This window comes from Ptychodera flava, chromosome 10 (assembly GCF_041260155.1).
Source record: "Ptychodera flava strain L36383 chromosome 10, AS_Pfla_20210202, whole genome shotgun sequence".
Classification (NCBI taxonomy): domain Eukaryota; kingdom Metazoa; phylum Hemichordata; class Enteropneusta; family Ptychoderidae; genus Ptychodera; species Ptychodera flava.
Window position 1 is genome coordinate 44,137,258 of NC_091937.1, and position 144,179 is coordinate 44,281,436.

Below are 144,179 nucleotides of genomic sequence, written 5' to 3' on the forward strand. Positions count from 1 at the left end.
CGAAGTGTGACGCCAAAAGCTGAATGGTCGGTAGTGGCCACAGGCGCCCGTAGGTTGGATAGTGAGCTTGATCTATCGAGCCCACGCTCGATCCGCCAATCACTGCAACCCATTGCAGTGGCGGGTGAGTGGCGGGCAGATTGATCGATCCAGCTAGCAAACTACCCAACCACGGGGGCCTGTGGTAGTAGGACGGGTGCTCGATACGTGGAGAGATTCTACACTGATTCTACGTTATTATACACTGAACACTCCTCGCACCTGTGGGTAGTACAAGTGTATATATATAGTAGTTAGTACGTGTAATACCGAAGTTCGGCTTTCGACTTGACACTTATACGATCGACTCCCCAAGCCATAGGTGCCTGGGATTGCCAGTGTAATTTACAATCAGTACCGATCGCGAAGCCATGTGTTCGCGTCCCTGTTGAGATGGGTCCCTGCCGCCCTTCTCTATGCACTGGCCATGCCAGGCACCTGTGGTTCAAGCAACGCTGCAAGCACCTGGCTCCCTGTGCCAGGAACATACGTATCCCAGTTCCCCAGCCATGCAATTTGACGATTGTGCGCATGATCATCAATATTCGGAACTTACTCCGATTCTGACTCAGACTCACGCTCAGTATTCTCTCGTACACTGTCGTAATTCTTCACACTCATCGTCACACGTACCGTACCGAGCTCAGCTGTCACACTACTGAAGGAGACCTCTCACAACATAATCACAAGTTCGTCGATCAGGGTTGCAAGTTGTTGCCTGGTGTGAGTATTGAATTCTTCGCACACATGATCCTCGAAACTCTGAAGCATCTTTACTGGCTGTTTTCAATTTTCAACGCAGCAACCAGCAGCTTGCGTCTATCGTATTTCAGTCATCCTCTCCTCTCCTTGGTATCGTGAAAGATGGGCCTAGAGACTTGCATTTGCTACCTGCACCAACGCAAACACAGCCATTTCCGTTAATGAAAACTCACTTCAATATTTCTTAGGTATTGGTATTGTTGAGTTCACCGAACGAATTCTCCCTACCTCATGCAACTGGCCTGAGATGGCAAGTGTGCAGCGCCCTCTTTGTGACTTTTGACCGAATATCTTCGGAGACCACGATGCTGAAGTTAGACTCGGTTTCGGATTCGGTTTCGGATTCAGTTTCGGATTCGGTTTCGGATTCGAGTGACTGAAAGAAATTTTATATTTTCAGCCGATTAAGTTATACTGTGGAATACTTTATTTTCACTTGGAATTTTATTTTCATTACTTTCGCCGGACCTGTTTTTCTGCTACAATAAAATCCAATCAGACTAGACAAAGTGAAAATAAGACAGTGAAACAACGAAAATCTGTTTTCAGCTGAAATAAATTCCAGTGAAAATAAAATAGTCTTCAGTACTTTCGTATGAAAAGCTAAATACTTGTCGTCAAGAACAAGTTTTTACTGGATTACCTACCGGCATATGTAGTATATATTTTAAAGCATAAATTGTGTGCATATTTTCACAATCAAAATGGTAATAAATTGACATTACAGAAAACTTCGAAGCACTTTAATTCGGAATTGAAAGGAAGTGTCGAGCAAGGACAACGACATTTACAAAAACATTTATACTTTAATTTGTTTATATGTCACTATGTGTGTCACATGGTATAATGCTAAGTGCTGTATTACTTTGCTGTTTTGGTTGATGTTGTTCTGCATAGATTTCATTTTAAATGTACCATACCAAACCTGGACTAAACTATCATTAATATGTTGTATAATAAAGATTGCATTTAATGCATTTCTTGTATTGTGCGAAGTACTGTTAGCTTGAATAGTCTAAACTACACAATACCAATAATTGCTCATGAGTTGTAACTTTTGACTAATTTTCCAGTAGTTTGTCTGGTGTATTCATGCACTATAGTTTCTTGCTCTACTGCCTAAAGTTTTTTGTATTTTAGACTGTATAAATTATGATTATGTGCGAAACATTTATGTCATGAAATATATGCTACATGTGCAGTAAGGTGATCTCCTTGTGTATATCAGTAGTTATCATATTTTCGAAAAAAAATAAACATAAGCTGGAAATATAAAACTATTCTCGGTTATTCGAATCCGAAACCGAATCCGAAACCGAATCCGAAACCGAATCCGAAACTGAGTCCAACTTCAGCATCGTTCGGAGACCTTTAATTAAAATTGGTTGATCTCATCTCGATTTTGATTGAGTAGCGCTGTCATGATAGGATCGTGATATCATAATTACTGGTTCATGTTGTGTTCAAACTTAACTGGATGCATGTTACAAAACTGTGCTTTGGGTATCGGCATCCCTTTGACTAGCTGTGAAGCTGCATCTGATCACAGGCGTACGGAATGTTTCCTTGATCGTCGTCGGATGGGAAGTGACTGACACTGTACTGTGAGGCCGAAGGCCGAACCTCGGTACTGTATAAGAATACAAGGTATGTCACGGAAAAATCGACCGATGGCCCGAAACAAATGAAATAAAGCATCTACCTCAAAAAAATCACATCGACCGGTCGGAAATACCTTCAAACTTTCAAATCTTTACTCTGGTTACAGAATTATTTCAAATCTGCCAGTTATGGGCGATAATTGACTGTCCGGCGAATACTCGCACTTGCATTGCCACTCCGCCATTTTGAATAGCTGTTTTACTCCCAAAAGCCTTTGGGAGTGGACGAGTGACCCCGTGACCCCACAACCGCTAAATTCAACCGTTATAACCGTTAGGTAAATTTCATACTGTCAGTGAATACAACTTCAGCTATCAGGCAACAAGGCAATCAATGCAAACCATGGGAAAGTTTATGCTTGTGAATCCCGCCATCTGACATTTGTAAACAAACTCTTCACGGGTCACTCGTCCACTCGCAAAGGCTTTTGGGAGTAAAACAGCTATTCAAAATGGCGGAGTGGCAATGCAAGTGCGAGTATTCGCCGGACAGTCAATTATCGCCCATAACTGACAGATTTGAAAGAATTCTGTAACCAGAGTAAATATTTGAAAGTTTGAAGGTATTTCCGACCGGTCGATGTGATTTTTTTGAGGTAGATGCTTTATTTCGTTTGTTTCGGGCCACAGGTCGATTTTTCCGTGACATACCTTGTATTCTTATACAGTACCGAGGTTCGGCCTTCGGCCTCACAGTACAGTGTCACCCTTACCAAAAACATAGCGCTATTTTAGTAGGTGATAGCGCTATTTTACAGAGGTGACAAATAGGTGACAAAGAGGTGAAAGTTTTGTGTACAGAGCTTTATTTCCAACTCAAACAATGGATATCTACTTGAAATCTACATACACCTATTACAAAACTACAAGCTAACAAGTAGGTCTATCATAGGCGATAAGTAGTAATTCAGCGAAATATTTATGAGATGCAAATTAAGTCATTTAAATATCTACGAAAATCTACTGCACACCTACCACTTGCCTCACCTGGAAAACAAGGGTTTCAACCTACATGATACCTACAGAAATCTACTAGTCACCTACTGAGACACCTACCTTGTACCTAGTACAGACCTATGACAGACCTACAAACATGCCTACATAAATCTGCAAACACACCTACTAAGATACAACTAGCACCTACTAGGACCTACGATAGACCTATGTATGTGACCACAGTAACTGCATTCTAAAAAGCACGGAAATGCACATTTGATCAAGTAACATTACAATTTATGAATTGAGAATTTTAGCAATCTTCGTTTGAAAATTTTACAAGAAATTTATTTTTTTATGTGCTTGTGCTTAGACTCCAGTTAACTTACATGCTAATGGCTTGTTTCTGTGGAATAATATTGTCCCTTGAACTTGACCATGGTTACACCCACAGACAAACATCGCTCAGAATTTTCTAAGATCATACCGGTGATCATGTTCCACGAATTCAACGAATTTTCCAAAGCTTGTCAATTGCAGAATCACCTCTGTATTACTCTGTCACTGTCAACAAAGTTAATTAACATTTCTCTCGGCATAGGAGCACTGAAGGCAGGCACTGGATTAAGTTGGCCAGAAATTCAAGCTAAAATATTTGAAAAACATACATCATATCAACCAGACCCATCTTGATAATCTTGGTGTTACTAGTCAGAAACAAACTTGAAAATGTTCAATCAAAAATGTTCCGGGTTCTCAATGTTCTCAGGCCATTTGACTTAGAATCATTTTGCTTCGCCTCCATGCTGTTCAGTTAGTTCGCGAATCGTTCTATTCCCACATCCAACTCATTGTACCTCCATGGCTTCGGGTAACGATGTAGTTCAATATTACAACAGGTACGGTCATTTTCCGAATACGAACTTCCCGCCATGACCAAACATCAATGTTCTTATCGTCAAACCATCTCTCGTTTCAAATTCATGACTCCACTCACCGGAATCGTCGTCAGAATTACCGCAACTTGAAGTTGTTGAAGCATACGATGTTGGTCTTGAATCGATGTTATCGTTATTTCCGGGTTGATCATTGCTGCACTGTCTTCGTCAACTTTGTCAGTCGATTCACAGAGTCGAACCAGAGACTGAGAGTATATGTCATCCTCGATGTCGGGACTTGGTAAAACCATAAAAGATCACTGCATATACCACAAAAAATGTCAGCAAATCGATGTCCAACTTCCGTGCTATCGCTCAGATCGGCCAATTTTAACATTTGGGTCGAAAACTCGGTGCAATACGGAACCAAAACAAGCGCAAAGGTCACATAAATATTCACCAGCCTGCAGCCGACAAACTTTTAGTCATAAGAAAGGCCGGGAAATCCCCTAAACAATGATCAATTGGGTGTACCCCTGTAGGCAGAATTCTTTATTCAAATAGGGTTTAAAGTTCAACTACGGCTTTTACGTTTGTTTGCCTGTGAGGGCGCCTCAATTTTCCTTTAGGTGCATGATAGGTCATGATAGGTCAATGTAGGTGTGCTTTACCTACACAAATCTATTTGTCACCTACTGTTGATCTAATTCAGAGGTAGGTGTAAGATAGGTGTTATTAGGTACTAAGTAGATGCATAACTAGACTTATTCCTGAAGACCTACAAGTAAAATGACACCTATTTAACACCTCTTGAGATCTACCAAAAACTCCTAAGAACCTACAAAAATAGCGCTATATCTACTATAAATAGCGCTATCTTTTTGGTAAGGGCAGTCACTTCCCATCCGACGACGATCTAGGAAACATTCCGTACGCCTGTGCATCTGATGTGTACATCATATGAGAACGCACCAGAGAGACCCTGCCGTATATGAATTAGCCCATCTTGAACAGAGTAGGGTACATCCATGAAAAGAGTAACTCGGACAAGTAAACCTTTCATTATTGGCAAAAAGCATTTCTCATTAACCCACACCAATGATGCTTCTCTGTTCAGCAGCTTGTGGTGCTCTACTCGTGTAGCATATATGTAAGTGATGAATGAAGATATAGTAGCCATCTCCAGTGAATGGCTTACAGAGTTCAAGTAAATCAAATCCAACTGTAGATAATCCCTGTTCCATCCAGGGGTATACTGCACATGCAATGTAGCTGTGAAGGAAAGTCATGATAATGTCTTCACTTTTGGCAAAGCACTGCACTGTCCTCTGTCTGAGTGTGTTTGAGAAACAGAAACATGTATCTCTATGAACTTGCAGAACCTTTACTTTCATACTGGGAAATTCATCTACACCAAAGCTTCTGTCATGTTTCTTTCACTAGTTTTAGTTTATTTCGAAGAGTCTGTGGCCATTGCAGAGACACCATGAATCTTCCAATTACCAACCTTAATGCTTTCAGCAACTCAGCTTCTGAGCCTCATGCCTTCAATGACATGATCCCACAGTACCTATGTCAGAAGGATGCTCTTGAACAGATAGAGTGTTGTAGCCCGATATTCAATTGTAATGTTGTCTTATTCTTTTGCACTTAAGATGTACTGTCAATAGTGGAGCTGAGTATAGCCTAGCTTATGGAAATGGCAGTACATGTAGCAAGTATACTCAAACTAAGAGGGGCTAGCTTTGTCTGCTATGTATATTGCTAAAGTTGACCTCTAGTACCTAACGTTTCAGACCTTATTTACTTTTGTCATTCTTTTTTTTCCGGTTTAACCCTTTCCTGCCAACTCGGTGAAAATCCGCTCAGAATTCGGTGTAGCCAGAATCTAAGCACTGGTGACCGTTTTTCTTACCAACTCTGTGGAAATCGGGCCCTTTTTGGGTACCCCTTCCTACCAAGTCGACGACACTACGTTTTGCTATCCCCTGTGCATTTAGGGGTCATCGAGGACAGGTTTTCTGACAAGGAACGCCTTTTCCCCTCGAAATGGGTTCGCAGGGAGTCGATAGACAGGGAAAGGTGCAGAAACCTGTCCGCCAGTCCCCCACACCCAAGGGGGGGCTGGTTTTTTTTTACCGCTTTTTAGCGGACTTGGCAGGATAGCATGGTGACGTTTTCTGGCGTAGTTGGACTTACTTGGCTGCCTGGCACTATAGAGATTGCTGCCCAACGTGACCAACTCGGCAATGCTAATCTAGAAGGCTACCTCTTGAAAATGACTTGGCAGATGGTGCCGATGGTGCGAGACGAAAGTCACTTATTCAGTTGTGCGTGACTGAAAATGAGAACGTATTTTTGATGGGACGGCTCGACTTGTTCCTCCCATGGAACGGATATGAACGACATAGAAATACCATTACAAACTGGTGTTTGACGTATTAAGCTTGGCTTAAGCTCTGCAAGTTCAAGCCAGGCAACGTCCTTCACCGCCTTGGCCGTGCCATTCAATGGACGTGGCTTTGGATTTTTTATTTATTCCATCGTCCAAAGTATTGGCTCTGGTTTGCAGGCAAACGTATCCTCTTGCCGACGCATTGGTAACTACGTACGCTGTTTGCGTATGGAGAATTCAAAAGGGGACATGAGGTTAATGCTACAGGGAAACCGCCTGCACTTAGCAGGGACTGCCTTTGTCATGCAAACCAGCTAGCTGTAAAATGGCTGCCAGGCATGTGGAGACGTCGATGGCTAGAACAATGGAAGCATATAGCGTTGTACCGTGCATCGCAAAAGTGAGACTGACGACTTGGGTGTAGTGACTGTTTATCACCGGTTAGCTGCAGCCCAAGCCATGACGGTACAAACCCGTACCTGACTGAGGACCCCTCGATTAAGTCGATAATGAACGGTAACACTCGTAAGCCAACTCCCAAACGAGCTGGCTAAACTACGTGGAAGCTGTGCTTCCTTGGCTGGGCCATGCTGTTAATACAACGGCAAAAACGTAGTTTTTGTGCTACACTGCCAAGTCGTTGAAGGTACGTATTCAATTGACCCTACCCTGGGGAAGGGGGACAGGTTTGCCAGTGCAGCTGAATCCTAGCACCCCAGGGTCTCTGACTAACAGACGAGCGAGGTGATGTTTGTGCCTAGCGGACGTGTGCAATACTGAAGGAGTTTATTTCCGAAAAAATAAGCATGAAACGGCAATAAAATGACGCACCCCCAAAGCTGGTGACCTCAATTTTTTTCTGCAGTAACCCTTGAGCACCTTCCCCTGTCTACGGGCATGGAGAAATTATCGAAGTCTAACACATATAAGTAGGGCTAAAACTACCCTTAAAATGGGCGGTTTCTGCCAAAATGGCTGGCAGGATAACGTGCAGGAGAGCCAATCTTTCCAGGCACAATACTATCGGGCCGTTTTCTACGGACTTGGCAGGATAATGACAAGGGCGCTTGGCAGGAATAGGGTTAATATTTCTTGTTGTTTTTCTGGTTGTACGGGCGAAATATTGTCATAACCATCAACGTAGAATTTTCCTCCACTGAACAGATAGAAACAACATTATCGTTGATCTTTTGTACCCATACTGGTATATACCAATTCTGATCAAATTGAGCGACTCCGTATAATTGCGTTTTTTTAGCTCACGTGTTCACACACGTGAGCATATGGTTTAGCCATGTCTGTGTGTGTGTGTGTGTGTCTGTGTGTGTGTCTGTGTGTCTGTATCCCCATTGTCTCAAAAACGGGTGAAAGTATTTCAGTCAAATTTGGTAGACATCTTCAGAATTCAAATGGCTAGAACTGAAAAGGTTTTGGTGGGCGTGGCTTGGATATTAATGAAGTTATGAAAGTTTTAATTTTTCTGTTACGCCGCGTATGACAGTGAAAACAATCGACTGTTTGAGGGCGCTGTGAAATGGTCCAGGTTGGCTACAGCTGGATAGCTCTGGTTTCAACCACGGTCCCTCCGTGTTTCAACCTCGTATTGAACATTAAAAATATGATATTTTATTACTCATTCAACTCACTATTCAAGATAAAATATCGTTTAGCAAATTAGCTTTACCCTTGGTGATTAATTGTTTCTCTCGCTGCTCGATCGCCAGAAATGAGTACATACGTTCTCTACCTAGCCTCATGGCATGGCATTATCACTCGCCCCGATCCCTAAATATGGAAGTGCTGATGAATAATAACTTTGGGTCAAAGGTATTGAAGTGTCCAATCAGGTTCGTGCACAGAGTCCAAGGCCATGACCTACTTCATGTACTTCTGCCGTGTTTTGATTTTGCTTCGCCAAGAAACGTGCTCGCCATTGTCCATAAAAGTATGTTTGCTCTCCTTTGTAACCATTTTTAATTCTGAGTGTGTCACATTAAAAAGGTGAGGTTGTTTGTGAAACAAATTCCGGGATAGGCCTGGAATGCATACGATCGGCATCGCGGCAGTGCATGTAGCGTCCCTTACCAAATCTGCTGACCGGAAAGTGCCTGGTATGTGGCGGTATCTGCCCGGAAAGTGCCCGGTTTGTGCCTGGTATTATTGCCCGGTTTGCGGCCGGTTATGGCCAAAAACGGTCTAAACCGGGCGCCCGTTCAGTGCCCGTGTTAAAAAAATAAAGTTTATAATGGTGACTGGAAGATGACCGGTTGTGCAAAAAAAAAACGGTCATTAAAACGGTCATCCATTTGTTTCTGTGACCAGAAAGTGCCCGGTTAAGGCCAAAACGGTCAGAAAACGGGCGCACGGCTTATGCCCGGTTTTGCGTTGGTGACCGGAAAGTGCCTGGTATCGGAAAACAAAAATGGCGCCTGTTTATGCCCGTTTTTTTTTATATGACCGGAAAGTGCCTGGTATGGCCAAAAACGGTCAGAAAACGGGCGGCACGGCTTATGCCCGGTTTTGCGTTGGTGACCGGAAAGTGCCTGGTATTGAAAAACAAAAATGGCGCCTGTTTTATGCCCGTTTTTATGACCGGAAAGTGCCTGGTTATGGCCAAAAACGGCAAAACGGCGCACGGCTTATGCCCGGTTTTTTGTGACCGGAAAGTGCCTGGTATGGGCAAAACGAAAAATGGCGCCGGTTTATGCCCGTTTTTTGTTGGTGACCGGAAAGTGCCTGGTAATGGAAAAGAAAACTGGTGCCCGTTTTATGCCCGTTTTTTTCCTATGACTGGAAAGCGCCCGGCAAATTATTTTGCATGTTACTGCACCTTTGCTGAAACTACACACGCAAAATTTCCTTCATAAGATTAAGTTGGCATGATTCCACAGTAGTCAGCTCCGGAATAAACTTTTACTTATTTCAGCAACAGAAAGAAAACTAAATACATTATTAAATAAGATGAGAGATACTGAAAACAAAAGAAGCAACAAAATTAAGCGACAGCAAAATTTCTTGTATTGTACAAGTTTCATCATTTTTATCTTCTGCAACAATATAATAAGTTCAGATCAGTGACAGATATGTACACAGATGTTGTAAAATCACGTGTGTAGACATGGCTAATGTCAGTGACACAGTTAAGAATGAAAACCTGACAAATCTTAAGGCCGATTGTGGACAGCACAAGATGTGTTTTATCCAACTCTGAAACCAGCTTCACAAGAAACAATGGTCAGCGCAAATAAAGTTATTGTTTCATATAAAAAAGACAACAGAGAAAAAAAGTTTAAATTTAAATTGTGGTATGATTTATTTTATATGCCACGTTCATTTCATGCCACATAAGTGTCTTCAAGAGATTTTCTTTTGACCCAAGAAGTTTCATGTAACATTACATTACTGTCAAAGGCTGCAATTTGGCTTTCTGTTCTCTGAATTTCTTGTCCCAGCACCGGCAATGCATTCTGAAAAATACAAATCGTTCAGGGAAGAGTGTAAGTCTTTACCGTTGACCAAACATTGTAAACATCGCAATTGATGAAATAAATCAATTGTTATTGGAAAATGAGACAAAAAATGTTGAAAAATTGAAGTAGAAAAATGCATAAATATTTATGATTGTTATTAAATAATAATGATCAAAATGTCCAACAGCTGACAGCTCGCGTATGTTGTTTATTACATACACGATGGTTACAATCTGCAAAAATCTCAGCACTTACTATTATAACTGTGGAAACGAAGCTTACTGTTGGTGGGATGGGGTAGCGTGCGTCGCTATGCGGGTCATCAAAGGTCAACACACCCCCCCCCCCGGTTGACGTTTTGATTACCCGCATAGCGACACATGCTACCGCCAACAGATAGCTGCATTTCCACAGCTATCACTGTAAGTATCAGTTGTGAAACGAAAGTGAATTCGGCATGAATCAGTACTCAACGAAAATTTATCTGTAGGTAAACATAGCAATACAAGGATAATAGCGACGTAAAGACGGACGGTACATTGACTTACATTTGTGAACGGCTCGCAGACGATTCCCGTGTAATTGCAGGTCTCTCCGCGCCGTGTGTACATAGAAAATATAGTCGGCATCTTTACTGCTGTTCGCGTTCACAATTTAGAACTTTGTCTGTCCCTGGTACTGTATACAGTTTTTGCAACAATATGACATCATTTGACTGGCGATTCCATAGAAAGATCACGAAATTGTCCACTAGATAACTCCCTGATCACAAGTACACAGCCGACGGTACTAAAATCTAACTTCGCGCCGATCAAGCCTCATGACGTTCACGGAAGTGCGATCTATAAATTATTACGCGATTGATAATGTAGTCCCGTTTTGAAACGCTGGAGTTGACTCTACATCTGCACCAATCCGTTATGTTTCATACTTGATATAGAATTTAATTTATAAGTTTAATGAAAATGGATACTTTTACCATAGAAAGACTCAAAAAAGAGTAAAATTTCTTTCAGCACAAAGAATCAATATCAATGCGCGAACTGATCTTGATGAACCGTGACCTCCACGCGTGCGTGACCTCGTGTGTAAACATGTCGGCTGGGGCTGCTCACGCTCGCTGCTCATAGCTGGCTCGGGATGGAGTGTATCCTAAACCTCAAATTTGTGCTCGGCAATCTAACTCTATCGCTGAAAACATGGACAAAAGCCTTCACATCAATGTCATCAGAAGGCGAGATTTTGTTCACGATGACGGGACACAGACTGTACATAGGGCACTGTACGCACGTCGGGACGCACGTACCGTATTCTGCTTGAAGCACGGCCCTGCTCTGAGGTAGTAGTAGCCCTGCGTACAGGTCTGTGTGTTCCCGGCGTTACAGGCCGTGTAACGCCGGGAACACACAGACCTGTACGCAGGGCTAAGGTAGTATCGGGTCCTTGCTTATACCATGGAGGTATGCTAATACCAACATTGACATTTACTTGGGGCATGTTTCTACATTGAAAAGTTCTCATCTCTCGTTACTTTTATGGTACAGATTTGCAGTAACAAAAGTCTACGCGTCCTTACACAGATCATCAGCATGATCAGACGCACATTTCGTTCGAAACTGCTTGCATTTTGGTATCATTCACAGAAAATACAGGGTTTAACTTGCAAGACAGACAAGTCCCTGATTTAAAAATTTGTTTTCCTAAAAGTTCAGTTGTCGATCCAACCATAATTTACCCGACCAGATTGTTGCTTTCACCAGCTGAACTGTGCTTTAAAAGCTGTACATTATCTACCAGTTATTATAATTTATATGTGCATTGTCTGTTATAAAAATACATAAATATAAATATAAATGAAACGTCAGTTTTGTTTCTTGAGTATGAACTGTCACAAACTGCAATGGTTCACTGTACTCCCTTGGAATGCAATAGTTGGCAATATGTCCAGCATGTGTTGCTGCATATTTGCAGCAATAATCTTGTTTGCAGCAAATTTGCAGCAACTTAGCCGTTTACTGCAAATTGGCTGCAAATTGATCTAAGGGTTTGCGGGAGGGTCATAGCTAGCTGTAAACTTCTGCAACTCCTTCCTGCAAGCTATGCTTGCTGCGTATTTGCTGCAAACTTGCTGTAGAAATAATCTTCAGTAAGGGAAAATATTCAAATTTATTTTATTTGAAAACCAGGTGCAAAGCAGTCACCTATTAAGAGTCAAATTCCATTTCATTTGCACCAGCCATTCCCAGGCATTCCGAAATGATCAAATTCTATTTCATTCACAAACCAGGCACAAACCGGTCATAAAAAATACTCAAATTCTGTTTCATTTGCAATCCGGGCATAAATCGGGCATTCCCAAATGGTCAAATTCAATTTCATTCACAAACCAGGCACAAACCGGTCACTTAAAGAGTAAAATTCTGTTTCATTTGCAATCCGGGCATAAATCGGGCATTCCCAAATGGTCAAAGTCAATTTCATTCACAAACCAGGCACAAACCGGTCACTTAAAGAGTAAAATTCTGTTCATTTGCAATCCAGGCATAAACGGGCATAAATGTTGGTTAAAAATAACTAAGTCACAATGCCGGTCGCTTCCAGTCATAAAAGTTGGTTAAAAAAAAATAAGTCCTAATGCCAGTCGCATTCCAGTCAAAAACGTTCAGTTTACGGTCACTTGTGTTTGCTAAAAAAATCAAAGTAAACACTAAAACGGGCACTTTCCAGGCAGTGAAAAGGGGCACCAGGCACAAACCGGGCACATACCAGGCACAAAACCGGGCACATACCGGGCACTTTCCGATCAACAGATTTGGTAAGGGGTACCATGCTTGTGTAACTGCCGAGCTCAACGTTGCATTCACGGTTGATACTCATGTACAATCATGATGTGTTCAATTCCGATGAAGATTCATAAGTCTTACTTTTGCAGTCTTTTTTCCGTACGATAATCCCGACAATACGTGTTACTGTTAGACGAGGTGGCCATTTTATGATAAGTTTCAATACTGCACAGCTACATAGCGTCACTATCGTGTGATCGAGGTACAGCGTTGTTGAACGGGATACAGAAACTCTGCAGAGGGAGAAACGATCGTTGACATGAACAGTCAATGTACTTCAGCACGTAGTCCGCAGATAGCGGATTGAGAAAATAAACGTGTCCCAGTAAATAACGGAATATTTATGTACATTAACTCGATATTAATCAAATTTCCAGCTCATCGCAAAAAAATGTATTGCAAAGATTAATTTGTCACTGACAAATACTGCACTGTATGGAAAAAACAGTCTGTAGAATAGTTCAACTTCAAGTGGTACTACCCGAGACAAACACTTGTGTTGTCAATTTTGATTTCATTTCATAAACTTCATACTTCATCGAGTATCGTGTATTTCAGCCTTTGTGAAGCCATTTTATTGATATTTTCAATTTTTGTCTTGGCTTTGTTGTGGAACATGTTGAATCGTCTCCGTGGACATGTAGGCACTAGGCCATGGTGCAAACATTCAGCGGCCAAATTATCGTTTCGAAGCAAACAGTTCTATCAAAGAAACACCATCGATTCTCTCTAGCAAAGTTGCGTTAAATATTCAGTAAAATGTCACATAACGTTAAAAGTGTGACGGGGTCGAAGTGACTTGGGTACCTGGGGTCGACCAAAACCAGTGTGAATTACTGGGGTCAAAGCGGACAGCGGTCGGGATGACGTGTTCCCCAAGCGAGCTACCTTCAGAAGTCTGTTTCATCGCAAAAAACGTCAACTTTTAAAACCCGTCATTTATTTACTGATGTTATTCTCAGCATCACAAACATATACGCCTCTGCTATGTATCACAGCAAATAGTTATATTTGAGCGCCCCGTAAATGGGATCCTCGTTTTTTTTGCGAACCCGGAAGTGTGTCTTGCTCAATGCATTTCCTACCCATAGCGAGGGAAACTGCCCGCGTTCCCATGCTCCCATGCACCTTTTTTCAATGCCAGTGCAACGCTATCTGTGCAAAATTTGTGGTGGTATGCTCCCGTGTGATGGAAAACCTCTCTTATTCTAACAATGATTTCGTAAATGTGATGTTCATGCAGCGAGTTTGGGTTGGCGCGCTTATAATGCAATCTTCGCCCGCCTGCGGTCCGATATCCCGCATAAGGCATGAGACCACTAGAAAGATTGCAAGAAACCCGTATTTCAACTCTGTTGTCATTTTTAGTTGCTTTCACTGCTTATCGGAGAGGTTTTTCCAGGATTGGAAGCCGTGGGAATGTAAATCTATATCTTTCTCTGTACTGCGCCCTTAGATCACCTCTAACTCCTGAAAACAACAGTAGAAATCAAAACCACGCGGTCCATTTGCAAGCAAAGAGTTCAAAGATCATTTTCTGCATGCGGGAAAATTTGGCCACCGATGAAATTTTTTGTCTCAAAACGTTAAAGTTGAGTATGCGAAATCTGTGTTGCTGGAAGCCTTTTTGTTTGCCAAGGACCTAAAAGTGGGCCACCTGATTGGCCCACACGATGGCATAGTGTACATTGAAGATACTATGATATAACATTATCGAAAGTCATTAACTAGTTTTATTTCAGCCAATTCCTTATTTGCATATGTAATGAACATTTCTAATTAGGGATATATATATCTGAATTGACTCAACCAAAGTTGATAAATCTTGCTACATATATTTCAGATACTATTATACATGCTATTGAAATTTGTGAAGAATTTTTGCCTTCAGCCAATTTCTAATTTACATGTTTGATGAACTTTCTTAATTAGCGATATTTATCTGTATTGACTTGACCAAAGTTGACAAAACTTGCTATGTACATTAAAGATACTATGATACAAGATTATTGAAAGTCATTTGACATTTTTTTCAGCCAATTCCCAATATGCATATTTAATGAACCTTCCAAATTAGGGATATATACTGGCATTTACTTGATAAAAGTTGGCGAAACATGCTGTGTACATTGATCATTATACCAGGTTATAACAGTATTGAAAGTCATTTTGCATTTTCATGTCAGCTAATTCATAATTTGCATAAATAGCTAACAAGCTTTCACGGTTTGGCATATAGAGCTTGAAGGACTTGACCAAAGGCAATTACACATGCTATATTGTGATACAATGACAGTACTCGAAGAAATTAATTATTTTTATTTCAGCTAATTACACATTTGAATACTTAATGGCCTTTAGAATTGATCTGTGGTGAAATTCATTATGTTGATCATAACACTTTAAATGTAGCAAAGCATGTAGCAAAGGTTCAAACTTGCACATAAATGCAATATATAATGAAACACGTGAGCATTTTCAGTTCATATCTGGTTTTTTTTGGTCGTAATGTGCAGAAATCATTGTCTAGTATGGTCCAGTATGGTTTTCTACCGAGGGCAGCGTAGAATTTTCCTGCGCTGAACAGATAGAAAACAACATTTATTGTAGATCTTTGGTACCCATACTGGTATGTACCAAATCTGATCAAATATGAGTGACACCGTATAATTGTGGTATTTTTTGGTTGAATTGAGAGGGTTTTTAGTAGTTCTGTAGACAAAATGATCAGAAATAGCAGAGTATCTTGACAATAGCACGACGTCTACACTATCGTTTAGCTGCAATAATTGTACAGTTGCAGCCCGGGTAAGCCTAATTCGGAACATAATAAGGTCAGTTGCAGTGGTGTCATTGATTGACTGTACCTAAATGTTATTACTGTTGAAGTACACCTGTTATTCCTACAAGCATCGCGGGCTTCATGAAACGTTGTTTCTCTGTGTACTGGTCTCGCTGTTATATTCAGTTACGTAAAATCCGTTGTTTGCATGTCAACACATTGGCCTGTTTACAACCTCCCTGCACACTAATCGTGAGCGTAATTTACATAGACATAAACATTCGATCCCGCCCGTGAATGTCAAAGGTGAACGGAATTAACTTGATCCCGGTATCAAGTCCCTGGCCTCTAATACTACAACTGTACATGTACAGTGTATGTCAAAAACATATGTAGTGTGGACTCTGCCAAATCATTAAAGGGGAAATTTACCCAGCCTTTCTTAGGTAATCAAGTCGTTATTAAGTGAAAAATAAGCAAAATAGCGTTGGTTTCATTCACTTTTACTGGCGCATATCAGTCAAGTGGCCACAAGCTGAATGCACAGGAACCGGATGTCACGAATCAAACTTGCTCATCGTCTGGTACATAGCGAGTTCAAAGTAAGGTCTCTTACAGCCAAGATCTTCTACACCAAGTAAAGGGTGCGTGTGTACGTGGTACGCAAACATCAGTGCTCGACTGAAAATCATAATGACGTAGATAATTGGCAATAACTTCGAACCTAGCAATCGATGACGCAAGAATGACATCATCAGAAAGTTACAGCGACTCGAGTTCGGAAAATGACTGTTCTATGCCTGTCAACCCATGGATGCATGTGGTGCATCTGCAATAGCCATGAAATCATGCTGACACGGAAGTAATGCCAATGCTGTAAAGAGATCGACATTAATTCTAAAAGTGCCAGCATTTTTAATGTGTTACAGAACACAGTGATGTAGCCCTGATTAGTCTAGAGCCAGCCATCCCGTCTACAGCGTTCCGTTTCTAGTGCCTGAGCATACGTACAGTCCCATACTGTACAAGCGACGCACTTTGGGCTGGATATGTCCTGGACAGTTTTCTTTTAGTCTTGTAGTTCAGTAGTTGGGCTGGCAACCTTTGCTAAAAGCACTCCTTCTCAAAGTGGTATTTGCAGAAAACTTTATTTCTGCTCGACTAAATCATCGACACCGAGTGTTTGTCCCTATATAGTCATTCTGTAAGTGAAAAGCTTACAGTTGCACACGTCGACTGCTTCAATGACCAAGTTTACGACATCACTTCCGGTATTTTAGTACACTGCTGTTAATTAGCCAGTGAGTGAAAGTGCATAAAATCGACTCGAAAGCCTTTCAATGATCATATTAGTTTAATATTCCAAATTAATTTTTAAGGTAAATTTCCCCTTTAAAAGTAACACAGTGACACTACCCTGGGGAAACAGGACAGGTTTGCTGGCGCTGCTGCACCCCTAGCACTAACCCCTAGGTCTCTGACTAACCGATGAGCAAGGTGATGAAGCGGATGTGAGTAATAGTGGAGCTTATTTCCAAAAAAGAAAGCATGAATTGGGTGCTAAAATTACACATTCCCGGGGCAAACAAAGCCGATGTCCTCAGTTTTTTTCTGCAGTAACCCTTGAGCCACCTGTCTCTGTATATGGGCATGTGAAAATTATTGAAGTCCAATGCACATAACCGGTACAGTACATGTGAGCACGGCTAAAACTACCCTGAAAATGGGTGGTTTTCTCCCAAAATGCCTGGCAGGATATTTGAGCTTGTATGCAGACTTTTGCAAGCACCTATTATGACAGAACCCCATGACCTGTCAGTGCAAGCGCGCCGTACTAGCGGTATTTGCACGGTGCTGCCACAGCGCTCCTTATTTGGGAGTCTGCTAAGGTGGATCGATTTTTCGGATCGATCTATTGATCCCGTAGTCGATATGCCCGCCACTGCAACCTAAATACTCACAAGGTGTGCAACACAGTCACTCAAAACCACACCACCCGATTTGTAAACTGGCCGTGCGCTCGCACAAAACATTCAGAACTACACTCCCATATACCTAGTTGGATCACAAATTTAACCATCTCCTCAAAAATCACGCCGATGAATGTGTTACTCGCGTCATCTTGAAGAAATCGGCCGTGTTTTGTGACCAGCGCGGTGAAATGTGGCCTGCAGAACGATTCTACCATATGACGTCATTTTTTCCACTGCTGATTGGTTCAACTATACTACACCAGTGACGTCTTGCCATGACCTTTGTTTTGGCCGTTGATTAGCCAATCAGTAGTGGAAAAAATTACATCATATGGTAGAATCATTCTGCAGGCCACATTTCACTGCGCTTGGTCTCAAAACACGGCCGATTTCTTCAAGATGACGCGAGTAACACATTCATCGGCGTGATTTTTGAGGAGATGGTTAAATTTGTGATCCAACTAGGTATATGGGAGTGTAGTTCTGAATGTTTTGTGCGAGCGCACGGCCAGTTTACAAATCGGGTGGTGTGTTTTTTGAGTGACTGTGTTGCACACCTTGTGAGTATTTAGGTTGCAGTGGTGGGCATATCGACTACGGGATCAATAGATCGATCCGAAAATCGATCTACTTAGCAGACTACCCAACTAAGGAGCGCCTGTGAGTGCTGCGGTGTATTCGGCGGCAGTCCTTTCACGAGCGAAGCGAGTGAAAGGACAGCCGAATACACCGCAGCACGAGTGCAAATACCGCTAGTACGGCGCGCTTGCACTGACAGGTCATGGGGTTCTGTTATTATTACATATGTTTCATCTTTCATTTGCGTCAAATATGAGAGAGAATCGACGATTACGAACGTACTACATCTCTGTCAACTCACAACGCGACCTCGATCACGTCAGCCTTATCCTGCGGAGTTATATAACATTGACGATACTGTAATGAGGCATTGATTCAGTTCTCACTTTTCATTGGTCAATGTTGACACACCCTCTATTTTGATTGGTTAAACCATTGTTTACTTGTTTACTAACATGACCTCAGAGGAACGTCAGAGAGCTGGGGCTGTACTCAACACACATACGTCTCATGCAAAATGCAAAGGCAGCCAAAATAAACTTTGAAAACGGAACACTTTATTATTATTTGGTGATTTTGCAAACGTTATGCTTGAAATTGTTCGGAATTGTCAAAACAAATCACAGGAAGTTCAAGAATACGATACGGCAGACGTAACTTGTCGAAAATGATTAAATTTCAGTCTCCGCGGCCAAGGCAAGCAAGGACTGAGTCTCTTGCATCGTGGACGAAACACAGAAACAGAGTAAACTGCACCATGCATAAAAAGCGACTTTCTTAAAATTCTCAAATATCAAAATCGGGAACTGTCCGGTGATAAACGACTATCAAAAGTGTCACTGAAAACGTTGAAAGTTTACTCATCGTCTGAATCGTACATAACCATGGGGCGGCGTCTCTTCATGGCAGGCATTCCAATGGCGTGCACATCACTGACACTAGATTGGTTACGGTTGCCTTCTACGGTGAAGTTAAAATTGAAAGTCCCACCGGTTATTGTTGCATTCGCAAACATACCCGCGACAGCACTCGCTTGTTGTGATGTTATGGCAGGCTGAGGTTGAGAAACTTCGGCAGAGAGAGAGGTGTTACCAGTCGGCAATACTGCGAGGTTGTAGGGCTCATACTTCGGTTGACCGCCGGTGAGAATGTCGCTCATTTGTTTTTGTTGGTCGTTCGAAAGCTACGGCGTATCTGTTCAGACTGCTAACGTTTTATGGCCGCTAAGTTGAGCCACGGTGTTTGGTGGTACACCTGCGTGAAGCAAACGTGTAATTGAAGTCTTCCTTGCGCTGTGGTTCGTAAGTTTTCCATCCAAACCCGCTGCTGTACACATGCGTTTCATTATGGTGTCGATTTTATTTCTGCCCATTGGCTGAGCTCGGAACCATATGCCCCTTTCGAGGATTGCCGTTGACGTTTGTATGCCGAGATAAAAGGGCGAAGTTGGACATTTCATCGTTTGCGGCCGACGAAGCTCGTACTCCCGGTGAACTTGCACGGGGCATATTTTTTTATTGTCCGGTACCGCATATGCCTTTGGTGAAAATTTCCGTGTGTTTCCCGGTTCACCTTTGCGCGTCTTCGTGACTCTTTCATTGTACTCCAAATATTCGCCGCGTTGATCTTGCTTAACGACGACGTCACCCCATGTCATTTGGTGGTGTTCGTTACTTCCACGAAGACCGAACAGCTTCGTCATATTAAACCAAACTGTGTTGATGATTGCATCTGGCGATGAAGTGCCAAGTTGGCCGCTTTCAATAAGTTTGGTCTCGTCGCTCTCCGTCAAAGCGGATGCCTTGCATGGCATGTTTCCTTTTCCTTCGGCTTTTAATTTCTTGCGCTTGGCAGCGAGTGATTCTCTGCTTCTTTGAAACTCGTCGTCTCGAATTATGCTCTTATTGTATCTCATTTCTCGGAGATGTCTATCTATACTTTTCTGGTAACTTGACAGTGAGTCTGGCTCGTACTCTTTTCCGTTCTTCATTTTCACTGACCAGAAGAATGATGCCAGTGAGTTATCAAGGTCCGCGGGTGGTATTTCATGCAGAGGCCGTCGTTCAGCTGTCATATTTATCTTCCACTCGTCAAAGACAGCTACCTCACGCCTGGTCTTGTTGGCGGTATTTGTGTTTTTTTGAAGAGCAATTTGATGGTTCAATGCATCTTCAGTTAAAACACTTGCGAATCTTTGCTTGACAGCTACACCTGACGTTGTACTTGTACTTGGACCAGGTAGTGGCTCCGTTGAGCTGACGTCTTGCGTTGTCAGTGTCGATTTTGCTTCGCTGACGACGGACTGCTCTTCCGGATAATAAAAGTCATCCTCACACTGAGATAAATAAATGCAGTTTTCTTTGTCGTAGATTTTATCGGTTAGACTATCCATTATGGGGTAACTAATAACTTGCAACAGCCTCCGAACTGATATGAAATATGAAGACGACAATTTTTTTGTTTACAAATAAAAGTAGTTCCAGGTCAAAATTGGTAAATACTCATTAACATAAAGGAATGGCATAATGTTTTTGGTATTGCACTGCAGTGCAAATACCGGTAGTACGCGCGCGCTTCGATGCACGTAAACTGTGGTACATATGTAATAATAAGGGTTTTCTAAGAACTTGGCAGGAAGGCACACCCTTAGCTGGAAAGGGTTAAGCCAAAAGACTCGTGAATAAATTTGTACTAGTACGCTTTTGATCTGATAACAAAATTATGTTCATCCAAGTAAGTAACTTTTCATATTTCCACAGAAGTTTTAATCTGAAGAAACAAAATTACTGATTTGTACACTGTTCTGCTTTACCTACAGGTGAATATGGTATAAAGTGCTGTTTGTGGTAAGATGAAGCCATGGCAGTGATAGCTCATGATCGTGTTGATGAATTTCAGGTAAGTGCAAAGGAGGTATGATAGAGAAGAAAGACTGCCTCAGGTGTCAATAGACATCAAATCAGGTCCAATAATCGTTATCATTCAGGTAAACTGTGAAATTTACCAGGTCCAAGGAACATATAGATGATGACAAAGGCAGTGGGGTCATCTTGAACCACAAAAGATAGTATTCAGTTTTTATCTTCTCGTCTATTTAAAGACAGAGAAGGTTTTCGAGTTGAAAACAATGTGAAAGCAACTTCAGTTCGTCAACTACGAAATTCCGTCCGTCAATATCCATCAATGCAACTTCCGGCCGTCAATTTCCTGGCATTGTGATTGGTCATATCATAAGCTGGTGGGGTGTTCATGGTTCGGGTTGAGGTGTAGGAGAACGATTTTGAACTGTGACAAAAATCAAAAGGGGCGTAGCCACAGTGTTAAGCCTTTCTCCAAGGTTACTTAGTTGACTGCGATCTAGACTACTGAGCTGACGTTGTAGGGGTACTCACTTTGTTTGCTCACTATGTGTGTGCTAGGTGTGTTTGGTACTGCGTTGCATGGATATCCCTCATGGCCTCACAGGGCTCGAAATTAGCTGTAGTCTTGCATCAACTGACTACCAATTTCTCTGCAGAGACTACCAACTTTGCAAAGTGGTAGTCACAATTGACTACCAGAATTGAACGGACCATTCAGTCTCCGCCGTGCTGTGACAGGCTGAAAACTGCCACACTGACCTAGTTGTCAATGATACCACAGTAATTCAAAGCAGCTCGGGCATCATAGAAGAAGTTTGGTAGCAACTTTAAACTTTTTAACTATATTGACAAATGATTTTGCAACATTTACATGTATGTCAATGTAGTTTTTGCTTTGCATGCAGTTGATGTTCTCTTCAATTATCGTGGTTGCGTCAGTCACGTATTCCCCACACGTAGCATGTTGGCATTGAATTGAGAAAGTGAAACTTGAAAGAATGAGCATATTGAACCATTTCTGACAAATTTCCAAGCCATCGCCGAGCTTGAGATCAGAGACGATGGTAGGATGAAACAGAGATACTGAAAGCTCAACACATCGGGTCACTAAGCTGATGGAGACAACAACGTTCGCGGGGTGAACAAGTCAAAGGGACTTTATGACGCAGCTGATGGAAACACACTTAAAAAACTCAAATTCACAAGAAATTTTCAAAAGTCTTGGCAAATAGGCAGAGAATCCTGGCTGAAATGTGACTACCTGAAAAGTGCGATGTTGTGTATTATCTGCCCAAGGAGTAACACTTCAGCTTTCAATAGTCAGACTGGCTATATATGAGGGTTGAAACGATCCAAAAGTACGAGACAAGTACATGTACTTCAGAAAATGGTCCTATGACATTCCGCAGTGGCATTACTTTGAATGCAAAGCTATGTGATTTTTGTCCAAATGTAGTAGAAGATGAGCTCCATTTTATTTTTGACTGTACACTTTACAATGTTATTAGGAATCAGTTGTTCTGTAAAGCCAGAAATTTGTGCTCTGTATTTGATTCATTTGATGTACAATAGAATTTTGCATGTGCTAAAGAACCTGTACGGAATGCCCGTTCCATAACACGTACAAGGTGCCCTGTCCCCTGTGGCTGCATATGCGCGTTCACTGTTGAACGGTTGCAAGGGACCCATTGGACAAGTGCCAGAATATGTCTCGCACGCGCTCTGTACGTACGTGTGTAGTGCACAGGCACTATCCAGAATTTGCAGAAGCGCGTCCAAGATAGCATTCCACACCTGCACTGTACCCTGGTAAATCGGAAGAAAAATTGTTGACATTTCACGAAAACGGTCATTACTCTGACAATTTGATGCCCCAGTCACAAATGTAGGATACATTAAAATAATAAGGCTGTTACGAAAATACCGCAAACGATACACTTGGACATTGGCGCCGCGCATCGCCTGATGCGAAACAGAGGGCGATATGCTGCCATGTGCATAATTAATTAGACATGTGCATAATTAATGAGGTACAGTATGTGCCATCCATTCGTCCATCAGTTCACGCAGATATCTCAGATATTTTGACATGTCACGTGACCTCAGTGACCTTTGACCTCAAATATACATATTTGTCCATAACTCAGTAACCACAAGTGCTACACCCTTCATATATGGTATGATGGGACACCTTATGACGCCACATATTGTACCTCATTAATTATGCACATATCTAATTTTGAACGAGCCAATAGAGCTAGAGGTCTGATTTTTGTATATAGAGATAACTTAGCAATACAATTTTTTTGACAAAATGTCACGTGACCTTGGTGACCTTTGACCTCAAATATACATATTTGTCCATTACTCAGTAACCACAAATTCTTCACCCTTCATGTATGGTATGATGGGACACCTTATGACGCCACATATTGTACCTCATTAATTATGCACATATCTAATTTTGAGCGAGCCAATAGAACTAGAGGTCTGATTTTTGGTATATAGGGATAACTTAGCAATACAATTTTTTTTAACAAAATGTCATGTGACCTTGGTGACCTTTGACCTCAAATAAACGTATTAGTCCATAACTCAGTAATCACAAGTGGTACACCCTTCATATTTGGTATGATGGGAGACCTTATGACGCCACATACTGTACCTCATTAATTATGCACATGTCTAATTCTAAGCAAGCCAACAGCTGGATGTCTTATTTTTGGTATATAGGGATAACTATAGGATAGAAGTTTTTTGACAAAATGTCATGTGACCTCGATAACCTTTTACCTAAAATATATGTTTATGTCAATAAATAAGTAACACAAGTGCTATGTCCTTTATATTTAGTAGGATGGGAGACCTTATGACAATCACAGAAAAGCCCTATTGACTGTGGAGTAAGTGTACTCAAAGCCCCAATAAAAAGCAAACAAAGGTTAAAACCTATTCGACAGACTAGACTGTCCCATGTAAACACAACACTGGCAATTACATTCTAATGCAGGGTTGTTACCAGCCAGATGGTGTCCAACGGCCAGTTAGAGTGATTCATACATTTTGCCATAGGGACATTTCATTGGTCCTTGAAAGAAGCTTTAGGAGAAATACTCACTTATCAATATTTTACTTTGCAGACGCATCGCTCAGAAATATTTTGCAAGTTGTTAGAAACTACTCCATATCATACGATACACGGTATTCTGGTACATTGGAATCGCTTCCAGTGCAGGAAACAGAAGGACGAAAAACTGAAACGGTACTGTGTGAAGACACTTCTTTATATAATATTCAGATGTTGTACCGTGTAATTTTAGTGGACTGAGTACTCTTTGTGATGTGCTAAAATCACAGTGACTAAATGCAAGCCGGACATACAGAAACTATGGTATTTTTGCTTACATACCCGATACATTTACATGTATGCTTGGTCCTTCAGAGACTGGAGGCTGTGAGTCTGTCAATTCATAGCCAGTACTTGAGCATGATGAAAATTACAACTTTACTTGGCATAGAGACCATAGATAGCATATGTAACAACATTTATTTGTTTTGTGATGTGAGTCAACATGGCACCAGGTACCTAACTATTTCAAAAGAAAGATTTCTGAAATTTGCATCAAAATATAGTAACTTGGTACCCTGATTGATTCTTACTGAAAATGAAAACATTTTAATGGAGATGATTTACATTGTATAGGTAACCCTTTACTGCTGACTCAATAGGAACCAGCCTCATATTATTTGATGTGTCTGTGTGAGCACTCAAACTTTTTTACAGCCTTACTATGCTAAATGTTAGGTGGGCGTGGCTTAAAGTTGATAAATTCATTTGCATATTTAACAATTTTTGTACACTGGGCCATATCTCAAAATTCAATGCATCAAATTTCATTGTGTAATCAGTAACTTTGCCCCACAATCTCTATTTGCTTCAGCTGATCTACTATTCATACTTTGTCAATGGCATTGTCTTTGTGTCAATCATTCAAGTTGTTTCACTGAATTTTTTTTTTGCTGGCTGCAATTAGAGTTTATGTTGTGAAATGCAGACCAGTATTTCAACAACTTTTAAGAAGTCTAAGAACACAAACTATTTACCGTATATCAAACAAAATGCATGATAAAGTATAAAAGCAATTGTCGTACCTGTATAATGGGATAGTTGCATTATTGTATAGAAATGAAACAAAAACAAGTAATTGATGATAACTGTCATCTTGATAATGACCAGGTTCATTACAAAGAAATCTTAAACTTTGCAAGATTTGTTTTTCTTCTTAGCCTGACATAATTATGCATACTACAAAATCTAGGTATTTGTTGTAAAAATGGAAAAGCAGCCTCACTATATCATCTTTTTGAAATCATACCAGCATATCAATGTAGTCATTTGCTGCAACAAGTTTTCATTGGTATTAATATAACTGCTTTCCCACCCAACAGTGTGAATTCAATATCACTATTCCGGAGTGGAATATTGTGCCCTGGAAAGAAGTTGAAATACCGATACCTTACATAGTAAGTTTGTTAGCTCTGCTGTCAGTGACACAGAGCTTATCTAATAGGTGCATGTATGGCGTTGTACTTCATCAGTCAACTTTTTGCATTCAAGCTTTCTTCTTCAAAACACGCCAGTCGGATTCCTTTAATACTTAGAGTGCAGGTCCCCAGGGATGACTTAGTCAGATTTGTTCAAATTGTGATTAAATATGCAAATTTGTAATTTTTTTAGCTACTATAGACTATAGTCTATAGAAGCTATTGGGATGGGTATCCGTCCGGCGTCTGTCGTCAGTCTGTATGTATGTATGTATGTATGTATGTATGTATGTATGTCCGTTTGTGAGGCGTCCGTCCACTCAAATATCTTGAGAACCGCAGTACTTACTGATTTGATATTTGTTGTGTAGATGAAAAATACGATTTTGAGAAACTATTTTTTTAATTTTTTGATATTGTTGAAAATAGGCAAATTAATGCCAAAAAGGTGTTTTTGGTAAAAAATCTTCTTCTTCATAACCGCTGGTCAGACAGCTTTGTTATTTGGTATACAGGTCCCTAGGGGTAACCCAACTTAGACTTGTTCAAATTGTGATGAAATATGCAAATCTGTATTTTTAAGGAATTTTTTTGTCATTTTGGTCAAAATTTGACTTACATTGTATGTAATTCTTGTACTGTATAAACCCTATCAATTCACCCAGAAAAAAATAATTAATATGATTTTAAATAATTGAATTAATTAGGAAATCATCAAAGCCAAAATAATTTTAGTGTAGAATTATCAGAAAGTTCAACTTTTTTTGACAGTTCATAGTGAAATGCTTACCATCTTGGAGGATTAAAACATGTAAAGGCAACTTTCCTGAATCCCAACTTTGACATATTCTGAACCGTCATTTATTGTGCCCTGTATGTTATCTAAAAGAAATTGCTCAAAATAGTCAATAGAGATGAGATAGAGATAGAGATAGAGAAAGTTCTAATTTCCATTTATGGTTGACTTGGTAAGGATAAAATAAATTACTTTTTGAGGAAAAAATAGAGTGGTCAATTAAAAGAGTGGTCAAAGTGATAGGGTTTTTATGGTAAAGCTGGGCTGTATAAAGATTCCTCATGTGCTATTTATAGCAATTATGCAATCTGTGTAAACAGTGCAATGAAAGTGTAACATGATTCCTTATAATGCTTTTGATGACCTTGAACTTCTTAAGTTTCAAACCTTTGTCTCTTCAGTGTGCTTTCTCTGAGTATGTACAGTCTCAACTTATTAAACAGAACTCACAATGTTAATCAAAGATATCCACCTTCTTCATCAATACATGTGTCACAAAAGGTTATTCTCTACATAACTCAACAGAGCTCTGTCAACTGTTGAGTTGCTTGTTCTTTCAAAACCGCTGGTCAGACAGCTTTAATATTTAGTTTACTTGTCCGTAGGATGACCTTAGTGAGATAATTTCATACAGTAAGGAAATACTTAATTTTGTATCCATGTCTATAGTAGCTTCAGGGACTTTGGCCCTATGTTTAGACAATGCAATTATTTTTTGCAACGATTTTCTTCTCCTTAACAGCTGGTACGATAGCTTTAATGTTTGGTTTACAGGTCCCTAGGGATGACTGATCAGATTGTTCAAATTGTGATGAAATATGAAAATTTGTATTTTTAAAGCAGTGTTTAGCTCATATTTGGTATGTGTACAAATACCAAAGAGAACTTATATGGTGAGTCGGTGGCATCTGTATGTATGTATGTATGTATGTATATATGTGTGTATGTATGTATGTATGTATGTTAGTTAGTATGTGCAGGTGTACTGGTATGTCCGTCCACATCAAAAACTCCAAAAGCGCCACACGTACCATCTTAGGTTTTGGTGTACAGGTGGACCTCATTTGTATGCAGTGTACCTTCTATTTGTGGGAGTGGTGGCAATAACTGAAACAGCCTACTCCACTGTCTGAGTCATTTCCTGTTATTGTTCATGATCTGATACATTACTGTATTGGCAGACCTGCTAACACCAAGAGGACTGTGTTGAAACATTCCTCTGCTATGCGTGTTCCTAAAGTTGACGTCTAGTACCTAAAGTTTCAACACTTATTTACTTTTGTCACTCTTGTTTTTCTGGTTTAAAAATTTCTTGAATGACCAATTCAAACAAAATGTGAGCACACTGTCCGTGATGGCATTTTGTTAATTTTGGTCTAAAACCTTAAAAAAAAATTTCATTCAAAGTTGCTGGGCTGACAGATTTGATATTTTAGAAATAGGTCCCTAAGGATGACCTTTTCCAGATTTGTTCAAATTATTTTGAAATATGCAAACTTTGCTGTACTGTATAAATCAGTCTTGAATGAAAATGTAGCTTGCTTGATTTTTCCCCAGGTGATTACAGTGAAAGTCCCTGAGGGAGATTCGCTTCTCAAGTATACTACTGTGCTCTCGCTGTCGCTCGTAACTTTCGTAAATTAGGAACAAAAATGAAAATTTACAAAAAAAAATAAATGCCCGATCGGCCATTTACGAATAATTTTGTTATTTTTGAAGCCTGATTTTCGGTTAAGATTATGAATTCCGGGGAAATACTGTCATATCTCGTCTTTCAAAAACTACTCTGCCCCTATCATCGGCGCATCGGCACATCAATAGCTTTGGACTTTGACCTGTGCTAACATGAGCATGCGCATCCCCGGGTCGTGTACTGTTATACTGGTGTACCATGCATTACGGTAGTTTCGAGACACCCAAACACTCACACGCTGTCAACTTTCCGAATGGATGGTTGAAGCGGATCGAGGGAAGCGGGCAGTTACAAATGCTTTAGATGGATAGTATCCTCAGCTGGGAAAGAAAGTTAGGGATAAAAACGACAACTCATATGAAAAAAATTGGAAACAATGAAACCGCTGAGAAGAGATCAAGAACAGTCAGCCTGAAAGACAGTCGAACTACAGCGAACTGCAGTCCGGACCGCGCATGGTTGAACAGTACTCGCAAAGTGTTTTTTTCTGTGCATGGAGGTGGAAGCGAGCCGGAAATCTTAGTTGTCATAGATTTGTCATTTGACGATATGCAGATTGAATTTTTCTGTGAACTTTCCAATTGTAATAGGTTTCCTTCAAAATATTTTACAAGAAACTGTCTCAGCAAATGTTTTGAATACTGATAGTTTTCTCTGATGCTCCAGAGACAATGCTGTGCACAGTCCTACGACGAAAGTTTATCCACACCAAAAAAAAATGACGATCATCTATAGCGTTTTAAAAATGTGACTGTCTATGCGAAAACATTAGCAGGGTCACCAGTTTCAGTTTGCGCACTTGAATTTGCAGTTATAACGAGACAAAATTTGTGCGAAACCACAGACTGCCAAATGTTCTGATCAGTGGTTGTCTTACATGTAAAAAAAATTTAGAGCAGAACATGGCATAATGACTGCAACTACATGTATAGAGGCACCACCTAGTTATGGCACCTAATACCAATGGATGACATGCATGCTTTCAAAATACGAAAAAACAGGGGACAGATTTTCCAGCATCTAAAACTTGTGCAAACACTGATAATATTAATGACCACTTAATATATTAATATATATAATCATCAACCACTGAGAAATAAAATAATTATGAAGATCGATTAATTGAATAACAGTCATGGCCGGTTGACCAAAATGACACACTTATATGAGACAAGGAAGAAATTTCAATGTTACAAGCATTCATGACCCATGATGTACTGTGTTATTCAATGGATCTTTTGAAAATGCGTATAACTATCAAAATATGAGTGTTAATTGTCAAAAAAAGCTAAAAAGGAATATTTCGTTTGCCTTTGACTCTCATGATATTACGGTATTCACCATTTCTATCCTCTTAAAATCATTCATTGTGTACCAGAAGTGCTTGTTGAAAATTGGCAGGCTCAGCATTACATAATTTGTACTTACTAAATATTTTTGAACCGAATTCGTAAATTTACTAGCCAGGGAGAGCACAGTACTAGCCCTTGATCAGTAAACAATGAAGAACACTCTACCCAACCAGAACAAGGGCTTAGCAAAATCAACCAATGATGATGTCATCATACATCAAATATGATTACAATAATAGGAACTTTTCAAAATAATATTGTGCCAAACTATAGATAATGAAATTCTTCTTTCCAAGATCCTTTTTTGTGTACTTTTTATTTTAACATAATATGTAATAACAATAGAATCCCATAGCAAGCCTCTAGCACCCCACATGACAGGTACCTGCACTCTGGCTTGCGTTGTATTCTGCTGTCCTTGCATGCATGCATGAACATCTAGTGAGTGTGGGGACAGCAGAGCACAGTGCAAACCTATTTACATATACCCCAAGTAAGGCGTATTCACTTGCACTCTCTGGCTATGGGGTTTTGTTGTGTATATAAACCTAATTGTTTTCATGAGAATATTAGGCCAAGTGTTCTTTAGGTGTGCTTTTGTCTTTTTTGTCAACAGTAACTAATCTTATTACTCATCAGTTTCAGTGGCCGAGACCATATTCGTTATTTGACCTACAGTTGGACTCAAGGAAATACTTGCATCTGTCTGGCACTGAAGAGTTGAAAAAGGGGTAAAGTAGGATGTAGATCTCTGTATTCATGAGTGTTCCACCACGGTCCCTCGTGGAGGGACCGTGGTTCCACTGAGTGGCATGAAGTGTTATAGATGTAAACATTGTGTATTCTTATTGAAACCTAACCCAGTATGGAGATTGATCTCTATGGAGCCACACAATAGTGTGATCTGCTCATATACCAATGGAATACATATTAAGGTCTCCTTCTTGGAACATTTTCATGCTGAAGTATCTTGAAAGAAAGCCAGTGAGCAAAATAACACCCATAGGTTTGCAAAAGCACACATGTAAATTTTAACATCAGAAATTTGCATTAGAGTATATCAAAAACAAGACATACATAATAAGTTTCCTTCAGCATGAATTACTACAGATATTGTTAATGTCTAATTGTAATTGCTTCAACAGTCTTTTTAGTCCCAACGAACACCGTCCTGGGGAACTTAGAGGTTGGTCATGTCCGGTGGTGTGTGTGTGTGTGTGTGCATGCATCCGTCTGTTCATTTACAAAGATATCTCAGAGATGCCTTCAGCAATTTCATTCAAACTTAGTACAAGGATTACTCCCTATGTCATACATTTGCACATTGACTTGTTTGTGATCCGATCCAATATGGCTATGTGACGGCCATTTTACCGTAAAAACCCTATCAATTCGACCAGAAAAAAATAATTATGATTTGAAATCGTCGAATCAATAGGAAATTAAAATTGCCAAAATAATTAAGTGGTCGAATTAATTGAAATCATGATAATGAAATTTACGCGAGACATGTTTGCTATGTGGAGACTGCTTCAAAGCATGGACATGTGACTGTGAGGTCGACAAATTTGTCTATGCTGTACCGGTAGGTTACAAAAGATCCTCAAACCTCAAAGGCACGTGGCCAAGTGGGTGTCACATCAAAATCAAAGTGGCCGTGATAACAGACGGAGCGATCTGTACACTTTGCCACTGGCCACTTGATGGACGACATGTCAGTTGACATCGTGTGCTGGCCCTTGGAAATATATTGTAACTCCGTGACAGGCAGATAAGATAGTCTAAGGGCATTTAATGCGTTTAAATTTTGTAAAAATAATAAAAATTGACATCACCGATCATAAGAAACGTGGCGTTGAAGATAATATTTTTATGAGAAGTCTCTGACGGCCATTTTCTGTAAGTATGGTCTGACTTCGCAAAAATGGGAAACAAACATCTGAAGATTTACTTCAACCAACACTTTTGGATTTGTTCTACTCCTATTATAAGATCAGTCAAATTTCTGGAAAGTAGGTGTACATTTTCGATGTCTGTGTAGCGTCTATACCGAAGTCATATCCAAAAGACTGTAATCAGTTCGCGACAGCGTAGACCCCTCTCTCTCTCTCTCTCTCTGCCCCCCTGGCATTTCGATGTTTTATTTTGTCGACATTTGTATATCAGTTTGAAGTTTCAGGTCACTGCTCAATGCAATAGTTGATGTCAATTTCCTGTATCGGGCATGGTCTCTGTCGTCATTCTAATCGTTAGTTTTTTAGTCCAAACGGACACCGATCCGGGGGGACTTATAGGTTTTGTCATGTCCGTGCGTTCGTGTCCGTGCGTGCGTCCGTCCGTCCCGTTCACACGAGATATCTCAGACATCTGTGGACAGATTTCGTTCAAACTTTGCAAAAGAATAGTACCCTACCTCATACAGATGCACGTCGATTTGTTTCACAATGCGATCAAATTTGGCCGTGTTAGAGGACTTTTTAGTTTACACTCCATAGACTCCCATGTATAAGGCAGCTCTCCATAGACTCCCATGTATAAGGCCAAGAAAAATAAAAATTTAGTTTCTCATCGTATTCATATTGCAAAAAGGATGCAGTGACACAGTTTTTAGTCCCCACAAATAAAGTCCAGGGGCTTATAGATTGGGACATGTCCGTCCGTGAGTCCATCCATGAGTCCATCCGATCATGCAGATATCTCATACACTTTGACAAAATGTCATGTGACCTTGGTGACCTTTGACCTCAAATATACATAGTTGTCCATAACTCAGTAACCACAAGTGCTACACCCTCTCAATCGACAAGATTGAGAATATGTTGATTTATTTACGTAGTAAATCCTTGTGTGTGAAAGTTAACGATCAAATCTTTTCTCCTGATGACTATCTATTCTGATATCCCTCACAGTAGTCAGAGTTTTGTCAAAACCCACGCCGGCCAAGTGGGTAGGCTCACTACATGCATGATATATCCATATTCAAAACATGGTTTACCGCCGCACGTACGTGCAAGATACCGCGAAAGTAACGGTATATAGTCAAGCCTAGCTAAATTTTGTGATTGCCCTAAACATTAAAAATTGTTGGTCTTGGTAAATGATTTTGAAGGATTGGAATACCAATGTTTGCTTTTGAGGAAAGATTTCGGATGTCGGAAAATATTTATCAAACTTCAATACGCGGGCCTTCGAAACAACCACAGTACACAGCATGTACTACCGTAGAATACATTTCATAGAACGGCGGCTTGGTGCAAACAAATTCAGTGGTAGTCAAAACTCACTAAAATTATGTCAATCCCCACAAAGTTTTTTTTTGCGCTGAGTAAACGATTCTTACTCATTGTAAAGAGTGTTCACGATCTGCAAACGGGAAAACAAATAAAAATTCCAGTCGCTAAATATACGTAATGCTATGGCACTTTGCTCAGACGCGGCGTGAAATCTACATTGCATGCTATACCATTGATGGATTGAACACCCGGTCACTGAAATTCCTCAGGAAAATAAATGATTTACAAATATGAACATTACTTTTATATCCAGAGCTAGTGTAAGCCTCTCGGGGTCTTTTTTGGACCCATAAATAAAACGTGGCTGTCGTTCTTTTCGTAGCCATATCGATCGTGTACGTCTGAAAACCAATCAGAACACGCAAAGCGTTTTTACAGTACCGATTGAAACCAAACAGATTTCGACTACCAACGAGCCTTAGGGCTGTGCCTCTGTAGCACAGCGCAGCCAATGGTAGAATTGGGACAGGAAAGAATTCATAACGTTTGTAAAGATTATTGCAGGCCTTGAATAGAAAAAACAGGCGGTGGCAAGACCTGTGTCAGACGGCGATTTGCTGCCGGTGACCACTATAATTGACAGCCCTTGGCATGGGTATAGGATAAATCGGTTATTACCCATTGTCGCTTCTTCCTTGCGTTGTGCAACAGCATTCATGTCATTTGTGCTGCATCATGCAGACACTCAACTTTTTCTTATGTTGCATACAGCACAAATGACACTCACGCTAATACGACACAGGAACAGGCGATATGGGTAATAATCTCTAAGAATCACTTCATGGTACGATGAAATATGGCAGCCTAGTGGCCATTTTTGTTCAGATTTTTTATATGTTTCAAGCCATTACATAGATACGCAGTGATGTTTTCTTTCAAATACCTGGTATGCCACAAGGAAAGTACACCATGCCATACATGCAGTCTAATATGTTTTAGGATTAAGATCCAATATGGTGTGCTAGGCAGCCCTTTTTCTTCTGATATTTCCATGTCTAAAGCCATAACTCCCCCATGCATGGACCGGTTTTCATAAAGACTTGACACAAGGACAATACATTATAACTTTACATATACATATACATGTGAATGTTTTTGCAATACAATGTAATATGACTGCCAAATGGCCAGACATGTGCTAACGTTTTCATATCAGCTCTAGTTTCAAACTTTGCACAAAGACTTGATTTAGGCTACCTGTATAGCCACATCTATTACCCAACTATTACACAAATTTAGTTTCTTAAAACTAATTTTATTTGTACTTTGTACATCAACATTGCACATACACATCAATACAAGTTAACACTTTCGCAGTCATTTTGGATAGGCTTTGTCCTATTTCACTTTACCATGATTTTCGTCATTGATTTCCAAATGTATTAACCAAGCAGGAACTATGTCATTTACAGTGACTTATTTCTCTATTTTTGCTGCAGAGTGTGGAAAGACAAATTTGCCAGCTAAAGTTTCCTCTAGGGACACACATTATCACAGCAGGCATTGAGAACAAGAAGACTAAGGTAAGAATTTCTCAATGATTGTTTACATTCTGTATTACAGTTGAAGTGGGTATATTTGGCACACCTAATTAGGTAATATTAAATCTCGCACCTTTGCTGAGCAGTTGCTTAATTTGCCAGTGGTTCGTCATTGTAAAACACATGCCCCATTATGGCAACAGCTTGGTGTTACCTTAAGAGGCCATGGTTGATTTTGCAGACATTCGTGGATCTATCGCTGGTGTAAGCACTGGCTGAACAAAGCCAGTCAGAAAGTGTGTCTCATAAAAAAGTATAAATTATTGTAATTAGTAGTACACAACAATGACTTACTTGGGTTCACGTTCACTGTCGATGAAGAGCACATGCAGTGTGCAATGTTTTGGAGACTCAAATTGCTCTATCCACATCAAATAGACCTCATTTATAATGTTCCACATAAAAAGATTTTTTGCGTGAGGACCAGCAGTGGCAAGTCTCTATGCTACCAGGTCATTCTGTCTTGTTTCGCAAGCATCATACCTATTAAAGCCATAGCAGTGTTCTCCCCAAGATTTTCTGGTAGAGCGATGGCTAATTTGCATAACAATAATTGTAATTTATGGTAATGAGTTTCTATTGTTTACTAAAAATTCAAGAGTGGAGGCCACCACTCAATAATTGCTGTGGGGAGAACACTGCATAGTATTGGTGGTGTCACCGCTGCTCTTGATTATGACGGAACAAGTGTGAATACAAAGATCCTGGCCCCGCAACTAGCCTGGCCCCGATGCAAAATCTTCCCCATATGCATCTGGCCTAACAGCAGACTAACCCTCTTGGTTTCAGTCAGTTGCTTACTTTGACTTAATTAATGATACAGATATCAGACTTGAAGAACTGTACAATTTGTTGAGGACTATGATTTGGTTTCATGTGATGATGTAGAGATGATCGGAGCGTAGCGTACTGCAGTGTTTCCGCTGCCTGCCCATCAAATTGCAAATGTGCGAAAAAAAGTAGTGTTGGAGAGAAGATTTTGGCATAAATTAGCCAAACTTGTGAATCAATAACTTCACCATGATGTCATAACTTTGTCTGTCCGCGCGCTGTCCTGCATACAACTTGAGACTTGATACCTTCTCTCTATGTGTATCCGTAACCTTATACGTCGGGAGATTCAATTTGTAACATGTACAGTAATGAATAAAATTGTAACGAAATCGCCCACATACACAAAGTACCTCATGCATACTGTGACTAGTTTACTATTACGATGTTGCAAAGTTTTGGACTGAACTGCACACAATGTGCGAAGAGATCAGTGCAGTGGCAGCCATGATGTCATGGACATCGACAGTGGAAGACCGTAGTAATGGTGAAACTGAGCAAATCGGCAAATTCCCTTTTGACTTTCAGCTGCTCCACCAAAACAGGGAGAAACCACCCTAATGCAGGTTCAAGTGCAAGTAAAGCTAAGAAATTGAAACAAGATGGACCTGGAAAGGAAAGTTGTGGCATGGTCAAAAGCATACACATAGCTTTTTAGCTCCACAGCCATATGTATATATGGCAATGGAAGCTATTCTTATAGGCTAGGAAAATGTCTGTATGTATGTATGTCTGTATGTCTGTATGTCTGTCCGTCAACATCAAAAACTCCAAAACCGCTGCACATTTCATCTTGATATTTGATGTGTACATGGATGATGGGCTGTAGATGAGATTTTGTTCAAATGAAGTTGTCATTGCCAAAAATATGCAAATTAAGTGAAAAAATGTAAAAACAGTCAAATTGAAAATCTCAATAACCACTGAGCAGATTACATGAAAATTAGCATGTAAGTACTTTGGGCTGACCTGAAATAATTGTGCTTTTTTTGATTTTTTGGATATTGTTGAAAATATACAAATTAGTGCCAAAAAAGGCGTTTTTGGTAAAAAATCTTCTTCTTCATGAACCGCTGGTCAGACAGCTTTGATATTTGGTATACAGGTCCCTAGGGATAACCCAAATTGGATTTGTTCAAATTGTGATGAAATATGCAAATCTGTATTTTTAAGGAATTTTTTTGTCATTTTTGGTCAAAAATTTATTTCATCAAAACCGCTGGTCTGACAGCTTTGATATTTGGTATACAGGTCCCTAGGGATAACCCAAATTGGATTTGTTCAAATTGTGATGAAATATGCAAATCTGTATTTTTAAGGAATTTTTTTGTCATTTTTGGTCAAAAATTTATTTCATCAAAACCGCTCGTCTGACAGTTTTGATATTTGGTATACAGGTTCCTACAGATAAACTAAATATGATATATAGAATATATGATGAAATCTGCAATTTTGTATTTTTGGTGCAATTTTTGACATTTTTGGTCAAAAAATGTGTTTCTCAAAACTACTTGTCTGATGCCTTTGATATTTGGTATACAGGTTCCTGGGGGTTCTCCTAGTGTGATATAGTGAAATTTGATGAAATCTTCAATTTTTGTATTTTTGGGTCAATTTTTGCCATTTTTGGTCAAAATATTTGTTTCTCAAAGTTACTCATGTGATAGCTTTGATATTTTGTATACATTTTTATACATAATTATGATGAAATCATCAATTTTGTATTTTTGCAGCTAATGTTGCCGATTTTAGGTCAGGCCATCCTGAAATGAGCTATCAAAGATCTCAACCATCTTCATCAATACATATGTCACAAAAAGTTGCTCTCTACATAACACAGCAGAGCTCTGTCGACTATTGGGTCGCTTGTTTTTTTCAAAACAGCTGGTCCGACAGCTTTAATATTTGGTTAACAGGTCCCTAGGATGACCTTAGTGAGATGATTTCATACAGTCAGGAAATACTTAATTTTGTATCCATGTCTATAGTAGCTTCAGGGACATTGGCCCTATGTTTAAGATAATGTTGTGATTCAGTAAGCATTTGAAATGGTAAACTGTATTTGGTGTTGAAATGCGGTAAAAAATAATGAGAAAACTAGTAACTAGCTGAGGTGATTTCAGCAGGTTTGGTTTCCAACAATATATTCAAAGTTTTTTTCAATGTTAAAGAGTGATGGAGGGGGGGGGGGGGGGTCCTGGCAGATTTTGAAAAAAATCCAAACAAATGTCAATAAAAAAATCAGCCACAGAAGGTTTGTCAAAAGAAAAGGTGGGATAGTGGAGGAAAAAAAGAATGTACAGTGTATCGGATAAAAAAGATGTTCCTCATCAATCTTCCAGACAACCCCCTTTTATCAAATGGTACACCCCTGATGTATTTTTGTGTGCCATTAACATGCAGTGTATCAAGTTAGGTAAGGATTTGAAAGGAATAGTCAAGTTCACCACAGTTTAACTTATCTCTTGTGTCATCATCCTTGTGTAATTGGTTAAGTTTGTAAGTTCTCCAGATGTGGATATACCAGCTGTTCTGGAAGAAACAATGTTTACTTTTCCCTATAGGGTTTCTGACTTAATGATTGCATGTTGAAATCTCTCCATGTATCTGGTGCATGGGCAAAATGTAAATATTGGTTGCATGTTATGTATTTCAGTCTATGTCAAATATTGTAAATGAAAAATCAAGAACAGTTTGCTGTGTGCTTGTAAAAGATAACATGTATGTCAATTAAATTATATAAAATAATTAATATTAAATTATGTCAATTAAATATTAAAACTGCCTTGCAGTTTGATTGTCTTAAAATTATCACAGAAGTAGAAAATGAAAAGAAACTAATCATATTGCTGTAACATATTCACCCTGAGTGTCTGTAGGCCTATACTTAACTATTTTATCATTACATTCAGTTTTTTGTATATCTTTATCACTCTCCATGGGCCAAGGACACTTGGGGTCAATGTCATCACTCTCATGTGTTTCAAATTGGGAACAACGACATAGACCTATGTGCCCATAGATCTCAACATATACACTCCAGTGATACTTCTTAATGACCACATTTCCCTGCCCCATCAAGACTAATACTCCTATTACAAGTGGGGACTGTCATTGTCAATGACTTGTTTAGTTAATGGTTGTATCACAGTATACGATATTTCTAATTCTGTATTTTTTCCATTTTATCTCTGAATAAATACATTAAACATATTTCACTGTCTCCAGTACATTACATTTAAGTATTTTCACTTCATGCACTTTATCCCTTTCACACATGTTCAAATATCTGACCAGAGAACAAACACTAAATAGTCCAGGATGGGAGCTAAGTGTCATTGACTGCTATTTTTTCAGAACGTAGTCAGAGCTTAAATATTTTACGTCGTCAGAGCGAGGGACAGCTAAAATGTGCGTGGTACATTGCTGCCAACAAGAAAAATATCTTTACTGACAGTTTTAGAAACTTGTGTGAAAGTCTTGTCCTGAAAGTAAAACTTGTGAGAATTATCATTATATTGTGACTGACATAGTCAACAGACTCATAGAGAAGGTACTCAAGCTCGGCATACTTCTGCATTATATTGTGCTAATATGCGACCCTTGTCATGATATGTCAGACTATGAGCATTTAACTCAATAGTCAGGTGTTTCTCCATATCAAAAGGTGTATATCTGATATGTTATAGACATGAACATTTTGATTTATGATCCGTGACTCCTGTGGCATGATTCAAGCTGGCTGTGAATACGTGTTGGGGTAAGTGGCAATAACCCCTGACCCGATCGCGATCAATACGCTACAAGGAGCACTGCTTACGTATTCATGGCTAGATCTGGGTTTCCTCTGGCTTCTGAAAATTCTCAGTAAATTTACAAATTGAGTCTCAAAAGTTTTACTTAATTTCAAAATTGTTAGTAAACTTGGAATTTGCAAAGTGTGACATTGTACAGCAAAAAGAACATCTTTTTTGTATGGACTACACTGAATGATGATGCAAACACAAATTAATGCTTCATTTAATAACACTTTATTTTATCCTCGATCTAATCGCAGATTCTAACAGAGAAGTGTGATTCTAGGTCATAGAGATAACAACACTTTTTTTGGAAGTTAAAGAATGTTTGTTTGAGCTTTCACAAGTTTGAGGCAAATCTACAGTACCAGAATCACATACTTGTAACCGCATTTTGCGGTATGCGGCAAACTTGCGGTAACTGTGCGGTAGCATTGTTCTCTGCCGCAAGGTCTGCGGTATCTATTGTCTCATGCCCACTTCCCATTGTTTTATCGCTGCAAACACTGCGGCAACACGTTTGCGGGAACTCACTGACGCCTCAAAACATGCGGCAACAGCAGTGAGGCAACACACTGACAACTCAAATGCTGCGGTAACACCTCGTTGTGATCGCATTCTATTGTTCTAAATGTTGAAACTTGTGCGGCAACTGAATGATTGACAGCTTCAAAACCACAGCCGAAGAAATTGCGATTCTGTACTACAAACCAAACATGAATGCTAATTTGAACTTCACGCTATGTTCAACTGTAGGCCTACACAGCAAGACAGTAAGGGTTATTGGGAGTCAACTTGGCATGCTATTCACAGTAATTGAGCACCAAATCGCCAAAATTGTAAAGGGAAATATAAATCAGTGTGTTTCATTAAGGCTGCGTGATTGCGCGATTTCTCCTCATTGACGTGCTGCGCGCCGCCAATATTGTACACAGAAGGGGCGACTCATCGCGCACTGTACTGAGCTGGCTGGAATGGCATATCAAATGTCATGGGTGTCACACCTCAATGCTTTTGACCGGTAATCGGCACCTGTACTTTGGCAACAGGCATTGTATAGTGTGGCAAGAACATTTACATGAAACAGACTAATTTTAGTTTGATTTTGATACTTTTTGTACTTTCCGTAGGCTGATTTTTCATATGAAAGCCTGCCAGCCCATTGAGAGTTACGTTCACAAAAGTTGCCCTCACTATATAAGGTTTCTGTGTCACATTATCTCTGTACAATTGAGAAAAGGAGACAAACTGAAGTTTTTTGTGCATGGTAAATGTCCATAACACTATGAAAATAATCTGGTAGCAAAAATTGACACGGAAATTGGACTTTACAGTTACAGAAATGTGTTCAGTTCAGTAAATGGCATTGGCACTGTGACGGGATTGCATGCAATCAATGACAGTCACAAGCAAGCTGTAGTGTCAATGGGCCCGGTTTTTGAATTCAGTGAACAACCATTGACTTATTTTTTAGGGAAATAAACCCTAAAGTTAACTGTTAGTGACAGCAAGCCTTTCTGTTTGTTATTTTCCCGTTGTTAAATGACTGACAAAAAGCAATTGGAGCGAATCTGAGATCGAGAAACTTCACATTCAAAGCATGGCAGACTGAGACTAGTCCGACCTCCTGAGTTGTTCGTTTTAACTCTTCTGAATCTGCGCACAAGACTACAAGACCAGCTAAGTCACTAGAAAAATACAGCTAACTGGTTTGTATAGGGCAATCTTGATCCAACTCTACGGTGGTTAGGGATGATATAAGCACAGTAAAAACGTGACAAGCAAGTATATTATATTTTCAGAAGGTAGAAAACATTCCTTTATAACTACTAAAGATTTTTTCTTTCTTTTTGTAAGTGCACACAGTTCAATTAAAAATGAGAAATATCCCTTGAAGGTACCGGTACAGTGGAATGGCTAGCTGTTGTTATTATGTTTGAATGTACTTTAAGCCCTAATAAAGAAAACATACAGAATATGTACAAACAAACATATATAATATTGTAGCATATAAATAAGCTACAATTTTTCAAGGAATATTAATGCTTATGAATATTAATGAGCTCTCCGCCACTCTTTTAAGCTCTATATACATTCACAACAGTGATACTCACATTTGTTGACTTTTGGAAAAATCCTAAAGAGGATCATGTTTGCGGCAAGCATCTTGGATTGTGTAAGCAAGTGATTTATGGCTTGTAGTTTGTATATCACAAGTGACATCATTGCAACATTGAAGCTTATGTGTAAAGCCGTGATTATATGTTTCAGTTAAATCCCCCAAAAAATTTAAAATCCCCCTAAAAATTCCTGTAGACGGGGGCCAGTCCCCAACCCTCGTGTAGCATCCTAGATGAAACACTGTAAATCATGTCTTTCTGTTTTGTATACAATACCCTACCGGACAGATGTAAGTTGACCACTTCACGCGGAAATACCCCATGTTTATATAGATCAATTAGCGGTAACGTCCGCGTGAACCAATATGTAAACACGAGAGATTACAAGATACCGCGGAACAATTACCTGCGTGATAAAATCGTGTATAGGTTTGGTGGAACACGCCCTCAACGTTCATACCGTTGTCATTCTAAATCTACCGGAAGATATGGCCCTGCATTTTTACGAACACATTTCGCTCCTTTTCATTTTGTTATTGAAGTGTTTTTAATGTTATGAAGTTTGTTGGTATTCTGTACTTCTTAAATGTAAGATCCGTCCATGCCATGGGCGATAGTTTAACCCAGCAGGCTACGTGGGACCATTTTTACCCTGCGTACGTGGTGGTGCGGCATGCGGTAGGCCATGTACCGCACTTGATCACGTTGCACGCGTGTTGCATTTATGTCAGATAAGAGTGCCTAAGAATTCTATCTTCGACTGGTACGTCTGAACTCGCGAGTCTTTTGTCGCAAGTCCCAATCAGCGACTGTCTCAAAGTATATCTGCGTCTGTCTCCGATAATATCTTTGTTCAGATGAATTTACCTCTACGATCATCGCAGCTAAAGTTTACGACATGTCATCAATTGCGAAGAGTGCACATCTTGAGCAGTTTTGGCAGGTACGTGTGATCAAAGAAATAAAATACATGAACGTAACAAGCTTGTTTTCTTATTGTCTGTATTATTTCACGCAGAGGGAACGACTGTCTTTGGATTTTGACGGTTGAGTGTTAAGTAACGTGTTATTTTAACATGGATGATTTTCCGACCTTAGTTATCGAATATTATTAAAGTGGCACAGTTCGGAAAAATTTACTTACGTCGCAAAAAGCTTGTCATTTTTCCAACAGACAATCTCTTCCAACATTGTTATCAATGTAGTGAATGTACAAACCCATGCCTTTACTTACTTTCAAGTGGGGTGAATTAACCAATCATAGTGTCGCATTATCTTTTCTAAAACCAAAAAAGCCTCTGCCGACTTTGACATCGATTTATTTCATTTACAGCTTTATGGGCCTTTTTCATTTGATATCGGGACACGTTTTTAAATGTCGAATTATCTATTCTGACTTTATCAATGTATTTAATTTACAAGCCCATGGGCCTTCATGTTTGCAATTTTGGTATCAATTAACCTATGTCGCAATTTTTTGGAAGAAAAATCGCATCCAACTTTGTTGTTGACGTATTTTATTTACACATCCATACGCCGTTTTCCGATATCCACCCGGGACTAATGTACCGACGTTGTAATCACTTTTTCTGAGTCGAATTCCCTTCCGACATTGCCATCACTGCATTTATTTCTAAAAACACGGTGCTCTGTACATTTTCAGTATCATAACAAATGTTCCGATGTCGTGCCATATATTATTCTGAACCTGAAATCTTTTCCGACTTGACATTTCGAGGAATTAACGAAACTGTACAAGAGTTCATCTACTTTCGTAGGGATAATGGAGATGACATGTAATGGGTAACCGAACTAATAATCGAATAAATTTTTTTCATGAGGTATTTGATAAAAATTCTCACATAATATTAGATATAATATACGATAAATTACCAAGTTTTCACATGCAAACAGACCAATGGTTGCAAAACTGAACAACACGTAATTGTCAACGCATACAAAGGTTAGGCTCAGCCAACCGGCCGATGATGACTCGGACCGGACAAGATACATGGTACATGAACGCATCAGAACACTTTATTAGTTCATGATCCCATCAGGAATGCAGTCTTGTGGAACTTTTTATTAAAATGCTTGCTTTTCTTACTACGGTCATCTTCAAAGTTCCTGCTTTCCCGAGATGTCCAAGTTCTGGCTCTCCCGATTTCACCCATGTCTGTGCAATATGGATCAGAATTGACCTTCATATTTCGAAGATTTGACTTTATAGAAAAATCCTTAACAATTTCATTTGCAGATTCGACAACGGGGATGACTGTAACTTGAGTAAACTGATTTAATTATCGAATTAATTGCTGTTTCGGTACGTACTGTTTGTGAGAGTAAGGCACAGAATTTGAAACGTCATTTCTACTGTTTGATATACGCATGCGTATTTGATTCATACGGGTTGCAACATCACCGTGTACGTGTTGACATGGCCTGGCCTTCCCACAAGCGGTCAGGAAGGTCTCTGCCCACGCCCGGGGTCTCTGCTGACTGATTCAGCCTAGTAAAACATTGTTTGGTCAGATCGAAAGATGGAACCATAAAAAGAGTGACAAGTGACTACTGCACCACGTCGAGGAGGCAGACCGTGTCTACAGTTTCTCGCGAACCACCGTCGCGGTACGGTCGATACGGTCGCCACTGTGTAAATATGCTTCCCCCCACCGAGCCACCCACTGGCCAAATGCTCGAGGGCGAGTGCGAAAGCACGGGTTAAATTTTTAGATGCACTGACAAACAGCTGAAGCGGCTACGGGCAGTCTGCGTCGATTTAGGGCCCAGCGAGGTTTTTAATCGAGTGGTACTGGCATGAAGTTGAATCATTGACCCTCGAGAAAACGAAGGTCTGTTGAATATGCCAGTGCAGTGTCACTTATGCAAGCATGGCTTGTTTGCTACCCCAGCCATTTCACCTCGTCTCAGTGAAGTCTTATTGAAATCCTGAGCAAGCATTTCGGGCGTTAAATGTGATTTTGATGACTATTCAATCAAAAGTTTAAATCCATTTCTGATCGGAGTTTATAGGAGACGAACTAGAGTAATTCAAAGTGGCGTATATAACGGCAGTTCCGTGTGATGATCAACTTCGCTAGCCAGCGGTGTTTCCTCGGGCAAGGACCCGGGCAAGTCCTCGGAACATCCATATAATGAAACGTTTACCTACCAACACCATGCGGACCCAATGATTTGTAATGTGAACCGGGCCGTTGTCCTTCCATTATTCAATGGAGGTAACAAATCACTGAGAGCCGTTAGCATTCGTTGATAATCTAGAATCCTTCAGGTCAAATAGGTATTTTTCGGAAACAAAAAAAAAACTGCAGTCTCCATCATCATGGTCATGGTCTCATTTTAATACGACGCGTCGACGCGATGAAATGGCCATGCAAGACCAGACTGAGGGGCAAGACAGTCAGTTGCCGATCTTCTGCAGTGGAGGATGATATAGAAGTGGGCAAAACATATAGCGTGCAGATACCTCGCCTTTCAATATGAAAAATGTAACAATATAAAACGGGGAGAGGATTGCAGAAACGCTGTCAGGCACGCAGTGAACACAACCAGAACGATGTACGTGGTCTGGACGCTCGACCGAACGTACACAGTACATGCAGTGGGTGCATACGGCGATGATGGGTGATAAAAACCAATCACACGATAGTTTGTAGAGCTGTACTTATCATATCGATATATGTATATTTCCGAAACATTGTGACGCTACCAGAGTTAGGCAAACGCATTTTTTTTATTAATTTATTCATTCTATACGTCAAGTTCTGTTATTGTGTCGACATCGCCCTTCCAACGTGCACTCTATGGAGATGTCATCAGTCTTGATAATACCGTACTTGTCACGTGCATAGCAGAAAACGCCAATGTTTTTGTTTTGAAAGTTTGTTTACAAACAGCTTTTCTAAGCAGCCGCAAAGTATCAAACGTGTTTGTGTGCCGGGATTGGTAAGAGGCTTACTTAAATTCCTACAAGAGTACTTCCACGTAGTATGGGTTATTTGCTTTAGTTTTACGAGAAAAAAATGACAATTTTGTTTCATATTGCAACTTTAAAGCCTTATGTCTGATAAAATATTGTCTTTAATACATAACTCCTGTAAAACCATGGAAATATGTACGAAACCACGTCTATTAGCATTTTATTTGACCTGTTATGAGCTGCAATGAAGCGATGTGACTGATTGAGTGGAAGGACGGACGCGTACGTGAAACGCCCGTGTAACTTTTGGCAAACTCTATCCCTGAACAACGGTAGTTTTGCGTTCTTTCAAGGACGAATCGCGGACAGTCGAGACTCGTTCAGAATGGCGTGTGTCTGTGTGATTGTCTAGATCAGTTTCTATTTTGTGTTCAATTTTACGGCTGCAATATTATTTTTTAAAAACTAACGAAACACAAAACAGTGAATTTTGGTGTACGGCAATAATGCAATGACCCGGATGAAATCATACCTTGATAAAATAATGCCGTTAACATCTTTTTAGATTTCTTGAACGTCACGAAAACGGGTACAAATGATCGTGCATACAAAGATCAGTATAGCAGTTTCTACGTTCGGTTCGTCGTATTAAAATCATAAAACCCGGTCAAACAATCACTGATGCCAACAACAAAAATGCATGTGGCGAAGGACCAGTTGTTTCGTCCCGTAATGCTCAGAGAAGGAATAATTCTCAGGCCTTCAGGATAATTTCTTGTGCCGTACAATTATTCAGTGACAGATTAGTAACACTTCTATTTTGTCTATGGAGAAATTTACATCATTACATCACAGCGGCCACTGCCTGTGGCAAAGTGTGGGGACGGTAATATTTGCTCAATAAACACTGAAAGACACTTCCAGGTATAATCTGTTTGTCAAATTCTAAAGTAGTTAATCAGCAGTTGATAGTTCGTTTGCTGATTAAAGTCTGGTTTATATTTCCAACTTCACCTCTCAACCTACAAAACGATCACAGCGCGTTGTGCCATTTTGTACACAGTTGCTTTGTGGCGGTCTGACGCAAGTTCCGTGAATTGCCTCGGAAGAAATTCCATTGAGGGAATCTCAAGTTCTAAATGAGGAGTAATTGTAATGTCTCTAAAAATGAAGATCAAAAATTAATAACAAGCATTACCGCGCAGAGGAGTTTGGCAGCGATGGTGAAAGTTCAGAAATACCCCAACCACTCATGAACCTCCATGCTCCAACCATGAAGGGCGGTTGTCATGCCAACGGCGTTGAAGTGTTGTCAGAAGGGGTCAATAAACTTCCAGGGAATGCGGGCAAAGTGGCAAAGGCATTCACTTGACTGTTGGTTCACTCTAAAGAAACTCATGTTACAAGTTGCGGTACTGAAAGTTATTACTGTGATTATCAAAGAAAGCAAACAGAATGCCATACCACCAGCATATCAAGGGCATCAAGTGTTGTTGACACTGGCCAAATCCCACTGAAACCAGGACGGTGTAAAGTAGTCCTCTTTAGGGAATACATTTGGTCGTGCCCACGTTTGGTGGTATTTGAGCCGGCGTAATTTAAGGCCCTGTGCTGTTTTATATCATGATTTCTTGTTATTTTACATATGTAAAGCTCAAGAGGGGACAATATGACCTCTACCGTACTCGCTATAATCAGCGGAGACATGGGAGCAATTTCTCTGCCTTGATTATAAACTTTTTTTGTAAAACGTCATGAGCAACTTTCAAAGCTTACGGACAGTTTTTAAAGGTTTACAGTAAATCACCACACACTTTCGGGGATTTGCCGAACAGTTTGGCTTTGTATGATTTTTAAAAACCGTGTTACCGGTACACGGGACCCATCTCAACGGATGATTTCGATCTCTGTCACAGGGAGGTTTACATGATACAAGTGCACATAGTCCTGGATGGTTAATGTTATTGGAAAATACAAGTGCCAGAGAAGTAACTCGCGATTTTTTTCCTTGCTGATTTCCTGACATTGACAATGACTAATTAGAATAAGATTCTTTTGACGTCTACAAAATATTCACTTGTCCTAAACTGTTCCTGTTTGGAAAAAAATGACATTCACGTGTTTATTTTCAGTCCTGGTGAGGTAAAAACATTTTTAACATTTATCTGTGTCGTACAGAAAACCTTTAAGAAAGGTGTCCCGTACAAAAGAATTTTATTCTCAACATTGTGAGCAGGTCACGTCTTTTTTACCTATAATAAAACATCCGATAAATTATCTTATGAAAAAATAAGTTGGGTGAATGGCAGGCCTGTTAGAATGAAAAGGTTAATATACAATGTTGGACGTCAACACTAGCCATCCAGCAATCCGTTCACTGTCTTTTAGTTTTGTGGTTAAAACCTCGAAACCAAGTGTAAAGAAAACTGAACTTCTCTTACACATGTCTGATAGTTGCTTAGTAACAATGACTAAAGCAGTGTACGTGAATATATTAAAGCAAAAGTGCGTTGAACCCACATGCCGTATTTTCAATGTGTTCAACGTCAAAAGAAAATTGGCAATCTTCAAAGCTGGAAACTACAATTACTAGTCACTGAAAACTCGTCAGTAATTCTGTACTTCAAGCCGTGACATAAGGCATGTCAAGTTAGAATTTTGATGGTGACCGGGACGTCTCGCATAATTTTACAGAGAAATACCGTCACTTTAGTCAATGGCGTAAAACAAATGAAAACGTAACTCTGGTAACTCGACGCCTCGATGAAAATCAAGAGACCCTAAAGGCCTATTTTATTCGAAATCATGGCCTTAACTTTTAAGGTTGCAGCTTCATATTATTTCAGAAATGTATTAACGGTTGCAGCAACGGTCAGGTTATGTGGTCGGACTCGTATCAGGATCATTACGTCACGCATTGACATGACGCATGGGTCAAACTGCGACAATAATAAATGGGGTTTGAGCCTGTGAATCGTAAAAGAATTATTTCTCATTAAAACATAACAGCAAAGTAAACAGAGAAATAAAGTTTTAACAAATTTTTACTCGATATAATGATAAAAGTAGTATAATCATACTGCTTTCTGTAACATTTGTTGGTTGTGAAATACCGGTAGTTACAAACACCAAAAAAATGTTCCGATCGAACGTAAAAGTGGATGTCTTTCAGTGTTGAGAGCATGATATCGGTTTTTCGTTTTGCTTTCATTTGCCATGTTATATCACATCAGCGTGAAGAAAAAAGTCAACTACAAAACAACAGCTGACGTTACAGTGTGAAGGTGATACGGAAACGACAGAAGTTTCGTCGTATGACTTGACCTGCTATTGCCACACTTTTCTTCAGTTATACTTCTAAGGGGGAAGGGGTTCAAGTAACGAGTGATACAAAGCCAAACACTTAAGACTAGATTGAAAAGACGTTATGTTGTCCAAAAGTGCAAAATGTTGATAGATGCCGGGAGATTAGAAAAATATAAATGCTGCCCCGAACGCGTGTACCGCGGTAATCAGTTTCAGATCACACTGGTACCGGTCAGACGGTGATAAATCATACCTGTGAGTAAACCTTAGAAAATGAAATGAAAATATTTTTTTCCGATAACTATGCCTCAATGTACCGTAATTCAACCTCACAGCACTAAACTTTGTTTTCTCTGCTGAAAGCGGAAGTAATGTAACTAAGAATGATTTCAATTGTGTCACGCAATTAACACGATTGGAACTAATTTGGGATAATTGGATTTTAATATTTTTCAAATTTCTCAAAAGTGTTAGGTGCCGTTTAACTGAATGTTGCAATATTGCAAATTACTCGTAAAAACAAGTATGTAATGTAAAAAGAAAGACAGATTAGATTACATTTGTAGCTTAAATCGGCATTAGTTCACCGTCCAATTATCCCAAATTAGTTCCAATCATGTTCCTGAGGGTTGTTTCACGGCATACAGGACCGCCTGTGACAAAGAAAAGGCCACTTCGCTATGTCATAGGAGCAGCCCGGCGCGACTGTGATGACTACTGTCACACATGTCCGACCTACCTAATTCAGTACCTCATTTCTGTGTGATCACAAAACACACTTTGTTATTCGCCTAATTGATGTTGTCTGAGAAAACGGCACTTGCGCTTTGCAGATACCGATTTCATATGATTTGTATTGCATAGGGCGAAAATCGTTTGTATCAATGAAAGACAGTAAAGATTCATAAAAATCGTCGAGTGCGTTAAAGCTTACGGTATCGGGAAATAAACTGGCACCCAGTAACGGTAGTGTGATGTGAATTTCCGCGGAAGATTCGTTCAATAGCTGTGGCCTTATATACCCCCAAAAATTAGTGGAAATTATACGGCTATTAGAGAGTTGGCTCATACCGAGGGCACGTCCAGCTGTTTTTTCTAACATAAGAGTAAACCTTCTTTCGAGCATGTTACTGTAAATGCGGCCAGGGAGAAATTAGTGCATTGACCTTTTAACTTGCTGCGGTAATTTCTGCATATTGTTATCTGCCGACTTGCTTTCATTCCAATAGGTTTTCAATAAACGATATAATGAGAAACAAGTTTAGACTATGTTGAAGACGTGTATATGTTGTTCAATATTGAAAAATGTCCATGGGCGATGGGAGATTCAATGGTTCTCTAAATGTGAACTTCCGCGGTAATCAGTTTTAGGTCAGAGTCACACCCGTATGGGCCATGGGCCGTTTGTGAAATACCGGTATATCAAGTAAGTCTTATACCGAGATAGATCAATACTTTAAAATTCATGAGAGTCAATCTTGTTTACGCCTACATAAAATATGTCAATCCAAGGGGGAAGCAGTTGAAGCAACGAGTGATACAAAGCCAAACACTTTGAATTAGATTGAAAAGACTTTATTTGTCCAAACGTGCAAAATTTTGATACACGCCAGGAGATTAGAAATGTACCGTAAATGCTGCCTCGAACGCGTGTACCGCGGTAATTAGTTTCAGATCACACTGGTACCGGTCAGACTGTGATAAATCATACCTGTAAGTAAACCTTAGAAATGAAATGAAAATACGACTCCAATAATTCAATCTCCCAGCACTAAACTTTGTTTTCTCTGCTGAAAGCGTAAGTAATGATGTAACTGAGGGTGATTTCAATTGTGTCAGGCAATCCCATGTTACTATGATTAAATGAGTGTTCTTTCACGGCATACAGGACTGCCTATGACATGGTAGAAAAGGCCACTTCGCTGTACTAATAGGAGCAATCCGGCGCGACTGTGATGACGACTGTCACACATGTCTGACCGACCTAATACAGTACCTCATTTCTGTGTGATCACAAAACACACTTTGTTATATTCGCTTATGTTGTCTTAGAAAATGGCACTTGCGCTATGTAGATGTCGATTTCATAATTATGATTTGTATTGCAATAGGGCGAAAATCGTTTGTATAAATGGAAGACAGTAAAGATTCAAAAAATAGGTGGTTAAAGCTTACGGCATCCGGAAATAAACTGGCACCCAGCTACGGTAGTGTGAAGTGAATTTCCGCGGAAGATTCGTTCAATAGCTGCCATATTTACGCCGGGCCTTATATACCAAAACAAATTTTAGTGGAAAATTATACGGCTATAATAGAGAGATGGCTCATACCGATACCGAGGAACATCCAGCTGTATTTCTTAACGTAATAGTAAACCTTCTCTCGAGCGTGTTACTGTAAGTGTGGCGAGAGAGAAAGTGCATTGAACTTTTAACTTGCTGCGGTAATTTCAGCATGGTATCTGCCGACTTGCTTTTATTTATTCCATTAGGTTTTCAATAAACGACATAATGAGAGACAAGTTTAGACTACGTTGAAGACGTATTATGTTGTTCAATAGTGAAAAATGTCCATGGGCGATGGGAGATTCAATGGTTCTTTAAAAGTGAACTTCCGCGGTAATCAGTTTTAGGTCAGAGTCACACCCGTTATGGGCCTTGGTTGTTTGTGAAATATAGCCAGTAAGTCCTATACCGAGATGGATCATACTTTTTAAAGTCATGATAGTCAATCTTGTTCATGCCTACGTAAAAATATGTCAACCGAAGGGGGGAGCAGTTCAAGTAACGAGTGATACAAAGCCAAACACTTTAGATTAGATTGAAAAGACGTTATGTTGTCCAAAAGTGCAAAATGTTGATAGATGCCGGGAGATTAGAAAAATGTAAATGCTGCCCCGAACGCGTGTACCGCGGTAATCAGTTTCAGATCACACTGGTACCGGTCAGACCATGATAAATCATACCTGTGAGTAAACCTTAGAAAATGAAAATATGCCTCAATGTACCGTAATTCAATCTCCCGGCACTAAACTTTGTTTTCTCTGCTGAAAGCGGAAGTAATGTAACTAAGGATGATTTCAATTGTGTCACGCAATCCCATGTTACTATGATTGCTATATTGACTTGACGGTTGTTTCACGGCATACAGGACTGCCTATGATATGGTAGAAAAGGCCACTTCGCTATGTCATAGGAGCAGTCCGGCGCGACTGTGATGACCACTGTCACACATGTCCGACCGACCTAATACCGGTACAGTACCTCATTTCTGTGTGATCACAAACACCGTGACACTTTGGTATGTTAGCCTAATTAATGTTGTCTGAGAAAATGACACGTGGGCTATGCAGTCATCAATTTCATATGATTTTTATTGAAAAGGGGATAAAATCGTTAGTATCCATGAAAGACAGTAGAGATTCATAAAAAATCGTCGAGTGGGTTAAAGCTTATCGGGAGATAAACTGGCACCCACCTATACGGTAGTATACGGTAGTGCTTACTGATGTGAATTTCCGCGGAAGATTTGTTCAATAGCTGCCATATTTACGTTGGGCCTTATATACCCCCCTAAAATTAGTGGAAATTATACGGCTATTAAAGAGTTGGCTTATACCGAGGGCACGTCCAGCGTCATTTCTAACGTAAGAGTAAATCTTCTCTCGAGCGTGTTACTGTAAATGCGGCGAGAAAGTGCATTGACCTTTTAACTTGTTGTGGCAGTTTCTGCATATTGTTATCCCCTGACTTGCTTTTATTCCAATAGGTTTTCAATAAATGATATAATGAGAAACAAGTTTAGACTATGTTGAAGACGTATTATGTTGTTCAATAGTGAAAAATGTCCATAGGCGATGGGAGATTCAATGGTTCTCTAAACGTGAACTTCCGCGGTAATCAGTTTTAGGTCAGGGTCACATCCGTATGGGCCATGGGCCGTTTTGTGAAATATATCCAGTAAGTCTTATACGGAGATGGATCAATACTTTTAAATTCATGAGAGTCAATCTTGTTTACGCCTACATAAAAATATGTTAACCCAAACCACACTTATTCAAATTGCTCCGATCTTAAGATGTTTCTCACCGTGCACTTGAAATGAAAGTGCGCGGGGTTGCGCGGGAATGTAATGAAAAGAGGTTTTTACTTATGTCACGCATAGGCCTACCGGTAAACATGTCTTTTTTCGTTCAGTGTTGAGGTTTTTTCGAAGATTTTTTGTTTTCTGTACGACTTATGTGCAAGATGGGTATGTTTGCTGTTTGCCTTCTTGTGCTAAATATGGTAAGACCCCTTTTTACCCGGTTGTGCAATTGTGTACCACTCTCTCACGTTGTTTACCCGTGTTGTTACTGACTGAACCTCAAAGTTACCGTATACGAAGTGTCTGTGACCGGCTACCAAAACTATTTCACCAAAACTCTGCCATGCTACATACAAAGGGGGGAATTAAGTTTAGTCACTATAGTTGGTCGATATCGACTGCCGACCTGCAGTGACGAGCACGGTGACCTGGGAGAACAACATGTGATTTCCAACGCGTTTCGTGTTGTCCCTGGGGAAAGCAAGCATTAATTTATTAATTTATTTACGCAAGCTTGTTTATCTGCAGCAATCCGTAGCCTAGTAACAATCATCAGAAAGACTGTCACATCGCGGGGTCAATCAAGCAAGTTTCATCGCTGTTTTTAGCTATTTACCCTTCAGGACATTCGTCGACCTCAGGGAGGTTGTCTTCTGTTCCCTAAATCACGGCCCATTTCTGACACAATTTAAATGTTTGTCTACATCTACCGATTCAGATAAAATCCGATGTTGAAAACATTTCCCGTTCACGCTATGGCTAAAATAAACCTTAAAATTCGTTTCGTTCCCGATGCTATTTCACAATGTTTATCGGTAAAGATAAATCCGATGTTCAAACTATTCGTTATTACAACCGAAAAACTAATTGGGTCCGTATCTGACACCATTGATATTGTTTGCAGTTAATCTGAAGTTCAAATTTGATATCGTTCCGACGTTTATTTTAAGGCTAGAAAACTTAAAATCGGGTCCGTTTATAATACTATTTTACATAGTTGTCGATACAGATAAAATTGGGAAGTTCAAATTTCATACTGTTCCTATGTTTTTACGACAGAAATAAAAAATATCAATCGGACGCGTTGTAGGTCATCAATAAAGTCCTACATTGTACTTTCAGATCATCTCGTAACTGTTCTGTGTGAGTGACTGACCGTGAACAATAATTTAAGTAGGTCACTAGAGTTTAAAGATTACGTAATGCGGATGTCGGAGAAAACGTACTAACATCCAGCGATTATTAGGAAATTACCCCTTCGGCCCCCAGCTATGGATGTTGAAAACTTTTCCCGTTCTTACGTTTTAATGGCTCAAAACAGTTACAATTCGGTTCATTCCTGACACTGTTTATGATTGTCGGTACAGATAAAATCCCAGGTTTCCGATTTAAAAACTGTTCCTGTTCAGACGTTTCATGGACGATCGTGTTAAAATGAAAATTGGATCCGTTACTGACAGAAATGTACAATGACCCTACAGTAGTAAAATCCGATGTTCAAAACTGTTCACGTTCCGGCGTTATTAGGCCTAAAACCGATAACTAAGGGACAGTGGTTAAATTAGGTCCGTATCTGAGACCATTCACATTGTTTGTAGGTAATCTGAAGTTCAAATTTGATATCGTTCCGACACTTCTTTTACGGCCGAAAAACTTAAAATCGGGTCCGTTCATAAAACTATTTTACATAGTTTGTCGATAGAGATACAATTTGAAGTTCAAATTTCTTACTGTGCCTATGTTTTACAGCCAGGAAACATAAAATCGGGCGCGTTTGTAGGTTGATAAAATTCTACTTGCAAAACATCTCGGCACTGTTCTATGTGGAGTGACTGACCCTGAAATGAGTACGTCAATAGAGAGTTGAAAGGTCATGCAATGCGGACGTCGGAGGAAACGTAACATCCGTCAATTGATTCTATAGCCCTCAGCTATCACGGATTATGGGCATGCGGCAAAACACTGAATTTACGTTGGGTGCGTTACCAGTTTAGCCCAGGCAAACAAAGACGGCACACGGGGAATGTTAACAATCTTATCGACCATATTTCCGATGTGCGTTGGTTGTCTACACATGGTTAGAAACCTTGGTCAATCTACGTAACTAGCCCTGCGTACGATCCTTTGTGTTCCGCTACAGCTAATCGCCCCGCTCACCACAGCCCTGCAAAGACCCATACGTAGGGTCGGTGACTTCAAATCCATTTTGGGACTTGACGTAAAAAGCCAAATTACTGCCGAAATTCAGCGTTCTTGGGCCCAAGTCGTATCCCTGCCTACCTCAGCTACTCGATCGCTTCCAAAAATGCCAGTCTTTTATTCACTTCTCGTAAATAACCGTCGATGTCGGCAACTCTCTCGCTAGCCCTGCGTACGATTCTGTGTGGTAGGAAAACACAGCATCGTACGCAGGGCTATCTACGTAACGTGACGATGCGGTTGGAAAACAGGGCCCATGAAAATAATAGGTTGTTTCCTGTGTTGCGTTTTCTTGAACTTGCCTCGTTTCCTCCATCATTATGATGAGAGGCTTTTATAAGGAAAGGGGTCTAAAGAGTGAATTTCTCGGCAATTTATATCACGCAATATACCGTTTCAGAAACAAATAACCTCACACACACAGCCTATACTGTCTACATGCTACAGTCGGCGTCATCAGTTGCCGATGGAACGAAAATCTGTTACCCGCCGTCCAATAGAACTAAACGAGGTTGATTTTCTTGAAAAGTCTGAAGTTTATTTGAAAGAAATGAACAGTGTTACTAATGTTAGAAATACAATAAAACATGACAATGAACATTGCATGGCATGCACTATAGACAAAACAAATAATTAGTCTATGTTACGTACATAGGCCTGTATGAAAGTTCATGTTTTTTTTAGCCCTGCGTACGATGCTGTGTGTTCCGCTACAGCTAATCGCCCCGCTCACCGGGTGAGCGGGGCGATTAGCTGTAGCGGAACACACAGCATCGTACGCAGGGCTAGTATTTTTTAAGTTCTACATCGGCCAATCAAGACACTTTGCAATACAACAAAGGCACTGGCGTTTCAAACCTGCACTATTCAACACACGGCCATATCCGTCATTTGATCGGGGAGGTGCAAGGTGGTTCTGAGAAATTCTCGTCTACGATGATGAACCGTAGGTGGCGCTCACACTTACTGTTCACAAGCAACGCACTGTGCTGAAGTACACGCAATGTCGTGTTTGCTCGAAGTACACGTTCATTGTTCGCGTGAAGATTATAACCCACCCGCGGTACATAATGTCCGATAACGATGTTTACCTGAATTAATTACGATAAAATACCGTCGAAATACTGCGTGAAGTGGTCAACTTACTCTGTCCGGTAGGGTACAATGAATAGCCTATCGCTGAAAAATGTTTCTCCGGCTGGGTGGGCTGGGTGCCGTATGTTGTGAGTTTGAATCCGATTGATAATTTAATAAATTTCTTAAATAAAGATGACATCACTGATCGGAGAGAGACGTAATATCGAAGAGAAATTTATTTGATGATTGTGACCATCAGGTAAGTCACGGTCCAGTGGTAAGTTGATGCCACAACACATCGCAGAAGACAAGTAAACACAATAATTTTTCTCGAGACGTTTTTCTCTTTTTCAATGCAAGAAGTGAATGCCTGTGAACTCGGAACTGATCACTGGTCTGTACCAGTCATTTCAACTCCAGTGGTTGGTATTAGCTCAAATACTGTTTTAAAATTTCCACAAGTACGATCCACGACATAAAATGCAGAATTTTTGTGGCAATTTCAAAGCTTTCCTCGTTTTCACTCATAAATTATCGTCAACCGATCATGACACCCTTTCCATAGCTTCATGTTTATATCATAGGAGGAGGTGAAAAATGACCATGTACTCCCTTGTGACGGCATCAAAGTGTATGGAGATAATCTAGGATTAGTGGTGTAAGTCTTCAAAGACAGTAAATTGCGAACAATAATTCTACAGACGCCTATATTTCTCTTCCGACGGGTGAAACCACAGGCACCCATGCGCTGCGTAATCTGCTAGATCGATCGTGAAACTAACATGGAGTCTGTAAAAACAACTGGTCATCAGTGTAGTGCACACCTCATCAACATGACTTTCCTATTTTACATCGTTTGTACTAACTTTTGTCACTATAGAAATAACGGGCGACGCGCTGACCATTAACGTTTATTTGTTGGCAAGGGCGAGAGGAAAGCTAAAATTAACGGGCGAGGCTTGCCGAGCCCGTTAATTTGGCTTTCCTCAAGCTCGCGCCCGCAATAAACGTTAATGGTCAGAGCGGAGTCTGTTATTTCCATTATATATAAGCGAACCCAAGAAAACCGTCAAAATTTCCGAAATTTCAGGAGCGAACGACAACTGGGCCCCAGATACTATAGCAATACGCAAAGCACTGTCACGCGCGCTGCAAAATTGGCAAATCCGGAGATATTTTTAGAAAAAAGTATCTCAGCTTGACCTGCAAGTGCTCCATTTTATTTTGTGATCGATTATGATTTATGTTTGAGCTGTAAAGTTACGATACTTTGAGTTGTTAATCTTATTAATCTTATTATTTATATTCACGGGCCTGTAAACAAACCATTACTGTGTATTTGTGGTCAGTCACGTGGTTCAGCTCGACCAATCAAAATGCGACGGGCAGGGCATGTGTAATATAATGTCATTTAACAATCTGTCGAGAGACGGTGCTCTAATACCATAGAAGTATACCGCCATGGTAATATTTAGAACTGTCGTATCTCCTTATGTTTCCCGGTCGGACAAAGCCGCCTCTATGACAGTACGGTCATTATAAGTCCCCGCAACCTAGTATAGAAAGAATTGTAGTCTATACACAACAACGATGTGCGCTGTGGCATAGGCAGTAACCCATGTTTGCGCTTGGAAATGCCCGATCGGACAGGTTTCGCAGTTTACGGTATCGATACCATCTTGGTCACTATTGGAACTAGATATTTTGGCAATTTTACTCTAGAAATTTAATGTGAATAAATGGCGACTTTTACCTGTATGCAATAGACCTTGGTGTTCCGTTAACGGCAATCGAGAGCTGGGTACATACTGAGCCAAAAAAAAGAAAAGTCTTGGATTTTAAAATTCGCTTTTGTTTTCGCACAATGAGCCTTCAAAGCGTCAACTTGACGAGTTTTGCATAAATTATCAGCCCTTGTTCACGCTCGTCAAGCTGCAAGCTGTATCTTCACTTCCAGGCTTTTTACCGGAAGTTAAACTGGCTCCCAGTCGCCTGGCTTTTCTCGGCAGCTAAGTTCCAAAAAGTTATGGTAACTGCATAGCTGGCCAAGCCAGGCGATCATCCCGTGACCTATCCTAACAGCCGTACCACTCAGCGCGATGGTCTACTGATGTTTAATCCTTCAATTTACGGTATTATATGTTTTGATATGCCCACAGACTTTGAGCCAGTCTAACCGGAAGTTTGAGAAACGGTCTTTCAGACTAAATATATTCATTACAGGTGAAAAATCTGGCGCCAGAATTGAAAAAGGTAGTGTTAGTTTCGCCAAATAACAGTTAGTGTACACAACTCATGTCTCCTTGTAGTAAACCCATATCAGTTGAATTTTTACGTAGACGCTTGACGTTAATTTGTTTGTCTTTTTAGAGATAAAATTCAAACTGTAATTTCTGAGAACTACGTTTTCTTCACCCAAGAATTACATACGTTCTTTGAATTCGAACCCGAGTGAGGCATGTTATGTGAGTTACATAGCAAGGCTCGGAAACGTCTGTCTCTGTGTTCATTTTGCTGCATGCAGTGTGGTTCTACATTTCGTTTGATGCCGATCGATTTGCTTCTCTCCTACATTACGCTAGCCCGTCGGGCTAGTAGTAGGCACAACAAATACTTGCGCGGCGGTAAAAACTGCTAGCCGGTGAGCTCGGGGTAGTAGATCTGCTCATCCCTGCAATATATATTCCTATTCTGATCCACGGAGCAGGAGAACCCGGAACCAGAACCCGGAACTACTAATAGAGCAAAGGCGATAAGAGTTGAGTGATTGATCCGACAATGGTCCAAACAATTTTTGGTGCGAAAAATTCACTTCACAAGCATGGCTTCTGACTTTTAGAAAAATTTATCCGAATAATAGCTTTATTCCCATTTTTACCTTCTCGTGTCTATTTATAGACAGAGAAGGTATTAGAGTTGAAAAACCAGTATGCTGTGTCAACTACTTCCGTCTGTCAATACTTCCGTCTGTCAAGATCCGTTGACGTCATGCCATTGTGATGGGTCATAACATAAACTGGTGGGGGTGTTCATGGTTCAGGTTGAGGTGCAGGAGAACGATTTTGAGCTGTGACAAAAATCAAAAGGACTTAGCGGCATAGCCACAGTGTTAAGCCTTTCTCCAAGGTTCTTAGTTGACTACGATCTATTACAGACTACTGAGCTGACGTTAGGGGTACTCACTTTGTGTTTGCTCACTCTGTGTGCGCTAGTGTTTGGTACTGAGTTGCGTGGATATCCCCTCATGGCCTCACGTGATATGGGCCTGTTGCATAATCTGCAGATGATCATATGCCTCTGAGTCTGAAAACGGTCATTGTGTAAGCGTGTCGGCATTTTCCTTGCATTTTTTCTCATTAAATTTTGCAAAATATCGGCGAGTACCTCAATATTTCAAGATAACTCTTTCTTCCCAATCGTTTCCTGGAGTTTCAGAGTCATATGAACGAAAATGAGTGAAAGTTTTAGACAGGAAAATCGGACGTCGGCCATGTTCAATGTTTACAGTACAATCAGAAGTTTATGTGGAGGAAATAACTAACAAACACTGTTGATGATGCCCGCCCTCTAGAGGCAGACCTTCCTATATGAAGTACCACATTTGATGCTTGTGGAAAGCTTGACCACACAAAGGAGCATTTTAACTTTTAGAAAATGACAAATTGAATAAGAAGGTATTCTGAAAATGTCAAATACTGAGGAAAAATGCGCAAATATTCAAAATAAACAGGTTAACTGACTGGTCAGCTATAAAAAACAATGAAAATGTTTATGATCAAAAGTTTTTGAGATGCGCACATTTTAACAAATACAGAAATTATTAATATTATAAATATAAGACCAAACTATTTTTTCAGGGATGGGACAGGTTGGAAATGAGGGGTGAGAGACAAAGGCACTCCTATTGCTGCATGTGGATGCAGCCACACCATTTCATTTACAGCATACTTATTCACTGTGTTGTGTTCAAGTTCCATATTGTACTGACTGTCATACAAGGATAACATAAGCAAAGCAAATCAAATTAGAAAAGGATCAATGCTGTTGTGTGGATTTTGCTGAACATGGCTGATTTTAATATTTCGCCCTATATATTTGGTATCCAGCAAAGGCATATTTTGATGTAAAGTCAAAATTAACACTACATTGCGGACAATATATGTTACCGTTTCTGCATGAACTTTTCTTTTTTAAATTATAGTATAGTAGTACTTTGAACAGATTAACAATTATCGTGATGTCAACCCATAATTTTACATCACAAAGACTGTAATTCTGCCAATTTTTTTATTTTTCGTTTTTCAGTCATTTTTTTAAATTTTGCACTGAACAAGATGATTGAACAAATTGCAATGTTTGAATTTGTAAACTCAAAGAATAAAATCCTTTGATCACAGATTAAATTATTTTTTGAAAAGAAATTTACTCTTAAACACTTTTAGCATATATTCTTTACACGGTCATGTATTTCAAGGAAATATGCCTATTAAAAACAGTAATTTCTTCACTTTCAATTTTTTTTCAATACTATGACAATTATCAGCCATGAGGTTTTACAAACACAAGACCAGATAAGCGTTTTTCATCATTTCCACAGGACTCTTTGGAAAATCCATTAAAAACAGTTAAAAGTAACTTAAAATGATCACTTGGTATACATTTAATTTACAGATGCCAGGTTGTGTATTTCACATGCACTCAGGTCAGTAGGGAAGTGCGTCATTACTATTTTGGACTGTTAATTCTTATTTCTGAATTATTTAACTTTTTTTTCCACATTGAACTATCTTTAGGCAGTTTATACTGTAGCTTAGAATTTTTTTGATTGATGTATTTAATCATCTTTTGGGTTCTTTGGGTCCATATCCCACCTCATGCCCCTACATCATCAACTATTTACCAACAACTCCATGCCAACAACAATTACCTGACCTGGCCACACATTAGAGAAGGTACAGCGTCATTGACGGTATTTTTTGAGTATGGCGAGCGCTGGCGCGAACACTGCCAGGGTCTTGAACAATGCGTTACATTAAACTTATTCATTTTCCGATGCATCGTATCGATCAGTCACGTTTTAAATCCCCGACATTGATAAAAACTAATATTTCTTGAAAGTCTTTCAATTATCGATAGAAATGTAACATGTTCAGTAGTTCGTGGTTATTACAAAAATATTTTCCCCTGTTGCGCCTAATGCGGGCTTGTAAATCCTGAATATCTCTGCGTCGAATATCAACAATTTAAGCTAATGCTAAGCAGACTTAGAAATAATAGTTTAATGGCCAGTCTGTACGCTTCTATACAACGATTATCATGAAGTCTTTCTAAATATTGCAAAGTCAGCCGTGATTCCAGTCTCATCTGTCCCATGTGAATGGGGTGTGTCAGTACCCAAAACATGATTAAAACATCGAAACGTAATTATCTGAGTGAAGATGCCGTAAATGATCTGATAGTTATAACCATGGAAGGCCAAACACTTTACGCATTTGACTTCAGAGCAGCGACGATAGAGTTCAGGCAGCAAAGAGATCGTCAGAAGTTGTAATCTCAATGTAATTAGTCAGAAATGAAAACCGTCGTCAGAGAATAGAACAGAAGAGTATTAAAGATTGTTAAACTCGTCCACAGAAAAAAAAAATTGTCACTGCTGATGTTTATTGAACACTTTATTCATTGACTTTTGAACTAGTTTTCGATATGGCGTATACAGCTGTTTTATAAGTGCTTACATGTAGTTGTATGCATTTTTGATACATTTTACTCGATAATAAAAACATTTGCGTACAGCCTTACGCAGGTTTGAAAATCCTAACGGAAGCTCTGTAAATACCATTTATTATCCCTCGTAGAATTAATAGGAAATGAACACAGCAAAAATAATTTACTAAATTACTGATTAATTTTATGGAAGACAATTCACGCGAAACAGTTTGCTGTTTGGAGACTGCTTCAAAACACAGGTAACCTGTGAAAGGTGAAATTTTCTAGGGTCCCGACATCGTCAAAGGTCACCCCAAAGCTGTTCAATACTGTATATTACTAATGAAATACTCAAACAAGTCGGACTTTACTCATGTGAAAATCACTGTCAAAGTGGCCGCGATCAGAAAGTAGCCGAATTGGCGCAATATCTTACGGAGGCACGGAGGCCAAGTTTGTCTGTCCAGTGTCCGTTTCAAAATTATCTGAGCGCTCACGCATGCACTGTGTTCAGAGAAGTAGTACACAGTGGGACTAAACTGGTCACTAAAATGCTGGAAATTCATTCTCTGTGTGGAACAAAAAACTAAATAATTAAATATCACAACTGACATGTCAGTATGTTGAAAATCCAGTTCCGAAAATGAGCAATATCGCGGAAGTATTGATACCGTCATCAACTGCGCAACCTGTCAGATTGGGCATTTAGAAGCAAACATGGCTGCTACGCTCAGAAGTATAGCTTGTGTCTACAGGTATTTTGATGCGCTACGCAAGACGCCGCAGTGTAAAATACAATTCTGGGCTTCGGCAAATTGAGGCAGGTGTATGATCGTGCTGCCGTAAGGTGACTTTATCCGACCAGGGAAAGATGACGAGATACGACAGAAGTTTTAATATTACAATCGAGGTACACCTCTATTGTATTACGAAGCACCGTTGCGTCTCACTCCATGCATGAGTTCGTGAAGGGACGGTTGTCAATGTTAGTTCAAGTAAGAAATTCTGGTGTGAGAAAGTCATGTCGATTCGATGTGCAGTGATGTTTTTAAAAAGCTATACTAAGCAAGCTCCAGAAATAAATCTAAGACCATCTGCGCCCCTGAAGTATGTCCACAATTCAGAGTATGTTGCGTCACCACTGAGTTAAAGCATTGTTGACCGCCAACACGAGATTACATATCCATCGAAATTGCCTGGGTAAAATCGAACAGCAAAGCGGTGCAAAGCCTGCCTATGGTTGATTCCGCCAAAGGTAAATTTCATTAACGTTCACATTACAATAAAATGCTTCTGTCATGATCTCAAACAATGGAAAAGAAAGAAGATTAAATCTCTTTTGCTGAGTCATTTTTAGCGGATTCACTTTAGAAGAAATATTTATCACTGCCGTTATTTTCGAAAATTACTTTAATCACGGTTCCGCCACAATTGTGGCGGGACCGTGCTTTAATTGACAATGATACCACTTTTATGACAACGTTATGTGATAAATCATGCAGAGTCCAAAGGTAATCGTACATGACGTGCATGGCAGCCATGCTTTTGCAATGACGATGCGATCACAGTCACTCGTGATCTATTCAGCTCTTGGACTATTTGCCTATAGACCTGTGTACATAAGCGAGAAGGGTTTTTTCTCGCTTATGTACACACGTCTATAGCAAATAGTCCAAGAGCTGAATAGATCACGAGTGACTGTGATGCAATCTACACTTTCTTGATAATTTCGCAGGTTATTTGTCCTACTTTGGCCAATGTTTTCGACCTAACAAGGTCCCTCCATGTGGAGGGACCGTGGACCTAACCATATGACATGCATTGCATTTACAACTGTCACGTTATTTTACTCAAATGAGAATGAAATCTTTTGGTTTTTAGCTACTATAGACTATAGTCTATAGAAGCTATTGGGATGGGTATCCGTCCGGCGTCCGTCGTCAGTCTGTATGTATGTATGTATGTATGTATGTATGTCCGTTTGTGAGGCGTCCGTCCACTCAAATATCTTGAGAACCGCAGTACTTACTGATTGGACACCGTGGTGCGAAGCACCAAAGGTGTCCTTTGTCGCCACAATGTCTGTGTGTGTGTCCGTCTGTCCGTCCGTCCGTCCGTCTGTCCGTCTGTCCGTCCGTCCGTAGACAGATTTTGTTCCACTCATAACTTAAGAACCCTTTGGTCCAATGTCATGCAATTGATATTTGGTATTATCATGATGAGACTTAGATCTGATTAGATTTTGGTGGGTGTAGCTTATTAATTAATTGCTCATTTGCATATTTTATGACTTTTTTACCATAGGGCTATTATTTTATATCTCAAGAAATATTGAACCAAATTTGATGTGACTGTACACATACTTAATTCAGGGCTCCCGCTACCTATTCGCCAATTCGCCAAATGCGAAAGAAAGTTAAAAATGGCTACAAAAATTCCTGTTTGGCTAATGTAGTGGCTATTGAATTCTTAGACCTCCTCAACAGAAAACTACACCTAACAATAAAATGTTGTAAGATGTTGAAACAGTTTACCCTCCTTCCTACAAAGTTGCAATGTATTGAAACAGTTTAATCTCCTTTCTACAAAGTTACAATTCCCTGGTACGTAAAACAAACACTGTTGCTGTTCGATACTACAATACATCATGAACGTAAGGTCCATGAATACACTTTGAGGCCTGCTTTGCCTCTGTGAGTCCTGGGGTCGTCCTTGAGTCTATCAAAAGTTTTACCTACTTTGCTGTATCAAAATTTGGCCTGCAGCTACTCAGTTTGATAGTAAAAACCATAATTTCAAAGGAAACTTTCACAAACGGAGCCATAATACAGAAGAAAAGGAGAAAAACTGAGGTTTCTGAAAGGTCAAGTCTAGGTCATCTCATCATGTGATGTCATGCATGAAGACCCCCTAATTACACAATTATAGTTCACTAGAAACCACCTAGGGTGGTCCAATAGGTGAAAGGTAATTTTGCTGCCTTTGGCATTCAGCTTGACTGATTCCCATTCGGCCTACTTTCAAACTGCTATAACTTATACAAGAAATTTTGTGATTCTGAATGATTGTAATATTTTTGTAGATTCCACCAGTTTAATAATCTAGAAGTGAACATCACCAGACATTTCTTGATGATATCAAAATATCAAATGAAAATATATCTGGGCTAAAACATTATCATAATCATTAAAACAATGAATGCCCTCAAACAGTGAGTAATTTAAATGAACATATATCGTTGTGTCTTGTTTTACAAGAGTTTTGTTTGGCCCAGCCCTTTTTGTCTCAAGAAAAGTACTTATACTCAAGATGCTATTTCAGCCTGCTTGATCACAACTATGACATACAAGTAAAACCAGGGCCTTAAATACCACAATAATCGTATCTACACTGCCATTGTGCTATACCATAAATGCTGTCTTCTGGATGGAAAATTGTTTTACTTGTGTGGCTCAAACATTTAGGTTATGGAAGACTGCATAAATTTGCCACATGAGAAGCCTGTAACTTATGACAAGCTATCATACTGTGAATACTAACTGAATGTGGCAGAAATATTCAATCTGTACCTCTTGTAATATATATACACTTAACATTGCTACCAGATTTTTAGAATTCAATTGCTGCCTAATTTTATTTCTGGTGTTTAAAGTTTACCATCAAAAATGAGAAAGGATTTCTATCCCTGAAATGTCATAAAAACACAGATTGTAAATGCAAAAACTAAACACATATTTCATTAATGTAAAACCATGATGAACATCATGCAAAACATCTTGATTTGTAAAATTAGGGACTCCTGAATGACGAGAAAGCTGTTGCCACATTTGAGATCATAAGCTGGCTAAAAGTTACTCAAAATGGCTAAAAGATTTTTGATTTGGCTAATGAGTTGGCTAATCATTTTGGTGACTTAGCGGGAGCCCTGTAATTAATCCCCACAGACACCGTATGGGGGACTTATAGGTTCGGTCATGTCCGTGCGTCCGTCCGTGCGTCCGTCTGTCCGTTCACGCAGATATCTCAGAGACGCCTGGAGCGATTTCGTTCAAACTTGGTACAAGGATAGTACTCTACCTCATACAGATGCACCTGGATTTGTTTCACAATGCGATCAAATTTGGCTGTGTTAGAGGACTTTTTAGTTTTCACCTCCATAGACTCCCATGTACCGGTATAAGGCAGTCCATAGACTCCCATGTATAAGGCAGTCCATAGACTCCCATGTATAAGGCAGTCCATAGACTCCCATGTATAAGGAAGTCCATAGACTCCCATGTATAAGGCAGTCCATAGACTCCCATGTATAAGGCAGTCCATAGACTCCAATGTAAAAGGCCAAGAAAAAAAATTTAGTTTCTCATCGTATTCATATTGCAAAAAGGATGCAGTGACACAGTTTTTAGTCCCCACAGATAAAGTCCAGGGGGCTCATAGATTGGGTCATGTCAGTCCGTTAGTCCATCCATGTGAGTCCATCCGTTCACGCAGATATCTCAGACGCTTTGACAAAATGTCACGTGACCTTGGTGACCTTTGACCTCAAATATACATATTTGTCCATAACTCAGTAACCACAAGTGCTACACCCTTCATATTTGGTATGATGGGACACCTTATGACGCCACATATTGTACCTCATTAATTATGCACATATCTAATTTTGAGCCAGCCAATAGAGCTAGAGGTCTGATTTTTGGTATATAGGGATAACTTAGCAATACAATTTTTTTGACAAAATGTCACATGACCTTGGTGACCTTTGACCTCAAATATACATATTTGTCCAAAACTCAGTAACCACAAGTGCTACACCCTTCATATTTGGTATGATGGGACACCTTATGACGCCACATATTGTACCTCATTAATTATGTGCATATCTAATTTTGAGCGAACCAATGACCCACGGTGTCCACTCAAGTCTCACTTTGATTTGATATTTGTTGTGTAGATGAAAAATATGATTTTGAGAAACTATTTTTTTAATTTTTTGATATTGTTGAAAATAGGCAAATTAATGCCAAAAAAGGCGTTTTTGGTAAAAAATCTTCTTCATAACCGCTGGTCAGACAGCTTTGTTATTTGGTATACAGGTCCCTAGGGACAACCCAACTTAGATTTGTTCAAATTGTGATGAAATATGCAAATCTGTATTTTTAAGGAATTTTTTTGTCATTTTTGATCAAAATTTGACTTACATTGTATGTAATTCTTGTACTGTATAAACCCTATCAATTCACCCAGAAAAAAATAATTAATATGATTTTAAATAATTGAATTAATTAGGAAAAAGATCAAAGCCAAAATAATTTTAGTGTAGAATTATCGGAAAATTCAACTTTTTTTGACAGTTCATAGTGAAATGCTTACCATCTTGGAGGATTAAAACATGTAAGGGCAACTTTCCTGAATCCCAACTTTGACATATTCTGAACCGTCATTTATTGTGCCCTGTATGTTATCTAAAAGAAATTGCTCAAAATAGTTTTGTCATGATAGGGTGGTCAAATAAATAGAGATAGAGAAAGTTCTAATTTCCATTTATGGTTGACTTGGTAAGGATAAAATAAAATTACTTTTTGGGGAAAAAATAGAGTGGTCAATTAAAAGAGTGGTCAAAGTGATAGGGTTTTATGGTAAAGCTGGGCTGTAAGATTCCTCATGTGCTATTTATAGCAATTATGCAATCTGTGTAAACAGTGCAATTAAAGTGTTACATGATGCTTTTGATGACCTTGAACTTCTTAAGTTTCAAACATTTGCCTCTTATGTGTGCTTTCTCTGAGTACGTGCAGTCTCAACTTATTCACAGAACTTACTTACAGTGTTAATTTGAAAGTTAAAATGTGCTTGGTTAATAGGATGAAAATACTGATAAAAAGATAACCAGCTTAAGATTCTTTATAACCTGACAGATATGCTGTTTTTTTATGACGAAAATCTTGATTTAAGCAAGTCTTGTTTACTTTAATTAGAATGTAATTAACTCTCGTTTATTAGCTACTATAGACTAATATAGTCTATAGAAGCTATTGGGATGGGTATCTGTCCGGCGTGCACTGTCAGTATGTATGTATGTATGTATGTATGTATGTATGTCCGTTTGTGAGGCGTCCGTCCACTCAAATATCTTGAGAACTGCAGTACTTACTGATTTGATATTTGTTGTGTGGATAAAATATATGATTTTGAGAAACAGTTTTCATTTTGATAATGTTGAAAATATGCAAATTACTCCAAAAAGGCGTTTTTGGTAAAAAATCTTCTTCTTCATAACCACTGGTCAGACAGCTTTGTTATTTGGTATACAGGTCCCTAGGGATAACCCAACTTAGATTTTTTAAAATTGTGATGAAATATGCAAATCTGTATTTTTACGGAATTTTTTTTCTATTTTTGGTCAGGCCATCCTGAAATGAGCTATCAAAGATATCTACCTTCTTCATCAATACATGTGTCACAAAAGGTTATTCTCTACATAACACAGCAGAGCTCTGTCAAACTGTTGAGTCGCTTGTTTTTTCAAAACCGCTGGTCAGACAGCTTTATATTTGGTTTACAGGTCCCTAGGATGACCTTAGTGAGATAATTTCATACAGTCAGGAAATACTTAATTTTGTATCCATGTCTATAGTAGCTTCAGGGACTTTGGCCCTATGTTTACAATACCGAAGCTGCTACGTGCTACCTCTCTCCATATGGTGCGGAATAAATGTGACTATGAGACCGCGCGCTTAGTATCAATTCGGCCCCTTGATCATCATCTGCTCGACAATTATGCCATTAACGAGTGACAAATGACAACTGCATAGACATGATTTTTTTCGTAAAAACGAACTCATCAACTAATCACTCTCTTTGATTGCATAGCGTTTATCTAACGTATAACGCAACTTCGGAGCATCATGAAGAAAAAGGAAAAGACGAAAATACAAGATCTGGGTTTTCGTAATATATTTTATTTCCTATGCGAGCTGTCGTTTCTTGGTGTTTTTTAATCCTATGCCTGTGTAAAAAGGATGCAAGCGTTAAACAGTAATACAGTAATTGGGCATTAATATATATGCATGCAGTGTAATAAAACAGATTGTTGCCAAACTGAAAGCTCGCAGACACATGAATGAACAGTGTTTCTGTTCATTTTGTCAACAATACCACTACTGTACATACTACTTTCTGTATCGATATTCAAAATATTTCAGAAGGAAAGATTGTGATTTCCTGTATTAGCAATTACTTCGTGGCATCGGGCCAGGCCATTCGATAATGATCTTCTCATGGACATCCACAGTGAACAACGCATGGTCAACTCGATATCAATAATGCAATGAGTTTAGCTGGGCGGTTTGGAGCAACAACATATAGTCAATCGATCTTTTCTCCAAATGTTTGCACTATAAAACATTGATTGGGCAAAAAGTTGCTACATTTTATGATAGTAGACGAAAGGAATTCGAGCGTAATGAACAGGACAAAAACGCGACATAATAGGAGTATTGTATGTACATTATGAAGGGCACTTTTGACCTTCTGTCAATTGTGAGATGAGCTGCAAGGGTTGTGTATTCGACGCGTCTTGGAGGCGTCTCGGATGCGTCTTGAACGCGTCTAAATGCCATCAAAAACCAGCCGAGTCTGAACGCAAGTTTTGCTGTGTACTGTACATTTCATGTACTATACAAAAAGAGTACAAAGAAAAAAATGCAAGAAATGCTTCCAGGTACCCAACTTTGCCTAGATCACTATGGTGAAAACTTGTGACCGTGATCGTAAACTCAGAGGGCGGGGCAAAAGCAAAACTTGACAAAAGGTCTTGTGCGGCAACCAACTTTGGGTCATTAACACCTCGTCACTTACCGCAATACCGCACGTTCTTTTGTTGTACTTGTCGCAACTGCTGCGGCAACTATTGTTCACTTACCGCAGTTACCGCAAACGAGGACAAAGAAAATCAACAGCTAACAAAAGAGGTGTTACCGCGAAGTTACCGCACCAGCAGTTACCGCAACTGCGCGGCAAAAGCTACAAGTTATGTGATTCTGGTACTGTACAAATGTACACTATCTCTAGCTGAAGCAAAGCAGCATTTTCCATTCTCCTTTTTTGGGCATGTTTTCAACAGTAACTGTTGTCTTTTGTTATGGAGTTGCAATCTATGTCGTGAAGTAATTAAATTCTCCTCTTTGCACCATACACTTAGGCCAAAAAAAAAAAAAGAAATGTTTCTGGTCAGCGCGCGCGTCACTTGAACAACAGCGCGTCACCCTTTTTTTTCCTGGTTTGTGGCCGGCGGCTGTGGCAAACTACATACTGATTACTATAACACCAAACCAAAACGGCTGAAGAGAAAGAGAAAATTCTTTGGGGCACATGATCAGTGACTGCATGAACAATTTAAATGTTACTATATTGATAAAACTGTAAAACTCAGTGTTCTCCCCAGACCATAGCGGTCCCGCTACGCTTTCGCCTCTCCCCGTACGCTTTGATTCTCCCGGACCCCGTTACGCTTTCAAATAGTCCCGCCATCCTCACGCTCTGCGTAGCTACCAGCTGATGCATGCATTGTCTATACACATTTATAGCGCTCACTGCAACTTTCAACCTGGTGGAAGGTGTGAAGTATGGTATGCATCAGATAAGTTGTCCGTAAGTGTTGAGAGGAACGTTAACAATAGAAGAATCGGCTGGGTTGTTCACAAATTTTCATTCCAGAACGACTATTACGACCAACAAAGACCTTTAATAATAGTATACTCAGTATACATCGCGGACAAGTGTTCACAGAGGTAGGCGGTGTAGCACTAGCAGGGCCTTTGATCACATTCCCATGCTTTGATCAACGAAATGGATCGCAAAAGAAACGAGTTAACTGGTGAGGTTGATTATGATTGTACAACGATGAGTTTTGTCCTAGTACGATCGCGATCGCGATCGAGTTCACATTGCATAAATTTCATATGGCGGCGGCCATGTTGGTCGACGGGTTTATAACGTGTTGACATTGATACTGGCGTCGCGTGTGGTGCCACTCTGACACGTCCTCTGAAAGATTTTACACCTGATTTTCGAGGGATTCTAGTCGTACTTAGTTCATGTCTTGTGATCATCTTGGTGGTATTTTTAAAATCAAGAATCGAACGACGATGTCCAGTGGCAGTAGAAGTTATGGGGGGGGGGGCCCGCTGGTTGAAATCTATCCCCGTGATGAAAAATTATTTGCGGTGTTTGTCGTTCAAAAATGATATAAAACTCAATTACATTTGAATTGTGTAAAGCTTAAACTTGTGAATTTTCCTCTTTGTTGGCAAGTTTTGACAATTTATTAGCAATATATTTTAATGAAACTCCAATCAGACGAACCATTTCTTGCTCTCAAAGTTTCAATCTGAATCTTCTGTTTTAATTGCAATTGTAATTACAATACTGTGATGACTTATTTAAGTGTAATAAAGAGTTTCCATGATGTTCAAACTGCACACTTGTGTGTTACCATTGCATTTTGTTGTGAGTGTACATGTATGTGTGGATGCATGTGCAAGCTTACATCCATATGCAAATATAAATTAATGATATGCAAAGGATTATGCAAATTAGCCGCTACGCTTTGGCGCTTTAACTGACCCTCCTCCTAGACTTGGTTCAAGTCTGTGATTTGTGAATGTTTGAGTGGAGTGAACGCAATGATTTGTATTCTGCTTTCATGTGAAACGCGCGCGTGAGTGGACGCGATGAGTAGGGTGAACGCGATGAGTGGAGTGAACGCTATACAGCGGAGTTTCACCCGGAATCACAGACTTGGCTTTCTTGCACGATCTGGGTTGCTATAAATTATTCATGAGATGACGTTTTCTTTACTCATATATTATTCATAAGATGACATCACTAAATTTTACACATTGGGAGGAGTTACCAATTGACCCAAACGAGACGTGCATAAAACTCGCATGGCGTTGTTGACAAAATGTCGAGTGCGATCACTCCCACAGAAGTCAGCATGACCTCTGTTGTATCACCGAAAACGCGTGAAAATATCTGTGTTGTTTGTGGGGCCCATGTTTCAAAATGCGAAATCGTCGCCGGTTTTTCAAGGATGGAAAAAGACAACGTCCTTACAGTTGTAGCCTGTTCTCTTACGTGCCCAAAGCGATGGAAATCAAAACAATGTGGGGCGACTTCGTATGTCAGTGATTTTCCGGTGCCGGTTGGTGCGCAGACGAACACATCTTTTCCCTCAATGTAACTCTCAACAAGCTTTGTTTGGTAATCTCGCATGATTAGCGATGGTCCACCGATCAGTTGTAAAACGCAGTTGATGTACGAACTTGATGCCATTATTCGCCCAGATATAAAACGTACTCGATGTCTAGCTTTGCACGGAGATGACAACAAACTTTTTAATGCTGCAGAGGTTTATTAGCAATGCGTTCTTCTTATTGGCCAGAATAACGGCGGGGGCTGTCAATCATTTTGTATTTGCTCTACGTCACTATGTACACAGTCCGGCTCACCGCCTGTACTTTGCAAGAAGTCCAAGTCGATGAATCCGGCAGAAACTAACTCACTGGGAAAACCTGGCGTGAGCTGCCAAATCCCGGATAGGTTTGTACGAAATAGGAGAGACACAAGATAAACTATGATAAATGATTTTATTTTTTTAAATTCACCGACTTGAACCAAGTCTAACCCTCCTCCCTCCCTTGAGGAGGAGAAAAAAGAAAGAAAAAAAAAAAAAAAAATCCGCGTCGCCGCACCATTTTTTAGCTCCGCTGTCAGCGACGCGGAGCTTATCAAATAGGTTGATTTTCCGTCGTCGTCCGTCGTCGTCCGTCAACAATTGCCTTCTCCTCTGAAACCGCAAGTCCAATTGCTTTGAAATTTTATATGCAGTTCACTTGGGGTGACCTCACTTAAGTTTGTTCAAATCGTGGTGAAATTTACATATTTGTATTTTTGGGGCATTTTTTGCTGTTTTTGGTAAAAAATCTTCTTCTCTGAAACCGCTTGTCCGATTTCTTTGAAATTTAATATGCAGTTTACTGAGGGTGACCTCATTTAGATTTGTTCAAATCTTGGTGAAATTTGCATATTTGTATTTTTAAGGCAATTTTTGTCATTTTTGGTAAAAAAATCTTTAAAAATCTTCTTCTTCAAAACTACCAGTCAGATAGCTTTGATATTTGGTACATATGTCCTTAGGGATGATCTATTTCAGATTTGTTCAAATTGTGCAGAAATATGCAAATTTGCATTTTTAAGGCAATTTTTGCCATTTTTGGTCAAAAAATGTATTTCTCAAAAGATGCTGGTCTGATAGTTTTGAAATTTGGTATACAGGTTTCTACAGATGAGCTAAGTAATATATATTGAAATTATGGTGAAATCTGTAATTTTGTATTTTTGGGGCAATTTTTGCCATTTTTGGTTAAAAATGTGTATTTCCAAACTACTCATTTGATAGCTTTGAAATTTGGTATACAGGTTCCTACAGATGAACTAAATGATATTTATTGAAATTATGATGAAATCTGCAATTTTGCACTTTTGGGGCAATTTTTTCCGTTTTTGGTCAAAAAATGTGTATTTCCAAAACTACTCATCTGATAGCTTTGCAATTTGGTATACAAGTTCCTACAGATCACTTTAATGATATTTATTGAAATTATGATGAAATCTGCAATTTTGTAATTTGGGGGCAATTTTGCCATTTTTGGTCAAAAAATATGTATTTCCAAAACTACTCATCTGATAGCTTTGAAATTTGGTATACAGGTTTCTATAGATTAACTAAATGATATTTATTGAAATGATGATGAAATCTGCAATTTTTATTTTTGGGGGCAATTGTTGCCATTTTTGGTCAGAAATTTTATTCTCAAAAAACTACTCATCAGATAGCTTGGTCGACATGTTCTTAGGGATGATCCGATGTGATATATTCAAAGTATGATGAAATCTTCAATTGTGTATTTTGCAGCTATTTTAGCCACTTTTCTCTGGCCACTGCATTGAGCTATCAAAGATTTCCACCTTCTTCATCAACATGTGTCAAAAATAGTTATTCTCTACATAAACACAGCGGAGCTATATCGCCGCTAGGTCGCTTGTTTAAGAAAGGCCTGACCAGAAACATTTCTTTTTTTTTTTTTTGGCCTTATCATGATATTCACATTTCATGACTAATGCCACATAAGAGTTATCTGAAAGGAAAATAAAATAATGTCAAAATAAACTTCAGCAATTCAAGTCAGCAGTTTTGAAAATATGTGACACTGAAATACATTGCAAAGCTGGTACAGATGACTTAGCAAACTCATTAAAATTATCAGTTGTAGTAAAGTGCCAGTCTTGTCCAACACTATAACCAAGATTCAAAAGTAATTTCTGAAGAATGTAGCATAGTGATCATCTAAAACAATGATAAGTAATTCAATGCCACGCCAAAAATATTGTATTTACTATTAAGAAATATGGATGACTGCAGAATTATAAATTCACTGACATCGTACAACCATGGTAAAAATTGTAGAAATAATTTTGATTGACTTTGCCAGAAATGACTTTGTGTTCCTATTCCTACACTCTCAAACTTGTATTTACAAATGCACTTTAGTGTCACTTGAATCACATGAAATACCTCTTGGTAGTTGTGTTAGTTCAAACGTGTTCATGTTACTCAGTCTCATTACACAGCTCACTAAATGTCCTAGATATCTTTGATCAGTGACCTACCCCACCCCCCCCGGTATTTGAGCCGCTTAATTTTCAAAGTCATCTCGCTGCTGACATGTACATATACATGTAGATGTGTGTACTGACCTTCAATGCTTTCAATCACTTTGTCAATCTTCTGCTTTTCTGTATTCTCTCAGGGATTCTTTATGTCTGTTATCTCGTTTTTTAAGGTATATGCTTTCTTTCTACTCTTGTCTTACTAGCTATACACAGTTACAGTCCGTCTACTTTTGGAAAATCCAAATGGAAATAGGCCAGTCGATCGCAATGTACATGCATGCATGACCATCATGAGAGATACAAGAGAGGTATAGCAGTTTTGTATGGGCATTTACTATTGTTCAAAATAGTGCAATTATAACTTGCACTTCTGACCAATCAAATTTGAGGTTACCAAACAATGTCATTTTTACCTTGGCTGAAGCTAGGGGGTCTTATATGGCTCCTCAACATCAGAAAAGCTTACAGTATGCAGTTTCTTGCATTATCGCACCGATAAAATATGAAGCTGAAATTTTCATATATTTTAAGAACTGGCATTGGAAAGAATTCACAAAGTCTGCCAAAAATTCTTAATTTACAAAATTTACAAGGAACAGGGGAAACCCAGCTAGATTCAAGTGTAAATCAAATGTATGCCTTAGAAAAAAATCAACTGTATTCAACTGCAAAATCGAAACTCTACAATGCCAAGATTTCCCATGTCTGAGAGTATTTGGCTTTTTAACTGCTAAGAGATTGGATTTCTGATTTGTTTGGTAAAATATGCTGAACCAGGTTTCTGAATTTCAAACACCCACATGCACCAGTCTACTCAGTTACATTCTCGGTTTGTCTTATTGAATATCTTGTTTGGTGAATATTTTTTTAAGGCTTTCAGCCAGATTTGCAAGAAGATTTTAGAACCCAGGGGAAACACTGACATTCAATAATGTTATATTATAATAATATTATCTTCAATGTACATAGGAAGTTTCAACAACTTTTATGAAGTTAATTCAGATATATATCCTTAATTAGGAAAGTTTGTTGACTATGCAAATTAGTAATTAGCTTAAGTAAAATGCTTAATGATGTTCAATAATGTTATACTATATCATCTTAAATGCACATATCAAGTTTCATCAACTTTTATGAAGTCAATCCCGACATATATTCCTAATTAGGAAAGTTAGTTCAATATGCAAATTTGTTATTAGCTGGCGTTAAAATGCTAATTAATGTTATATCATAGTATCTTCAGAGTAATGGCAAGTTTCATGATTTTTATGAAGTCAATCAAGATATATATCCCTAATTAGGAAATTGCGTTAAATACGTAAATTTGGAATTAGCTGAAGTAAAATGCTAAATGACTTTCAAAATGTTAAATCATAGTATCTTAAAGGCCAAGGACTTGATACCCGGGATAAAGTTAATCCCGTTCACCTTTGACATTCATGGGCGGGATAGAATGTTTATGTCTGTGTCAATTACGGTCAAGATTAGTGTGCACAGGAGGTTGTAAACAATGTGTTGCATGCAAACAACAGATTATACGTAACTGAATATAATGGCGAGACCAGTACACTGAGAAACAACGTTTCATAAAGCCGGCAATGCTTGTAGCAATAACAGGTGTACTTCAACAGTAATGGCAAAGGTACAGTCAATCAACGACCCCGCTGCAGCTGACTTTATAACTTCCGAATTAGGCTTACCCAGGGCCCGGGTGCGGTCTGCAACTGTACAATTATTGCATCTAAACGATAGCATAGGCATCCTGCCATTGCCAAGATACTCTGCTGTTTCTGACCGTTTTGTCTACAGAACTACAAAAAACACACTGTCTCTCAATTCGACACACACAAAAAAAATAATTACGGGTGAAATCGTTGAATTAATCGGAATTAACACCATGGTGCATTCATCTATATTTTATAAAAATAATAGAATGTGACATCACCGATCATAAGTAACGTGGTGTCGAAGAACATATTTTTTTAACAGAAGACTACGGCGACCATTTTCTGTAAGTATAATGTAACTTTAGAAAATTTGCGAATCAAACATCTGAAGAGTAACTGCAATACTTTTGGTTTTGTTCTGCTCTTGTTATAAAATAAGTCACATTTTGGGAAAGCATCTGAACATTTTCCGATATCTGTGCAGCGCAAATGTGTAAACCAACACTGCATCCATCCATCCTAAAGACCATGATCAGTTCGCTACTACATAAACCACCCCTCCCCCTCCTCTCTCTTCTCTCTCTCTCTCTCTCTCTCTCTCTCTCTTTTTCTGTTTTTCTCTCTCTCTCTCTCTCCCAAAGTCTAGCCATTTGATGTTTTGTTTTGCCAACACTTTTTAACGGTTCACGATCACCGCTCAATGTTGATGTCACAGCTTCACATGATACACGTATAGCCGATTGCCGCGCCAATCAAGTAAATTGAAGTGACCTCTTAGGCTGTCTGATTAGGTGTACTCGAATATAACTACTTTACTTAGTGCTAAATATTGCCAATAAAAATTACAAGAAGCATGACAGTCGATGTCATGTCCTCAAAGAATAAATTTCCTTTGGTCACAGGTTAAATTATTTTTTGAAAAGAAGTTACTTTGAAACACTTTTAGCATTTTATTCTTTACAGGGTCGTGTATTTCAGGAAAAACATGACCATAAAAAGAGTAATTTCATCACCTTTAATTTTTTTTCAATACTATGACAATAGGCCAAACCCGGAATTCGAATCGACCACGGTACAAACAAAGCCATGTGCGCAAACGCGCACAGACGTACGTGTATTTCCATACGCGTTCAGTACACATGTTGGTTTGTTTGTACCGGCATCACGTGATTATTTGGGCGTACTGAGTATGTAGAACGCCTTACGCATCGCGTCCTTTTTATTCCGGAGTAGAACCATTATTGGCCATGAGGTTTTATAAACACAAAAATCTTCTTAACCTTTGAATGACTGATTCGATTTTGACCAGAGAAGCATTTTCATCATTTTCAAAGCCCTCTTTGGAAATTGCAGTAAAAAAACAATTTAATTGTGACTTAAAATGTTCACTTCGTATACATTTAATTTACAGATGCCAGGTTGTGCATTTCTCATGCACTCAGGTCAGCAAGGAAGTGCATCATTATTATTTCCAGATTGTTATGCATAATTTAACTTCTTCCGCATTAAAGTGTCAGTCTGCACAAGTTCAAAGTTTAACTATGTTTAAAATGAACCATGCTATATGATTTTGCCATCCCTACTTTACCAAATAAACACATCATCCAAGAAAACAACGCAGTTAAAATGCAATATTTTGTGCAATTGTGAAGTTGGCTGCCATTTGGCTCGCTCTGGAATTCACAGGCCTTACCGTTGGAAATGACGTAACTAATTGAACGTACGATTGAGCGTGTCCATCACTGCTGTAGCTTCAACATGGTGAAAAGTTACACTTTTGATGGCTGAAGTAACCGCAGCCATTGCCAGTTTAACATGCATTTTAGGACGCCGTAGTAGCATTTGTCAAAATTACTAGAAAGGGTCAGAAAGAGGGCATTCAGACAAGGATTTTCTGATGTGCCCATTTTCGAATCCCTCGAATGCCATGCCTTGGCCATGTGACTTTACGTTGAATACACACGGTTCGAATGCCAGATGTATGGTAAGGTAGAATTTAGTTCCTGGCGCTACTCCATCCATTCTATGGTCAAAATGCCGTACCAGTACGACCATTGTCACCAGAAAGCGTTCGCTTGTATTACCATCAACTGTGGACAAGAGCGAGAACAGCAGCAAGACTCAGGTCGCCCAAAACATGAAGAGGGGATCCAGGCCCATAGAGGTATGGCCCTGTTTACATCCACCAGGACTGAACGCCCATACAGACACTTTTAATACGAAAATAATTGTTAATAAAAATTAAAAGTACTACATCTCATGTATGTGTGACTGTATAATTACTAATGTTTTGAGATATCGAACTTATTCCTAAATAAAATTTACATAGTGATTATGTTTTTGTATCATAATCATGCATAATCTGTAACAGTGACACAATGTGTATCAAAGAAGTTTCATACTGTTGACGAAGCAGTTGTATTGTCGTCATCTGTTCCCTTCTGCCCGACTAAGTCTTCCCCCAAATAGTTCAGCTTCTTTAAGAAGTTCGTCGCCATTACAAAAAACAATAAACGCTGTGCTTTATGGACATTAATCAAGAAAAAACCTGCGGAAGCATAGCTGATCACTCCATGGCCAGGGTGCAGCTGAGCCGCCCGGCCTCAGGCTCAATAGATGTAGGCGATAAGTGTGCCTGATATTTACACTATGTCAACTTTAAGGTAGCTTTGTGATGACTTCTTTTCAATCGTGAATTTTGCCGTCAAGTTGTGTATTTCTACCCAAGTATTACATATCACCTGAAAGCTATGAATTTTTTTGTTTTGATCAAGAAAATTAATGGGCGATGAATTGTCGTGAAGATTTTAGTGAAAGTGTAAAGAAATTTGGTAAACTGACGTGAAAAAGTTTAAGTCAGAGCTGAATGGGGCTGTTGTCTAGATGTTATCGAGTAATTGCATTTGAGAATACTGGCTACAAAACAGTGTCTCAGATTTGTGAAAAGAGCCTTAGATTTTTCACAGTGCTGAATCAAAGTTTGTCAACCGATTTTAAACTCTATATTTTATATTTTATATTACATATATTCTATAGAGATTTTTGAATACAGCCGTATTTTTTCTTTCAAACTGAAAAGGCGGGCAGGGCAGACTGCACTGCAATGGCCGCTGACAACTTGAGCCAGCAGTCATGCGAACCCTAATCCCGGCCTCTTCTATCCAAAAGTGGCTGCCCCAATCTCCATACAGCTACAGCCTCTCAGGATGGACAATGGCGTATACATTATACGTTTACTAATTTGTACGTCGCACACAAGTTTTGTAGATAACACTGTAGATAAACGAACCGACTCATTTGAGTGTTTGGATAGAACACACAACTGAGGTGCCGAAATACTTATCATGTTGATGAGATCTAAACAGTTTGCTCTCGGTTAATACGTCAACACTTCCTTCGGGTAGACGAAACATGATACAATCAATGCAAACGGATGCTGATCAGTTTTTCTGTGAAGCAGTACGACATTTGTGTGAGACAGAAGTGTCTATCGAATACTAGTTTTTATTTTGTCATATGCACTGAGTAATGGAAACCACACAACATATTCATGCTAATTAACTTCAGTCTCTACGCTCAGTTAATAAGTAATTTGGCACTTCCTTTGTGTATTCTATCCAAATACTCAATGTATTTCTAGTGTTTTCAATTTGATTTCAAGGTTATGCAGTGTAAAATTGAAAGGCATGCATTTTCTAAGGGTTAAATTTGTCTTTGACAGAAACAAACGTCTACACGACATTCCACTCCATGTTTATCAACGTGTGTCCATAAAAAACAGATTGACATCCGTCTGCATATATTGTATCATGGTTTGTTCGGCCAGAGTGCTTTCGTACCTAACTTCAGTCTCAACAATCAACTACATGAGTAAAATAATCGAAATCATACCAATCCATACTCCAAAGACATTGGGTCAGAATTCGTAAGACAATAGTTGTAAACATAGACACAAAACAGCACAAAACAGACAGTAAATAGACGGTACACAAACAAAGTACTTCCCTTGTGTGTTAATCCAAACACTCTACATTAAGCCACGTAAAATAAATTCTTTGTTTGCAGTCCGCGTGCAGGCAGGATTTCGGACGAAATCTGAAAAACAAACAGATCGTCTGCTCAAAAATAAGTCGCGTTGTGCACTTCCTTTGTTTGCAATGAGGCAGCAGTTTACTTAAATGTCGCAAAAACGCGAATCTTATACGATCGTTTCAGTACAAATCAGATTACCTATCATAAAGGGGTACATCTATTACTGTATGTAAAGTGTACATGTGCACCTCCTGTTGTAGCAGACTGTAGTGTACTGTAAATGAAGATCAATCGACCGTTTCACAAGTTGATTCTCTCTCAAAGCTTTCAAGACGGCGGAAGTGCGTGAAAAGACATTTGAAGTGATAGATATTGGTTCTGTCTCACTATTGGATCTGCATTGGGGCAAGCAGGTACCGTCGGTGAAATGTTCATTGTTGAATGCTCCAAATAGTTCGTACGCAGTTGAAGTTGCTCTTACTTTGAACATTTTTTCTGCTACAAAACGATTGAGTCATTTTATAAGTCCGGATAAGAATTCAGTTTTCAAAAATAACAATTGCCATTTGGCATTGGCTGTCTTAACAAGCAGAATATTTGGCATTTTAGTATGCAATAGTGCTGATCACTGAACGTCATTTTTCTTTTATTAATGTGCAAAAATAAATATTTGTCCGCATTTTCCGCAAGAACGATGAAAATAAAACCTGCCAGTGTTATAATGCATACAAAAAGTCACACTAATTAATATGAATTTATGGCTCAGACATAAACAACGACCATATGTGCAACAACAAATGTGTTTGAATTTCAGGCAGTGGTGTCTGATGTCATGTGCACAGCTATATTTAGTAACAAACCTGATATCGAAATCAGTGCCTTTGAAAGTCAGCTAAAAAGTAGTTGATACACAGAATTCAGAATAAATAGCCTTTAAAGTTACAGCTAAGGGAGCATTTAACTCAACAGAAACAGTGCTCAGGACTAGTATTATTTGACACTTAAAAAGGACGCTTTTTACTCAAGGCTGTTATGATTTGTTCACCTACCCAATCTTCTTACTGCAAAAATTGTAATTGTATGAAAGAGACAGTAGTTTCACCTTTTACCGAGATGTTTAGCACTTGTTTTCTGAGTGACAACTCCATACTTTTTTTATTGCCAGTAACTTTTACAGTTTAAAGGTATACTGTCACATGTTCCAATTTTGCCACAGTTACCATGGATAGAGAAAATCTAACCAATCACAGATTTTAAGCGGGTGGTAGCTTTTTAAAAACTGCCCTCACATGGGCATTTTAATACCAAGGAACGACCCTTTGACCATATATGGGCATATTTAGATTACAGGTGACTGTATACCTTTAATATTAGGAATTTTCAGGTTTTGAAAGAACACCTTTTTGTTCTACCCAAACATAGTGTACAGGTCATCAAAACAATTATTAGGGCCAAGAAAAATAAAAAGTTGTGTTTCTCATCCTAGACATATTTCAAAAATTATCGTTGACGTGGGGTTTCTTACTGTCAGTTTTTTTTATTCTTCAATCAACCACGCGGAAAAAATATGACAACAACATAGGAATGCACGCAGAGATAAATACATAGCAGTGTTGCTTTTATTCCTTTTGTATAGCACCAGTTCTGCGGGTTGACTTTTAGTGCAGCAATGCACAGTTTTGACAGCGTAATATAAGAGTGATATTAAGTGTACAGTTCTGAATGGAATGTTAGTTATTTTGTTTGCGGTTCTGTTTTATACATGCACTATCGTCGCGTATTTTTTGCGTTTATTTTTTTTTATTTATTTCCTCGTGAGCAGTAAAAAAGTTGACGCTGCGGGTCTGAATTCACGCGCGCGAGGATGTGAGACAAACTTTTATTTTTCTTGTCATCACATCAGTCTGTATGGCTGGCAAGTGACCACACAATCAGTAGGAAATTTATTGTAATGCTATTTCCCGTTTGTCTATGATACATACTTTTCCAAATCATTTAAATGGGAAATGAGAAAAATGATCTTTGATAGGTAATTTTCACTTTTAACAACTAGTCCAAGGATTTGTCAACACATAGGACACATGGTAAATTTCTAGAGTCAGCTATGATGGTATACATCAATTTTACTTAAAATACTGGTTCGCCTCTCTCTATCAAGCATACTTTTCAAAATCATTTTAAATGAGAATTGAGATGCGTGAGCTTTTAAAGGTAATTTTCACATGTGTTAACAACTAGTCAAAAGATTTCTCTACACATGAGACACATGAAAGCTCAAAATTTGCACATAGTATCATCAGTGCAAGTACTTTCAACCATGGCAACCGCTTGGGCCCCGCCAACGCTGCTTGCAGCTTTAATTTGGTAGCTTGTGTTGTGAGTGCAGCAGTGCACAAGTGTGTTCGACTGTGGTGGGCTTATCATTAATGGTCAACAAGAGTTCGGCTACAGTTCTCATTTATGTTGAGGGCCATATCGTTAAAATCTACAGGCCTGTAAATTAAGAAGAGCATCTATGTAATGCCAGTTAACATTGAATTCTTCGGTGACGATGACATTGTCAGTTGCAGTGATTCTGCTCATGAAATTATCACTATCACCATAGCTGACGCACTAGGTTGCCATCGTGCATTCTATTATTATTGACGTCACAGCCACTTATGCCAGAACGGCGCAAGCTCAGCAATTTTGGAAAATGTCACCATGATCGAAGTCAAAACGTGTAACTTGTCCCTTGCTTTTTGTCAAAATAACACAACTGTCTGAAAACCACTCAAATAAGTTTCAGTTTGTGTGTAAATAATCAATACCAATTTCACAACCAGAACTACAGTATAGGCCCCAAGTCAAACAAAAAAAAGCCTCTAAATACAGCGGGACTTACACTTTAAACTGTCTTTTGGCAGTTTACTGTAGCTTAAAATTTTTCTGATTGATCATTCATATATTTAGATATTCTTTGGGTTCTTTAGGTCCATATCCCTCCTCAGCGGCTGCATCATCAACTATTTGCCAACTACTGCAACTACAACCAATTACCTGACCTTTTAACACACTGGAAAACTACGTCATTGACACTTTTTTTAAATGAACAGATCAATTTCTGACTATGATTACTACTGAAGTACTCTTCTGAGTGTTGCTGAACTAATGCATTAAGAAATTTTGGTGTGGATGGAACATGAATGAACGAAGTTGACCTTGTGCATTTGAAATTACATTTGCTGTTTTTCAAATTTCGTAGGTCCTTTTCTTGATATTGGTCACGAAACAGGGAATCAGAGTTTTCACACTGCTACCAGTTGTACAGATTTCATTAAAAATCCCAAAGAAGGTGTTTGAAGTTTCTCAAGATAAGAAAGTAAGTATTTGTGGTGGCTTCAATGTGAGTCAACCATCAAAATATTTGTAGTCATGTCAATGGCTAGTTTTGCTCTGTTAATTTCTAACCAATCTTGTGAATGAACTCACTTTCACTTACCCTTTGCTGCTGCAGCACCAATGAAATATTGAGCAAAATTAAGTTTTTTGACACCAGTCATAGGAAATCATATTCACAGATTCATATTCATAGGTATGTGGAATTGAAAAGAATTTCATCAATTTAAACTCATACACTCTCCTTTTTTTTGTTCCATTTCTCTCATCAGGTTGGAGAATCTGGGTGGTTGATGTTAGTGTGTACATTGACCTAGGGTGTTTCTTCTGCAATTTGACCACTGGGGTGTGATAGTGTTTGTTATTTGAACACATCACCCCGCAGTGAACTATTGATATCGAAGGGATTGTCATTATTTGTTTGTTGTTAGCTTTGTAAGGCATACAGTACAAGGTATTACTCAACATTATATTATTAGGATTTAACTCAGTCAAATTGTATCTCCAATACTTCTGCTGTTTTTCACAAGCTTGTTTTATCTTACAAATCACAAGTCTCATTCTAAAGCATCATACATATAGTTAAAAACATACAATTATGGATCAAGAGGGAGGAAAGGAAACCTGTCAACTTTTACGTTCTGGTCATTCATCAGATACTCATATTGGAGATGATGATGCGATGATTTTGTCAAATGCTGATGGGTATAACTCAGAAGATGCTCTGCAAATTGGTAGTGGCAATGAAATGATTTGGGGGGCAGTTGGAGGTAGTGAGGAGAAAGAGGGTGAAACATCCACTTCTATGAATGGAGCTGCTGAATTTAAATTTGTTGCTGACATGGCATCAGAAGCTGTGAGATTGGCATCTTACAAGTCCTGGCCACATTCAGTGCCAGTAAATCCCAGTGCATTAGCTAGAGCAGGCCTTTTTTATACAGGAAAAGATGATATAGTGGAGTGTTTTTCATGTAAAGAATCATTTAAAGACTGGGAATATGGAGATACAGCCATGGGAGAACACAAATCATTATCTCCAGATTGTGCATTTGTCAAAGGTACTGATAGTAGAAATGATCCACTGATTAAAGATATGAGCAGATTTGCACATCTTAATGTTAGCTCATCTCAAAAAGAAAATGAGGATGATGACAAGGGGAAGGGTGATGCCAAGGAAAATACAGGGGGTAAAAAGGGAAAGAAAAAGAAAGGGAAGAAGAAAAAAGGTAAAAAAAAGCAGAATGATGATGACGACGAGGATGATGATGACAGCTCAATTTTTAATGTGGAAGATGATCCTCAGTTCAAAGAAGCTAACAGAGTCCTTAAAAGTGAATACAAAAGATTATTAACTTTCATCTACTGGCCAAAGAATGCACCCGTTTTACCAGAAGATTTGGCAAAGGCAGGATTTTACTACTGTGGATCAGATGACAGAGTGCAGTGTTTTTGTTGCTATGGTATTTTGAAGAACTGGCGGCCTGGTGACTCAGCAATGAATGAACACAGGAAATACTTTCCATCGTGTCCGTTTGTTAGAGGGGAAGATGTCGGAAATGAGCCGATGAGATTGGTGACAAGGCAGGGCATTGTTGATGATACTCCAGTCAAGCAGACTTCACGAGATCCAAACAGGGTGGAGAATTTTCAGAACCAGCAGCAAAATCAACCACCACGGAATGTTTATGGTGCAAGTAACACCTGCCGCCCCGCAAAGATCTCAAACCCAGAGTCAGCACAGACATCCTGAATATGCTGATGAGGATAAACGCATGGCTACTTTCAACCATTGGCCTTCTTCTGATATTGTATCATCACATGAATTATGCAGAGCTGGATTTTACTACACTGGTAAGGAAGAGAAAAGATTAATTTTATGTTTGGTGTCAAATATAGAATGAAAAGTATTGGTTTGCTGCTGCACCTATTGTTTACCAAGGGACAAATATTAACGGTACTTTGCATGGTTCTAACAGTGGGTAGAATAGATTTGTAGCATTTTGATTGGTTGCCAAGTTGTTTAATTGGTTGGATAAGTCAAGAGGACCATGCTGCAGCATCATGTTTGGCCATATCTCTCAGGATGTATGCAGGAGAAACACAGGAGAAAGATAGAATCAAGGGGAGAGAAGTTCAGGGTTTGAAAAATATAGTTATTGTCAGTGTGCCCTGTAAGAAACATTGATTTCCAGAAACTTTGCATCAGTCTGAGGAACTATGGAAATTCCTTTGTATCAAGCCATGTAAACCATTTAATGTAACCAATGTTACATGTGAACCAAAAATTTGCTTGCATTACAGGCAATTTATTTGCATTATGGTGCATCAAATTGGCTTAGAGGCCAACATTGTACATAAATGTATTTGCCTCTTGAGATGTAAAATTAGTTTCTTTTCCAGAGTATTTGAACGGGCAACCTGCTGTACTTACTCACCTAGAAAAGGAACTACGGTCCTAAAACCACTTTTCTGCGTCCTCCAACTAAAGAAAGATAGTGCAATACACTACAGTGCAAGATTGTTGAAATTTTGGCAGTGATCTTCCACACTGGCAATCTCTGTAAATATTTTAGTTCCATACGATTATTTAAAAGGAAATTGTGACAAAAGGAAAGAAGTGTTTATAATCAAATCATGCACAACACCGATTTTTAAAATTTTTTTAGACCTGTTTCTTTTAATATTAAGGTGTGTAATTTAAGGTGCAACTTTTGATTGATGCAGGAATCAAAGACAACGTCAAGTGCTTTCATTGTGATGGTGGACTTAGAAATTGGGAACCAGCAGATGAACCTTGGACTGAACACGCAAGATGGTTTCCAAAATGTGAATACATTTTGACGGAGAGGGGAAGTGCCTTTGTCAATTATGTGACTTCTAGATATCCCCGTGTACCAAGTTCAAATCCACAGGTCTGTTCAACTGATTTACATGATTTACAACCATATTTTTAGCTATGCAATGTGGAGCTTATCTAATAGGTGGATCTATCGTCCGTTGTCTGTCGTCTGGCCTTCGTCTTCAGTCATGCGTCGTTCATCAACTTTTGACATTCCAAGCTTCTTCAAAACGGCAAGTCTGATTCCTTTAATAGTGGGAGTACACATCCCCAGGGATGACCTTAATCAGATGTGTTCAAATTGTGATGAAACTATGCAAATTTGTAAAAATATCTTTCAAAACTACAGGTCAGACAGCTTTGATATTTGGGATATAGGTCCCTAGGGATGACCTATTTCAAATTTTTTCAAATTGTGCAGAAATATGTAATTTTGTATTTCTAAAACAATTTTTGTCATGTAGGGTCAAAAACTTTTTTTTACCAAAACTGCTTGTCTGATAGCTTTTATATTTTGTATATAGGTTCATATGGATGATCAAAATGTGATATATTGAAGTTATGATGAAATCTGCAATTTTGTATTTTTGGGGCAATTTTTGCCATTTTTGGTCAAAAATTTTGTTTCTCCAAAAACCATTCATATGATAGCTTTGATATGTAGTATACAGGTTCCTAGGGGTTATCCTAATAAGGTATTTTGAAATCTTCTTATGTATCTTTGCAGCTATTTTTGCCATTTTTGGTCAGGTCATCCTGAAATGAGGTATCAAAGATTTCCCCCTTCTTCATCAACACATGTGTCACAAATAGTAAGTCTCTGCAGAACACAGCGGAGCTCTATCGGCTGCCAGGTTGCTTTTCCAGTGTGCAAAATAACTTCGTACACTTTGTTTTGCCAGACTGATTAGAGGACTTTCTGCCACTGTCAAGGTCACCTTTTTGGAAGTCTATCCAACAAACAAGGGCCTGATGATGGAGAGATGTAAATTTTTCTCCCAAACAGAAATTCAGATAGTTTGAAAATGAGCAATTGTGTTTTCTGATTTAATTAATTAATTTAGTTTACATTTCTGTTGACCATCAATCACATTACAGTAGTGATATACTGTCCATGAAAGTTTCAAAATAATGAGACCCAAAACATTAAGCAATACCAACATTGAAACAAAGAGTGAAGATAAAGTAATACCAACATTACAACATTTTTGCCTTTTGACCTACATGTACACCTTTTATCAGTATGTCATAATGACAGAATTTTGCAGGTAAAACACATAAGATTACAGAATGGTCAAAGAAAGGTTTTGTTAGTTCTCATTGACATTGTCAAGGCGGACCCAATTAATAAACAGGACTCTATACTCTGCAAGAACTTGTAATCAAAGTACCCATAAGTGGGGGGACTGTGCCATCAACAATGACTTGTTACACAATAATTTCATACCAGAAATGCTTAAAAAGATGAAAAGATGCACGAGTTTAGCTAGTTTTACAAACAAACAGAACTTTTTGCCATGAATACAATTGCATTTGTGTTAAAAGTAATTATCAGATTACTATCTCAAATACTTGCTGTGGCAAGAAGTCAACTTTTTCACACAATGCATTTCAATATCATACAATTCGACCCCTTGCTCAAGGCAGGAGTTATTTAAGGTAGCGAGAATTGCAATGCTGCATTTTTGGTAAAGATTCAAAGTGTTTGTGTGGTAGATGAAAATGTGATAGTCATTTAATATTCCTGACAAACGTTTTGTTTTATTGCTTCCTTGTATTTCAGGCTTCAGGCAGAGGACAAGGTAAATACAAATTACTGTATCTCAAATCTTTATGCTCTTCCACATTTTTCATGAAGGCAAATACCAACAGTTTGGAATTTGTATGTTTAATAGAAGTGGACATATAGTTCTGAAATCATAGTCACAACAATGCATTTGTGTATTCAAAAATCTACACATGCCTACAATTTTAGGATACAGTGCAGCACAGAAAAGAGCACCATCAAATTGTAGAAAGAAGGATATGTGGACATCTGTGTACACAAGTTGCACCAAACATGAAACAATTTTAGGGTTATGGGTGGAAAAAGTTAAATTCTAATGTTATAGATGATATCTGATATCATTTCTCTAATAAATGTGCCATGCTGAACGTTCTTGTGAAATTTTTAATTAAAGTGCAGTTGTCGTCGAGCTGCACTTGCTTGTGAGGGTGTTCCCCCTTGTTAGCACTTTAATTATTGTCCATGGGAGCTTTGACATCGCTGATATGGGCCTCTTAAATTTGAATAATAGGCCTTCGCATCGACAAGCTTACATGAGAGTGACGCAGAGACATAACCTGTACAGCCAAGGGCATTTGACTCGGTGCAGGTGGGCCGTCACTGATGCAACCAGTCTTGCTGGTTGCATCAGTGATGGTTTGCTTGCATTAAGTCGAATGCCTGTGTGTACAGCTATGTTTGAACACAGTCGTCGCTTTCCAAAAGTGCATGCCATTTTGCAGAACTCCTCAAACTCCCTGCATGGACATGCTTCACATCCTGTCTTATGTGCGCTAACTCCACTACGGTACAATTGCAGGACCTAGGGTCTTCAGTTGCTGTCACCTGCATCTGAGGACTGCTTCAATTTTGCTTAAAGCAAAACGGTCTTCTGTAATCACAGGGTTTGTGGGCAATATCTTAGACTCATGTTTATTAACAAACACAGTGCGTGGTCACAGTGCAACGACAAGCGTGCTTTAAGTGTCACAATCTCATCATCAGGCCGACCCCAAGTTAATGATGTCATGAGGACTGACCTGGTGCAAGTAGTTCTGGATATGGGTTATGGAAAAGAGCTGGTAAAGAAAGTGGTGAAGAGACGAATCAATCAAAGTGGTGAGAGTTTCCGCACCACTCATGATTTGTTACTTGCTGTGTGGGATGAAGAGGAAAAGTTGTCTCGTAATAGATCGCATTCCGATGCCCAAAGTGATGATGAGGAGGATGATCAAGAAGATGAGAAACCTGGTGATGGTGCTGCAGCAGACCCATTTAGATCCAACAGTGAAATGTCATCATCAGCATCAGGTAAAATTTGTATCCTCTGTCTTTACTGATTTTGGCTCATTGTTTCCAACCAAACAAGTACATAGTACATGAAAAGTTTATTTCAGATAATGAAAGATAATGGCTAGATGGAATATAGTAACAAAGACTTCAAGTTTATATTCCATGTACTAATAGAAAACAAGAGTGTATGATTCATTTCAGATCTGTGTCACAGTCTTTTTCCCAACACTCCTGATTAATGAAACATTTTAGGGATCTTATCAAGAATCTAAAGACTAATCAAATTAATGAATAATTTATTATATACCACTTTCTGTTGTATGTTGGTCTTTCCACACTATACACAGTATCTGTATACAGTACGATGTAGGGTACACATGATGCAATGTCAATCTTCCATGTACATGTTCTTCTTCCAAGCAGGGCCATTACATGTAGTGCCATAATACAACCACTGCGTTTGTGAGGTTCTTACATTGGCCCTATAATTTCATTACATATAAAATTCCCGTTTCTACAATTCACATGTCTATTGTATATATTTAGCTCATATTGGTTTTGTATATAAATACCAAAAAGAGCTCATATGATGAGTCGGTGGCGTCTGTATGTCTGTATATTTGTGGGTATGTATGTGCGGATGTATGTCCGTCACACGCAAAGGCTCCCATACCGCCAAAGCTACCATCTCAGTATTTGGTGTACAGGTAGATGCATGGGTTGAGATATGAATTTGTTCAAAAGAACACGTCAGTGTCAAAAATGTGCAAATGAGGTAAGAAAAAGGGAAATCCTGCAAATGTGCAGGAGTGATTGCATGCCAGTGACTTGAAACAGGCAAACTCCACTGACCTTGAGTCATTTCCTGTCATTGTTTATGAACTGTTACATATTAACAGACCTGCTCAAACCATAGACAGTAGAGGGGAGGAAGACCATCAGTAGAGGGGAGGAAGACCGTCAAACTAAGAGGGGCTTGCTTTCTTTCTGCTATGCATGTTGCTAAAGTTGACCTCCAGTACCTAAAGTTTCAGACCTTAATTACTTTTGTCATTCTTGTTTTTCTGGTTTAAATATTTCTTGTTGTTTTTCTGGTTGTACTGTGCAGAAAACATTGTCATAACATCAACGTAGAATTTTCCTGCACTGAACAGATAGAAACAGCATTTATTGTTGATCTTTGGTACCCATACTGGTATATACCAATTCTGATCAAATTTGAGCGACACCGTATAATTGCGGTATTTTTATAGGTTTCTGTAGGCCTCCTCAAAGTCTTCCAAGTTTTGCCACACATATGCGTTATCTGAACTCAATTTCATATTCTTGACTCTATTAGCTTTAAATTCCCCAGAAGACTTACAGCGTGAACTGGAGACACTACGAGATCAGAAGACTTGCAAAGTTTGTATGGATCGTGATGTCTGTATGCTGTTTCAACCATGTGGTCACTTGGTCACATGTGAAGTTTGTTCAGCTGCCTTGAGAAAATGTCCCATCTGCAGAAACAACATTCGCAGCACACTCAGAACATACATGTCTTAAATCTGAAACGCAAGTATTTTTGCAAACTCTCAACATGCCCAAGGGAATGCAAATTGAAAGGGGATATTAAACCTTTAAACCTGGTCTCAATTCCTCCAATTACCAGGTTCAAAGGTTCAATATCTGCAAAACTATGTGTGTTAGTGAACTTGAAGGACACTTCAAGAACATGTTCTGCAAGGCCATAAATCCTGAAGAAAATGTTTCATGATGAAATTGACATGCCAATACAATATGTTGTTCCATATTGAAACATTTTCAGCCTGCAGAATTGTATGGTCAGAGATGTCACAATTTCCATCCCACATCTCAAACCTTTCCTACACTAATTCCCTTTCACAAGACATGTGTGTGTTATATTTAATACCACAACTTTTCTTCTGAGAAAAAAATATTGTACATTCATGGCGGATCCCAAATAATCCAAGTACAGTGTTTTCATTTCCTGTTGTTTTGTCTATACAATATATGTATGTATCTTCATGTTTATGAAAAAGCATTTTCAATGTCAATTTAATGATCCAGTCATATATACTCTTGTTAACCAATGTACTAGGCTTATGCAGAATAATGTGTATTCTAACAATTATGATTTCTTCAAAATTTGCTGGGTTGATTGTGAAATCAGTAAAAACGTTTGGATTAGATCTAGAAAGACCAGTAAAATAGCAACTGTTTGTTGGTATGTCATCCTTCTCATGAGCTTATTATTTAATAGTTGTTTTATTTCAACATTGTTATCTGTTGAATCTGTAAAGCCATTCACTACCCTTTACTGTAAAGAGTGGCTGTTGAAATAACCTTAACAATTTCTATTTGATCAACATTTTGGAATTTGCAGTAATTCACTGTTTATAATGCAAATTTGTCATTGTGTAGAAGAAAGCTCTTGTACGAAAGGTTTGAGATGTGCCAATAGAAAGAACAGCATCAGCATGTCGTGTTATTGTAGGCAAGGGAAGTATTGTAATACTAAAATACAGATTTAATGATCGCTGTTTCTTCAACCCTTCACCAAACTAGCTTGCCTTCCATCAAACATGGTTAACATCACTGTAAGTCATCTTCAGATTTATCATTATGGGACAAATGTAATCATGAAGAAAATATTTTCAGATATAATGTATGGAAACGTAGAAAACTACATACACAGCACAGAGAAGAATCAAATGCTATTTCCTCCTTCAGTAAAAGGAAAGGTATTTAATTTCACCGTTTAGATTTCTTCATCAATTCAAGATAAATGTACTGTGGTTGGTCAATGAGCCACTGTCAATAATTGAAGAATAAATACCTTGAATCGCATTGGCTGTCTTTTTTGAGGTAGTTGTAATGTAGTTTTCTAATATGATCTAGACTCTTATAATGTGTAAGAATCCTAGTCAATACAAATTTGTGTGAGTGTTGCGGCTAGACCTACATGTGCAGTAGATAGTTGCCATCATAAGTGAATTTTGCAGGAATCATCCTTTTTCAAGTTTTTGTGTTCACTTTTGGCACTTTGAATATTTGCCATCAAGAGGAGAAATAAAATCTTTGTGATTTTGAAAAGGGTAGGTTATACACATCTTGAGATTTGTATTTGTGGCTGTGTCAGAGTTTCAATATATGGGGCAATGATGTTAAAAATTGGTTTTGTGGCAACTTTGTTCCAAAAATGGTTACTTTGATCATATTGTTTTGGGCAGGCATTTAAGGTAGCTATATACCAAATAGACACTGTCAGATTTTAATTTTTTTCTCAATTATAGAAGTCCCAAACCCCCATAAAGAATATCTTTTCTGAAAGCCCTGATATGATATTGGGGAATCCAACCATGCAGAGTGCACAGTCATTATTTGCTTAATAGTCACATGACAAGCATTTTGTTGAATCTTCCAAAAATCGGTTTTTCATCCCTTTAGTGAACATGCTGCAAGATTTCCAGTTGAAATTTAAACATTGACAAGCCATAGCAATACCCTTCAAATCCATGTCTATGATTTTTTCTCCAAGTCTCCATTCAAATTATATGGCACAACAATTACAATTCCTTCAAAAGGACCCTAGTCTAACACCTTCAATAGTGCATAACATGAAATCAAAATCATATAAAGGATATAGCAGACAAGGATTTGAAGGACATTATCAGGGCTAGTCAGTGCACAAATTTCAACTGGAAATCATGCATTGTATTCGCTAAAGGGATGAAAACCCGATTTTTGGAAGGTTGAGCAAAACGCTTGTCACATGACTATTATGCAAAAAATGACTATGTACTGTGTAGGGCTGGATTTCCCAATATCAGGGCTTTCAGAAAATATATACTTCATTGGGGTTTGGACTTCTATAACTGAGAAAAAAATAAAAACTGAAAGTGTCTATTTGGTATGTAGCTACCTTAATTTAGTGTAATCAGCAATGCTGTTGTCCATTTAATTCCTTCACGCTTGATTTGAATTGTACTATCCATCATTGACCTTTATTAATGTAGTTGTTACATAACTTAGTATTTCTTCAGATGAGGAAACTGTCTGGGAAGTTTTTCGTGAAAAAGCGAATGTTTGAACAGTTGTGTTTCTTCTCTGCATTATTGGTTGCAATGAGCGCCAGCCCTGTAAAGTGAAAATATTAAACTTAAAATCATTATGCAAAGATGAACATATCAGATAGGTTGTTGTCCATGGTTGTCTGTCGTCAGGGCCACCAGCTGTCCCGGCCAGCACTGATGTATGTTAATGATCAAAGGTTGGACTCTTTTCCTCCAAAAAACCAAACAATCAACAGTATATTCTTAAATTTGCTCCAGATTTCTAAATATGTCCTATGTTCATTAGTATTCCCTTCATGGACAAACCATCTCACATCTATTATCTACTTTATCTTAAATAGAGCTATATCTGCAGCTTGTTACGTTAGTTGGATAATACTGTCTCATGAAAAAATAGGTATGACGTTATTGTTATTCAGATTTGTCTTATAGATGAGCATATGCTATATGCAAGAATTGTATTCAGCTACTTTAACCTCTAGAGAGGTAAATGAGATGAATGTATTAAACACACTTTAACTGTAATTTAATGCATGAATATCAGAACATCGATTTTTTTTTAGATTTTCAAGCCAAAAATCTACAAAAGGTTTAAAAAAATATTTGATAAAAAGTAAAAAGCTAAAAAATAGACAGTATTTGACCTTTATCATCAATATTTTTCCCCACTCTCCATTATATTACATATATTTTCTTCAACAACAATAGTACTTTAGCATAATAATGAATAAGTTGCAAAGTATTCAAGAATGTAAGAATTGTTAGACTTTCATGTCCGTGTCACTACTTCATGCCCTGTGTGTTTACATCTACCATGATTGTTTAAGCAAAATGCTCTTCTTTATCTAGTTATTTCAAACAGATAGTAATTGGTGTAGGTACGTAATTTACTTTGTATGTTACTGTAGTCTGTACAAAGGAGAGAGCAAATCCAGCGTGCACTTGATGGATCCTAGAACTGCTATCATTGGAAAGCCAGTTGTCTAGAAGTTGAGGCTGTCCAGTATGCAAAGTTCAAAAATTGATAGCTAGGTAAATGTATGAAACTGAACAACAGTTAAAGTAAAAATAGATCAGCACTGGGTTTGCTCTTCCTATTTGACTGATTTAAATATATTGAAACAAATATTTGCATATGTGTTAAAAGGTAGAACCCACAGAGAAAAAAGCACAAGTTTAAGGTTTAAGCAACTTTGTAGTGCACTTTATGAGGTATTAATTAATAAGGAGTTTTTTGTGAAGTATACTATTATACAAACAGATCATCAGTTGTTAGTGAATATGGAATTTTTTTGAAGTATAGTGTATATGATCAGTCTATAGTAGAGGTGGTGTTAATGTTAACTGCAATGCGTTTGTTTCAAGTATATCTGTAGTTCTTCTGGTATAACATTAAGTGGCATGGCAATAGTATAGGCTTACAGTATTTCAATTCATATATTAATCTAGAGTATCCAATTTTCTCTCAGTAGGGTTGATACATCTTTTTTTGGAGTCAGTAAATATTTAATAGTACTCTAGTTATTGTAGTTGTGTAATGCTTTGTATCAAGATTTCAAGGATTGATGTTTAGTTTGGTGTTTGCAGTTTCTCAAATTATACCCAATTTTCAGACAAGAGATGTACTATTAGGGTCCATTACTTTTCGTGAAATAACACACTATGACAAAAATCTCTTTAAAGGTCTTACTCTTTTATTCATTTAGAGATTGTTGAAAGACTCTTTGGTGAAGGTAGAATTGTACTTAGGTGAAGGTAAATTGGTATTTGGGCTGACTCTGTACATCTTACTCATTCTGCAAAAACTCAATGTAACACATTAAAATACTACCATATAGAGTGTGTGGTTTGCTGAAATGCTGGATCACAGTTTTTGACAATGTGTCTAAAACCTTTTGTAGAAGCAATAGCATGTTGAAACTTCTTATATTTTTCAACCAGAAACAAAAATCATTCATAAGGGATATGCCAATGTGCATGCTTTGAGTTCATGAACAATTGTCTACAGCGTACTACTTCTATTGGTTTTAGTCAAAAGTTACTTGAAACTGAAACAAAGAATTGATTTTTCATTTCCTTGGAAAAGGAACAGCATCCTTGTCTGTTCATTTGTTGCAAAATAAATATTGGATTAGTAAAAGCTACCAGATAGGACAATCATTGATTCAAGAAACTCCCCTCAAGGGAGTTAGCAAATGGTCCTATAACCTTGTCAGTCAGTGATGGTCATACATTCAGTGTGCTGTGCAGTTGCCCCACATTAATATTCATTGGCCAACTGGATATGTCAAATAGTAAAATGTCTTTGGACCAGACCTTTAGCAGAGCAAGACCGGATATTTCAATTCAAAGTGTCAATTGCATCACATGATATGGAAGTTACCATCTTTCCATGGGTATGGCATGTCCACTCACCCAAGCTCAAACCAGGCTGTGTGTATTTACATAACTTTTGTTAATACTGAGTATCCTTGCATTAACCATGAATCACTTACAACAATCCGTAGACTGTCAGATTTTGTGTTGCTGTTTACTACTATGTTGCTGTGAGTGGACAATGCAGAGCCATACGCATCCTAAGATGGTCCCATCCATATCACATGATGCACGCTCCAAGCCTGTAGCTTTTTTCCCATGATGCAAATTACATGGGCAACTTCCTGCACTATTTTTATCGGTTTATGTAAAAAATCGTGCGAGTTGTAAATGGTGAAAATAGCTTTTCCGGGTAAGTAACCACAAAGCTGGCACATGTGTGAAAATCATCCTTGGTGAACTTCCCCTTCAAAAACAAACCTGAAACAGTGATTAGCAATGTTGTATTTCGTTTATTAGTCATAATCGTTGATTGGTATTTCCAGATAATTTTGTACAAATTCAAAGCACTTATTGGACTCAATTACAACTTTTTTCAGCTGAGTATTGAAAGGGACAAAGTGTCCATCTTTGCATTATTAGTCCCCATGGACACCGTCCGGGGAGACTTAAAGGTTTGGTCATGTCTGTCCGTCCATTCACGCAGATATCTCAGAGATGCCTGGAGCGATTTCATTCAAACTTGGTACAAGGATTACTTCATATGGAGGGACGGGGGTCATACATATGCACGTTGATTTGTTTTGTGATACGATTCAATATGGCCGCCAAGCGGCAATTTTATTACGATTTTTTCATTTTATTAGCGACGAAGTTACGTAACTGAGGAAGCTTATAGAGTTGGGAGAGGCAAAAGTGACGTCACTTCCGTCAACAGCTTCCGTAAAACTATTTTGTCACACCACGTGATCACACTGTCAACAGCTTCCGTAAAACTATTTTGTCACACCACGTGATCACACTATTGCCACCACGAAATTACCTCGAGAAGGAAACGCGAGAGTGTTGTGTACATGAAATAATAATAAAATGAAAGTTAGAGCGTACGTGTGTGTGTGTATTGGCCTACATGGAAATGCGATAGACAATAATGCATTCACGTTAGAACGTCTATGCTCGATCAATTTTGAAGTTTTTTTGTCGTCAGTGTAGTGGACCTGTGAAAACTATCAATCTTGCGTTTGTGGTGAGGAAGTCCTCTCGGGGATACAGATACCGTGCACTGTGCAGGTTGAACCCGGAGGTCGAAGCAAATGCGATAGACAATGCTCGATCAATTTTGAAGCTTTTTGAACTGTCAGTGTAAAAAACTACTGATTTTGCGTTTGTGGTGAGAATACCTTCTCGGTGATATAGTTACCGTGCACCGTGGAGGTAGAACCCGGAAGTCGATGCCCCACCGGCCTGCCGACTGCGTACCGTTACGCTGTTTGCAAGAAAACGCGATAGACTAGACTAGACCCTCCACAGAATGGTGCATTTACGTTAGAACGTCCATGCCATATCAATTTTGAAGTTTTTTGTCCCGTCAGTGTAAATTACGACATTGCTGGACATGTGAAAACTATTGATCTTGCGTTTGTTGTTAGAATATACCGTCTCGAGGATATAGATACCGTGCACTGCACCGTGCAGGTCGAAGCCCCAACGGCCGGCCAACTGCTGAGTAGGTTATGCTGCTACAATCGTAAAATCGTGGATAAATTGTTTCCGAATTTAGGATGATATTGTTGAACGATTTCAAAGTTTGGTGGATATCTTGAGGTGGGCGTGTAATGCTTTTTGCCTTCGTGTACAGAAAGGGCAGTGATATACACGGGTGTCGATCGACGCTCATAAGCTGATAATGTCATTGTGAAATCGGGCCAGTTTGATTTTTACTGTAAATCGGGTCGTGTTTTTCTGGTGGTTGGAAAGGCGAGGCTGAAGTTGGGTTATACGCAGAAAGAAAACCAAAGATAGCATAATATTATTATAATATGATGAATTTAATCACTGAGTATGCCTTGTTATAATAACAGAGGTATGGACAATTTGTTTTTTGTCCTGTCAGTGTAAGGGACTGGTCAGTTTCTTCGCCTGGGGGGGGGGGGCGGTGGATTATTTTTTGCCGACGTTAAAAACTGGCTGAACCCCCCCCCCATTCCAAATTTTGAAAACAGGGTGACCCCTATTCAAAATTTCGAAAACAGGTGACCCCCCCCCCTGGCGCGCGACATAGGTAAATTTAAAACAAAAGGTGGACATAAATATATATATATATATATATATATTATCTTTTACATTTTACATATATTTATATTTTAAATAGTCATTCTATGTTTTAATGAAATTGTTGACATGTCAGATGTAAGATAGGAATTTCACAGTGTCAATCTTAAAGTTTGAATACAGTACATTTTGAATGAGCTGTATTTTGAATGAGCTGTGAATGTATTTCACACTTTCTATGCTTAACCAGATGTCCTGAACTGTTGTACAGAAATGGATGTCAATCATTAATATCAAAGAGGAAAAAGCAGTGAATCAAAAACTTTGATGGGTGTTAAGACTTGCCAACCATACAATTAAATCTCCTGAGGAGCCATAGAGAGCTTTTTTAGCCAAATCTGATGTGTACAGTGTCTGAGAGGACCTTTTCTTGTAACATTGAAACCATAAAAGCACAGCTAATAATGACAAAAACTGCCTTTTTTAACTGTTATTTTGTTCATAAAAAAGCATCTTTCTACAGAAAACCTGTGACACAAAGGAAAATAATTGCATCAATGAGAACGAAAGATATCTTGTCATTTTTCTATCTCTAAAATAAGTCACTGTATCAAATATATATTGTGAAATATTTGTGCATGTTGCTTTCTCATACTGAATTCTCATAGAGAGAACAGAAAAGTATCAGGAATTTGTCATCCTTTTCATATGAAATGCAGATTTCATAATGGTACACTTTAACTTAGCAAACATCAAGATATATCTGATTTATTAAAGTATGGCGCCCGAAGGGCGCGCCGAAAAATATGAAACATCCTGATATATATGCCTGGTATATTAAAGTCATGCACCTGAAGGTCATGCTGAAAAATGTCTGATATATTAAAGTAATGAGCTTGAAGAGCATGCTGAAAAATATTGAACATACAGATATCTCTGATGTATATATGCTGGATATGTTAAAGTTGGGCGTGCAGAAAAATATGACTGATTATTAAAGTTATGCACCCGAAGGGCGCGCTGAAAAATACAACTGAATGATGAAATTTGTGGCTGACACTAGCATTTTAGGCAATGATGAGCTTGTGTCAAAATTCAAAAACACACTGACCCCCTATTGGGCATGTAGTGTGAACAGCGCCCCCAACTGCCTCTGTTGGTTGCTAGGGGATACTGCCGACCCCCCGCAGAGTCAGCGTCCTGGGACCATGTGATCTCCGCATCGGAACACGCCAGATCTAAGACTACAGCCATACTATACGCATCACGCAGCTACAAGCTCTGATATAATTATCTACTCATCGCTCTAGAAGCCAGATACCTAGACTGTCTGAACAGACGTATTATTCCTGTTCTGGAGAGTACATCTTGCTTCACCACGGTGAGTACATATATTCACCCGGCTATCACTTCACTGGCGCTGCGAGCAAAAGCTCCGAACCAGACGTGGGGTGCTAGTCACTTTTTCTAATTTTGCACGAGGCGATTCAGAGTTAGACTCGTCCGTCGTGCCGCGGTCCACTGCCTTTGGGTTAAGGGAGTGATCGCTGCGAAATTTTTTAGTTTTTGACTTCCCCAGCTAGCCTTTTCTCTCCCAAGAAGGAGGAGGTGACGGAGGTTTTGGGGTAAGTCATATTTTTTGTACGGTGTGGTGCGATCGTACGGCTTTGATTTTTCTCACGCAACCACGGGAAAGCCAGTCCGTAGTGACGCGGCTGCCCAAACACGCGTGATATCAAAAAACAGTTTTCCATCAGAGCAAGTGAGCTCTCACTGTTCCAAAATTAGAAGGGAGACGTGAGTCAGACCCTCTCACACTAGTTTTATTCATTTTGTGCGAGGATTTTTGTAGCAAATTGCCGTAGGGTGCGTTTTGGGAAACGTTCGGCCCTTGCTCAAATTCTCTCACTGAATTTACCCGCGCTGGGAAAATTCCGTCACGTGACTCAGGATTCGCGCCACAGGTTGGTTCGGCTGTCGCCTGACGGTGCCCCGTTACAGCGTGATTGCATTTGATTCTTTTTGTTGACGTTTACCGTTTCATTTTTGTGTGAAAACAAGGACCATTATTTATTTTCGAGTTTTATTTTCAATAAAGATTTTGTTGTTGAAAATCTAAGCTGGTGTTGCTAACGTCAGCCAGTGGTGTGATAGGGAAGTGTCTGTGTGTGTGCTTGCAAGTATACCGGGCCCTCTCTATCAGGTACATACATAAATTTCGCACAGGGTGGCGCCCTTCCTAGACCCTTTATAAGCAACTATTGTTTGTAAGGGAGGTAAAGGGTTGTATACCCAGTGCAGTATTTTGACAGACTTTGACAATTGTTGAGCTCAATAAATTTTTGGCAAACATCATTGTCCATAGGGTTTAGAGTACAACCCCACTTTGCGACATTTTGAGCTCCAATTCACGACCTAGACAATTATTACCCAGAAGTCCTCAACTGTAAAAAATTATTACCACCACAATGGAGTTTATAGAGGACAAGGTAGACACAAATCATTGCAACCTAGACACACTGCCTGTTTACCTGGGTTGGCAGAAAAACAGCAAAAGAAATTATGAGACTTAGGGATCAGCCTGGGGGGGGGGGGTCACCCCGAGGGGGCTTGAGAAAATCAGATATTTTAGACCCCAAGCTGACTTTTTCGACATGATAACCTATGGGCCAAGGACAGCAGGTGCCCAACGTAGGGAATGTCACACCATCGACTATGACACCAGGGGAGGGGATGATTGGGCGACAAAAACAGCCCGGGACTGGGATGAAGAAGATTCCCTAGCATCAGTCCCCGTCCCTGGACTAGCCCAGAGAGTAGATAGGCTAAGCCAAAGCTATGACAACAGCATGAAAAAACGAGCCCACCAAAGGCTAGAAAACAACGACGTGGGTGTCGAACAACCCCACAGGGAGGTAAGGATGGGACGAATGGTTAACCCCTCCCACTATCCATCCGACGATGATTTCCTTTCTGACGGCGATGACTGGCGCCCTCACCGCTCAAAGAGGGGAGAGGGGGAACACCGTTGCCACAGCGCACAGGCCCGCAGACCAGCGAACGCGGACTTTTCGTCAAGAAGAAAACTAGATGGGTTCTATAACGAACCTGACGACAACGACGGTGAGGAAATAATTTACCGTTCGGAGAGGCGAAGCCGGTGCACGGACCAACCTTACTCTCGTGACTCTAACGCATACCGCACTCCGCCGCCACCCTATCCCCTGAGTCAAAGGAGGGACTCCCCAGATAGGGAAACCCGCCAAAGACGTAGCAGGGCCAGGGAAAGCGTGAGGAGAGACCAGCCCCATCGGGCGATAGCATGGGGCCCTCCCACAGCTAGAGGGAGCCCGCGCTATGGCACAAAGGGGAAATGGTCCGGACTCGATTCTAATTCAGAGGACACTGATGAAGATGTCCCCCCACCTACCCACCGAGGTAGAGAAGCTCCGCTCAAGCGGGTTACGCTACCGAAGACGCTGACTTTCTCAGGAGAAAAGGGAAGAAAGTGGGGCGTTTTCTATATGAAATTCACGAACTATTCAGACGCCCTAGACTGGTCGGATAATGAACGAAAACATTATCTGTGTCAGTGTTTGGGTGGAACAGCTCATGAAATGTACACTTCATTGATAGAACAGCAAGGAAATATCAGTTACCAGCAACTCATTAGCACATTAGCCAAGCACTTCAGTCAATCAGACGTTGCCACCTCTACACCATTGGGGTCGCCCTATCGGCCAACTATAGATTTGATTGACAACTTGAAGGACCAGAATGAACGGCTTCAAAGAGAAATAGTGCAGTTAAAACAGCTGAACGAGTCTCAGATTGAAGATTTTGAAGAAATCACTGATTCCTTGCAGACGAAGTATGACCAGTCAGAGGAAGACAAAGACATCTTGATTTGGGAAAAGGAGGAAGTGACGTCAGAGCTTCAGAAACTTGGGAAAAACCTTGAAGAAAAGCAGAAACAGTGTTCCATTGTCATCAACGAAAATAAGGAACTAAAAGTTCAAATAGAAAATCTGGAAACTGAACGTCAGGAAGTCTTTCATGCGGAACAGAGACTGGTCAAGGTGAACAACACGCATAGAAGTGAAATGGAAATTCTTGAAAAGAAATTGGAACAGAGTGAGCAGCAGAACAGACAACATCAGGAGCTTCAGGCACGACTTAACAAGACCATTCTGGCAATGTCAAGCGTCAATAACGACACTGTAAAAGCATATGAGGGGAGACTTGAAAATATGGGAGAAGCGAGGAGCAACCTGCAGAAACAAATTGACACATTGAAAGAACAGAATGATTTCCTGACTTCTGAAATGACTGCAAGTGAATTAGAGTACAAACATCAAGCCAAAGAATTTGAAGATACCATTCAACAAATGACGGACACATTGAAAGAAGAAGAAAAGTATATTTCAGCCCTCACAGATGAAAATGCTTGTCTTAAGAGACTTGTTGACAGCAAGCAAGAGAAAGCTTCACACTTTGAAGAGGTGACACAGGAGCTTGTTGCAGCAATGGCAGAGCTGGACTTCTATAAAAAGAAAGTCAAGAATTTGCAGGAAGAGTTGACACCATTGAAAGAAAAGAGTCGTCATATCCAACCCATATTATCCGAGACGCGCACTCTTGACATCATCACTGAGCTGGCATCAGAAATTAACAATCTTAAAAGGGAAGCAGAAATCAAAGAAGAGATTATAACATCCCAGAAGTTAGAAATTGAGCAATGGAATGACAGAGTGCAGAAGTCACAATTCATGGAGAAACCATTGGATAATGAGGTTCAGCTGCTAGAACAGTTGCTCAGCGATAAAGGTCAAGAAATTACGGCTTTCCAGGAAAACAGTCAGTTCTTGGTTTCCCAGACACAAGTCAACATCGCTCAAAATGAATGCAGTGATTGGACTGCAGGTGACACCAAAGTGGATAGTCAGGCAGCGACACAGGGTGCAACAAACGCTATTGCAGTAGTTCGCCCATCTGTCTCATCAACTACTGACAGTCCTCTTACTGGCAGCGATCACTTAACTGGACATTGGCAAAAAGGGAAGCAGCCTGTTCAAGACCATGCAACTGCGCCCTCATTGTCAGAGCATTTAAACTCCCAGGGGTCATCCTTGAAGGCCTAAGCATGACCCAAGAAACCCCAAAAGGCCTACTGGACCAGACAGGGAACAGGGGAAGTAGATCTGTCGACCTCAAAACAACTGTGAGGAATGCTGTTACCCCAGATATGGGCATATCTACACAAACTGACCTTGAAGGAGGGTGGATAAAGCCACTGGGAGTTGATGGAGTAGATATGGTGAATAGCACTGGAGGTGGGAAGACAGGCCACTCGCCTGGTTTCACCATGTGGGGTAAAATAACTTCTCATAAAGTAGAATACAGTAAATACTATAGAAGTTGTCTAGCGGTGGCAATAATCATAATGTTGTATTTGCTGACCCAAGGACTCTTCACTGATGGCCATGTGACCATCAAACTGTATCCTGCCATTACCCTGACTAGCCGTTGTGAAAGGAACATCAGTGTTTGCCCCGACTTTGACAAATGGAGAACGACCATGATAACTGTCTGCAGTGGATATACAGCAGTGATGCATTGCCTACATCACAAGTGGGAAAGACGGGTGATTGTAACTCTGCAAAGGCCATGGGACCCTGGTGGAGCATCATGGATGGCGAATACAACCACAAGAGGACCCCATGGTGACGACAGTGTTTCATACTCATGCTGATATCGAGCACGGATGGGACAGCGAACATGCGACATTGAAAGTCTACGTAGTGACCCGCAGCAGTGACAAATTCGACTGCACGGCAATTCCTATGGGCACCACAAATGACATCAAGGAAGCGCAACCGAACGACCCTGAGTTACAGTATGTGTACGATGGGCAGACAGCGGGACTGAACCCAGCGCACAAGTGACTGGAATATCAACCTACCCCAGATTGCAGCAGCCATGCGAGCATCCGTAAATCGCAGCACTGGATATACAGCCAACCGACTGATGCTCGGGAGGGAAGTAAACCTGCCCTCAGAGCTGATGTACAGCCAACCATCTGCCAGTTCAGCCGAAGACCTCGGGCAATATGTACAGAACTTGGAACAGACCCTGAAGACCACACACAACATTGCACGCAAGACTCTAAAGACCAACCAGGAGAGGATGAAGCGCGATTACGACCTTAGGATCAACACTAAAGCATATGACCTTGGAGACTGTGTATACATCTTGGACACAGCCACAATCAAGGGAAAATGCAGGAAGCTGAGTCCTCCTTGGAAGGGCCCCAGAATCGCTGTGGAGAAACTGACGTCGTACCTGTACCGAGTTAAAATCAAACGGCAGGAAACAGTGGTTCACCACGATAGGATGAAGCTGTGCAGGGACAGCGTTCTACCAGATTTGATCCAGAAATATCAGGAGACGGGTAGGAAGGGCCGCACAGATCAGGTCGGTTCGGGAGAGAGAGTTTATTGCGTGTGTGGTAAGCCGGATGACGGCAAATTGATGCTGCAATGTGATGCGGGTTTGATTTGTTTCATGTGCAGGGTGTAGGGATAGACTAAGCCAAAAGAACGCATCATGGCGAATTCATCTGTCCGCAATGCAGCGATTCCAAAGGTCACTTACATTGTTCTGGTTCTGTTTCCTTGCAGGGAGTTGACCCCAGTACCATGGCACAGCGAGGTCAACTGACCCTTGAGGAAGTTCGGGAGGCCATCCGCGCCCGACGACTACTCAAGCCTAGAGAGATAATGGGCGCCCTCAGCATCCTGGATATCCATGAAGCTCAGAAAACACTCATCACCCTCTACGACATCGCGAAAGCGAGAGGCAACTGGGGATGGGTGCGGCTCATGCAGGAGGAGGCCGACGTCATGGTTGATGTGCCCTGGATAGTCAAGAACATGCCACACATCAACCCCAAGATGAACGTTCGGCCACCAAAACCCAGGAAGCAGGCGCCGGTTGACAGCAACACCGACCCTTACGGTATGTGTCGGGACATACGTCTCCAGACTCGTTCTGACCTTACCGTATACAGGGAGGGCATGCCGGCATCGGGGGAACCAACAGGGCATACACCACAACCGATTGGGGAGGCCCAGCCTACTCCCACTGTCCAAGTCAGCGAAGGCATCGATCTGTCCCGGACGGCCGTAACACCTTCGCCACGGGACAAGGGGAAGTCCACCACCACCACCTGGGCGGAAGCACCAGAGATTGAAGTCGCCGCTCCGGATTCTGACGACAGCCTCTTCTGCCTGACGTCAGAGGAAGACCCGGAAGGTCTTGGCAGGGAGCCGGTAGTATTGAAGAGTCCCAGAACTACCCATGGGGCGAGACTCCGATTCTCGGTGCTGCAGGGACTGATTTCCAGCAGTCTGCCCCCAGAACCCCAAGGGGAACAGGCCAGCACGTCCTCGGATGTGGCCAGCCACCCCAGCGGGGATCAGGGGAGGACTGAACGAGAGCCAGTGACTAGCGCAGAGAGAAGTCTCTCCCAAGGCACAGACCCCAGCCAGGTACGTACCACGGCAGCCAAGCTGAGGCAGAGACTCAAGCGGCAGCTTGAAAGATCAGGCACCCTGCAGAGCCACCCGGGTGACGAAGAGACCAACGGCAAGAGGTGCAGGGAGGAAGAGCCTCACTCCAGCTCATCCAAGCGAGCGGGGAGCTACTACGCCGGACGACCGTCCCCCTGCCCTTTCCCGGGATGCCGCTTCGAGTCGAAGGGGATCAAGGAGCACTGCTTCAGAAAACACCTTCCCCGATGCCTCCGCGAAGACCCAGGACGTGTCGACTACAACGCCATCGTTGACCTCCTGGAGTTCCTGACAAGGAAGCTGGTGGGGCCTAATATGCCGATCTTGGCGCTCTACGACCACCTGAAGGCCCGAGCCCACGCCAGGATACCTGAAGGCGCCAAAGTCACCGACACCTGCCGGAAGACTATGGAGGGTTGTGCCACCGGATGAACTGGGACGTCCCAGAGAAGCCCCGCATCAACCCACCAAATACTCCGGCTGTCATGGTCCAATGGAGAGTCATGTCGGCTCTGGTACATGACCTTGACCCAGCGGACCGTGACCGGGTACGGCGTTGGACTGGCAAGGGAGCCCAGGAGCGCCCTCGCCCACCAGCAGAAGCCGCCGCCAAAGTGCCAGGGAGTCTAACGATGATCCCAGCAGGTTACCAACGGGGAGCCAAGCCCACCAGGGAGACCTCACTTCCTCGCACACAGGTGGCAGCAGCCAGTCAGGAAGCAGAACACCCGACGACGGCCCCAGCAAGGTACGGATGGGAAGCGGAACGTAGCCAGGAATCTCCACTTCCGAAAGCCATGGATTCGCATTTTCACTTGGATCGGACAGTGAAACAACTCAGGAAAGGCAGCCGAGTGACAACGTCAGCTCAACTCGTCTCGGCCTGCCCAAGCGTCCGACCCGAAGTGCCAGTCCAAGTGGTTGGAGGAGTGGAGGTATACTGTGACCCGGAAACCTTCCCCGAAGACCTGACGCGGGAACCAGGGTGGAAGATTGCCATCGGCCTCCACCCCAAAGCCGCCGTCGGAGCAGGCAACCAGGTACTGCAGGAGATCCGACGCCTGGTTGCATCCCCACACGTCGCCGCTCTAGGGGAAATCGGACTCGACAGAACCGTGGGCAGTGACAAGTGGACAAAACAAGAGGACATCTTCAGGGAACTCCTGAGCATGGCCGACCCCGCCAAACCAGTCATCTTACACCTCAGAGGCGCGGTGGGGGATAAGTACGCCTGTGATACTCACGCCCTGGCCCTGGTAACCGTCAAGGAGATGTGCGACTCGACCAAGCTCATCCACATCCATAACTTCGCGGGAGAGCTGCGCACCCTTCGTAGATGGCGCCAGGCGTTCCGCCACTGCTATTTCAGTTTCTCGGCAATGGTGGCGGACTTCGACGACAGGCAAATTGAGGCCCTGAGGGATGTCCCCTGGACCGGATCCTCCTGGAGACGGATTCGCCGTATCTTATGCCACGGCCCGACCAGCGATACAACACCCCCGCATACATCGGTGACGTGGCGCAGGAGGTCATAAGACATCGAGGTGGAGACATCAAGCGCCTCCTGCATACGGCGATGAGCAACACTCTATGGGGACCAGGGAGGTCCAGAAAACCTGGATTGGAGCGGGACTCGTGCCCGGGAGAGGACTTCACAGACCCCAGAGGGTGCGCGCCCTGAAGACCAAACCAATACAGCCACCCATCCAAGGAGGGAGCTACTCTGGTGACACCCTTGGTGACGGGAGCAGCACCGGTGTGAAATATTCTCACTGGGAAGCCTTAGGAGAAAATAGCCGCTATCCCTTTCTCTCTGTCTTTTTCGTTTGTTTGTTTTGTTTCCTTCCAAGCTGTAGATGCGGTTCCCACCTGTTTGATAAAACGGGGGGGAGTGTAGTGTGAACAGCGCCCCCAACTGCCTCTGTGGGTTGCTAGGGGATACTGCCGACCCCCCCGCAGAGTCAGCGTCCTGGGACCATGTGATCTCCGCATCGGAACACGCCAGATCTAAGACTACAGCCATACTATACGCATCACGCAGCTACAAGCTCTGATATAATATATCTATCCTCGCTCTAGAAGCCAGATACCTAGACTGTCTGAACAGACCTATTATTCCTGTTCTGGAGAGTACATCTTGCTTCACCACGGTGAGTACATATATTCACCCGGCTATCACTTCAGCATTTCAAAACATGGTGACCCCCCCCCCCTATCACCAAAGTCAAAAACAGGGTGACCCCCCTAATGAATCAACCGCCCCCCCCCCCCAGGCTGAAGAAACTGACCAGTCCCTAAATTACGAGATTGGTACTGGACGGACGTGTGAAAACTATTGATCATCTTGCGTTTGTTTGTGGTCTTTGTCTGACAAGCGGTTCCGATCTCCTTTATACTGTGCAGGGGAGAATGAATTACGTTCCTCATGGGTTTACAATATATCAATAATACGAATTTTTGAGTGAATTTACCATATTTTAATGAGAGTTATATAGTAAAATTACGAGCGAAAATTTCGGCGCGATCGTGCAAGAAACCTCTGTCTGTAAGCTTATGCTGAAATGCTCAGTGTGTAGCGTGTGGGAATTTTCGTAGCTTTTTTTCTCGCTTTTGGCAAATTATCAGCAAATACCTCAATAATTCAAGGTAACCCTTTCTTCTCAGTCGTTTCCTGGAGTTTCAAAGTCATACGAACGAAAATGAATGAAAAAATGCGGTGCAAAAATCGTGTTTCGGCGAGAGTGGCCGCCGTGTTTTCACCTCGCTATTTTAGCCCACTGGGCCTGTGTATACACAGCGTACACGTTCCTTCGCATTAGACATGTGAGGGACCGTCTCAGATCGTCGCAGAAGTTCAAAAAGCGAAATTCATTCGTATAGGGGGAGGGGGTTTGACCTCGATTCAATTAGTAAGTAGCTGCGGTACAGCTGTCAAAATACGATACCCAGTGTGACAGTTTTCGGACGACCTCAGTTTTCGGACAAACTTACAGTAAATGAGCCATGTAAGACCCCCTAGCCTCAGCCATGATAGAAAATTGCCATTGTTTCGTAACATCAAATTTGATTAGTCAGGAGTGGATTTCTGGAAGTATTTTGGCCAATAGAAAATGCCCAAACAAAACTACTATTCATCAGTAAGTTTTATCAAGCATGCAAGTACATAAGGATCGGCTGGCCATTTCTGTTGGAATTTTCCAAACGTAGACGGACTACAACTGTGTATACCAAGTAAGACGAGAGTGGAAAGAAAGCAGATAGCTTAGAAAACAAGATAACAGACACAAAGAAGCCCTAAGAGGATACAGAACGGAACCGAACATGGAAGGTCAGTACACAAAGTTGTTGCATACTGTACATGTCAGCAGCGACTTTGAAAATCAAGCGGCTCAAATAGGTCACTCATCAAAGGTATCTGGGACATATAGTGAGCTATGTTATGAGACTGTGTCACGTGAACACCATGGTTGAACTAACACGACTACCGAGAGGTATTTCATGTGATGCAAGTGACACTATATAGTATTGAAAGTGCATTGTAAATCAAAGTATGATAGGAACACGAAATCATTTCTGACAAAGTCAATCAAAATTTTATTTATAATTTGTACCATAATTTGGCGATGTCAGTGAATTCATATGAAACTTCTGCAGTCATCCATATTTAGTATACAGTATTTTTTGGCTTGGCATATTACCACTTATCACTGTTTATCTCCACTGTAAATGTTCACTTATTACTTCTGAATGTTCCTGAGAGTGTGGAATAAGACTGGCACTTTCTACAACGAATAACTTTAATGAGTTTGCTAATTCATCTCTACAAGCTTTGCATTTGTATTTCTATGTCTCATATTTTCAAGACTGTTGACTTGAATTGATAAAGTTTATTTTGACATGTCATGTCTACTTTTCATGTTATATTGTTTGCTAAAATCAGATTTAATTTCTCTTTCAGATAACTCTAATGTGGCGTTAGCAGACCAGAGTATGACATGTCATGATGTATGAATGGTGAAAAAGGGGAACATGATTATATAGGTTGCACCTCTATCGCAAAAGACAACAGTTAGTGTTGAAACATGCTCAAATGAAGGAGAATGGCAACTGCTGTCTTGCTTCAGCTAGAGACAGTGCACATTGTCTTACACTTGTGAAAGCTCTGTTTGAGCCTGAGATTTGATCGGGTGACAATAAAGGTGTTATTAAATGAAGTATTAATTTGTGTTTGTACCATCATTCAGTGTAGTCCATACAAAATAGATGTTGCTTTTTGCTTGTACAATGTCTCACTTTGCAAATTCCCAGTTTACTAACAAATTTAGAAATTTACTTAAGCTTTTGAGACTGAATTTGTAAATTTACTAAGTATTTTCGGAAGCCAGAGGGGAAACAGGCATACCAGTGTGATGGGCGACCAGAAAGTCCATGGAAATCAAGCAGGTTCTTACATGAATATCGCTGTTTGGTGTGTTGATTTGTGACACACTATGCTAACATGTTTCAACATCCAAAGAAACATTTGGAACTTTATAGTCAATACAACATATTAATCAATATTTTAATTTTGTATCGGGATATCACAAAACAATGTTGTGATCATCGCGGTCCAGCTGTTATGAGTAAGCATGTGTACTTGGCTGGACCGATCAAGTTTCTGCAAAAAATCAATTCACTGTCATTGACAAGCTAAAGTGACTTCTTTAATAACTGTGTCCATTCAATATCCAAAGAAAATCAAGGCTATCAATGACACGAAGAAAGTATATTTTTGTTTTAAACTACAGTTCTTTGATGCAGTGCTGTCGTCCAATCATCCATCATCACGGCAGATGTAGTGCATGCAATACACAGTCCACATTGTCCAGTCATGCGTGCATGTTTTCCTGTTATAATTCAATCGGGTCAGAATTTTGTAGCAAGGAACATACCAAATCTTGCAGATAAATCAATTTGGATGATCTATGTTGATCTATGCAAATTCCAAGTTTGGTGGACATGTGAAAATTATGTTTTTTTGCCTTCATGTACGAGATGGCACGTTTACCAAGCTAGACGCTCACTGCTAAAAAACAATAGGTTTTATTAGTTTCACATTTCAACCCTTTCTTTGCATCTTTCTCAGCAACATTCCCAAAACCTCTCTCCTTGCATTCCTGCCGCTAAATGCACGAGGAGCACAGTGTCATCATTGACGCTATTTTTCAAAGTTGGTTCAAGGACATTGACCTATGTCATACATATGCACGTCGATTTGTTTTGCGTTACGATCCAATATGGCCACCAGGTGGCCATTTTATTACGATTTTTTCATGTACATAGCCGTAACTCAGGCATATCTCAACCGATTTTTTCAAAGTTGGTACAAGGACATTGACCAATGTCATACATTTGTAAGTCGATTTTTTGTGATACGATCGATCCAATATGGCCACCAGGCGGCCATTTTATTACGATTTTTTATGTACAGAGCCATAACTAAGACCTGTTTCAACCAATTTTATTCAAAGTTGGTACAAGGACATTGACCAATATCATACATATGTACGTCGATTTTTGGTGATACGATCCAATATGGCCACCAGGCGGCCATTTAATTATGATTTTTTTATGTACAGAGCCATAACTAAGACCTGTTTCAACCGATTTTATTCAAAGTTGGTACAACGACATTGACCAATGTCATAGATATGCACGTCAATTTGTTTTGTGACACGATCCAATATTGCTGCTGTGCGGCCATTTTTTACGATTTTTTCATGTACAGAGCCATAACTCAGACGTGTTTCAACCAATTTTATTCAAAGTTGATACAAGGACATTGACCAGTGTCATAGATATGCACATCAATTTGTTTTGTGATATGATCCAATATGGCTGCCATGCGGCCACTTTTTGCTCACATGTTTACACACGTGAGCATGTCGCAGCGATGTCTGTCTGTCTGTCTGTCTGTGTGTTCCGTGTGTCTGTCTGTCTGTCTGTCTGTCTGTCTGTCTGTTGGTCCGATATCTCAAAAACGGCTGGTCAGATCAGAATCAAATCTGGTACATAGATTCAGTTAGCAAATGGCAAGTACTGATTAGTTTTTGGTGGTTTTGGCTTGCATACTTTTTACTCATTTGCATAATTAATGATTTTAGAAAAAACGGATATACATTAAAAACGACTACACGTAATTTGATGAGATTTGCTACGAATGTTGATCACACCAAGATATATCAGCAGTGGGAACCATTAAGGGGTTACATGAAAGATAGTTGCTAATTTGCATATTTAATGAACTTTCCTTATTAGGGATATATGTCTGATTTGACTCGATCAACTTGGTATGTATATTAAAGATACTATCATTTAGCATTATAATTGAAAGTCATTAAGCGTTTTGACTTTAGCCAATTCCTAATTTGCACATTTAATGAACTTTGCTAATTAGGGATATATATTTGAATTGACTGGACAGACGTTAATGAATCTTGCTACATGTATGGAGCTACTATGATACAACATTTTTGAAAGTCTAACAGCATTTTTACGTCAGCCTATTCCAAATTTGCCTATTTAATGAACTTTCCCATTAGGGATATAACTGAATTAACTTGATTGTAGTTGTTGAAACTTGCTATATACATCAAAGATACTGTGATATAACATTATTGAAAGTCAAAAGACATTTTACTACAGCCAATTCCTAATTTGCATATTAAATGAATTTTCATAATTAGGGATATTTATCTGAATTGACTTGATCAAAATTGATGAAACTTGCTATGTACATAAAGACACTATAATACAATATTATTGAAAGTCATTAAGCATTTTCTCTTCAGCCAATTCCTAATTTGCATATTTAATGAACTTTCCTAATTAGAGATATATATCTGAATTGACTTGACCAAAGTTGACAAAACTTGCTACATATATTGCAGATACCATGATACAACATTATTGACAATCATTAAGCATTTTTACCTAAGTCAATTCCTAATTTACATATTTAATGAACTTTGCTTATTAGGGATATATAACTGGATTGACTTGATCAAAGTTGGCAAACATGTACATTGATGATTATACCTAGTTAAAACAATATCGAAAGTCATTTCACATTTTCATGTCAGCTAATTTATAATTTGCATATCAAATGAGATTTCAAAGCGCGGCATATATGGCTTGAAGAACTTGGCCAACGGTAATTACACTTGCTATATAAAATGGTGATACAATGGCAGCAGTCAAAGAACTTTAATATTTTTATTTCAGCTAATTACATATTTGTATACTTCATGACGTTTAAGAATTAATCGTCGGTGATTATTGTTCATTATGTTGATCATAATACTTTCAATGAAGTTGCAAACATGTGGCAAAGGTTCAAATTTACACATAATTGCAATATATAATGAAACACGTGAGCATTTTCAGTTCATATCTGGTTTTACGATTTTGTCATGTACAGAGCCTTAACTCAGACATGTATCAAGCGAATTTATTCAAAGTTGGTACAAGGAGATTGACTAATGTCATACATATGCACGTCAATTTGTTTAGTGATACGATCCAACGTGGCTGCCGTGCGGCCATTTTTTACGATTTTTTCATGTACAGAGCCCTAACTTGGGCATATCTCAACCGATTTTATTCAAAGTTGGTACATGGACATTGACTTATGTCATACATATACCTGTTGATTTTTTAAACAGTAAGATCAAATATTGCTGCGTGGCGGCGATTTTGTTACAGTTTTCTTATGTACAGAGCCATAACTCAGACATACCATATTTCGACCAGTATCATTCAAAGTTGGTACCAGGACATTGACCTATTTTGGACATATGCTCGTCAAATGGTTTCACGTCATGTAGCAGTATCATCTGAATTATTGAAGTTTCGTACTTAGGCTGATATGTCAAGAAATACTGCATCAAATTTCATGAAACTTTGTACAGATGTTAAGCTCACATTGCTTAAACATTGAAAAAAGACATTTATCAGTGCCATTTTAATTAATTTGTAATTGAATATGTAATGAACTTTCCTAATTATAGTGATATATCCACAAATACAACGTCAAATTTGATGAAACTTGATACAGATGTTGATCTCATAGTGTTGTAAATACTGCATCAAACTTATGAAATATGGTACTGGTGTTAGTGTTAGGATAGTATGCAAAAATGTTTTGCAACATCCTGTTGATTAAGGTTCCAAGACAAGAAAGCTAACGATTCTCTAGTGGTTAATAAGCTCAGAACCCCCATAAATTATATATTTTCGGAAAGCCTAGATATAGGGGAACATTTTGGTTACCATAGTGTCACCTTTGTTTACATAACTATCACGTGACAGGTAATTTGCATAACCTTTCAAAAATCGGTTTTCCCTATGTTTTGTTTCAATGCTTTGAGACATGTGGCTGAAATTTGTGTGAGTGCAAGCTGTCTTAAGGATCTTCCAAAATGTGTCTCAGAATTTTTTAAAACCTTCTTAAACAATTTTTATGCCAGAAAAACTTCCAGAGCGGTGAATTTAACCCTAGTTAATTTCTTTAAAATTGTGCTCAAAATAAAACTAAGCAAGATATAAAAAATCTGAGACACACTTTGGAAGAGCATTGTGACAGCTTGCATTCCAGCAAGTTTGAGTCAGATATTTTGAAGTATTGAGACAAAACATAGGAAAACCGATTTTTGAAAGGTTATGCAAATTACCTGTCATGTGATAGTTATGTAAACAATGGTGACACTGTGGTTACCAAAATGTTTCCCTATATCTAGGCGTTCCGAAAATATATAATTTACGGGGGTTCTGAGCTTATTAAGCACCAGATAATCGTTAGCTTAAAAAGGTCAATTTCTTGTCTTGGAACCTTAATTCCTAGTTGACTCATTTAATGAACTTTAGGATGGTGGCCTACATTGGTTTTATGTTTTCATCACCATGGAACTCATTCTTGGCCATTGAGCACCATCTTTATGAAGAAAGTATTTTTATCACAGACCTAATTAATGAAGAGGACTCTATCCTCTCTGAGGACTTGTACTCAAAGTACCGATTAACAAGCCATCGTTGATGACACAGTCCCCACTTGTTAATGGGTACTTTCATTACAAGTCCTCAAAGAGGATAGAGTCCTCTTCATTAATTAGGTCTGTGATAAAAATACTGTGATACAGATGGGGCTCTATAGCCAAGAATGAGTTCCATGGTGGTGAAAACAAAAACCAATGTAGGCCGCCTTCCTAATTACAAAAGATCATAAATGAGTCAATAAGTAATTATCTGACATGATACTGCCAAACATTTTTGCATCCTATCCTAACACTGACAGATTATCACCGGTACCATATTTCATAAAGTTTGATGCAGTGCTTCTGGACATTCACCCTAAAAACAAAAATTCATTATGTAAATGCAAACTAGCAATTAATTTAAATGATACCGCTTAGTGCCATTGAATTGTATTTACAACACTGTGAGATCAAAATCTGTACCAGGTTTTATCAAAGTTGATGCAGTATTTGTGGATATATCACTCTAATAGGAAAGTTCATAACTTGTGGAATTACAAATTAATTAACACGACACTGATAAATGTCTTTTTCACTTTTAAAGCTATGTGAGCTTAACATTTGTACCAGGTTTCCCGAAATTTGATGCAGTATTTCTTGACATATCAGTCTAATTACAAAAATTCAATATTTGACACGAGACTGCGACATGCCGTGAAACAAATTGATGTGCATATGTATGACATTGGTCAATGTCCTTGTACCAACTTTGAATGATACTGGTGGAAATATGTCTGAGTTACGGCTCCATACATGAAAAATCATAACAAAATGGACTTCATCATATCACAAACAAATTGACGTGCATAGGTATGACATATGAAGTAATCCTTGTACCAAGTTTGAATGAAATCACTCTAGGCATCTCTGAGATATCTGTGTGAACGGAAGGAGGCAAGCACGCACATGACCAAACCTATAAGTCCCCCCTGGACGGTGTCCGTGGGGACTAATTAAAACTGAGCAATATAAAAACCAGCAAAGTCATTGATACAGAAAGTGATTTAATCTTCGCTTTTACAACATACAAGGACAGGAAGCACAAAAGATAAACTTAAATTATTGAAAAAGTTGTTACTTACTAAAAAATTCAATTTAGAGAAATTGTTTAAACTGCCTATTTGGCCCAACAGAGATGTCAAGTTGGCGTTGTCAACAAGAAGATACCATGCCCATTACTGTCAATCCACAACAGAGCACTTACTGACAAACAGCTAATTAGATGATCAACAAATTATGATCTTTTACTGGTAAAGAAAACTGGATCACCTAATCACAGCAAACATTGATCACAGAGCAATGGTAAACGTGGGAGAAGACAATGAACAGGAAACCCTTTTATTATGATTTGGACATTGTTAACACTTTTTTCTTTAATTTCTACATTTTGCACCTTATGTATTTACACATGGAGCAAGACGAACCTGAATACCTAGACCTGTCTGAAAAGAACCAGTGAAAGCATATTACATATTTGATGGAACACTGTAATTTGATAGATAGCTAGCAAGTGTGTAGTCAAGACACTGCCAGATTCATATGGCACAGAACAATCCTGCAGTTATGCAACAGTTACTGTAGTGGAGTCTCTGAACTGGGAGCTTGGAAATGGTAGACTTTCAAATTCGCGACGAGACTGTTATAAAATGAATTGCAAACAAAGGGAGAGATACTAAACACATTAACTGGCACTCAATTTTACTCATGATCACAGATGCTAAATAGGATCAAACTATCAGCCCATCGTATTGTTTGCACAGTGGCCAAGGTACACCATCTATATGCACTGAATGAACAGAAGAATATGCTCCCCAAGCAACTTCTTCATTCACTCAATTGCCCTTTTGAAGGTTGAGACAAGAGACCATGTCAGAGTGAAGGTGGAAATGTTATGGCACACTTACAAAAATGACTCACCAGAAATACTGTGTACTGTAGCAGTTGACTCTGAACAAGTCATCGTTGATGACACAGTCCCCACTTGTTAATGGTACTTTGATTACAGGTCCTCAGAGAGGAGAGAGTCCTCTTCATTAGTTCTGTGATAAAAATGCTTTTGAATAAATTCGCTTGATACATGTCTGAGTTGTAGTTCAAGACATGAAAAATCGTAATAAAATTGCCATCCGGCGGCCATATTGGATCGTATCACAAATAAATTAAGGTGCATATGTATGACATTGATCAATCTCCTTGTAACAACTCTGAATAAATTCGCTTGATACATGTATCACAAAACAAATTAATGTGCATATGTATGACATAGGTCAATGTCCTTATAGCAAATTTGATTAACGTTGGTTGAGATATGCCTGAGTTATGGCTCTGTACATGAAAAAATCGTAACAAATGGCCGCACGGCGGCCATATTGGATCGTATCACAAAAAAAAATTGATGTGCATATCTATGACATGTCCTTGTACCAAGTTTGAATAAAATTAGTTGAAACATGCCTGAGTTATGGCTCTGTACATGAAAAAATCGTAATAAAATGGCCGCCTGGCAGCCATATTGGATCATACCACAAAACAAATCAACGTGCATCTGTATGACATATGAAGTAATCCTTGTACCAAGTTTGAATGAAATCGCTCCAGGCATCTCTGAGATATCTGCTTGAACGGACGCTCCAGGCACGAACGGACATGACCAAACCTATAAGTACCCCCGGACGGTGTCCATGGGGACTTAAAATCAGATCTCTAGCTCTATTGAGTCGCTCATAATTAGATATGCGCATTATTAATGAGGTGCAATATGTGGCGTCATAAGGTGTCCCATCATACCATATATGAAGGGTGTAGCACTTGTGGTTACTGAGTTATGGACAAATATGTATATTTGAGGTCAAAGGTCACCAAGGTCACATGACATTTTGTCAAAATATCTGAGATATCTGCGTGAACGGATGGACTCACGGATGGACTCACAGATGGACACTACCCAATCTATAAGCCCCCTGGACTTCATCCGTGGGGACTGAAAACTGTGTCACTGCATCCTTTTTGCAATATGAATACGATGAGAAACTTAATTTTTATTTTTCTTGGCCTTATACATTGGAGTCTATGGACTGCCTTATACATGGGAGTCTATGGAGACTGCCTTATACATGGGAGTCTATGGAGGTGAAAAATAAAAAGTCCTCTGACAAGGCCAAATTCGATCGCATTGTGAAACAAATCGACGTGCATCTGTATGGGGTAGGGTACTATCCTTGTGCAAAGTTTGAAAGAAATTGACTTGGGCATGTCTGAGATATCAGCGTGAACGGACGGACGGACGGACGGACGCACCCACGCACGGACATGACCAAACCTATAAGTCCCCCCGGACGGTGTCCGTGGGGACTAAAAAGCCTCTGATTCCCAAGTAAAGGATTAAATAGTGGAGTGTCTCACCACTTTGGCTCTGGACCCTAATTCAAACAATTGATCATGACCTTTACACAGGGCAAGGTAGCTATGTGATGAACAATAGTTTCAGTACTGGATACTTTAACAGTGACAGAGGCATTATTTTCTCTACACTTATCTTGTAAAGGGGAAAGTCCCTCGCTGCTTGTAAATTTAGGGGGATTTGGTTCTGACAGAGGACTGACCAATTTCACCTTTACCAATTTTAGGTAATACTGGCTTGCGCCCATTTTCATAGCAATAAGTGGAATACTTATTTCTTCTTCTGTTCATTCTGTGCATGTAAAATAGATGGTGTACTTTGGGCATTGTGCAAACAATACGTTTAAAGCGTGACCAAGACAAATGTCTGTTCTGCAACCATGGTGTCAAACTCTGCCGGTATAGTGTCTGGACTGTACACTGTATGACATCTTTGATCCTTATGGTTCTTAATGTGGAGGCGATCGATGATTTTCTTTACTTTCTGCCACATATGGTTATGAGGAGATGGAAGTGGCAATTCTGTTTTTGCCACTTTTAAGTTGTCTAAATGGCACATGTCATCGTAACTTATGATCACCTCCTCCCACTGGCTCTCAGGAATACCTTGAAGCTTAAGTATCATACAGCCATGATACCGTTATCAGGAAAACCTGAGACGAGGATTCCGATCTGTAAAAAAACATTACAGCTTTGGCATTAAGGTCAATCACATCAAAATAATTTTGCTGCATTAGTCATAGTAAATGCCAATGCAAAAAATTAACCTTGAGTCAGCAAATATGAAGATGTCACATAGATGACATAAATGTATTTTTACATTACATGTATGCCATTAGAACTGATGCAAGGATATCAAGTACATGCAGTGTTGCTGCCAGCCATTTTAAACCAGGGACAATGTGTGTCCACTATCGTTTATTTTGGGGCCTTTTTGCACATTTTAGGGACAAAATGTATCAGTTGTAAATCAAATTTGAATTATTTTATTATAGTTTCACAAACAAAATGAAAGCTACCGTGATCATGTCACTATGCTTAACTTCAGGAAATTGCAACAATATACTGTATCTGCCAAAAATAAGCTCGTTCAAACTAACCCAGTGCAGCATTTTAGTTATTTTAATCACAGCTAATATATATATATGTAAATATATTAGCCTCAAAATGATCATGCAAAAAGGTCATCGTCAGTAACAGATATTACTTGCAGACTACACCCATTGAACACCGTTGACTCACTGCGCGGATATATTGGACAATGGGTTCTGTTTTGGGGACATTGCCGCACGGGCACGACGCGTCCTGGCTGGAACACTACGTGTATACTTATACATTAACAATAGACATGCAATATCGATAGCCATGTGGTGCACTTTTTCCTGAACTGTTTCATTTCACCATGAGTTGCACATTTATATTATTTATTTGAGTGAACTTTCCAAATCATACTTTGATAAAGCAAACTGACTGAGCAAAAATGTATTGTTTCTTGAGTGTTAACAATTGATATTTTCTGTAAATGTTGATAAAATACTAAATTTGTTGCAGTTTTAATATTTTGAAATCTAAGTTTAGTGGAAAACAAGTCATCGTTGATGACACAGTCCCCACTTGTTAATGGGTACTTTGATTACAGGTCCTCAGAGAGGATAGAGTCCTCTTCATTAGGTCTGTGATAAAATTACTTTTGAATAAATTCACTTGATACATGTCTGAGTTGTAGTTCAGGACATGAAAAAATCGTAATAAAATGACCACACGGTGGCCATATTGGATCGTATCACAAAACAAATAAATGTGCATATGTATGACATAGGTCAATGTCCTTGTAGCAAATTTGATTAACGTTGGTTGAGATATGCCTGAGTTATGGCTTGTACATGAAAAAATCATAACAAAATTGCCGCACAGCAGCCATATTGGATCGTATCACAAAACAAATTATTGTGCACATGTATGACATTGGTCAATTTCCTTGTACCAACTTTGAATAAATTCGCTTGATACATGTCTGAGTTATGGTTCTGGACATGAAAAAATGTAATAAAATGGCCACACGGCGGCCATATTGGATTGTATCACAAAACAAATTAAGGTGCATGTGCATGACATAGGTAAATGTCCTTGTACCAACTTTGAATAAAATCAGTTGAAACATGCCTGAGTTATGGCTCTGTACATGAAAAAATCGTAATAAAATGGCCGCCTGGCAGCCATATTGGATCGTATCACAAAACAAATCAACGTGCATCTGTATGACATATGAAGTAATCCCTGTACCAAGTTTGAATGAAATCGCTCCAGGCATCTCTGAGATATCTGCGTGAACGGACGGACTGACGCACGCACACACGCACGGACAGGACGGTGTCCGAGGGGACTAACAAGTGGGGACTGTGTCATCAACGATGACTTGTTTTGGTTATTTTGTTTTATAAGCTTTCTACTGTCTTACTGTCCTTATACATTATTTTAATAAAATATGCTAAGAAAAGGTTAAACACCATTCTATTTTGTCTATTTCTGTATTAGATTAAATGATCAAAGCAGCTTCTCAATTGAAATTTTAAACAAAGGCACTCTCTAATTGTCGATTCTGATTGAGTATATTGAATTGCCTCAGCCTGGAGCTCCAAATATCAGGGGAAGCGCCCTCAGCTGCTGAGAAACAACTGCTGATGTTTCTGTGGTATTTAGGTAAAATTTATGTGTACTTATATAAGGCGTATGTACAAATATATATATTCAGAATTTTCACCTGTTATCATTAAAACTTGCCGTTATTTGTCAGCTGGAAAACTGAGAACTTGTCTCTTTTGGTTGCTTTCATTCTCATTCAATTATTCTAATGTACAATTCCAAATCATTCAAATCAATTTTGGATCGCGTTGGAGTCTCATGATGTCAGCTCACTTGTGCTGGTCACGGATACTGAACATTATCATTGAAAAGTTTGTGCCCGCGATACATTGTATGGCCACGCGGTGAGGATGTCCAGTCCACTGTTGAAGGTTTCAGTCACATTTCACACTTGCCATCTGTGCTAAGGGCAGTGATTTTTTTTATGGGACGCATGTGCACGTCGAAGCACCTCTTAGCCATTCAGATTCTTACAAAAAGAGACAAATATTTCATTTAATAATTACAGGGGTTTGTAATTCTCGACTGCTTTTTACAGATGTTTATGCTGGATGGCCTGGGAGTTGCCATAATGCACGGGTGAGCTCGCCACTCTACAGGGGACATAATGAAAATTTCCAACCCAACACCCATCTTGTTGGTGATAGTGCCTCTCCATTAACATAATTTCTCATGACACCCTTATTGCACAAAGAATTATAATCTTGAACTAAGTAGAGCCAAGCAAGTAATTGAGAGGGCGCCTGGGCAACTGAAGGGGAGCTGGTTCCGGAAACTCAGAGATTTCTTTGCATACGATATAGAGCTTAGTTGTCAAGTGAACAGTTAATGCCTGTGTAATGCACAACATCTCTTTGATGAAGGATGAAGAGCTTGAAGACTTTCATGAGGATGACGTCAATGGTGATATAATCATGCCCTTTAACAATGAATTATAAAGTGTGTAACGGTAACGTTTTCAACACTTGCATCATTTCAGTAACCTTCAATTTTTCAGGAAATTTCTTTAAAAAAGTGACAATTCTTAATTATTCACAGTGAGAAATTAGAGAACTATGATTATCAAAACTATGGTCCCAGAATTTTGAAATATTGATAGAGCTATTCTGTGAACAGAAGAAATTTGCTTCAGTTCAGTGAGTGATCTCCGTGTGTACACATCATGGAGAATTGTGGGTAGCCTCACTTACTGTGCAGAGTGGCCACACAACTGTTCGACACTATGACAGAATACGGCGCGAGAGTTTGACACAGTATGGCGTACGTATCCAAGTCCGCAAGAGGAGGTTGCCAGGAAACACAATTTTTAGCGACGAAGTTACGTAACTGAGCTTATAGAGTTGGGAGAGGCAAAATTGACGTCATTTCCGTCAACAACTTCCGTAAAACTAGTTTGTCACACCACGTGATCATGTTTTTCTAACGACTGTAGCATACCATTCACGCTGCATCACTATCAGCGAAAACACCAAATCGTGTTGTGCACATGAATTGACATTATAATTGAACTTAGAGCGTACGTGTGAGTGTATTGGCTTACATGAAAATGCGACAGACAATGATGCATTTATGGTAGAACGTCCATGCTCGATCAAATTGTTTTTGTTCTGTCAGTGTAAATTACGAGATTGGTGGATGTGGACGGACATCTTGCGTGCGTTTGGTCTTTGTCTGACATGCATGTCGTTTCGATCTCCTTTTTACTGTGCAGGGGAGAATGAATTACGTTCCTCATGGGTTTCAAATATGTAAAAAAAATACGAAGTTTTGAGTGGATTTACGATTTCGTTTGCAAAATTACGAGCGAAAATTTCAGCTTCCCATTTCATCGGCGCGACCGTGCAAGAAACCTCAGTCTCCTACTACCTCCATGATCACATGTTGTACCACACGAACATGAAAGGCCTCTGAAACACTCAGTGTGTAAGCGTGTGGAAATTTTCTTAATTCAGGTCCTGATATAATATATAGCAAAAAGCCATGTAACATTCTTGGCAATAACAACAGCATCGTCATAAACCACGCGCCTCTTTACGGCAACAGCTCAGCGCTACCCGTTGAGCGGAAATTATTGCTCTGGCTCATGAGAATGTAACAACAGTATCACGATAAATCTAGTAGATACGTTCATACATCACACTCAAACTAAAAATTACACAATTGTATTTGGTGAAATATTTTTGTTTATTTAACAAGCAGGGCTTTATTTCTAAGATATCCAGTAACTTTAAAATTGAATTATAAAGTGTGTAACGGTAACGTTTTCAATACTTGCATCTTTTCAGTAACCTTCAATTTTTCAGGAAATTTCTTTAAAAACGTGACAATTCTTAATTATTCACAGTGAGAAATTAGAGAACTATGATTATCAAAACTATGGTCCCAGAATTTTGAAATATTGATAGAGCTATTCTGTGAACAGAAGAAATTTGCTTCAGTTCAGTGAGTGATCTCCGTGTGTACAGATCATGGAGAATTGTGGGTAGCCTCACTTACTGTGCAGAGTGGCCACACAACTGTTCGACACTATGACAGAATACGGCGCGAGAGTTTGACACAGTATGGCGTACGTATCCAAGTCCGCATGAGGAGGTTGCCAGGAAACACAATTTTTAGCGACGAAGTTACGTAACTGAGCTTATAGAGTTGGGAGAGGCAAAATTGACGTCATTTCCGTCAACAACTTCCGTAAAACTATTTTGTCACACCACGTGATCAGTGTTATCTAACGACTGTAGCATACCATTCACGCTGCACACTCACTATCAGTGAAAAAACCAGATCGTGTTGTGCACATGAATTGACATTACAATTGAACTTAATAGAGCGTAAGTGTGAGTGTATTGGCTTACATGAAAATGTGATAGACAATGATGCATTTACGTTAGAACGTCCATGCTCGATCAAATTGTTTTTGTTCTGTCAGTGTAAATTACGAGATTGTGGATGTGGACGGACATCTTGCGTGCGTTTGGTCTTTGTCTGACATGCATGTCGTTTCGATCTCCTTTTTACTGTGCAGGGGAGAATGAATTACGTTCCTCATGGGTTTCAAATATGTAAAAAAAAATACGAAGTTTTGAGTGGATTTACGATTTCTTTGCAGAATTACGAGCGAAAATTTCAGCTTCCCATTTCATCGGCGCGACCGTGCAAGAAACCTCAGTCTCCTACTACCTCCATGATCACATGTTGTACCACACGAACATGAAAGGCCTCTGAAACACTCAGTGTGTAAGCGTGTGGAAATTTTCTTAATTCAGGTCCTGATATAATATATAGCAAAAAGCCATGTAACATTCTTGGCAATAACAACAGCATCGTCGTAAACCACGCGCCTCTTTACGGCAACAGCTCAGCGCTACCCGTTGAGCGGAAATTATTGCTCTGGCTCACGAGAATGTAACAACAGTATCACGATAAATCTAGTAGATACGTTCATACATCACACTCAAACTAAAAATTACACAATTGTATTTGGTGAAATATTTTTGTTTATTTAACAAGCAGGGCTTTATTTCTAAGATATCCAGTAACTTTAAAATTGAATTATAAAGTGTGTAACGGTAACGTTTTCAATACTTGCATCTTTTCAGTAACCTTCAATTTTTCAGGAAATTTCTTTAAAAAGTGACAATTCTTAATTATTCACAGTGAGAAATTAGAGAACTATGATTATCAAAACTATGGTCCCAGAATTTTGAAATATTGATAGAGCTATTCTGTGAACAGAAGAAATTTGCTTCAGTTCAGTGAGTGATCTCCGTGTGTACAGATCATGGAGAATTGTGGGTAGCCTCACTTACTGTGCAGAGTGGCCACACAACTGTTCGACACTATGACAGAATACGGCGCGAGAGTTTGACACAGTATGGCGTACGTATCCAAGTCCGCATGAGGAGGTTGCCAGGAAACACAATTTTTAGCGACGAAGTTACGTAACTGAGCTTTTTATAGAGTTGGGAGAGGCAAAATTGACGTCATTTCCGTCAACAACTTCCGTAAACATATTTTGTCACACCACGTGATCATGTTTTCTAACGACTGTAGCATACCATTCACGCTGCACACTCACTATCAGCGAAAACACCAAATCGTGTTGTGCACATGAATTGACATTATAATTGAACTTAGAGCGTACGTGTGAGTGTATTGGCTTACATGAATATGCGATAGACAATGATGCATTTACGTTAGAACGTCCATGCTCGATCAAATTGTTTTTGTTCTGTCAGTGTAAATTACGAGATTGGTGGATGTGGACGGACATCTTGCGTGCGTTTGGTCTTTGTCTGACATGCATGTCGTTTCGATCTCCTTTTTACTGTGCAGGGGAGAATGAATTACGTTCCTCATGGGTTTCAAATATGTAAAAAAAATACGAAGTTTTGAGTGGATTTACGATTTCGTTTGCAAAATTACGAGCGAAAATTTCAGCTTCCCATTTCATCGGCGCGACCGTGCAAGAAACCTCAGTCTCCTACTACCTCCATGATCACATGTTGTACCACACGAACATGAAAGGCCTCTGAAACACTCAGTGTGTAAGCGTGTGGAAATTTTCGTAGTGTTTTTTCTCATTTAATTTGGCAAATTATCAGCACACATCTCAATAATTCAAGGTAACCCTTTCTTCTCAATCGCTTCCTGGAGTTTCAAAGTCATACCAACGAAAATGAGTGAAAACTTTCGGTGCAAAAACCGTGCATCGGCGAGTAGAGACTGAGAGTATTCATAGAGAAATAGCCCATGATTCGAGCTTGGTTTTCGTGTTTTTTCGTTTGAATTTTGGCCAAATAGTCGCTTTTAAGCAGTTTTGAAATTTTTAAAGCATCTAAAAACATTAAAATGACTTATCATTTACAAAAGAAATAAAAAAATGAGAAATTCAATTATTTATCTACAAAATAAAAATATTTTTGGCAAGTGAATCATGCAGCTAAAAAGTGAACAATCAATGTTTTGGACGAGTACGTACGTGTGAGCGATTTTCGTGGGGATTCCCCGACCCGTTCATTCATTGCGGTGGCGCTCGAATACGCAGTCAGTTTCTGTGAAACGAAGGTATTTTCTTTCAGGCGAGGCGTTTCAAGTTACTCTTGAGAAAAGTTACTTATTTATCAGTTGTTGTTTTACTGTTTCATGACACATGTTTTTGATTCAATCACTTGTTGACCTGAAAAACAACGATATTTAGTACTCTTTTTCAACAGACTTTTAGTAAGTAGCCGCGGTAACAGCTGTCAAAATACTTTCTGTAAGTGCTATATTTTGGACAGATCATTACATAATGGAATTCATCCTCTAATGAAGATTTACAATACTTACAAAATCTCTCATTTGCAGGGACTTTTGGGATTGATCTCCGACCTAATTCAATTTGTAAGTTGTGATCAGAGATTCGAAGTTTTGTAAGCCACTTCCTATAAGTAAAATTTCTTATATCAAATAAATAATTTTCAAAGTGAAAAGAAGTTTTAATCTCTATATGTTCTGAGTTTATTTTTTCCTGAACCCGGGTTTCGTGAATCATTATGCAAATTTCTGAGCCAAGTCTGATGATAACTCTTACATAAATTATCAACAACAACACTTACTGTGGAATTGATATTACATACGGAAGTCCATACATTACTTTCACTGTAAGAATTCAAAATGTTGTACACATAATCAGACCATTTTGAATTAAACCTCGATGATATGTATGCAGACTTAAGTAAAATGTCATCGGTCAAACCAGTCTATGCCAGTACTTGAGCATGTGTTTTATAATTGTAACCCGTAACCCGTTATAATCACCCGTAACCTCATGTGGCATTCTCGGATATGTTGTCAACAAGGGGGGACCCCTCAGGAGCGTGCGCAGCGCGACGACCACTGCGCTTCAATTTTGTATCCATGTCAGACTCTATAGTAGCTTCAGGGACTTTGGCCCTATGTTTATATACGTTACATTCGATCGCATGAACCTTTCCTTGTTAGAATGGAAGCTCTGATCATGAACTTTTCAATCATGTACCCAGTATGGTGCAGCGGACTGCAGCACTGCCGTGTAGCGTTTTCCGGGTATTTATGACGCGATAGGCGACGCTTTGTTTCAATGCATAGTACGTGTTGTTTTTATATCGTGACCATTCATTAAAGTCATGGACGTTGAAGTTAAAAGCTATGCTTTCTTATTTGACCTTATCATTAATGCCTGTACAACATGATAAAACACGGCAAGAATCGCGATTTGGAAAAAAGTTGGCGTGTTATAACAATCTATCTGCTGCTCTAATATCATGTATGGCATTTTTTCGTGATCGCAAGCTATCATCAACTCAGTCTCCACATTTGCAGATAGAAAAGCTTCCTTCCTCAATTATCTGCTCCTCGACCTCTTTAACATCGTGTACATCAAAATCAGTGGAACGACTCGAACTTCCCCACCCTTGGGCACGCGACGCCATGTTTGAATATCTGTCAACTGACGAGGGACGACGGAAACACCCGAACGAATTTAATCTTGTTTCCTAAATCCGAGAAAAACGCATTCGCAAGTCTCTTTTGTGCTAATGGAGAAGTTTGTAAGGCAAACAGCGGAAAAACTCATGGTCCCTTTGATCTCCGCTGAGTGTGACTTTTTCTCTGCTATCTCCATGGCTGTTCATACTCGATCGAGTTTGGTTGCACACTTCGGTTAACTGTAGTGAACTTCTGAACAGTCAATACTCTATTTTCCGCCGCGACCGTGACACATCAACTACCTGCAAGTCTCGTGGTGATGGAGTACTCATTGCAGTCAGATCGGACATAGAAGCTCACCAATGTCCTGATGTCGATTCTAACAGTAATATTGAAATTATTTGGATCAAAGTCAAGCTTTCAAACACCAATCTTTACCTCGGTGTTGTTTACATGCCGCCAAATTCCAACCTTCAGTCATACAACTTCTCAGATGACAGTATCGACCATATAAGTAACCTTTGTACGCCAAATGACTCAATCCTACTGCTAGGAGACTTCAATTTACCGGACATCTCTTGGGTTTCCGATGTGGAGCTGGACCACTTTGTTCCGAGTGCATGGTCCTCTGCATCGTCCGAGAGACACAATCTCCACCAAGTAAACGGTCATCCCACGGTAGAGTTGACTTTTCAGATCCTCAGATTCAGATCCTCAGATCCTCAGATTCAGATCCTCAGATCTCTATGGAAGACCGGTCACGACATGCGACATGCGACCTGCGACTTCAAAACTGCGACCTGCGTCCCGCGAGTTTGAAACATGCGACCTGCGACTTCGGCATTTAGACCTACGTGTAACCTGCGACTTCACAACAGCGACCTGCGTGTTTGTCAAACTGCGACCTGCGACTTCACAACTGCGACATGCGACAACAACACGTAACGTTTCATGGTGTTTTCCTCAGTATTAGATTGGAGGCGTCTTGCGTGAACTTAATCCTTTGAGCGCCAAAGTCTATTTTTGTCCCCTTTATATAATAAACCCCTGTCAATTTTTCTCCAATTTTTGCAAAAAAATTGGGAAAAACCTGTAGCCAATGAAATGTGATGTCGATTTGGTCCAAAATTATCAAAAAATTACAGAAAAATCATACAATTGGTAAAATTTTGCACTAAAATTTTGGTGGGAGAAAATAACAGCGCTCAAAGGGTAAAACGTGGAAAGGAGATTTAACGTTCAACATCGATCAATTAATAAGCCATTGCTTTCGCTTTGGTAAATCGTTCACCAAGTCTGGCAAAACTCAATTCATGTACACACCAGTTCACTCATTTTCATCTGGAGAGATAATTTTATGACGAAATGTTGACAGTCCGTGTTAATGCATGGAAAATAATATGCTACGTGATAGGCATTTATATGTTTATATTATAATTTCAAATTATTTTAGATATTCTTCGTCTGCCTTACCTCGCTTCTTTCCTTATGTTATCGACAAACTTTTGATTTTTAGAAATCTCTGGTATTTATCCTCATTTCACTGTGGTATGTCATCAGTTGTCCCCCCTGTATCATAACTGAGTCAGTGTCCTTGCAAACATTAGAATTTTCAGTTATTGTCGTTCATCTTCTAACATTTCCAGTTTTGTTCCAATTCTCTAGTGATTGATCATCGGATGTTGCCATCTTTTCGTCTAATTTCATTTTTACTTTTCGTCAAAAAATCGAATTGATCCAACTTTTGTTCAGTAAATTGTTGGAAAAATAAAAATATTCTTACTGGTTAACTTCGGACTACATTTGTCTACACAAATAACATATGCAAAGTAAAGCAGTTAAAATAATACTGATATTGACAGAAGTGCAAACCAATCAATCTTTATTATACTCAACTCACACTAGCAGAGAGTGTGGTATGGTACATTCCAAAATTGGACAAAGTACAAAACTGAACACTTTCGAGAGGACAACAAAGTATCCAAGTTGTACAATAAGCAAACTGTTTAACAGTGGGAAGGCTACTGGAGGGTCAGCACAAATCAGTGTTCATAAAACAAAAACATATTTGCTAACCTGAATAGCCAGAGACCGACTCAAGTTCTTTATAGATAACGCGAGTTACAACTGTAAAACAGGACATAATAAACCCTCCTACAATCCTATTTTCAGTCTTTAAGCCTAATATGTACATACTATAATATGTACATATTATTTTTTGTGTGTATATAATATTTTAGATCATGTAGGCAGAAAAGTTCCAGAAACTATTAAACACTGATTTTTTGCATTATTTTAGATCGGTTTGCCTTTCGTAAGAAGGAAAATAAATTTGTGCTCTTCGTTTGTGGAATTCTCTACCGTCACAGCTTCATGCACTTCTATCGCTGGTTGAATTCTTTCGCTGGCCGATTTTTGCGTAGGCCAGCGGTGCGAAAATAATGCTCTGGTCGCGAGAATGCGGTAAACCGGCTGTTTTCAATATAGTGCAATGGTGTCCCTCGTGTTTTTCAGGCTCGTGTTCAGAGCAATGGTGCGAACAAATCAAGACTGATATCGCAGTTTGACAAACACGCAGGACGCAGGTCGCTGTTGTGAAGTCGCAGGTTAGGCCTACACCTTGGTCTCAATGCCGAAGTCGCAGGTCGTATGTTTCAAACTCGCAGGACGCAGGTCGCAGTTTTGAAGTCGCAGGTCGCATGTCGCATGTCGTGACCGGTCTTCCATAGATCTCAGACCTCAATCCTATAACTTCAGACGCAGATTCGGAATTAAAATTTCACAATTTTCAAAGTTTGATGTAATATACTGATAAATAAAATATAATTAGATTTGAAGAGGCTTTAGAAATTATTTTATTTCTATCTTTAATCTTGAACTTAAAAACTTTGATCTCAGAATCATAACGTCATCAGTCGAAGACAGGGTGCGCAATGACTCCACTTGTTATGTCATCACGTGAACGTTCCCTCGTAGAGATAACCACAGGCGCTCCTTAGCTGGGTAGTCTGTTAAGTAGATCGATTTTCGGATCAATCTATTGATCCCGTAGTCGATATGCCCGCCACTGCAACCTAAATTCTCACGAGAGTATTTAGGTTGCAGTGGCGGGCATATCGACCACGGGATCAATAGATCGATTCGAAAATCGATCTACTTAACAGACTACCCAGCTAAAGAGCGCCTGTGAGATAAACACACCCGCGATCGAACGATCAAGACCGCGATGATCATGTAAATGCTGGCTATCGACAGTCCGTATTTTACCATCGTTCGTAATATTGATGGCGAGGGAATATCACTAATCCATGTTGGAGGCCAGTTACCCCGGGATAAATCAGAATTCAGGGGTCGGAAGAAGCAAATTAGCTAATCTGTAATTGTAGACCCGTGTTCGTCGAAACTTGATGAGCGAAAACGTTTACGTAGACTTGGTTTTTTTTCATAACTACTTTGTACATGTCATATTTAAATTATGAAATTTAATATTGCAATCATACTATTAATACCGGTATTGTAAAAGGCTTGTAAATTCGAATCTGCATCTGAAGTTATAGGATCTGAAATCTGAGATCTGAGGATCTGAATCTGAGGATCTGAGGATCTGAATCTGAGGATCTGAAAAGTCAACTCTAAAAGTCAACTTTTCAGATCCTCAGATTCAGATCCTCAGATCCTCAGATTCAGATCCTCAGATCTCAGATTTCAGATCCTATAACTTCAGATGCAGATTCGAATTTACAAGCCTTTTACAATACCGGTATTAATAGTATGATTGCAATATTAAATTTCATAATTTAAATATGACATGTACAAAGTAGTTATGAAAAAAAACCAAGTCTACGTAAACGTTTTCGCTCATCAAGTTTCGACGAACACGGGTCTACAATTACAGATTAGCTAATTTGCTTCTTCCGACCCCTGAATTCTGATTTATCCCGGGGTAACTGGCCTCCAACATGGATTAGTGATATTCCCTCGCCATCAATATTACGAACGATGGTAAAATACGGACTGTCGATAGCCAGCATTTACATGATCATCGCGGTCTTGATCGTTCGATCGCGGGTGTGTTTATCTCACAGGCGCTCTTTAGCTGGGTAGTCTGTTAAGTAGATCGATTTTCGAATCGATCTATTGATCCCGTGGTCGATATGCCTGCCACTGCACCTAAATACTCTCGTGAGAATTTAGGTTGCAGTGGCGGGCATATCGACTACGGGATCAATAGATTGATCCGAAAATCGATCTACTTAACAGACTACCCAGCTAAGGAGCGCCTGTGGTTATCTCTACGAGGGAACGTTCACGTGATGACATAACAAGTGGAGTCATTGCGCACCCTGTCTTCGACTGATGACGTTATGATTCTGAGATCAAAGTTTTTAAGTTCAAGATTAAAGATAGAAATAAAATAATTTCTAAAGCCTCTTCAAATCTAAATTATATTTTATTTATCAGTATATTACATCAAACTTTGAAAATTGTGAAATTTTAATTCCGAATCTGCGTCTGAAGTTATAGGATTGAGGTCTGAGATCTATGGAAGACCGGTCACGACATGCGACATGCGACCTGCGACTTCAAAACTGCGACCTGCGTCCTGCGAGTTTGAAACATACGACCTGCGACTTCGGCATTGAGACCAAGGTGTAGGCCTAACCTGCGACTTCACAACAGCGACCTGCGTCCTGCGTGTTTGTCAAACTGCGATATCAGTCTTGATTTGTTCGCACCATTGCTCTGAACACGAGCCTGAAAAACACGAGGGACACCATTGCACTATATTGAAACAGCCGGTTTAACCGCATTCTCGCGACCAGAGCATTATTTTCGCACCGCTGGCCTACGCAAAAATCGGCCAGCGAAAGAATTCAACCAGCGATAGAAGTGCATGAAGCTGTGACGGTAGAGAATTCCACAAACGAAGAGCACAAATTTATTTTCCTTCTTACGAAAGGCAAACCGATCTAAAATAATGCAAAAAATCAGTGTTTAATAGTTTCTGGAACTTTTCTGCCTACATGATCTAAAATATTATATACACACAAAAATAATATGTACATATTATAGTATGTACATATTAGGCTTAAAGACTGAAAATAGGATTGTAGGAGGGTTTAATTATGTCCTGTTTTACAGTTGTAACTCGCGTTATCTATAAAGAACTTGAGTCGGTCTCTGGCTATTCTGGTTAGCAAATATGTTTTTGTTTTATGAACACTGATTTGTGCTGACCCTCCAGTAGCCTTCCCACTGTAAACAGTTTGCTTATTGTACAACTTGGATACTTTGTTGTCCTCTCGAAAGTGTTCAGTTTTGTACTTTGTCCAATTTTGGAATGTACCATACCACACTCTCTGCTAGTGTGAGTTGAGTATAATAAAGATTGATTGGTTTGCACTTCTGTCAATATCAGTATTATTTTAACTGCTTTACTTTGCATATGTTATTTGTGTAGACAAATGTAGTCCGAAGTTAACCAGTAAGAATATTTTTATTTTTCCAACAATTTACTGAACAAAAGTTGGATCAATTCGATTTTTTGACGAAAAGTAAAAATGAAATTAGACGAAAAGATGGCAACATCCGATGATCAATCACTAGAGAATTGGAACAAAACTGGAAATGTTAGAAGATGAACGACAATAACTGAAAATTCTAATGTTTGCAAGGACACTGACTCAGTTATGATACAGGGGGGACAACTGATGACATACCACAGTGAAATGAGGATAAATACCAGAGATTTCTAAAAATCAAAAAGTTTGTCGATAACATAAGGAAAGAAGCGAGGTAAGGCAGACGAAGAATATCTAAAATAATTTGAAATTATAATATAAACATATAAATGCCTATCACGTAGCATATTATTTTCCATGCATTAACACGGACTGTCAACATTTCCGTCATAAAATTATCTCTCCAGATGAAAATGAGTGAACTGGTGTGTACATGAATTGAGTTTTGCCAGACTTGGTGAACGATTTACCAAAGCGAAAGCAATGGCTTATTAATTGATCGATGTTGAACGTTAAATCTCCTTTCCACGTTTTACCCTTTGAGCGCTGTTATTTTCTCCCACCAAAATTTTAGTGCAAAATTTTACCAATTGTATGATTTTTCTGTAATTTTTTGATAATTTTGGACCAAATCGACATCACATTTCATTGGCTACAGGTTTTTCCCAATTTTTTTTGCAAAAATTGGAGAAAAATTGACAGGGTTTATTATATAAAGGGGACAAAAATAGACTTTGGCGCTCAAAGGATTAAAGTTCACGCAAGACGCCTCCAATCTAATACTGAGGAAAACACCATGAAACGTTACGTGTTGTTGTCGCATGTCGCAGTTGTGAAGTCGCAGGTCGCAGTTGACAAACACGCAGGTCGCTGTTGTGAAGTCGCAGGTTACACGTAGGTCTAAATGCCGAAGTCGCAGGTCGCATGTTTCAAACTCGCGGGACGCAGGTCGCAGTTTTGAAGTCGCAGGTCGCATGTCGCATGTCGTGACCGGTCTTCCATAGAGATCTGAGGATCTGAATCTGAGGATCTGAGGATCTGAATCTGAGGATCTGAAAAGTCAACTCTACCGATTTTTTGCCTATGTGTTCACTGAAAACAATGATCCTAATCTGCATGAGCTTAATTATCCATGTTTTGGACAATTATCACACGTTAATATATGTCCGGACAGTATTAAGAAAGTCATCGCTTCTCTAGACTTGAACAAAGCGAGTGGCCCGGACGGTATCTCCGCCTGCATCATGACCACTGTACCGATGTTCTTGTTGTTCCCCTCCAAATTTTATTCCAAAATCAATTTGTCTTGGTCAGTTTCCTTCTCAGTTTGAACAGGCCAATGTTGTCCCCGTGTTTAAATCTGGTGGTCAATCAGCAGTTGAAAATTACCGCCCAATCTCCTTGTTGCCTGTTTTTGCTAAGATCTTCGAGGCAGTTATTGCTCCTCATATCTATCAACATATTAAACCAAATATTTCCATCGACCAGCACGGATTTGTTAAAAACAGATCCACTACAACTAACTTAGTGGATTATCCAGATTTCATCTCTGTTTCACTGAACAATAAACAACAGGTAGATTCAATTTACACGGACTTCAGCAAGGCTTTTGACAGTGTCTGTCACACACTTCTCCTGTACAAAGCCGCCAAATTCGGTATATGTGGTAACCTGCATAGTTGGCTGGCTTCTTATCTTCATCTTAGACGACAGAGGGTAGTGTTTGGTAGTTGCTCGTCAAAATGGTACACTGCTTCGTCAGGTGTGCCCCAGGGTTCATTTTTGGGGCCACTACTTTTTGTTATGTTTATTAAGATATTTCACTGTTAGACATTTCTGCAAAGCTCAGCTTGTATGCCGACGATGCCAAGATCTATCGCACCATTACATCCCTCGCTGACTGTCCATGTTACAGCAAGATCTTGAAAATTTGCTCAATGGTGTAACAACTGGAAGCTGTCACCTAATATCAGTAAATGTAAATTTATCAGTTTTACACTTAAGAAAAGAATCATTTCCTCTCTTGATCACTCCATCATGGTACTCCTCTTCAACGGGTCTCTATCGTCAAGGATTTGGGCATTTACCTTACTTCCAACCTTAATTATTCTTTTCACATCAGTAGTAAGATTATATTGACCTCTAGGACAAAATAAGAATTTTACACCATTTTATTCATTTATCTAAAGGGAGCGAAGGAAAATTTAACCATCCATGTAACTAAAGTGTGACCCTGACCTATATACGAACTCACGCACGCGCAACAGGGGTTTGACGCAGCAGTGCATTGTCCTGAACTAAGCGGGGAAATTCCCTGCTGAGTCACACACAACATGTTTATACATGTACGGGAAATTCCGTGTGAGTCATCACCATCAAACTAGCCTATATAAAGGAGCTTTTACCCCCCGTTGTCAGTCAGTCGCGGAGTCTAGCTGATGTGAATTTTTTCCTACTGCATGACTGAGGTCTGAACTCGGAGTTCCTATCGGTGCGAACTTGTTCACCTGATAGATAAAATTTTAGTAATTTCCTCTGAACTTAAAATGTGACGGAAGACCATTACTTCAAATAATATGAGACGTTTCAGATGAATGGTACTGATATCTAAAGTGTTCACTCTTTTATCTCTACGTACAAATGTAGTTCCTAAATCGTTCTCTATTCTATCCCACCAAAAAAACATTCAATACTCATTTCATTGCGATCTTTATCAATACTTATGATAATATCACAAGTTGTTCTGTTATCTGTTTTCATAGCATAATATCCAACCAAATCGTCAAATTCATCTCCAGTAGCTAACTTTACACATCTAATGAGAACTGTACCATGTTGAAGTATTTTCATATTATCAGTCATCTGTTGATTTACAGTCTGTAAAGTTAATTCAGCTGCCTCATCACCGACACTTTTAAGACCCAGTTTCTTTAAAGTTGTGTCCCAAATAATCTAACTGGAACTCCGCTAGCTGTATACGAGCAATAATTCTCCCCCTCGTTTATCCACCTTCTTATGTATTATCTGCCTTCATTATTGTATTAAGAGGACTAATTTTAAGATGAATTGGTATACCAAGAAGTGCAATGTATGGATTCGTAGGAGTAAGCCAACTACGAAAATCTAACAACTTGTACTTGTTAACATTGCTATCAAAATAAATAACATTTGGAGTTCCTGGCAGTTCAGTAACTCCACCACTAATTTCACTATCCAATATATCTAAGATGTTACGCGGCACATTATAAGGCATGAATTTCTGACTAGCCGAATCCCATGTCAGAGCAAAAGGAGTAGAATCATTCGAAGCCTTTGTGGCGTCAATTACAGTTTCATCAATGTCTTTAAGTTCGGAAAATTCTACAGCATGTTCGTGGGGTGGCGCCGCGGCATTGGCTAAAACGAAATATTTTTCGCGGTCTTTATAACGAAGGACGTAATCCTTATTATGATTAGCAGCCATCTTAGTATTATTGTTAACTTTAACATCACTCAGATCTTCAAGCTCAAGATTTTGCATACGAATTGTACCTAGACCGAAGCCACTTGGATCAGACATACTCCGTAGGGACCTATATACAGTGAAAATTAAAATAATACCTTGTAATATACACAACCATGGCTTCAGCAATAGGAATGACAGTTCTCGGTGCTGTATTAAATGCAACGGCATTTACAGGAGGAAATATTATCGGACAAAAGCTTTCTGGTAATGGTGACGCTCTTTTGAAGAAAAGGTCCGACATGATAAAGCATTAGAAAAATTTGAACATGATCGCAACGTCTGGTCAGAAAAAAGATTATTACAGGCTGACTGGGAAAGAGAAAATCAAGCAAAGGATGCACATGCTGCGGCAGAATTAAGAGATACAGATGCAGAAATCCTGGAAGAAGCAGAAGCGGTGCAAAGCAACTCTACGTCAAGTCCAGCGCAAGCGTTAGCGCAATTCTCAGATTATTATCAACCCAGTCCTGAGCAAAAGAAATATGAGATGATCTATATTGCTGGAGGATTGGTCGTGGGATGGTTTATCTTCCGATAGGGTTACACCGGCCCCGCTTCGGAACGACTACAGCAATTCAATACAAAAGCTAATTGGCCAGTTATTGAAATCGATCATGTTCCCATCCTGATCTGTTATCCAGATACGCATTGAATTCATGTAATCTCCCCCTTTTCTCAATGGCATAGAAATTGCTCCGTTTTTAAAATCGTAAGTAACCTTTTCACTTATTTCTCTCGTATCCCGGATGGGAAGTATTTGTAAACAGTTCGATACTTTCCCCTGTATGTATTCACCCGAACCAAATGAAACATAATTTCCAGTAACATCGACTACATCTGAATGAACTATATATTTAGTGACTGTTAAGAAATCCACTTTCTTCGGACTAATAGTACTTTTTATAACTGGGTTGTCCTCAGGTTTATCTGAAAAACCAACTACGTTGGCAAAGCTACCTGTAGCATTGAAATAAACTTTAACATCTTTAGCCAAAGTTAGAAGAACGTGGTTTGTCGGCAGATGTTTTTCAAAATTAATTTTTTGCTTCAACCCGATTGCTTTGTTTAACGTATCGATATTGTAGTTACCTGGACGTATTGATTTAGTCTTCTTTGGTTGGTCACCTTCTTGATATTTTAGTACATTATTTGTCGATGTTATGTTATGCCATGAATTGTACAGTCCACACTCTAGCAGTCTTATCTTCGTAAACTGTGTCGTGTCAATACAAGGGTAAAAATTAACAGTAACAGGTTCACCTGTTTGACTTTCAATCCAAATGATCATTGTTGTGCGCTGTATATATTACTAAGTATAATTTTTTGATGAATAATATTCCGAAGGTGCCCATTACGAAGTATAAGGTTCAGCAGGAATAATATTTTTCTGTTCAAGGAGATCTTTGGTTGCTACCGCGGCAGCAGTCGCACCGCCTAATTTTGCCAATCGAGTCAAATTTGGTCGACTTGGATCGCCAACCTCTATTTTCAGAAATTTGCTGGAGATCATAAGATATCCCATCGCAAGTCCTGCGATTACAATACCATCGTACATTGTGTTTACAACTGTTTTAGTATCCATGATTGCTGACTAGTATATAAAAATAAAAAATAAAATAATTACGGAGTTAATCCATCTCATACAATGTAGAGGAGCTGGGTTCCCTACCCCCCGGAGCCGCTTTCTGAGGAGGATCTTTCCGGGGAGGACAAATATGCCGAGCACGCCCCCAATATAACCCTAATGCAGTCAATGAAACTCCCACAATTCCTAAAACAAGATAACATTTATTATACCAGCGTGAGTTATCACACTGTTCTTTCATTGTAGGCGGTAGGTCTGCTTCAGTCGCTACCGCATCGCTCCCCCCATTCCCCTCCATTGCTTTTAGTTTCTTCTCCCTGTTTTGCCTGTTCCATTCCGCTAGTCGCTTCCCTGAAGCAACTCTCCCTGGATGCTTCGGCGGTAACGTCACTTTCTCTATGTTGCGCTGTGTCGGAGTCGTTTCCGTTTGCGGTGTGGGCCCCGTCGTCGTTTCCGTTTGCTGAGTCGGCGAAGTTGAATCCATTTATTTCAGGTACTATATTAAACCCGATTTTTTTAAAATTTAAATGTTTACCCGTAATTAAACCGGTGGAAATTAGAGCAATCACGGGCCCCCACGTGTACGCTATCCGTCCTGATAATCGTTTTATTTCACTGTTTAGAATAAAATCCTTTTTAAGATCAGTGGCATAGTTATCTCGGTCATCGATTGGAACTACCTGACTTATTGCACGGGCTCCTAGATCTATGAAACTTTGAGTGATGGTATCACTTATAAGAGAACTGTATTTCGCTTCATATATTTTGAAGGCTTTATCCACCGTTTCATCTTTCCATTTTTCTACATCCACAACTGTAATCTCCTTACCAAAAAATAACTTGCTTTGACCACTTGTGATGACACAGAGTATTTTTTCACGTTTCGTCTCTATTATGGATCGATTATTGTCCGACGCTGCGGTTGGCCCTTCCGTTCCGATAGGGGAACCGTTCCGGTAGGGCGCTGTCGTATTTGCCGCTGCCGATGACTTTATTAAATTCTCCATTGTTTGCAGTATGTTATCTATTCTTAGTAAAAAATAAAAATTCGTTTAAACCTGAATCCGAAATAAAGTATTAACATAGTCTGGAATGTTAGTACCCCTAACGTACCGACAGGGATTCCGGGAAAATTCTCCTCCATTTAAATCTATATGTATATAGAAACACAAATAATGAGTACAGACCTATTCCCAGTTGCTTTTCAATTGAATAAGACGAGCGTACCGACAGTACAACATGCTGATATTCCTTCCAAACCGGACGGGGAATAAAACCTATTCTTCATGGACTTAGAAATACCCTACCGGACAGATGTAAGTTGACCACTTCACGCGGAAATACCCATGTTTATATAGATCAATTAGCGGTAACGTCCGCGTGAACCAATATGTAAACACGAGAGATTACAAGATACCGCGGAACAATTACCTGCGTGATAAAATCGTGTATAGGTTTGGTGGAACACGCCCTCAACGTTCATACCGTTGTCATTCTAAATCTACCCGGAAGATATGGCCCTGCATTTTTACGAACACATTTCGCTCCTTTTCATTTTGTTATTGAAGTGTTTTTAATGTTATGAAGTTTGTTGGTATTCTGTACTTCTTAAATGTAAGATCCGTCCATGCCATGGGCGATAGTTTAACCCAGCAGGCTACGTGGGACCATTTTTACCCTGCGTACGCGGTGGTGCGGCATGCGTAGGCCATGTACCGGACTTGATCACATTGCACGCGTGTTGCATTTATGTCAGATAAGAGTGCCTAAGAATTCTATCTTCGACTGGTACGTCTGAACTCGCGAGTCTTTTGTCGCAAGTCCCAATCAGCGACTGTCTCAAAGTATATCTGCGTCTGTCTCCGATAATATCTTTGTTCAGATGAATTTACCTCTACGATCATCGCAGCTAAAGTTTACGACATGTCATCAATTGCGAAGAGTGCACATCTTGAGCAGTTTTGGCAGGGTACGTGTGATCAAAGAAATAAAATACATGAACGTAACAAGCTTGTTTTCTTATTGTCTGTATTATTTCACGCAGAGGGACGACTGTCTTTGGATTTTGACGGTTGAGTGTTAAGTAACGTGTTATTTTAACATGGATGATTTTCCGACCTTAGTTATCGAATATTATTAAAGTGGCACAGTTCGGAAAAATTTACTTACGTCGCAAAAAGCTTGTCATTTTTCCAACAGACAATCTCTTCCAACATTGTTATCAATGTAGTGAATGTACAAACCCATGCCTTTACTTACTTTCAAGTGGGGTGAATTAACCAATCATAGTGTCGCATTATCTTTTCTAAAACCAAAAAAGCCTCTGCCGACTTTGACATCGATTTATTTCATTTACAGCTTTATGGGCCTTTTTCATTTGATATCGGGACACGTTTTTAAATGTCGAATTATCTATTCTGACTTTATCAATGTATTTAATTTACAAGCCCATGGGCCTTCATGTTTGCAATTTTGGTATCAATTAACCTATGTCGCAATTTTTTGGAAGAAAAATCGCATCCAACTTTGTTGTTGACGTATTTTATTTACACATCCATACGCCGTTTTCCGATATCCACCGGGACTAATGTACCGACGTTGTAATCACTTTTTCTGAGTCGAATTCCCTTCCGACATTGCCATCACTGCATTTATTTCTAAAAACACGGTGCTCTGTACATTTTCAGTATCATAACAAATGTTCCGATGTCGTGCCATATATTATTCTGAACCTGAAATCTTTTCCGACTTGACATTGCGAGGAATTAACGAAACTGTACAAGAGTTCATCTACTTTCGTAGGGATAATGGAGATGACATGTAATGGGTAACCGAACTAATAATCGAATAAATTTTTTTCATGAGGTATTTGATAAAAATTCTCACATAATATTAGATATAATATACGATAAATTACCAAGTTTTCACATGCAAACAGACCAATGGTTGCAAAACTGAACAACACGTAATTGTCAACGCATACAAAGGTTAGGCTCAGCCAACCGGCCGATGATGACTCGGACCGGACAAGATACATGGTACATGAACGCATCAGAACACTTTATTAGTTCATGATCCCATCAGGAATGCAGTCTTGTGGAACTTTTTATTAAAATGCTTGCTTTTCTTACTACCGTCATCTTCAAAGTTCCTGCTTTCCCGAGATGTCCAAGTTCTGGCTCTCCAATTTCACCCATGTCTGTGCAATATGGATCAGAATTGACCTTCATATTTCGAAGATTTGACTTTATAGAAAAATCCTTAACAATTTCATTTGCAGATTCGACAACGGGATGACTGTAACTTGAGTAAACTGATTTAATTATCGAATTAATTGCTGTTTCGGTACGTACTGTTTGCGAGAGTAAGGCACAGAATTTGAAACGTCATTTCTACTGTTTGATATACGCATGCGTATTTGATTCATACGGGTTGCAACATCACCGTGTACGTGTTGACATGGCCTGGCCTTCCCACAAGCGGTCAGGAAGGTCTCTGCCCACGCCCGGGGTCTCTGCTGACTGATTCAGCCTAGTAAAACATTGTTTGGTCAGATCGAAAGATGGAACCATAAAAAGAGTGACAAGTGACTACTGCACCACGTCGAGGAGGCAGACTGTGTCTACAGTTTCTCGCGAACCACCGTCACGGTACGGTCGATACGGTCGCCACTGTGTAAATATGCTTCCCCCCACCGAGCCACCACTGGCCAAATGCTCGAGGGCGAGTGCGAAAGCACGGGTTAAATTTTTAGATGCACTGACAAACAGCTGAAGCGGCTACGGGCAGTCTGCGTCGATTTAGGGCCCAGCGAGGTTTTTAATCGAGTGGTACTGGCATGAAGTTGAATCATTGACCCTCGAGAAAACGAAGGTCTGTTGAATATGCCAGTGCAGTGTCACTTATGCAAGCATGGCTTGTTTGCTACCCCAGCCATTTCCCTCGTCTCAGTGAAGTCTTATTGAAATCCTGAGCAAGCATTTCGGGCGTTAAATGTGATTTTGATGACTATTCAATCAAAAGTTTAAATCCATTTCTGATCGGAGTTTATAGGAGACGAACTAGAGTAATTCAAAGTGGCGTATATAACGGCAGTTCCGTGTGATGATCAACTTCGCTAGCCAGCGGTGTTTCCTCGGGCAAGGACCCGGGCAAGTCCCTCGGAACATCCATATAATGAAACGTTTACCTACCAACACCATGCGGACCCAATGATTTGTAATGTGAACCGGGCCGTTGTCCTTCCATTATTCAATGGAGGTAACAAATCACTGAGAGCCGTTAGCATTCGTTGATAATCTAGAATCCTTCAGGTCAAATAGGTATTTTTCGGAAACAAAGAAAAACTGCAGTCTCCATCATCAATGGTCATGGTCTCATTTTAATACGACGCGTCGACGCGATGAAATGGCCATGCAAGACCAGACTGAGGGGCAAGACAGTCAGTTGCCGATCTTCTGCAGTGGAGGATGATATAGAAGTGGGCAAAACATATAGCGTGCAGATACCTCGCCTTTCAATATGAAAAATGTAACAATATAAAACGGGGAGAGGATTGCAGAAACGCTGTCAGGCACGCAGTGAACACAACCAGAACGATGTACGTGGTCTGGACGCTCGACCGAACGTACACAGTACATGCAGTGGGTGCATACGGCGATGATGGGTGATAAAAACCAATCACACGATAGTTTGTAGAGCTGTACTTATCATATCGATATATGTATATTTCCGAAACATTGTGACGCTACCAGAGTTAGGCAAACGCATTTTTTTATTAATTTATTCATTCTATACGTCAAGTTCTGTTATTGTGTCGACATCGCCCTTCCAACGTGCACTCTATGGAGATGTCATCAGTCTTGATAATACCGTACTTGTCACGTGCATAGCAGAAAATGCCAATGTTTTTGTTTTGAAAGTTTGTTTACAAACAGCTTTTCTAAGCAGCCGCAAAGTATCAAACGTGTTTGTGTGCCGGGATTGGTAAGAGGCTTACTTAAATTCCTACAAAGAGTACTTCCACGTAGTATGGGTTATTTGCTTTAGTTTTACGAGAAAAAAATGACAATTTTGTTTCATATTGCAACTTTAAAGCCTTATGTCTGATAAAATATTGTCTTTAATACATAACTCCTGTAAAACCATGGAAATATGTACGAAACCACGTCTATTAGCATTTTATTTGACCTGTTATGAGCTGGCAATGAAGCGATGTGACTGATTGAGTGGAAGGACGGACGCGTACGTGAAACGCCCGTGTAACTTTTGGCGAACTCTATCCCTGAACAACGGTAGTTTTGCGTTCTTTCAAGGACGAATCGCGGACAGTCGAGACTCGTTCAGAATGGCGTGTGTCTGTGTGATTGTCTAGATCAGTTTCTATTTTGTGTTCAATTTTACGGCTGCAATATTATTTTTTAAAAACTAACGAAACACAAAACAGTGAATTTTGGTGTACGGCAATAATGCAATGACCCGGATGAAATCATACCTTGATAAAATAATGCCGTTAACATCTTTTTAGATTTCTTGAACGTCACGAAAACGGGTACAAATGATCGTGCATACAAAGATCAGTATAGCAGTTTCTACGTTCGGTTCGTCGTATTAAAATCATAAAACCCGGTCAAAACAATCACTGATGCCAACAACAAAAATGCATGTGGCGAAGGACCAGTTGTTTCGTCCCGTAATGCTCAGAGAAGGAATAATTCTCAGGCCTTCAGGATAATTTCTTGTGCCGTACAATTATTCAGTGACAGATTAGTAACACTTCTATTTTGTCTATGGAGAAATTTACATCATTACATCACAGCGGCCACTGCCTGTGGCAAAGTGTGGGGACGGTAATATTTGCTCAATAAACACTGAAAGACACTTCCAGGTATAATCTGTTTGTCAAATTCTAAAGTAGTTAATCAGCAGTTGATAGTTCGTTGCTGATTAAAGTCTGGTTTATATTTCCAACTTCACCTCTCAACCTACAAAACGATCACAGCGCGTTGTGCCATTTTGTACACAGTTGCTTTGTGGCGGTCTGACGCAAGTTCCGTGAATTGCCTCGGAAGAAATTCCATTGAGGGAATCTCAAGTTCTAAATGAGGAGTAATTGTAATGTCTCTAAAAATGAAGATCAAAAAATTAATAACAAGCATTACCGCGCAGAGGAGTTTGGCAGCGATGGTGAAAGTTCAGAAATACCCCAACCACTCATGAACCTCCATGCTCCAACCATGAAGGGCGGTTGTCATGCCAACGGCGTTGAAGTGTTGTCAGAAGGGGTCAATAAACTTCCAGGGAATGCGGGCAAAGTGGCAAAGGCATTCACTTGACTGTTGGTTCACTCTAAAGAAACTCATGTTACAAGTTGCGGTACTGAAAGTTATTACTGTGATTATCAAAGAAAGCAAACAGAATGCCATACCACCAGCATATCAAGGGCATCAAGTGTTGTTGACACTGGCCAAATCCCACTGAAACCAGGGACGGTGTAAAGTAGTCCTCTTTAGGGAATACATTTGGTCGTGCCCACGTTTGGTGGTATTTGAGCCGGCGTAATTTAAGGCCCTGTGCTGTTTTATATCATGATTTCTTGTT

At 39.6% G+C, this 144,179-nt stretch overlaps 5 protein-coding genes across 5 annotated transcripts; 4 read left to right on the top strand and 1 right to left on the bottom strand.

Moving 5' to 3' along the window:
• The first annotated feature begins 566 nt into the window (after nucleotides 1–566).
• On the top strand, nucleotides 567–30,297 carry LOC139142925 (uncharacterized). The gene is made up of 5 exons (XM_070713122.1): nucleotides 567–762; nucleotides 21,137–21,216; nucleotides 24,320–24,441; nucleotides 25,629–25,703; nucleotides 30,205–30,297. Exons 2-5 carry the CDS (start codon nucleotides 21,178–21,180, stop codon nucleotides 30,287–30,289), a joined length of 321 nt encoding a protein of 106 aa, XP_070569223.1. The 5' UTR covers nucleotides 567–762; nucleotides 21,137–21,177; the 3' UTR covers nucleotides 30,290–30,297.
• On the bottom strand, nucleotides 19,517–20,710 carry LOC139141682 (uncharacterized protein KIAA1958 homolog). Its single transcript, XM_070711266.1, has one exon. The coding sequence runs from the start codon at nucleotides 20,708–20,710 to the stop codon at nucleotides 19,517–19,519; it is 1,194 nt and encodes a 397-aa protein (XP_070567367.1).
• Nucleotides 30,298–34,296: 3,999 nt separating the features above from the next.
• Nucleotides 34,297–95,389, top strand: LOC139142926 (baculoviral IAP repeat-containing protein 7-like). The gene is made up of 8 exons (XM_070713123.1): nucleotides 34,297–34,381; nucleotides 83,143–83,259; nucleotides 83,549–84,957; nucleotides 85,007–85,127; nucleotides 86,001–86,188; nucleotides 87,899–87,917; nucleotides 88,886–89,191; nucleotides 90,513–95,389. Exons 3-8 carry the CDS (start codon nucleotides 83,875–83,877, stop codon nucleotides 90,716–90,718), a joined length of 1,923 nt encoding a protein of 640 aa, XP_070569224.1. The 5' UTR covers nucleotides 34,297–34,381; nucleotides 83,143–83,259; nucleotides 83,549–83,874; the 3' UTR covers nucleotides 90,719–95,389.
• Nucleotides 95,390–98,969: 3,580 nt separating this feature from the next.
• LOC139142927 (uncharacterized) lies at nucleotides 98,970–105,841 on the top strand. Its single transcript, XM_070713124.1, has 2 exons — nucleotides 98,970–99,217; nucleotides 104,517–105,841. Exon 2 carries the CDS (start codon nucleotides 104,535–104,537, stop codon nucleotides 105,837–105,839), a length of 1,305 nt encoding a protein of 434 aa, XP_070569225.1. The 5' UTR covers nucleotides 98,970–99,217; nucleotides 104,517–104,534; the 3' UTR covers nucleotides 105,840–105,841.
• A 69-nt stretch (nucleotides 105,842–105,910) lies between these two features.
• On the top strand, nucleotides 105,911–106,942 carry LOC139141683 (uncharacterized). The gene has a single exon (XM_070711268.1). It carries the CDS (start codon nucleotides 105,911–105,913, stop codon nucleotides 106,940–106,942), a length of 1,032 nt encoding a protein of 343 aa, XP_070567369.1.
• The last annotated feature ends 37,237 nt before the right edge of the window (nucleotides 106,943–144,179 follow it).

Coding starts and splice junctions, on each gene's coding strand:
- LOC139141682 (XM_070711266.1), bottom strand. CDS start 20,710: ATGGATAGTCTAACCGATAAAATCTACGACAAAGAAAACTGCATTTAT.
- LOC139142925 (XM_070713122.1), top strand. CDS start 21,178: ATGGCAGTGATAGCTCATGATCGTGTTGATGAATTTCAG. Junction 21,217..24,319: donor ATCGTGTTGATGAATTTCAG/GTAAGTGCAAAG, acceptor TTTACTTTGCAG/ACGCATCGCTCAGAAATATT. Junction 25,704..30,204: donor AAATACCGATACCTTACATA/GTAAGTTTGTTA, acceptor ATTACTCATCAG/TTTCAGTGGCCGAGACCATA.
- LOC139142926 (XM_070713123.1), top strand. CDS start 83,875: ATGGATCAAGAGGGAGGAAAGGAAACCTGTCAACTTTTACGTTCTGGT. Junction 84,958..85,006: donor AAAATCAACCACCACGGAAT/GTTTATGGTGCA, acceptor TCTCAAACCCAG/AGTCAGCACAGACATCCTGA. Junction 89,192..90,512: donor AATGTCATCATCAGCATCAG/GTAAAATTTGTA, acceptor TGACTCTATTAG/CTTTAAATTCCCCAGAAGAC.
- LOC139142927 (XM_070713124.1), top strand. CDS start 104,535: ATGGCACAGCGAGGTCAACTGACCCTTGAGGAAGTTCGGGAGGCCATC.
- LOC139141683 (XM_070711268.1), top strand. CDS start 105,911: ATGTCGGCTCTGGTACATGACCTTGACCCAGCGGACCGTGACCGGGTA.